At 37.8% G+C, this 144,179-nt stretch overlaps 1 protein-coding gene and 1 long non-coding RNA gene across 3 annotated transcripts; one reads left to right on the plus strand and one right to left on the minus strand.

Annotated features, from left to right (window-relative positions):
* The first annotated feature begins 12,562 nt into the window (after positions 1 to 12,562).
* Positions 12,563 to 107,839, plus strand: SYNPO (synaptopodin). 2 transcript variants are annotated; one of them, XM_053718663.1, is made up of 3 exons: positions 12,563 to 13,295; positions 80,192 to 82,038; positions 106,008 to 107,839. In XM_053718663.1, the coding sequence occupies exons 1-3, from the start codon at positions 12,713 to 12,715 to the stop codon at positions 106,524 to 106,526; spliced, it is 2,949 nt and encodes a 982-aa protein (XP_053574638.1). In that variant the 5' UTR covers positions 12,563 to 12,712; the 3' UTR covers positions 106,527 to 107,839. The 2 variants fall into 2 exon arrangements, with proteins under 2 accessions (XP_053574638.1, XP_053574639.1); XM_053718664.1 differs by lacking the exon at positions 12,563 to 13,295 and adding an exon at positions 59,290 to 59,483.
* Positions 107,840 to 120,236: 12,397 nt separating this feature from the next.
* On the minus strand, positions 120,237 to 121,541 carry LOC128664019 (uncharacterized). The gene is made up of 2 exons (XR_008402914.1): positions 121,366 to 121,541; positions 120,237 to 120,824 (listed from the first exon to the last, which is right to left on the minus strand). It is a non-coding gene; the product is annotated as an uncharacterized LOC128664019 (long non-coding RNA).
* Between the last annotated feature and the right edge of the window lie 22,638 nt (positions 121,542 to 144,179).

A 144,179-nucleotide genomic window follows, 5' to 3' on the forward strand; every position in this document is an offset into this window, starting at 1 on the left:
ACTGATCTATTGTTCATTTGAATATAATTACTCCATCTCTTCACATGAATATCTCCCCAAAAGATATTGTTCTGCATTTTCACATGATAAATAATACATAAAATATGTTTGTATTAGGATAATCATTTAAAATGTTCCAGAGTGGAACACGAGTATAGTTGGAATGTTAGAATTAGCAATGTGAAGTTATTTATAAAGTTTCAAATGTCAATAACAAAATGGACATCAGTGTTTAAAGGGATTTGAAACCAAATTGTTTCTTTTGTGATTTAGAGAGACCATGCAGCTTTAAACAACCTCCATATTTACTTTGATTGTCTAATTTGTTTTGTTCTTTTGGTATCCTTTGTTGAAAAGCATACCTGATAGGCTAAGGAGCTGCTGATTGGTGACTGGACATTTATGCCTCACGTGTAGCCAGATTATGAGTGGCTCACTAACAATTACGCATGAGCATGAGTTGGATGAAGTGCCCATATTACAAGTTGAAAGTAAATGTGATCGCTTGAGTGCAAATTAATTTAAAGTGCGTCTGGATAGTGCGACCTCAGAGCTCCATTAACTGTTACACTTGTGCCACAAAACACATAAAAAATACATTAAATGTACAGTTACGCTAATAATAACAGGCATTGTCTGTAGGCATTGCTGGTTCTTATATAAAAATATTGCACAAAAAAGCTATACTGCAAAGGGCTTTAACATAGAGATACATACATATACATTTAGCCACCAATCAGCAAGCACTACCCAGGTGCTGAACTAAAAATGGGCTGGCTCTTAAGCTTACATTCCTGCTTTTTCAAATAAAGGTAGCTACAGAGCGAAGAAAAATTGCTAATAGGATTAAATTAGAAAGTTGCTTAAAATTGCATGTTCTATCTGAATCACACATATGTGTTTAGTATCCCTTTAATATAATCATGATGGTTATGCAAAACTGGATGGGTAATAAAGGGATTATCTATCTGTTTAAACATTCTGGAGTAGACTGCCCCTTTAAGATATATACACACACACATATACATATAAACTAATTGATTACTGTTTTATATCCTTACATAATTCTATCTGTCACTACTAACCCTGGTTGAAATGAGCTGAAAGAGTTACAATGAAGGCAGAATTTATTTCTCCTGGTAATCTGCCCTTTTTTGATTTATTTAAATCATACTTAAACAGCAGAACAGCAAAATGACTTCACCGCATACTGAACAGGAGCCTCCATGTCTCTCTGCTTGATGAAGGGACCTTTTATTCCGTATAGCCAACCTGATCTGACTGGATGTGTTAATGTAAAGTGAAGCCAGATGGCAAACTCAAAGCTTTTTTTTTGCTGATTCTGCGCTGTTTGTGGTGGTTTGAAACCAATCAAGCATCGGAAAAGCAACCCATTACCAAATATATCTGGGAATTCAGATTTTAAAAGTTTGAATTTCAAAACTGCTTTAAATTGTATCCATTCTGCATAATGTTTGGTGCTGTTTCTAACTCATTATATATTGCAGCAAAGAATTTAGAGAATGCATAGGTTTCCAAGCATGTGAACCTTAAAAAAGGTGCAATAATGTGTTGAAGGTTGATCTGCCAGTCAAAATGTTTAAGATTATATTGTTTATGATTTCTCCTGTTAAGTGTAGTCAGTCCACGGGTCATCCATTACTTATGGGATTATATCTCCTCCCTAACAGGAAGTGCAAGAGGATCACCCAAGCAGAGCTGCTATATAGCTCCTCCCCTCTACGTCATACCCAGTCATTCTCTTGCACCTAACTAATAGATAGGACGTGTGAGAGGACTGTGGTTGTTAAACTTAGTTTTTATTTCTTCAATCAAAAGTTTGTTATTTTAAACAGCACCGGAGTGTGTTGTTTTTTCTCAGGCAGCATTAGAAGAAGAATCTACCTGAGTTTGTGTATGATCTTAGCGGTCGTAACTAAGATCTATTTGCTGTTCTCGGCCATTCTGAGGAGTGAGGTAACTTCAGAACAGGGGACAGCGGGCAGGGTTCACCTGCAAGGAGGTATGTTGCAGTATATTATTTTCTAAGGAATGGAATTGACTGAGAAAATACTGCTAATACCGATGTAATGTAAGTGCAGCCTTAAATGCAGTAGTAGCGACTGGTATCAGGCTGATATGTATGTATGTTTAAACTGAGGTATTTCTAGGGAATGGAACTTCACTAAGAAAATACTGTATACATTTAACTTATATTTGAGCCTCCACTGCAGTGAAAGCGACTAGCAGCAGGCTTATTAATAACATTTCATAATTTTATTTTTAAAACGTTTACTGGCATGTTAATCGTTTTTCTCTGAGGTACTTGGTGATAAAACTTTATGGCCATTATTTTTACCACATGGCTGTCGTTTGTTTATGAATTAAATCAGTTTACTGAGCTTCCCCACTGTTGTATTATGAGTGGGAGGGGCCTATTTTGGCGCTTTATTGCGCAGTAAAAATTCAGTCACAGTCTTCCTATTTCTGCCTCCATGATCCAGGACGTCTCTACAGAGCCCAGGGGTCTCCAAAACTAGTTTTGAGGGAGGTAATCACTCACAGCAGACCTGTGAGACTGTGTTTTGACTGTGATAAAAACGTTTATATTAAATTGTTATCCGTTTTTGGGTACTAAGGGGTTAATCATCCATTTGCTGGTGGGTGCAATCCTTTGCTAACTTAATGTATTTACTGTGAAAATTTGGTTGCTATAACTAATTTGGTTCATTGTTATTTCAACTGTGACAGTTTTTTTGTGCTTCTTAAAGGCACAGTAACGTTTTTTATATTGCTTGTAAATTTATTTGAAAAGTATTTTCCAAGCTTGCTAGTCTCATTGCTAGTTTGTTTAAACATGCCTGACACAGATGAATCTCTTTGTGCAATATGTTTAAAGGCCAATGTGGAGCCCAATAGAAATTTGTGTACTAATTGCATTGATGCTACTTTAAATAAAAGCCAATCTGTACATGTAAAGAAAATTTCACCAGACAACGAGGGGGAAGTTATGCCGACTAACTCTCCTCACGTGTCAGTACCTTCGCCTCCCGCTCAGGAGGTGCGTGATATTGTGGTGCCAAGTACATCAGGGCGGCGCTTACAAATCACTTTGCAAGACATGGCTAATGTTATGACTGAAGTATTATCTAAATTGCCAGAATTTAGGGGTAAACGCGATCACTCTGGGGTGAGAACAGAGTGCGCTGATAATAATAGAGCCATGTCTGATACTGCGTCACAATTTGCAGAACATGAGGACGGAGAGCTTCATTCTGTGGGTGACGGATCTGATCCAAGTAAACTGGACTCAGACATTTCAAATTTTAAATTTAAGCTTGAGAACCTCCGTGTTTTACTAGGGGAGGTATTAGCGGCTCTGAATGATTGTAACACGGTTGCAATTCCAGAGAAAATATGTAGGCTGGATAAATATTTTGCGGTACCGACGTGTACTGACGTTTTTCCTATACCTAAAAGGCTTACAGAAATTGTTAACAAGGAGTAGGATAGACCCGGTGTGCCTTTTTCACCCCCTCCTATATTTAGAAAAATGTTTCCAATAGACGCCACCACACAGGACTTATGGCAGACGGTCCCTAAGGTGGAGGGAGCAGTTTCTACTCTGGCTAAGCGCACCACTATCCCGGTGGAGGATAGCTGTGCTTTTTCAGATCCAATGGATAAAAAGTTAGAGGGTTACCTTAAGAAAATGTTTGTTCAACAAGGTTTTATATTACAACCCCTTGCATGCATTGCGCCTGTCACGGCTGCGGCGGCATTCTGGTTTGAGTCTCTGGAAGAGACCATTAACTCAGCTCCATTGGATGAGATTATAGACAAGCTTAGAGTCCTTAAGCTAGCTAATTCATTTATTTCTGATGCCGTAGTACACTTAACTAAGCTTACGGCTAAGAACTCCGGATTCGCCATTCAAGCGCGCAGAGCGCTGTGGCTTAAATCCTGGTCAGCTGATGTGACTTCTAAATCTAAATTGCTTAACATACCTTTCAAAGGGCAGACATTATTCGGGCCCGGTTTGAAAGAAATTATCGCTGACATTACTGGAGGTAAGGGCCATGCCCTGCCTCAAGACAGAGCCAAACCAAGGGCTAAACAGTCTAATTTTCGTGCCTTTCGTAACTTCAAGGCAGGAGCAGCATCAACTTCCTCCGCTCCAAAACAGGAAGGAACTGTTGCTCGCTACAGACAGGGCTGGAAACCTAACCAGTCCTGGAACAAGGGCAAGCAGGCCAGAAAGCCTGCTGCTGCCCCTAAGACAGCATGAAGTGAGGGCCCCCGATCCAGAAACGGATCTAGTGGGGGGCAGACTTTCTCTCTTCGCCCAGGTTTGGGCAAGAGATGTCCAGGATCCCTGGGCGTTAGAGATCATATCTCAGGGATATCTTCTGGACTTCAAAGCTTCTCCTCCAAAAGGGAGATTTCATCTTTCAAGGTTGTCAGCAAACCAGATAAAGAAAGAGGCGTTTCTACGCTGTGTACAAGACCTTTTAATAATGGGAGTGATCCACCCGGTTCCGCGGTCGGAACACGGACAAGGGTTTTACTCAAAACTGTTTGTGGTTCCCAAAAAAGAGGGAACCTTCAGACCAATCTTGGACTTAAAGATCCTAAACAAATTCCTAAGAGTTCCATCGTTCAAAATGGAAACTATTCGGACAATCTTACCTATGATCCAAAAGGGTCAGTACATGACCACAGTGGATTTAAAGGATGCCTACCTTCACATTCCTATTCACAAGGATCATTATCGGTACCTAAGGTTTGCCTTCCTAAACAGGCATTACCAGTTTGTAGCTCTTCCCTTCGGGTTAGCTACGGCTCCAAGAATCTTTACAAAGGTTCTGGGCTCTCTTCTGGTGGTACTAAGACCGCGAGGAATATCGGTAGCTCCGTACCTAGACGACATTCTGATACAAGCGTCAAGTTTCCAAACTGCCAAGTCTCATACAGAGTTAGTTCTGGCATTTCTAAGGTCGCATGGGTGGAAGGTGAACGTAGAAAAGAGTTCTCTATTGCCACTCACAAGAGTTCCCTTCTTGGGGACTCTTATAGATTCTGTAGAAATGAAAATTTACCTGACAGAAGACAGGTTAACAAAACTTCTAAATGCTTGCCGTGTCCTTCATTCCATTCAACACCCGTCAGTGGCTCAATGCATGGAGGTAATCGGCTTAATGGTAGCGGCAATGGACATAGTACCTTTTGCACGCCTGCATCTCCGACCACTGCAATTGTGCATGCTAAGTCAGTGGAATGGGGATTACTCAGATTTGTCCCCTATGCTGAATCTGGATCAAGAGACCAGAGATTCTCTTCTATGGTGGCTTTCCCTGCACATCTGTCCAGGGGGATGCCCTTCAGCAGGCCATATTGGACGATTGTAACAACAGACGCCAGCCTGCTAGGTTGGGGCGCTGTCTGGAATTCCCTGAAGGCTCAGGGATCATGGACTCAGGAGGAGAGACTCCTTCCAATAAACATTCTGGAATTAAGAGCAGTTTTCAATGCCCTTCTGACTTGGCCTCAGTTAGCAACTCTGAGGTTCATCAGGTTTCAGTCGGACAACATCACGACTGTGGCTTACATCAACCATCAGGGAGGGTCAAGGAGTTCCCTAGCGATGATGGAAGTCTCAAAGATAATTCGCTGGGCAGAGTCTCACTCTTGCCACCTGTCAGCGATCCACATCCCAGGCGTGGAGAACTGGGAGGCGGATTTCCTAAGTCGCCAGACTTTTCATCCGGGGGAGTGGGAACTTCATCCGGAGGTGTTTGCCCAACTGCTTCGGCGTTGGGGCAAACCAGATCTGGATCTCATGGCGTCTCGCCAGAACGCCAAGCTTCCTTGTTACGGATCCAGGTCCTGGGACCCGGGAGCGGTACTGATAGATGCTCTGACAGCACCTTGGGTCTTTCCACCCTTCCCGATGCTTCCTCGATTGATTGCCAGGATCAAACAGGAGAGAGCATCGGTGATTCTAATAGCGCCTGCGTGGCCACGCAGGACCTGGTATGCAGATCTAGTGGACATGTCGTCCTGTCCACCATGGTCTCTGCCTCTGAGACAGGACCTTCTGATTCAGGGTCCTTTCAAACATCCAAATCTAATTTCTCTGAGGCTGACTGCATGGAGATTGAACGCTTGATTCTATCAAAGCGTGGATTCTCGGAGTCAGTGATTGATACCTTAATACAGGCTAGGAAACCTGTTACCAGGAAAATTTACCATAAAATATGGCGTAAATACTTGCATTGGTGCGAATCCAAGAGTTACTCATGGAGTAAGGTTAGGATTCCTAGGATATTGTCTTTTCTAAAAGAAGGTTTAGAAAAGGGTTTATCTGCTAGTTCGTTAAAGGGACAGATCTCAGCTCTGTCTATCCTTTTACACAAACATCTGTCAGAAGTTCCAGACGTTCAGGCTTTTTGTCAGGCTTTGGCCAGGATTAAGCCTGTGTTTAAAACTGTTGCTCCGCCGTGGAGCTTAAACTTAGTTCTTAACGTTTTGCAGGGTGTTCCGTTTGAACCCCTTCATTCCATTGATATCAAGCTGTTATCTTGGAAAGTTCTGTTTTTAATGGCTATTTCCTCGGCTCGAAGAGTCTCTGAGTTATCGGCCTTACATTGTGATTCTCCTTATCTGATTTTTCATTCAGACAAGGTAGTTCTGCGTACTAAACCTGGGTTCTTACCTAAGGTAGTCACTAACAGGAATATCAATCAAGAGATTGTTGTTCCATCATTGTGCCCTAACCCTTCTTCAAAGAGGGAACGACTTCTGCACAATCTGGATGTTGTCCGTGCCCTGAAATTTTATTTGCAGGCAACTAAAGATTTTCGCCAAACTTCTTCCCTGTTTGTCGTTTATTCTGGACAGAGGAGAGGTCAAAAAGCTTTGGCTACCTCTCTCTCTTTCTGGCTTCGTAGCATAATACGTTTAGCCTATGAGACTGCTGGACAGCAGCCTCCTGAAAGAATTACAGCTCATTCTACTAGAGCTGTGGCTTCCACTTGGGCCTTTAAAAATGAGGCCTCTGTTGAACAGATTTGCAAGGCTGCAACTTGGTCTTCACTTCACACCTTTTCGAAATTTTACAAATTTGACACTTTTGCTTCTTCGGAGGCTGTTTTTGGGAGAAAGGTTCTTCAGGCAGTGGTTCCTTCCGTGTAAAGATCCTGCCTGTCCCTCCCGTCATCCGTGTACTTTTAGCTTTGGTATTGGTATCCCATAAGTAATGGATGACCCGTGGACTGACTACACTTAACAGGAGAAAACATAATTTATGCTTACCTGATAAATTCCTTTCTCCTGTAGTGTAGTCAGTCCACGGCCCGCCCTGTTTTTGCGGCAGGTCTAAATTTTAAATTAAACTCCAGTCACCACTGCACCCTATAGTTTCTCCTTTCTCGTTTGGTTTCGGTCGAATGACTGGGTATGACGTAGAGGGGAGGAGCTATATAGCAGCTCTGCTTGGGTGATCCTCTTGCACTTCCTGTTAGGGAGGAGATATAATCCCATAAGTAATGGATGACCCGTGGACTGACTACACTACAGGAGAAAGGAATTTATCAGGTAAGCATAAATTATGTTTTTTACTCTTAATTTTTTGGTATTAAAAAGTTAAAATAAAAGGGATATAGAACTGCAGTACACAGAGTGAAGCCTATATACATATGCCACCCCTCTATGGCTCAGCAGCTGTGATCAGCTCCAGCCAGTAGGCATTGCTGGTCCTTAGCTTTATAATAAAGGGACATATTTTTATCAATTGAATTAGTGCTTGAATATAATAAAAAGTTAGTCAGCTCTGAAACAGCAATGAACTAGTATCCCCCAATTACTGATCAGCAGTGCATTGTGATTCAGGGGTGATTTTAACTTTGTATTTTACCCCAATGCAAGGTTAAACACATAGGCAAAGTGCAATTAAAAATGTTACCGCGGTTGGAGCTTTTTCTTATAACAGTGTTATGCTTTTTTTTTCTTTAAATTAAGCTATTTAAAGGGATAGTCTAGTCAAAATTAAACTTTCATGATTCATATATAGCATGCAATTTCAAGCAACTTTTTAATTTACTCAATTACTATTATAATTTTTTCTTCGTTCTCTTGGAATCTTTATTTGAAAAAGCAAGAATGTAAGCTTAGGAGCTGGCCCATTTTTTCCCCCAGCACCTGAGTAGCGCTTGCTAAATGGTGGCTACATTTAGACAACAATAATCAATCACTACCCAGGTGCTGAACCAAAAATGGGCTGGCTCCTAAGCTTACATTCAAATAAAGATTCCAAGAGATACCAAGAGTACAAGGGAAAAATGATAATAGCAGTAACTTAGAAAGTTGCTTAAATTGCCTGCTTTATCATGAAATTTTAATTTTGACTAGACTATCCCTTTAAATGTTGCATACTGCAGTATTCACATTACTTCAAAGCTGATTTTATGAGAAGGGGAGAGCTTATTCTAAACATGTAAAGGCAAAAGAGGTAGCACTGTCTTTTGCTTTGGGGTATTGGAAAGTAGTCTGACACTGACCTGATAACAATTATGTCTCTCACGGAGAGGCTCAGACGAGATATTCTAAGAAGTCTCATCAGTATGACGAGGTCCTTAAATTTTATCTTGAGAAATGTTTGTTGCTATGTAGTGTTCTTTATGTAAAACAGAGACTCCTACATTAGGTCTGAAAAAATCCCAAAGATTTGTGTAATTTCTCTCCATCCCGAACTGTATATGTGCTTAATAACATTTACTGTATTGCTGTTGATCCTAAATGTTTCTAAAAGGGTGAATGGCTTTACTCAGCTTTTTCATCATTCTTTCATACAGACAAGCAATGTTGTTTAGTTTTTTTAAATTGGTGAAAAAAATCTTCCCCAGTATATTGTACAAAGTCATGGGATTAGCTAACAGAATTACCACTGACATCACAGGCAAAATGAATAAAGAGATAATTCATAATCCTTATGGGAATAAATCCTAATTTATTATGTGTGAACCTATTCATTTCAATATGCTATTAAAATCATGGGTTCACAAATGTGGAGATATTTAGAGTATTTAAAAAACAAACAAAATATGTAATACACCCAGCAGGTAAACATCATTAGCAACACATTAAAAATAAGAAATCTTCACAGTACAATAGCTTTTAAATCTTTTCTTCTTGCAAGGAAATAATCATTTTTAAAATAATTAAGTTGTGCACTTTCAAATTTGTTTCACTTTAAAGTGAAGGTAAAGTTCACTGTATGTCATTATGTATTTTTGATTGTTAACCTAAATGAATGGTACTTTAATTCATCATTTTTTTTTTAATTAAGTATAAACTGAGATTTATATCGTTATACTTACATTTGGGCCATCCATAAAATCAACCCGTTTTTTTTCTTTTTTTTATTCCCATGTCACGTTTTTTTATTATCCAATTGAAATTCTAGCCGTTAGGCGGCCAGAGATCGACGTCATCCGCCTCCTGTATCCTCTGCGCATGCGTTTAGTATCTCTATGGTATACTTGTAGCAAAAGCGCGCGCCCGTTTCGCGCATGCGCATTGCAAAACATTTTCTATTATTGTCGGAGATTGCCGCAAGTGAATTGAAAAAAAAAAAGTGGATTACCGCATGCGCATTGCAATCAGTAGATGACGCTATGCGCATGCGTTGTTCCTTGTCTGCTCGTGAACACGCTTTGGAGATACGTATAGAGCGGGTGGGACCGTTCTATACGTCATTCATTATGAAATAAGGAAATGGCTAATGGGAGGAGTGAGGAACGGCACAGTAGGGTAATTTGAAACATCTTTATCATATAAATATATATTAGTTTTCAGAAAATAAGTTAGCGATGATAATCTTTTCACTGTGACTAAATTGATGGTGTATAGGGATAGTTGAACATTTCCCTTCACTTTAATATCCCTTAAAAGGAACAGTAAACACCTTGTAATTACAAGACATTTCTGTTGTATTGTTATAGAATCAGCCAAGTCTTAAAGGGACAGTAAAGTCAAAATTAAACTTTCATGATTCAGATAGAGCATGCAAATTTAAACAACTTTCCTTATTTTTTATTATCATGTTTGCTCTGTTCTATTTATATCCTTTGTTATAGGTAGGCTGATAGAAGCTCAGGAGAGTGAACATATTTTTAGCATTGTATGGCAGCAGTGTTTGCAACTGTGTATATTTTTGCTATAAACAAAGTTGCAATTGCTGCCAGGTGGCTTAAGACGTGCATGCTCCTGAACTCACATAGAATTACTCTTTAACAAAGGATACCAAGAGAACTAAGCAATATTAATAACAGACATAATTTTGAAAAAAATTCAAAATGCCATGCTCTATCCAATCAATTTAAGTTTGACTTTACTGTCCCTTTAATGTTTTAAAAAACAAATTAACATCCTTTTACTGCAATTATTTTTCAATAGCCAAACTCCACCCACTATTTCCCTTATTTGGAGGAGCCAATCTGGGCTTTAGTCCACAAACTACAATGCTAGCTACTGTCATAAAGTTATATTGTTTTGCAGTTGTTATCTGATAAATCCAATTACGGATAGATATGTAGCAGAGTTAGCTTTGACAAGTCATCAGGTTGCATTTCAAGTTCTGAGAATTAGAAATTGCTCAATTTTCAGAGCACAAATTACATGAAAAGGGGGCAAAATGTATTGCAAAGTTGTTTCATTATTTATTACTAAACATTTAAAAAAAAATCTCACAGTGTACTGTTTATACAAGGCATCTTTGTTTTAGGAATCAGGGAATTATTTTATATAGGGTTGCACGTAAAAGAATATAAAACAAATGGAAAAGGTCTATAAAAGATAAAATAAAGTGTCAATGTATATTGATTGTATTTGTGTTTCCAAAATATTTTACCTCTTACATATTATATAACACAACCTCCAGCCCCCATTCTTTGTAAGCACTTCTGCTTGTCCATAAACCTTGTCTGAGAGTTTCGGGTTTATATATACGTAAGTGCAATGACCTTTCACTTGGTGTGACTATTTGCATACCGTATACTCCAGCTGAATGTATCTATTAAACAAAAAGCCTTAAAAAGGATGCATTTGTAGAAGTTTTTTTTATATTTTATCCATTGAATATACTTTGTCCCTTTGTAAAATTGCATATGTATTGAATGTGTATTGTATTTAAAAAAAATAATTAAGGGAGTGTAAAAAGAAAATGTTCCAATTTCATTAGAGCATTTTTGACTAGGTTACAAGTGTAGTGATATTGATAGTGCAGGGTGAGATATCCATATTATGGCCCTGCAATTAGAATTGTGCACAATCTGGTATTATAAGTGAAAGGTAACTACTTTTTTTTAATGTCCTATACTTTTAATGAATAGTGTGGCCGCGCTAACATCACTCTTATTGCAAGTGGTGAGTTATGAGTTGCACATTAGCTGGAAAAGTCAGTGTACCAGGACCTGAAGTAAACTGTTAGGGCTAAAATAAAAGTATATCAAAACACAAGTAAAACATATTAAATATTAAAGTATTTCACTCATATTGAATATATTAAAAGTAATATATATACTTTATATATATATATATATATATATATATATATATATATAAATAAAAGGTATATGATATATTGATATATGACAAGGTGTTGATTGGAAAGGGCTCAGAGGTATACGATAGATAGATAGCACCTTAGTGTTTTAGTGCACCTTTAGGTTAGCGACCAAGTGAAAGTCAGGGCCTGGGTTTTGTAGCGTACCCCATAGAAGTCTAAAAGGTGAGGAATTTAGCACGGCTCCGCTATCTAACCTCCAGCACTTTCTCTTGAGCACTAACATTTTACTTTTAAGTTGTAATATGGAAGTAAAAATAATAGTGCTATGAATTGCGCTCTAGTTATGTTAGGACACAATTTTTACGCTCCACTTGTAATCTAGGCCATAATTTGTAAATAAATTAATGTTTTAACACCTTTAAATGGGTTAAACACACATTGAAAATTGAACTGCTGTAAACCCCCCATTCTGCTTTAAATAAGAATGGACCTGTTTGGAGCATATGCATGTATGCCTATTTCTGATTAGCTCACAAGCTGCATGGGAGCACACTTTTGATTAGATATATATCCCCTTTGCAAAGGTTACATTCATAATAATTTAAAGGTATTTGTTTAAAAATAAAGTGACCTAGCAAAATAGAGTATTGTATTTTTATACACGAACACCTGCTATTATTCTGATGGTTTTGTATATTCTTCTGTTTTTTAGGAAGTACAACAGGAAGAAATGTGAACATCCAAAAAAAAAAGCTAAAAAGGAAAGATTGGATATTATTGTTGAATGCAAGTGGAACCTCGCATTAATAAGTGAAAAACTAAACTACTGTACTTTAGAAATTAACCTTTTCATAGAAGGTCTTGTCCTCTGGCCAATGTTTCCTTTGGTATGTTGCCTATTCACACAACCTCTTCCTTTACATTATTCACACCCACACTAAATAATTGAGGACACTACTGGATAGAAAAATGCTATAAGAAATGTTATAAACCAACACATTTGTTCCTCTTCAATGGAAAAACTGAAACAATTAAATTGGTTGCTAAGTATAAAGGAATGCAAAAGTCCCTGACTTTAATTGTGATGAATCTTCTGTTTTCAAATAATAGAATATAAAATATAAGCACATTTTATGCAGGTGACTAATGTGTGTGTCCACTTTATCATTAAAAAAAATACATGAAAAACCCAAATTTGGTGTGACTATAGTGAGCTTGAGAGGAGCTACTAAGGAAGAAGGCATGATGCTGAAAGCTAGTCTACCTTCACAAAACACATTCGTTGGACACACGGAAGTCAATGGAAATTCCTGTGGCTACATAGTCTTTGAAGAAAATACAGAGGTTGGAGATGAATCTTGGAGTCCCACAAAGTCATCCGAAATTGAAAATCAAGATACTGTGCTCGTACAAAGAGCTTATGAAGGACTTATACTTGGTCAACCACAGGAGACAGAAAGTAAACACCCCCAAGAGACAGTCCAAAGGAACATAATGGAAGAAACAGCAGAACATAAAGATGAGCTACCTTACATGGTAAAAGATGTGCACATTATTGAAACCTCAAATATAAACAGACCATTAGATGAAGTTACCACTGGGTCACTTAAAGACTCTGTGGATTTGGACCCATGTCCTGACAAAACTGAAACAGTTGATCACAACTTGGAAAGAAAACATGTGACAAATATAAGGTCACCCCCTACTCTTCACCAGACAAGGAAATCATGTAAGTTCTTACTCCTTACACACTAATCTACATGAATTTTCTCTCACCATAACGAGTATAACAAAAGTGCAATATAAGGAGCTGTGGCTTATGAACTTTGGTACATAAATGGTATATGAAGCCAGTAGAAGTGCAGTTGTGGCCAGAAGAGGTAGATCAGGATCTAATTGTATATCTAGAAACACTGACCAGTAGATTTTAGAACTGTACATTGCAGCCAAGTGGATAAGTATGCTAACATGTTTTGGCACAAGGCCGTAATCGTAGCTACGATTAGGGCCTTGTGCCGAAACATGTTAGCATACTTGTACTCCTTGTAAGTGTGCGTTGTTTAACATGGACCTCCAGGTTTCATTTTATACGTTTTGGATTTTGCAATAAAGAAAGAATTTTACTTTACCCTCTGCCTCGGTATACTTCCTTCTTGTTGCATATATATATATATATATATATATATATATATATATATATATATATATATTTATATATATATAAGTGCATTGGAGCCCTTTGCTGTCAAGTAGATGAAAACATGTAAAATCATATTTACGCAATATTCATATTTAATAAAGTGTTATAGTGTGTATTTACTGTAAATATTTCTGCACATAGCAGAATATATTCTTAATATTTATAAATAGATATTCCTATATATATCTGTATATATCTATACTTATATATAATCATCTCTATATATAGGCATAGCTATATATTGCACCAAATTAGCATCATATATGTAGAAATATGTATTTATGAATAAATAGAACATATTCTTGTATGTGAAGAATAATGGAATGTGAAATATTATATGTTTTTATGTCAGGTTAGCACACTTGATAATATGCGTTCGGGTTAGCAAGCGGGGTGTTTTTCCACAGTTTTTTCCTCCATTGACGTCTATGGGGAGTAGGTTATCTGTGATATTCTTAGTTTGGCTTTTTAAGAACGTCTGGTAAGCGCACAAGCAATAACTTTTAGTTTTCAACTTGTAATACAAGCTTAACCCAAAGTGCAAAAAGTTTACTTCTAGCGCAGTTAGTGCGAGAGTGAAAACACTAAATAGCGCTCCACTAATCTGGCCCTGAGTCAGGATATTTGCAGCCTAATCTAAAGTTAGACTTTAAGATGATTAAGGTGCAGACTGTCCCTTTAACTCACCACTTGTAATATGAGTGCTATTATGAGCCCGCTAATAGCACTCCCTGCCTTGTTCGCTAAAAGTGTAGGGCATTAAGATGTTTTGGTTTAAATATTTAACCACCACTTGCAATAACGATTGTGCATTATTCTTGGTGCAAAGGTGATCCTGTGCTATTGATTGCGCTCTACTTGTAATCAAGGCTATAGTTTGTATCATTAGATTTGGTAATGAAAAATGACATGCTTTAACAAATTAGACTGGGTGATTTGTACATTATAATATCATTTTAATGCCTCTTTAATCCAAAAAACTGTGAAAACGAAGGTTCTGCTGGCCCAGAGAAAACAGATAAGGTCGCTTTGAAATGAAGCAATGGTACAAATATTAAATTGTACAAAAAGGGAATGGTTTTAAAGACCTTAATGCCCCTATATCAGTAAGCCTAATCTTAAAAGTAAAAGGCTTTTTTTAATTAAAATTAAAATTGTATGCAATTTACTTTCAGGATTAAGCTTAATAATATGAGGACTTTTATGTTGCATTAAGAGAGCAATTCAGTTAATTGCTTTTATTAAAGTCAATTTAAAACATCTAAATTAGATTCACAAAGAAACAAACAAGGTATTTTAATATTTGTGGTGCAGGCTGTAGACAATATTTCTGACACATTTAAGTAATATGTAATGCATATTAATGAATGGGACTAAACATATATTTGGAAATTTTTTAAACGCTATGGGCATTGCTAGGTTGACAATAGGGATGGGCGAATGTGTTTATATTAAAATTCGAATGTTAGAACGAATGTTATTGTAGAAATTTGATTTACATAATCGAATGTTGATAAGAACAAATATTCTTAAAAATTGTATTATTGAGGGGGCGGAGCCAACCTCCAACATGGAAGGTCGCTAACATATGGAGCTCTGATCGCCAGTAAACTGAAGAGGCCAACTACTACTTAATATTTGGTTCACAACCATTGCAGCAGCTTTCTAATAGTTTCTAGACTGCTCCGATACTATTTTGCATCTCCTTAGAGCTGTTTATCCTGCCCATCACTATAAGATCAGGAGTCATAGGCAAAGAGTTTTGCGGCCCTCTATGAGTCTTGAAAATGGAGGAATCTTACGCCACACTGCAGACCTTGTTTAAATGCTTAGAGGCCAAAATGGATATTTACTTTGAAGATCTTATGGCAGCATGTAGCGGTGAAGATAGGGTCTCCCCAGCCTGGCCTACCGAAGGGATGTTAATTCCCATTAGTGAGGCAGACCGAAATATGGCGCTTCAGAATGGCACTCCTCCGGACTACTCTGAGCCACGGAAGATGTGTCTATCACTCCCGGCGATGAAAGAGCCAAGCGTAAGTCAGCCAGAGGCAGAAGCGGAACATCTCTTTAAACTGGTGAAGCATAATGCGTATGGGACTCTATATAACAGTTACATCCGCTTGGCTCCATATGACACTAACCTGAGCCTGGAGAGGTTCTTGGCTCCTGCGTACTTCAGAGACCGGAGTGCCCGCAACATTTATGGCATCTATGGACATCGTCGCTCTGCAGTCTGTCGCGGCTCTTTTGGGTGCACATGTGGTGTGGCGTTGCTCGTTCTTTTGCCGATTGGGACTCAGCCAGTGTTGTTGCTGCTTCAGAGTCCTTTGAGATGCCCTGTTGTCCCTCGGTATCCCGAGACTGAAGGACTATCACTAGACTTTGTATTGAGTCGGAGTCGCATAGGTGTGGGCTAAAGATCATAACCCGGGTAGCCTCAATTAGGACAGTACATGCCTCGAGGTAGACAGCAGCCCAAACGGATAAATTTAATCTCTCGCCTCAAAATGGATATGGACAAATAAATTATGATACGCTATAACAGCTGAATGCCCCGGCTAGCTTCAGCTGATTCTTGCCACACGTATACTCATCTAAGTTTCTTTGCATGTATTTCTTTAGAGTCTTACTAGATGTGTTGGGTTCTAGCGTTAGTATATGTCTGTCTCCACATGTGATAGCACATAAAGAAAATTGTCAGACAACCTGTTATACAATCATAAGGTTAGATGTAATGCTGATAAGTTATGGTTGTGATAACATGGAGCCTTATTTTACTATGTAATATATGGATATGTCTGTGGCCACAGTGTATAATCCTCCTACCCACTAGTATGAAACTATTTGAATTCACACTCCTGAGTCTTATGTTAGCTTATAGATTAGAGGAGGAAAGTGTATAGTTATTAAATAGTCAGAGGTGAATGTCAGAAACAGTCGATGTGCACCTTTCAAGCCATATGCTGGCTAAATATGTTTCATATATTAGTCGCAATAGCAGAATTGATGCTCTGTATATATATGCATGCCTATATGTTTATACATTGATAAACATTTTCACTTATCTCCTGTATGAGCCTTCTCTCTTAAAGCAGCTCAATGATTACATATTAGACTGGATTATGATGGCGTGTTATGCTTCTGTTTTTTCTGGCTGTGATACTTATGCATATACCTCTAGGTGTCTATTACCTATCTATATTGAAGAAGGCACCAGCTTTTGCGTCAGCGTTCCATATAGAATTATATTGAATATACTTATGTCTGTTAAAGGTTAATTGTGCCTCCTTATCACTTAGATTGATAACTCTAAAGCCTTGGGTGTGTATTATGCACTAATACATTAGGAAACAGGTTAAATAATGGCCACCTAGTACAATCTCTATCTCTGGCCAATCTTACTAACATTTTACTGAGGTAGCAGCAACCTAGGTGCATGTTAGCTTAGAGCTAGAATCTATATGGATTAGAGTATTAACTTAACACACAAGACTAATACCCTTATTGTATTTTAATTTTATACAGTGTAGATGTTGTGGTTCACATTTCATACCTATACTGTAGTTCTCTACTCACTCTGTTGTATTTGGGTGGTTGTGTTTACCCCCATTTGTGTCTTTAAAATTTAAACTTAGGTTTACCTATACCTGTTCTCCCTGTGTCTTATTGGGTCAAATTTAGAAGTATCATAGATGAAAGCTTTGCTCTAGCACTACTAGATACATACCCAGATATGTAATGATTTTGGTCTTTGAATATTACATTTATTAAACACAGTTGTAGACTAGAAAAACTATTTTGAATGTTACATTTGAATACGAATGTCACATTTGAACTCGAATATTACATTTTGAAGTTTAGAGGCCTACTTATCAAGCCGTCAACTTACTTGCATTCGACAGCACCAATACGCCCGCCTGACATCGCCTAACATTGCGGCTGCGGACCTGAATACGCTCTCCATATTTATATAAAAAGCTGTCAAAAAGCCGCACACCAAGTACGGAGCGATGAGCATTGGACTGTTGTTAACTAACAATCATCGATCTCACTGCTATTCGGCTTTTTCACAGCTTTATTTGTATACTGTCACTAAACACCGCCACTATACTAAACTGTTTAACCCCTATCCCACGGCTCCTGGACCCCGCCGCAACTAAATAAAGTTATTAACCCCTAAACCTCCGCTCCCGGAGCCCACCGCAACTCTAATAAAGTTATTAACCCCTATCCCGCCGCTCCCAGAGCCCACCGCAACTAGCTAAAGGTATTAACCCCTAAACCTCTGGCCTCCCACATCACTAACACTTACTAAACCTATTAACCCCTAAACTGCCAGCCCCCCACATCGCCATAAACTAAATTAAACTATTAACCCCTAAACCTAACAACCCGCTAACTTTATATTAAATATTAACTCATCCCTATCTTATAATAAATTTAAACTTACCTTTAGATTTAAATTAAACTATATTAAACTAATAATTAACCTTCCCTAACTATTATACTAAAAATAAATTAAACTATATTAAACTAATAATTAACCTACCCTAACTATTATACTAAAAATAAATTAAACTATATTAAACTAATAATTAACCTACCCTAAATATTATACTAAAAATAAATTAAACTATATTAAACTAATAATTAACCTACCCTAAATATTATACTAAAAATAAATTAAACTATATTAAACTAATAATTAACCTACCCTAAATATTATACTAAAAATAAATTAAACTATATTAAACTAATAATTAACCTACCCTAACTATTATACTAAAAATAAATTAAACTATATTAAACTAATAATTAACCTACCCTAACTATTATACTAAAAATAAATTAAACTATATTAAACTAATAATTAACCTACCCTAAATATTATACTAAAAATAAATTAAACTATATTAAACTAATAATTAACCTACCCTAACTATTATACTAAAAATAAATTAAACTATATTAAACTAATAATTAACCTACCCTAACTATTATACTAAAAATAAATTAAACTATATTAAACTAATAATTAACCTACCCTAACTATTATACTAAAAATAAATTAAACTATATTAAACTAATAATTAATCTACCTTAACTGTTATACTAAAACTACATTAAACTACAAATTAAATTAACTATATTATATATTTAAACACCTAACCCTACTCAAATAATTTAAATCTACAATAAAAAATTACAAAGTTACAAAAAACTAACAACTAAGTTACAAAAAATAACAAACACTAAGTTACAAAAAAAAAAAAAAACCACTAAGTTACACAAAATAAAAAAGAAATTATCAAAGATTTAAACTAATTACACCTAATCTAAGAGCCCTATGAAAATAACCCCCCCAAAAATAAAAAAAAAACCCTAACCTACAATAAACTAAAAGGGCCTTTTGCAGGGCATTGCCCCAAATAAATCAGCTCTTTCACCTGTAAATAAAAAATACAAATACCCCCCAACAGTAAAACACACAACCAACCCCCCCCCCCCCAAATAAAAACCTAACTAAAAAAAACCTAAGCTCCCCATTGCCCTGAAAAGGGCATTTGTATGGGCATTGCCCTTCAAAGGGCATTTTGCTCTATTGCTGCCCAAACCCTAATCTAAAACTAAAACCCACCAATAAACCCTTAAAAAAACACTAACCCCTGAAGATCCACTTACAGTTTTGAAGATCCAACATCCACCATCAAAGAAGCCGGGAGAAGTCTTCATCGAAGCCGGCAGAAGACTTTATCCAAGCCCGTAGAAGTCTTCACCCAGGGGTTTAGGGGTTAATAACTTTATTTAGTTACGGTGGGCTCCGGGATCGGCGGGATAGGGGTTAATACATTTATGTAGGTGGCGGCGGTGGCGGGCGGCAGATTAGGGGTTAATAAGTATAATGTAGTTGGTGGCAGTGAAGGGGCGGCAGATTAGGGATTAATAAGTATAATGTAGGTGGCGGCAATGTAGGGGGCGGCAGATTAGGGGTTAATAAGTATAATGTAGGTGTCGGCGGTGTTGGGGCGACAGATAAGGGGTTTATACATTTATGTAGGTGTCGGCGGTGTCGGGCGGCAGATTAGGGGTTAATAAGTATAATGTAGGTGGCAGAGGTTTAGGGGCAGCAGATTAGGGGTTAATAAGTATAATGTAGGTGGCGGCAGTGTCGGGGGCGGCAAATTACGGGTGTTTAGACTCGGGGGTTATGTTACGGTGTTAGGTGTAAACGTAATAACTTTTATTCTCCCATAGGAATCAATGGGATGTCGGGCAGCAGGGAACATGAGCTTTTGCTGCTTTCAGACTCCCATTGATTCCTATGGCATCCTCCAGGGCGGTGGATTGAAAAGCAGGTACGCTGGGCCGGAATAGTCACGAGCGTACCTGCTAGATATTTGTTAACTAGCAAAAGTAGTCAGATAGTGCCGAATTTGCATTCAAAACATCTGTAGTGATGTAAGCATTGATCTGTGTCGGACTGAGACCGGCGGATCATATGTTACGTCACAGATTTCAACTTTTGCCAGTCTGTAGGCTTTGATAACTAAGGGGAATCAAGCTCTCCACAATTATGCTGCAGAATTTCAGCGTATTTGCGGTTGACGGCTTGATAAGTAGGCCTCTTAATGTGATATAAAATACATAGCTAAACATTTTATTATTCAAATATTTTCGAATTTTATTAAAAAAAAATTGAAAACGAAAATCCGAATATAGAATGTTATATAAACATTTGAAATTCGATTCGAACGAACGAACGAATGTATCAAAATTCGTTTTAAATATCAATTTTTTAGAAACATCTGCCCATCACTATTTGACAATAGAACAATTGCCCAATGGAAAAATACAAGATTCTAAAGTATGACTTTCTAGATTTACACCACAAGTAGAAAGCAAACTTCCCTGTCTTAAACATGTGCATATACAGTATATATCAAATGGCCCTTAAAGGACATGCCACCCACATTTTTTCTTTTATGATTTAGAAAGAGAATGCAATTTTAAACATCTTTCTAATTTACTTATATTATCTAATTTGTTTTATTCTCTTGATATTCTTTGATGAAAAGCATATCTAGATATGCTCACTAGCTGCTGATTGGTTGCTGCACATAGAAGCATCATGCAATTGGCTCACCATGTGCATTGCTTTTTCTTCAAATAAGGATATTTAACAAATGAAGCAAAATAAATTATGGAAGTAAATTGTAATGTTGTTTAAATTTCTATTCTCTATCTGAATAATGAAAGAAAGATTTTGGGTTTAGTGGCCCTTTAATCTGCATAGCAACAGATCCCAAAACAATAATGTTCTTTGGATCTGAAAAGGCTGTTGAAAGATAACCAATAAATAAGCCCAGAACTAGCAGGCATCTCTGCATGCTGTGTTCTTGTCATTTCTTCTGAGAAAACATTTTTGTTTCTTGTCTTTTATGCATAATTAAAGACCTTTTCAGCTTGAATATCCATATTTTCACTTATATCCTTGGGCAGCTGATCTATCCATCAGAAAATTAGCTCATGTGCAGTTATTAGATGCATATTTATATTAAAGGGATAAAAAAGTCAAAATTAAACTTGCATTATTCAGATTTTAAGACACTTTTTTAAATTCACTTCTATTTTCAAATGAGCTTTGTTCTCATATTATCCCTTTTTGAAAAAGAAATGCACATATCCTACACTAGTGGGAGCTAGCTGCTGATTGGTTCCTGCATACATGTGTCTCTTGTGATTGGCTAACTAGAGGTGTTCATCTAGCTGCCAGTAGTGCAAGAGAATGAAGCATTTGTAGTAGAAGTAAATTGAAAAGTTGTTTAAAATTGTATATTCTATCCAATTTGTGAAAGAAAATGTTGGAGTTTTCTGTCCTTTTAAGGGCCTCTGACAATGTACTTGGTAATCTATTTGGTATGCTAGAAGTCCTGCTTCAAAAAGTAATAAATCAGTGGCTCATCGTTAAGTTCAACACATTTCAAAAAGTAGAGGTTCTACTGAGATTTGAATTTAGATCCTAAATTTGAATTCTAGCATGCCAACCTTTACACTATGAAACCATCCAAATTTGTTCACACCAATTTGCTCACATCAATGCTATCCTTTTTGTCAGCCAATTGTTACACCACCAACCCGGCTCCTGCAGCCCTTCTGTGAGTCATATGCCTTCATCAAACCTTAGATCAAACCACTGGCCACTATTCAGGTCTGTGGCAGTTGGTTTTGTGTGCGTGGGGGGTAAGAGAAGGAGACTTGCTGGTTCTGTCTGACAGGCTGAAAAAGAGTGGCTTAACTTGCACAATGGTTAGCCCACAATAGCTGACCTATCAGCTGCTGTACTAAAAGTAGGAGGATGGGGCTTGATTCTACTAACCTACCACTGGGCCTGAGGTCACTTTATATTGTGTAGTGAAACACATCAAATTATGACAAGAAAAAAATATTCGATCAATAAATATGCTGTAAATGGTTAAATACCTCCTGCTTAAGTTTAAAGATATGTTATTAACAATGTTACCTGCTTTTGACGTACTCATCCAGTGACTGATGTGCTGTTTCTTTGATTCATCAGCATTTGAGAGCCCTGTCAGCTATTTAGAAATACAGGTGTTGGCGCACATACAGGCACAGTGAGGGCTAGAGATTATACACAAGAAGTGGGCACCATTGATTATGAGATTGCTCCAAAAGCATCTAAAATATGTAATAATATTATGTTGTTTAGTAGAAACACAAGCTATGTATCTGAAAACTTCAAAATGTAAGCCTAAAAGTTAACTCATGAGCAGATCTACTTATATGATAATCATTATACCTAAAGTGGTGCAAAACATAATCATTATTATTATGAAATAAGTACAATTCACACAATTATGTCAATTTAATCATGTAATAGCATCTTAGCATTATTTCCTTATTTAACACTGCTTAACACTGATAATAGCATCAGTCTGGCTATAACTAAATTAACGTGTGGTTCATTAACATAAACAAACTGAAGGATTTAATAACATTCAGTAAGAAAGCATTTTCATACAAATAGAAATTCTATTAAAGGGTTTCTTCATGCATACCAACCATTTTTTATGGCTTCTGGTCATCAGAAATGAGTAAAACAAGACAGACTTCCCTTTATGCCATAGCATCGCCGCATTACACACCTTCTAAGCTTAGCTAGGGGTAGTACAGTGATTGAGACCAATCCCAGGACAGCTGTTTCGTGGTTATTGCCACTCATCAGCTGGGAGTAGGTTGAATCACTGCTTGATAAAGTTGTTTTCTGGGGGAAATACAACAGCAATTTAAAATATGGGGAGGCAAAAAGTGAGTTTAAAATCCTCCACTAAATCCAAAATGTAGAGAAAATAACTCATTGTGTAAACCATTTACAAATTTTAAATTGCTGGTCTGGGATTGGTCTGAATCACTGTATTACCCCTAGCTAAGCTTAAAAGCTTGTAATGTGGTGATGCTATGGCGTAAAGGGAAGTCTGTCTTAAAAAGCAGGCTTGAAGTAAAAAAGTGAGTCATTGTGAACCTCATTTGCATATTTCACCCAGAATCCTTTGCTGCATTGGAAACAGTGTAATCAGAGAGTTTCTGGGGTAAAAGCAAATCTTCTGACTTGTCTAGATTTGTAAATGGTTTACACAATGAGTTATTTTCTCTACATTTTGGATTTAGTGGAGGATTTTAAACTCACTTTTTTCCTCCCCATATTTTAAATTGCTGTTGTATATATATATATATAAGTGCCAGTTGTTGTTTGATATCTCCAAAAGTCCAGTGTAAAACTAGGTAAAAACGTGTCTATTGATAGACTGGACTACAGCTTCCAGGGTCTGTGGATGCAAAGTCTTAAAGTATTGGTGGAGCTAAAATGGTACATTTCCATTAAAGCATTTAAAAAAGAGGGGATTTGAAGACATTAATGTTTCTTTGTTTGGTTTTATATGTATTTTAGTATGTTTAATTTATATCTATCTATCTATCTATATATATATATATATATATATATATATATATATATATATATATACAGTTGTGCTCATAAGTTTACATACCCTGGCAGAATTTTACGATTTCTTGGCCATTTTTCAGAGAATATGAATGATAACCCAAAAACTTTTATTTCACTCATGGCTAGTGTTTGGCTGAAGCCATTTATTATCAATCAACTGTGTTTAGTCTTTTTAAATCATAATGACAACAGAAACTACCCAAATGACACTGATCAAAAGTTTACATACCCTGGTGATTTTGGCCTGCACTGACATTTCTGGATTCTGAGTCATGGGGAAAGAAAAAGAATTGTCAAAGGATCTGTGGGAAAAAGGTAGTTGAACTGTATAAAACAGGAAAGGGATATAAAAAAGATATCCAAGGAATTGAGAATGCAAATCAGCAGTGTTCAAACTCTAATCAAGAAGTGGAAAATGAGGCGTTCTGTTTGATAACATACTGCATTCATTTTGCAGTCAATTCTGACCAAATTTCCTGTACCTTTGTAGCTCACATATCCCCAAAACATCAGCGATCCACCTCCATGTTTCACAGTAGGAATGGTGTACCTTTCATCAAAGGCCTTGTTGTCTCCTCTCCAAATGTAGCGTTTATGGTTGTGGCCAAAAAGCTCAATTTTGGTCTCATCACTCCAAATGACTTTGTGAAAGAAGGTTTGAGACTTGTCTCTGTGCTGTTTGGCACATTGTAAGTGGGATACTTTGTGGCATTTGCATAGTAATGGCTTTCTTCTGGCAACTCGACCATGCATTCCATCTTTCTTCAAGTGCCTCCTTACTGTGGATCTTGAAACAGCCACACCACATGTCCTGTATTTCACCTGAAGTTATTTGTGGGTTTATCTTTGCATCCCAAGCAATTTTCCTGGCAGTTGTGGCTGAAATTTAGTTGGTCTTTCTGACCGTGGTTTGGTTTCAACAGAACCCCTCATTTTCCACTTCTTTATTAGAGTTAGAGTTTCCCGCAGATCCTTTGACAATTCTTTTGCTTTCCCCATGACTTTTCTGTGTTAAATGTTAAAAAAATAAAGAAAAAAAAATATGTATCAAATTCACCTTCTTAGATTCTTGCACCTGGGCCCTGTGGTTTCTAGTTACACCTCTGTAGATAGATAGATAGATAGATAGATAGATAGATAGATAGATAGATAAAACTACAATATGACAACACTCTCTTGATTTTTAATCAATTATTTATTTAATAATGCAATGTTTTGGGGAACCAAATTCCCTTCCTCAGACAAAAGATTGAAAATCTAGTGAGTGTGGTCATATTGTAGGTTTACATAGTAACACATAGAAAAGCTCAACCAGGAATGAACAAAATCTCAATAGCTTGTTCTTTGGCAAATTGCCACCCGGGAACAGCCTCTTTTTGCCCATTTGTGTTTTCACAGAAGAGAAGAAAATCAGTTTGATCATATTGTAGGTTTATACATTATGAGCCAGATTGCAATTCGCACGCTAACTACATTTTTCACTCACCTGCTAATGGCGCTCAAAGTAAAATTGTTAAGCGGCCGGCTTAGTGCGTGAGTGAAAGTCTGATACACACTAACTTCAGGACTTACAGCAACCTCGTTAACTTCTTCTCCCTATAGACTTCAATAGGGTGCACCGTTTAAAAAGAAAAAGAAAAAACACTTATTACTCATACCCTAACCCAACACCGCATTAGACCAACAGAGCTAAACCTGAAGGGAGCTATAAATATTTTACATTCCAATGTTATTCACATAGAAGAAAATATTCTTTTTATTTTTAAGTATTTAGATATATATATATATATATATATATATATATATATATATATATATATATATTAAATTATATATTTTTTTAATTAAAATAAAGTTTTAATCAATATTATTCAACCCCCATTGCAAATCAAGTTTAAATCAAACAACAGCAATTGAAATAGCTCAACATAATGAATGCTTCAAGTGGTTTCCCCAAATTCAACTGAAAGTGCAACTTTTAATGAATTCTGCGGTCTCAAAATTATTCAACCCCCCTGAATAAAATCCCTCACAACAGCACAATTATGCAAAACAGGTGTTGTCTCAAACACACCTGTGGCAACTAATCAAATTCTTCATTATTTGCACCAGGTATGCTTGAGCTAGAACACATGGATTTGTTGAGAGACATGTTTGACTGCATGTTAGAAATATGGCTAAATGAAAAGAATGATCCAAAAAGTTAAGAGAAGAGATCATCACCCTTCACAAACAAGGAAAAGGATACAAAAAGATAGCAAAGGCACTGAATGTTCCTAAAGACACTGTTGGAAGCATAGTTTGCAAGTTCAAAGTTAAAGGAACAGTGGTTACACTACCTGGACAAGGCAGAATAAGGAAGCTATCAATGGCTGTAACCAGATTTCTGAGAAGGCAGGTTGAGGAAAAACCCTTGAGTGACTGGAAAAGACCTGCAGCAAGACTTAGTGGCAATAGGCACAGTAACGCGCGTACTAAACGCAGAAAGTTTCCATGCCAGAATTCCAAGACGTACACCACTACTGACCCAAAGGTGCAAGTAAAGTCAGCTCCAATATGCTCAAAATCATATTAATAAGCCACAGAAGTTTTGTGATTCCTTTCATTTGGAGCAATGAAACAAAACTGGAACTTTTCAGACCCAATTGATCAGCGGTATGTCTGGAGTAAGAAGAATGAAGCATACGCTGAAAAGAACACTTTGCCTACAGTTAAGCATGGTGGTGGCTAAGTGATGTTCTGGGGCTGCTTTGTATCCTCTAGCACTGGAAACCTGCACCATGTGGAAGGCAAGATGGACTCATTGAAGTATTAGTAAATCCTTTCAGAAAATGACTGCCTTCTGTGGGGAAGCTGAAGCTTGGGTGTCATTGGACCTTCCAGCAGTACAATGATACCTAGCATACCTCAAATTCCACCAAGGCTTGGTTGCAGAAGAAGTCCTGGAAGATTCTACAGTGGCCATCACAGTCACCTGAATTGAACCCCATTAAAAATCTCTGGTGGGATTTAAATAAGGTGGTTGCAGCACGCAACCCCAAGAATATTACTGAACTGGAGGCCATTGCTCATGAGGAATGGGCTCAGATATACCTCAGGAACACTGCCAGAAGATGGTGTCTGGCTATGCATGTTGTTTGCAGTAGGTCATAACAGCAAAAGGATGCTCTACTAAGTATTAAAGATGCTTGCCATGAAGGGCTTCAATAAAGTTGCATTTTCATTTGAATTTGGGGAAACCACTTGAAGCATTTGTTGTGTTGAGCTATTTCAATTGCTTTTGTTTGATTTGTTCATTGCAAACAGCTGAAGACTGTAAATTTTGACAATACACCTGATTTGCAATGGGGTTTTTAATCATTTTAATTACAACTGTATATACTTGATGTATACTTCTTTACACCAAGAGAGTGGAGGGAGTTTTCCTTACAGACAATCTTTGCCCAAACATGTTTCAAAATAAATTATCTCAGTGTTTCTTCTTGAAAATAAATATTTTGAACTCATTAAAGTAAATAGAAATAGATGAGAAGTTAAACCCACACAAAAATCTGAAAACCACATGAAATATCTGATTGATCCCAGAGAGGATGTGCTAGTGTAAGCAATAGAGTTTAACTCCTAGATGCCATCCCAAAAGCAGTGAGTTTTAACGCCATTAGGACAGCATGGAACATTCTAACTTTTGTGGCAACCTGCTTCCTTCTGTGTACAAACAGTGATTGATCCGACTGGGGGACGTGCATAGCAATGCATGATGTTGCCAAACACCAAACTTGTCAAACTATGTCTTCATGGAACTCACGGAGGAGCACATTCATGCTAGAACTGGAAAGGGCCTTCCCCGAATTGTTTCCACAAAGTTGGAAGCACCCAATTGTCTAAAATATATTTGTATCATGTAGCATTAAGATGACCTTTTACTGGAAAAACAGTCCCAGACCATTATCCCCCCCCCCCTCCACCAAACTTTACAGTAGGCATTGTACATTCTGATTGGTAGTGTTCTCCTGGCATCCTCTACACCCAGATTCTTCCATCAGACTGCTAGATAGTGAAGCATGATCCATCATGCCACACAGTACTGGATCAGGGGAAGTTTGGTGCTCTCTAGTGAGTGATGCAACAGATCATAGGCAATTTTATGTGCTATGTGCTTCAACATTCAGCAGTCCTGTAGTAACAAGATAGTAGGTAAAGTAGTACTAATTGTAAGTACCTATAGGTGCCAAATATTTTTGTTATCAACAAGCACCTGCTAGGGGGGCAATATAGCACTAAGGAGATTTATAGATAAATGAGTTACAAAGTCTGTAACAAAAAAGAGTGCTTTACCCCTGCAATTATTTAGGAAAAATTCTCACTGAACAATACTAATATTATTCAGTGAGAATTTTTCCTAAATAATTGCAGGGGTAAAGCACTCTTTTTTGTTACAGACTTTGTAACTCATTTATCTATTCAGCAGTCCTGCTTTGTGAGATTGTGGGGTCTACCACCTCCTGGGTGGGCGGTTTTTGCTCCTGGATGCTTCCACTTCACAATAATACCATCCAGCATAGGGCAGATATAGAAGGGCAGAAATTTCACAAAGTGTCTTGTGGCACAGGCAGGGCTGGATTCACCGATAGGCACAGTAGGCATGTGCCTACAGGCGCATTGCAGCGAGGGGCACCACGGCACTGGCTGTAAAGTCAGTGTATTTAAAAAAAAAATTAACAACTTTTTTTTTTTACTTTTAAACTTTTTTTTACGCCCCCTCTCTTGTCTTGTCCCTACCACCCTGACTCCAGTCACTCACTCTCCAGTCAGTGCCGTGGTTTGCGGATTGCGGGTTTGGAGTGGGTTTGGGGCAGGCGGCGTCACGCTCACATCACGTAATTCCGGCTGCCGCCCTCAGACTTGCAGGAAAGTGAAGTGAGCTGAGTGGTTCATTTCTGCTTTGTCGCCAGAGCCGCCCGCCTGCCCAGTGCATGCCGTGGAGTGTCTTGTGGGAAACTGGCGTTAAGCCTACTAATGTACCCTGGTGCATTCTCCCAAGCCTGTATCCTCCATCATTTGCTTCCTCAGTTCATTCTCTGCTAGGCAAGATGAGGGAGGTGAGCTGCACGGCAGCCGGCTCGGCTAATACCTCCTGCCGCCTTGCTTATTACCTCGTGATCTGCGGGACTGATGCTGAAAGTTATCTGGAACCAGAAGAGCTGTCAGGTAAGTGAGCCCTAGGCTGGTGAGACGGTGTGCGTACAGTGCGGTATACGGTCTAATATAGTGTGAAGGGATGTATATGAGTTTTTAAGGTACCCTGGAGAGCCCGCAGTGTGTTATAGGGGTATATGTATACAATATATAATATAGTGTATTCTAGAGTGCCACAGGGTGACATAGGTTTAACTGAATATGGTTAACTAGAGTGTTTGGCTGTATGTGGGGTGACTATATGTGGTATGTATGAGATATATAGGACACACATGTGATATATATACAATATATAGGGTACAGAAGAGTGCCACAGTTTGACATAGCTTTAACTGGATATGGTAAACTAGAGTGTGAATATATGTGGTATGTATGAGATGTATAGGGTAACCTAAAGTGTGCCTCAGTATGTTATAAGGGTGTCTATATGTGGTATGTATGAGATTTATAGGGTAAGCTGGGCACAGTTAGTGCTTAATGCTCCTCCTCTAAGCCGGCTGCTGTGGGTATTGGGGCGGGATGTCTTTTTCATTTTAAATGTCATTTGTCAGCTGGATTGCCTCCTGAGTTCCCACAATAAATAAAGCCAGGGAGGGACTTAAGAGGTGAAGTGGTAATCTTTTAGGAGGTGGCATGCAGCACTGGAGCCCCTGTTTGAATGATATTCCTGGAATGTATTTTAAAATCAACAGTCCAAGGTTGAATTCTATAAGCAATAAAACTGTCTCTTGTTCCTACCTCTGTCTGTCTGCCTGTCTCTCTCTCCCCTTTGTCTCTCTCTCTCTCTCTCTCTCTCTCTCTCTCAAGTCCTCCTTTCTCTCCCCCCTCCTCTGTGTCTCTCTCTCTCCCCTCTGTCTCCCTCTCCCTCCCCTCTGTCTCTCCCTCCCCTCTGTCTATCTCTCCCCCCTCTGTCTATCTCTCCCCCCTCTGTCTGTCTTTCTCCCTGTCTCTCTCTCTCCCTCTCTCTCTCTCCCCCCATGTCTCTCTCTAACTCTCTCCACCCTGTCTTTCTCTCTCTCTCCCTCTGTCTCTCTACCCTGTCTCTCTCTCTATCCCCCGTCTCTCTCTCTCCTCTCTCCCTCCCTCCCCTTGGTCTATCTCTACCCCCTCTGTCTGTCTTTCCCCTGTCTCTCTCTCCTCTCACTCTCTCCCCCATCTCTCTCTCTCCCCCCCCCCCACTGTCTCTCTCTCCCCCCTCTGTCTCTCTCTCCCCCCTCTTTCTCTCTCTCTCTCTCCCCTGTCTCTCTCTCTCTCCCCCTGTCTCTCTCCCCTCATGTCTCTCTCTCCCCTATCTCTCTCCCCCCCTGTCTCTCTCTCTCTCGTTCTCTCTCCCCTGTCTCTCTCCCCCCTCTGTATCTCTCTCTCCCCCCTGTGTCTCTGACTCTCTCCTCCCCTGTCTCTCTCTCTCCCCTCTCTGTCTCTCCCCATCTTCTCTTCATAATAATGCAGTAGTTTTGTTGGTTGCAAATATAATAGTTAATTAGTGCACATCATTTCATTATACTCTTATGTGTAAGATAAATACTACACTGGTTGGTGAATATAATGAAACACATAGTACTGACATCTGGCAAATGTCAATCAGTAATGGGATTACTAGTAGGTTCAGTACTGGAGAGATATTTTAGATGAGTGTAATACATTAGTAGATGCAGGAATTGGTATAAATCACAGCCAAGCTGCACACCTTTACATGCTCTTTGGGCAAAATTTACTAAGAAGTCTCTCCAGCCTCCTATTTCACTTATTTCTTTGTTATTCTATGAAGCTAATTCGCACAAAAAAGGAAGATATCAGAATGAGCTTTAGTAAATCCACAGCACAAAATAAAACAGACTGGTGATACTTTTTAGTGAATTTAAAATTAAAGGGTTTTGGGGGTTTGGGGTGACTTAACTAATGATCGGGGGAGGTGGGGGGGGAACTATTAGTGCATAGAACAGATTATGCTGCATGTTGTGTGGGTCCCATACAACAACGCAGCATACTCTGTTCTATAATGTACTGTGTTGTATACTATTTGTCTAACATTTGCATATCTAACAAAATACTTATCCATAATCATAAAAAAATCCTCATTTTCTTCACTTTTTTTGTGAGGGGGGGCGCTTCAGGTTTTTGTGCCTACTGGGGAGTATATAGATGAATTCCTAAGACCTTTTTTGCTAACCCTGACATCTTATGTTAAAGACACCTCAGACCTTCTTAGGAAATTGGATGGAGTCATGATAAAGGAAACCACCCTTCTGGCCTCCTTAGATGTGGAGGGGTTATACTCCTCCATTCCTCATGAGGTAGGTCTGCAAGCTATAAGAAAGTTTCTTGAAACAAGGGGCCCTTGTAGTTCGGAACATACAGAGTTTGTTGTTTCTCTCCTTAGATTTGTCCTTGAGAACAATGTATTCATGTTTGATGGACAAATCTTTCGACAGGTAAGAGGTACGGCGATGGGGGCAGTTTGTGCCCCCACGTATGCATGCCTCCATTTAGGGGCATGGGAATCTGATATCTTTGAACTACATAATGAGATATTTAATGAGAAAGTGTTGATGTGGGTCAGATATGTGGATGATGTTCTTGTATTGTGGGACGGGTCTGTGAATGAATTCAATGACTTTGTCCAAATGTTGAACCATAATGACAGGAACATCATCCTCACATCGGAAACTGATATGAAGGAATTAAATTTCCTAGACATAACCATTAAAAAGGAAGGACAAAAAATTGTCACTGAAAATTTCAGGAAAAAGAATGCCACTAATAATATCTTACATGCAGGAAGTGGCCATCCTTCACACCTAATTAAAGGGATTCCATATGGTCAGTTCCTTCGCCTGAGAAGGAATTGCTCCTCACTGTCTAAATTTAATATCCATGCATCACTTATGAAAGAGAAATTTCTTCAAAGGGGGTACTCAAACAAATCCCTAAAAAAAGCAATGTGGAAGGCTAAACATGCCAGTAGGGATGATCTTCTATATGGCACTAGATCAAAATCTGACCAAGGTAATATCAGATTTATTTCAAAATTTAACAACCAATGGCAAAATGTCAGATCAGTTTTGAGAAAAAACTGGCACATTTTGACTCTGGATGACAAAGTCAAAAAGGTGATTGGCGATAAGCCACTTCTGACAGCCCGTAAAGCACAAAGCCTGAGAGATATTTTGGTAAAAAGTCAATTCGTGAGAAGTCCTTCTTCTGCTGATTGGCTGAGAAAGGACAGAGGAATTAAAGGGAGCTACCCATGTGGACACTGTGTATACTGTGTCCACATGGACAGCACCAAGCAATTCTCTGTCCAAGCTGGTAAAAGCTATGATATAAGGTTCTTCTTCAATTGTCAATCTGAAGGGGTGATTTACCTTCTCCGATGCTCATGCCCGGTTTTTTACGTTGGAAAAACAAAGAGATTAGTGAAGGACCGGGTTCAGGAGCATCGTGATGATATCATACATTCTAGGGACACAAATGTAGCAAGACATTTTGGCATTTTCCACAATGGAAATACAGAAACTTTAAAATTTATCATTATTGACAAAGGTATAACGAATGGTAGGGGTGGTAATAATGACAAGACACTCCTTCAAAAAGAAACAAAATGGATCTATAGACTTGGTACTAGATTTCCAACTGGTTTAAATGAGAAACTGGAATATGCCAGTTTCCTGTAAATGGTCAAAATAAAATAATAAAATAAAAATCTCTTAAGTCCCTAAATGTATCTGGCAGAGTATCTGTTGTAATATAGGATGTACAATTTAGTGATACAATTCTGGAATGCTAAGGAATTAAGCAAGTTCAGTATAATATGGTCACTTTATTAATGTAAATAAACACTACACGATAACTTAGGGCAATCTAGGTGTATATAGCTTTAAGAGAGGAATCACCTACAAAAAGAAGGATCACCTGTGATTGGCCAGGTGTACCTTTAAAAGAGGAAGTCCGGTAAGGACACAATATGCCCTGATGAGCCCCTGTGACACACACTTACTGTGGGGGTGAAACGGTCGTTGGCTGTGCTGTGTTTTAATCCCTAGGAGTATACCCTATTTAACTCCTATCTTCTATATGAAAAAATTATGGTAAAGCAAATTCATGTGATTTCTACATCTTGGGACATTTGCATTGTGTTTTGACATTGGAATAAGGATATTTTGGATCATTCATTCATTTATTTCACATGTGAACTGTGTTTGGCTTATAATAAGCACGGTGGTTGCAAAGACACGCTGAGGAAAGGCAAGCAGTCCGCTTTTAGTAAGGAAGCCTGGTTCTTTCATTACTATTTACTTCGGTGACCTATATCTAATATGGATTGTGCTTGTGAAAATTTGTTGAGGTACATCTTGGTATAAAGATTTGTCCGCTTTTAGTAAGAAAGCCTGGCTCTTTCATTACTAGTTAAAACGCCCATCATACCTAGTGGAAGCCTGGTTCTTTCATTGGTGGCGAGCGGATACTCACCGGAGACCTGTGGATACACTCCTACCTATTCTACCAATCAGAGAGACTTGACAATTTCACCGCCCGTCCTCTAGTGACGTCACACGCTGTGATAGCGTTATACGGAGAGTACTTGGGTTCTAGAAGCGCTTAGGAATTACACGCTTAAGATAAGTGCTTATCCGTTTCCAAAACCACTGTTTTTGATCCAGATTACTATCAAATTTGCTTATCCTTGCTCCATATCTATATTTGTGGACTTTATCCATACATCTGTTGTTTGCTTGCTACATGTATTTCGAGGATTCTTGCAACATTTAGCATGTTTGAATGTATTTTGCAACTAGATCGTTATAGATATATTACCACAACACACATATTTTGCTACACACTATTTTAGATCTGGGTAGCATACGTATGCTTTAGTCAATTCAGGTCCCAGTTTTTGTGTTTTACCTACACTTTGTGGTGTTTATTCATTTTGTATATATTGTTCATCTTATGTGGTGTGGCAAAGCTCAAAGTATTTTTCACTGACGTGAATGGGAAATCTAAATAAATGAAAAAATATTTTTTAAAAAGGAGCTGTCTGTGTGCCTATTTTTACCCTTGCTTTTTTCAGAGTATTTATATATGCTCTGAAACTTTAGTCTCTCTATACGAATTTAATGTCCTTAAAATTAAAGGGTTTTGGGGGTTTGGGGTGACTTAACTAATGATCGGGGGAGGTGGGGGGGGGAACTATTAGTGCATAGAACAGATTATGCTGCATGTTGTGTGGGTCCCATACAACAACGCAGCATACTCTGTTCTATAATGTACTGTGTTGTATACTATTTGTCTAACATTTGCATATCTAACAAAATACTTATCCATAATCATAAAAAAATCCTCATTTTCTTCACTTTTTTTGTGAGGGGGGGCGCTTCAGGTTTTTGTGCCTACTGTCACCTGAGATGTAAATCCGGCCCTGGGCACAGGTGGCATCCTATGATAATGCAATGTTTACAGCCTCCGAGCTCTTCACTGTCCCAGTATTTATTTATAGAGGATTCATGGCTATGTGCAGGATTTTATGCCACTTTCAGCAATGGGTGTAGTTGGAACACCCAAAATCAATATTGTTAACTGTAATGTTCCTTTAATTGTTGCAATTAAAGACTACTTTCTAGCAGTACAAAAGAAAAAACAAATAGAATTTGATTGGGTCATTCAAATAAAAGCAATACTGATCATTGCTTTAAAGTTTTGTTTTTTGTTTTTGTTTTTGTTTTGTTCTTTGTTCCTTATTCAAAGCAAATTCTGTTATTCCCTCTACTAGGCATACAGGAGATTTTGTAAGGAATTATGAAGACAATAAATCTTTAGCCATTTTTGGGAAGTTTAGATATGTAATGTTTTGGCATGTCACTGGTACATTTTGACTTTTTTGTGCCAAAGGGTGTGTAGCTTAACTGCATGCTCCTCTGGAGCTGAATAGATAAAATGCCAGATTCAGTAATTATCAAAACTTGTTTATGTACTGAAAAGAGCATCCAGGCTTGAAACAAGTGTGTAACTAAGTATATATAATGTTAAAGCATTTTTATATAAATTTTATAAAAAGTACACAACAACTCTTCTGAATATAAAGATGTCTACTTACAAAGCAGCAATATTGTCCCAACTTAATAATTTAATTTTTGATAGGGTTGCCAGCTGTTCTTTAAAAAATACTGGAAAACCAGTTTATACCAGTACCATACATTTCTCCAAATGATCCTTGAAAAAGCAGAATGTATTCGGTAAAACGTACGTTGGATGTTGCCAGCAGAAATACATCAGATGGAAAGTGGGATTATCAAGAGTGTTTGGATGCTGTCAGTACAAAATTGAAGACTCTTAGCAATGACATAGAAGCCCAATATTAAGAATCTGGTTAGAACACTGACCCTTCCTTTGGTGATTGTTTAAAACATTGTTTGTTTTTATTGTTTTAATAACTTGTTTTAATAAAGTGTTTTTTTTTTACTCACCTAAGGAGTTAAAGAGAGTCTGGTATTCTGGGAGAGAGAACCCCTTTAACCACTGCATAAGTAATATCCATTTCTTTCATGTAATTGGCAAGAGTCCATGAGCTATTGACGTATGGGATATACAATCCTACCAGGAGGGGCAAAGTTTCCCAAACCTCAAAATGCCTACAAATACACCCCCACCAAACCCACAATTCAGTTTTACAAACTTTGCCTCCTATGGAGGTGGTGAAGTAAGTTTTTGCTAGATTTCTACGTCGATATGCACTTCTCAGCATTTTGAAGCCCGGTTCCTCTCAGAGTACAGTGAATGTCAGAGGGATGTGAAGGGAGTATCACCTATTGAATGCAATGGCCTTCCTAACGGGGATCTATTTCATAGGTTCTCTGTTATCGGTCGTAGAGATTCATCTCCTACCTCCCTTTTCAGATCGACGATATACTCTTATATACCATTACCTCTACTGATTTTCGTTTCAGTACTGGTTTGGCTATCTGCTTATGTGGATGGGTATCTTTTGGTAAGTATGTTTAATTTACTTAAGACACTCTCAGCTATAGTTTGGCACTTTTTATTTAAAGTTCTAAATATATATTTGTACTTATATCTCAAAACAGAATGCACCTATCATGGTTGATTAATTACCTGTTCTATGTTAAATTTTGTATATATTGTGTATTAATATTGTTTTTGTATTTTATTGTACCCTATTGTATCAATGCAATGTCTTGTGGACCCAGGACATACTTGAAAACGAGAGAAATCTCAATGTATCCTTCCTGGTAAAATATTTTATAAATAAAATAAATATTTGCCATGATTCAGGTTTATCAGTATATTTCCTTTTTGCAGACTGTCAGTTTCATATCTGGGAACTGCATATAAAAAAAAAAAAAAAAAAAATTCTTACCTGAGGTTTTTCAATTTGATTTTAAATTGCGGGCTGTAATGCCAACTAAGCGCCAAACATTTTTTCATTATTTAAGACCTCATTCCTTTTGCTTCTGGTCTTTTTTTCTATGTCAGAGGCCTATTTTGTTTGCATTTTTTCACATTCCTGAGACTGTCATATTAGGAAATTGATAATTTTGCTTTATATGTTGTTTTTCTCTTACATATTGCAAGATGTCTCAATCTGATCCTGTCTCAGAATCTACTACTGGAATCCTGCTGCCTGATATCGGTTCTACCAAAGCTAAGTGCATTTGTTGTAAACTTGTGGTAACTGTTCCTCCAGCTGTGGTTTGTAATAGTTGTCATGATAAACTATTACATGCAGAGAATGTTTCCATCAGTAGTAGTTCATTACCTGTTGCTGGTCCATCAACATCTAATGCTCAGGATATTCCTGTAAATGTAAGAGAATTTATTTCTGATTCCGTTCAGAAGGCTTTGTCTGCCATTCCGCCTTCTAATAAACGTAAAAGGTCTTTAAAACTTCTCATAGAGTTGAAGAATTTTCAAATGACTGACAACATACTGATTTATCTATCTCTGATGAGGATCTGTCTGATTCAGAGGATCCTGCCTCAGATATTGACACTGACAAATCTTATTTAAAATGGAGTATATTCGTTCTTTATTAAAAGAGGTGTTGCTTGCATTAGATATGGAGGAGACTAGTCATCTTGATACTAAAACTAGTAGATGTTTAAATTCGGTTTATAAACCTCATGTAGTTATTCCTGAGGTTTTTCCAGTTCCTGATGCTATTTCAGATATGATTTCAAAAGAATGGAATAGACTGGGTACTTCTTTTACTCCTTCTTCAAGTTTTAAAAAAGTGTATCCTTTGCCTTCGGATAGATTGGAGTTTTGGGAAAAGATCCCCAAAGTTGATGGGGCCATCTCTACTCTTGCTAAGTGTACTACTATTCCTATGGAAGATAGTACTTCTTTTAAAGATCCTTTAGATAGGAAGCTTGAATCTTATCTAAGGAAAGCTTATTTATGTTCAGGTCATCTTCTTAAGCCTGCTATTTCTTTGGCTGATGTTGCAGCTGCTTCAACTTTTTGGTTGGAAACTTTAGCGCAACAAGTATCAGATCATAATGTGTATAGCATTGTTAGATTAATTCAACATGCTAATAATTTCATTTGTGATGCCATTTTTTATATCATCAGAATTGATGTTAGATATATGTCTTTAGCTATTTTAGCTAGAAGAGCTTTATGGCTTAAATCTTGGAATGCTGATATGTCTTCTAAATCAACATTGCTATCTCTTTCCAAGGTAATAAATTATTTGGTTCTCAGTTGGATTCTATAATTTCAACTGTCACTGGGGGGAAGGGAGCTTTTTTGCATCAGGATAAAAAATCTAAGGGTAAATTTAAAGCTTCTTACCGTTTTCGTTCATTTCGACAAAATAAGGAACAGAAACCTATTCCTTCCCCTAAGGAATCTGTCTCCAATTGGAAGCCTTCCTCAATCTGGAATAAATCCAAGCCATTTAAGAGATCTAAACCAGCTCCCAAGTCCGCATGAAGGTGCGGCCCTCATTCCAGCTCAGCTGGTAGGGGGCAGATTTAAATTTTTCAAGGATGTTAGGATAAATTCAGTTCAAAATCATTGCATTCAGAACATTGTCTCTCAGGGGTACAGAATAGGTTTCAGAGTAAGACCGCCTGTGAGAAAAGTATTTCTCTCACGCATTCCAGTGAACCCAGAGAAAGCACAGGCTTTCCTGAAGTGTGTTTCAGATCTGGAGTTATCTGTGGTAATTGTGCCAGTTCCTTTTCAGGAACAGGGTCTGGGGTTTAATTCAAATCTGTTCATTGTCCTAAAGAAAGAAAATTCATTCAGACCAGTTCTGGATCTAAAAGTCTTGAATAGTTATGTAAGAGTTCCAACATTCAAAATGGTGACTATAAGGACTATTCTGCCTTTTGTTCAGCAAGGGCATTATATGTCCACAATAGACTTGCAGGATGCTTATCTTCATATTCCGATTCATCCAGATCATTATCAGTTCCTGAGATTCTCTTTTCTAGACAAGCATTACCAATTTGTTGCTCTTCTTTTTGGTGTAGCGACAGCTCCAAGGATCTTTTCAAAGGTTCTCGGTGCCCTACTCTCTGTAATCAGAGAGCGGGGTATTGCGGTGTTTCCTTATTTGGACGATATCTTGGTACTAGCTCAGTCTTTACGTTCTGCAGAATCTCACACGAATCAACTAGTGTTGTTTCTTCAAAAACATGGTTGGAGGATCAATTTACCAAAAAGTTATTTGATTCCTCAGACAAGGGTAACCTTTTAGGTTTCCAGATAGATTCAGTATCCATGACTTTGTCTCTAACAGACAAGAGAAGTTTGAAATTGGTTGCTGCCTGTCGGAACCTTCAGTCTCAGTCATTCCCTTCAGTAGCTATGTGCATGGAGGTTTTAGGTCTCATGACTGCAGCATCGGACGCGATCCCCTTTGCTCGTTTTCACATGAGACCACTTCAGCTTTGTATGCTGAACCAATGGTGCAGGGATTATACAAGGATATCACAATTAATATCCTTAAATCCCAATGTTCGACTATCTCTGACTTGGTGGTTAGATCACCATTGTATAGTTTAAGGGGCCTCTTTTGTTCATCCAACCTGGACCGTGATCACAACGGATGCGAGTCTTTCAGGTTTGGGGAGCTGTCTGGGGATCTCTGACAGCACAAGGGGTTTGGAAATCTCAAGAGGTGAGATTACCAATCAAAATTTTGGAACTCCGTGCGATTCTCAGAGCTCTTCAGCTTTGGCCACTATTGAAGAGAGAGACGTTTATTTGTTTTCGGACAGACAATGTCACAACTGTGGCATATGTCAATCATCAAGGTGGGACTCACAGTCCTCAGGCTATGAGAGAAGTATCCTGGATACTTGTTTGGGCAGAATCCAGCTCCTGTCTAATTTCTGCAGTCCATATCCCAGGTATAGACAATTGGGAAGCGGATTACCTCAGTCGTCAAACTTTACATCCGGGAGAGTGGTCTCTTCAACCAGATGTGTTTTTTCAAATTGTTCAGATGTGGGGGCTTTCAGAAATAGATCTGATGGCATCTCATCTAAGCAAGAAACTTCCCAGGTACCTGTCCAGGTCCAGGGATCCTCAGGTGGAAGCAGTGGATGCATTGACACTTCCTTGGAATTATCAATCTGCCTATATTTTTCCGCCTCTAGTTCTTCTTCCAAGAGTGATTTCCAAGATCATCATGGAGCAATGGTTTGTGCTGCTGGTGGCTCCAGCATGGGCTCACAGGTATGCGGATCTTGTTTGGATGTCCAGTTGCCAACTTTGGCCACTTCCATTAAGGTCAGACCTTCTATCTCAAGGTCCGTTTTTCCATCAGGATCTCAAATCATTAAATTTGAAGGTATGGAAATTGAACGCTTAGTGCTTAGTCATAGAGGTTTCTCTGACTCAGTGATAAATACTATGTTGCAGGCTCGTAAGTCTGTTTCTAGAAAGATTTATTATCAAGTTTGGAAGACTTACATTTCATGGTGCTCTTCTCATAAATTCTCTTATGAATTTTACAGTTTCTTCAGGATGGTTTGGATAAGGGTTTGTCTGCAAGTTCCTTGAAAGGACAAATCTCTGCTCTTTCTGTGTTATTTCACAGAAAAATTGCTAAACTCCCTGATATTCATTGTTTTGTACAGGCTTTGGTTCGTGTCAAGCCTGTCATTAAATCAATCTCTCCTTGGAGTCTTAATTTGGTTTTGAAGGCTTTACAGGCTCCTCCGTTTGAGCCTATGCATTCTTTGGACATTAAATTGTTTTCTTGGAAAATGTTGTTTCTTTTGTCCATCTCTTCTGCTAGAAGAGTTTCTGAATTGTCTGCTCTTTCTTGTGAGTCTCCTTTTCTGATTTTTCATCAGGATAAGGCAGTTTTGCAGACTTCATTTAAATTCTTACCTAAAGTTGTGAATTCCAATAACATTAGTAGAGAAATTGTTGTCCCTTCTTTGTGTCCTAATCCTAAGAATTCTTTGGAGAGATCCTTACATTCTTTGGATGTGGTAAGAGCTTTGCAATATTATGTTGAAGCTACTAAAGATTTCAGGAAGACTTCTAGTCTATTTGTTATCGTTTCTGGTTCTAGGAAAGGTCAAAAGGCTTCTGCCATTTCTTTGGCATCTTAGTTAAAGCTTTTGATTCATCACGCTTATTTGGAGTCGGGTAATTCCCCGCCTCAGAGGATTACAGCTCATTCTACTAGGTCAGTCTCCACTTCCTGGGCTTTTAAGAATGAAGCTTCAGTTGATCAGATTTGCAAAGCAGCAACTTGGTCTTCTTTGCATACATTTACTAAATTCTACCATTTTGATGTTTTTTCTTCTTCAGAAGCAGTTTTTGGTAGAAAAGTTCTTCAGGCAGCTGTTTCAGTTTGGTTCTTCTGCTTATAATTTCAGTTTTTTTCTTTTCCACTATAAGATTAAAACTTATGATTTGGGTTGTGGATTAATTTTTTTCAGCGAAATTGGCTGTCTTTATTTTTTATCCCTCCCTCACTAGTGACTCTTGCATGGAGTTCCACATCTTGGATATTGCTATCCCATACGTCACTAGCTCATGGACTCTTGCCAATTACATGAAAGAAAACATAATTTATGTAAGAACTTACCTGATAAATTCATTTCTTTTATATTGGCAAAAGTCCATGAGACCCACCCTTTTTATGGTGGTTATGATTTTTTCCGTATAAAGCACAATTATTCCAATTCCTTTGTTGATGCTTTTTTACTCCTTTCTTTATCACCCCACTTCTTGGCTATTCGTTAAACTGAATTGTGGCTGTTGTGGTGGGGGGTGTATTTGTAGGCATTTTGAGGTTTGGGAAACTTTGCCCCTCCTGGTAAGATTGTATATCCCATACGTCACTAGCTCATGGACTCTTGCCAATATGAAAGAAATGAATTTATCAGGTAAGTTCTTACATAAATTATGTTTTCATTTATTTTTTAAATAAGAGGGCACCCAATGCTAAAATCCCAAACTAACAAGGGAAAGATGTTATAAATAAAATAGAGGAACTGCTGCTGTCTTAACAGAGGTATTGTTCTATAGTATACAATATGGACAGTACAGGATAAACTATGAACAAGAAATTTAAATGCTTATATATAATAAAAATATTTATTTTCCATAACAAATTATATTTGACAGAATGTGAAAATATCACTGACAGTATATAATGTAATTACGATATTAATTTATAAAACACCTTCAATAAAAGCCATATATAGACAAGAAATACTTAAAGGGACATGAAACCCAAACATTTTCTTTCATGATTCAGATAGAGAATACAATTTTAAACAACTTTCAATTTACTTCTATTATTTCATTTGCTTCCTTCTCTTGTTATTATTTGCTGAAAGGTTTATCTAGGCAAGTTCATGAGCAGCAGAGAAACTAGGTTCTAGCTGTTGATTGGTGGCTGCATATATATGTTGAATGTGATTGGCTTACCCATGTGTTCAGTTAGAAACTAGTAGTGCATTGCTGCTCCTTTAACAAATGATACCAAGAGAATGAAACAGATTAGATAATAGAAGTAAATTAGAAAGTTGTTTAAAATTGTATTCTCTATCTAAATCATGACAGAAAATGTTTGGGTTTCATGTACCTTTAAGTGCCGCTTGCATAGCCAGACTGTAATCCACAAGAGGCATGTCAGGGTCCTGTTGCTTCTTCAGGTGTCACACCTGATTTTTTTTTTTTTAACATTTTGTCAAATATATTTGTTCTGGAAAATAAATTATGTTATTACTATGTATAAGCATTTCAATTTATTGTTCATAGTTTAATCTGCACTGTCTATTTTGTATACTATTGTAAGTAATATTCATTCAAATAGCACAGGATTGTCTTAGTATTTAAAGGAACAGGCTAGTCAGAATTAAACTTGATTCATGATTCAGATAGGGTATGTGATTTTAAACAACTTTCCAATTTAATTTTATCATCAAATTTGCTTTGTTCTCTTGGTATTCTTTGTTGGAAGCTAAACTTTGGTAGAGCCATATGCTAATTTCTAAGCCCTTGCAGAAAGCTTCTTATCTTATTGCATTTTGACAGTTAGACAGTGGCAATTGGGGGGCATTTTTTTAATTAAACAGAGGTTTATTTTTATTTTTTAATATCCCTTTTTGTTTATGACTTTGATAATAATAAATGTAAAGCTTAAAAGTAATGCTTTCTGTGTGGCCCCCACAAAGAAAGCAAGATCAGTCAAACATCTGTTGCAGAGAAAAGTGTTGCTGCTTCTGATTGGTGGATCCACCCACATACCTTTGTGGGCGGCACCTGGAACACAAAGAGTGCTCTACGTTTCAGATTTTATTTTACTATTTCCAATGTAATAAACAAACTGGTCACAGAGTCGGGGTACAAAAATAAACTAGTCTAGTGAGACAGAGCAGTTTATGTTTTGACTATTATATACCCTTAAAAAAACACTACAAAAACGTTTTTACATTTCATTGAGATCACTCAATTTTCATGCATACATCACTGAAAAGTCTCAAACTTGTATGTCCATTTAAATGCATTCATGAACTGGATATCAGGGCTGTAAATTACTTGTTCCTTAGTTCCTGCTAATTCAAACCAGATGTTGCAAAAGAAAAATATTTTTATGAAGTGTTGCGTTACGGAAAATGAGAGTTCCATGGTAATAGCTAACGTGAAAGGCTCCTGAATCAATACATCATTATGTTAAAAATAGTTATTAAACTATAGCAGTTCAGGGCTGAATATAATTGTTTCTTAGCCTGGTATTAATTATTGTTATTTTTTATAAAATATTTTGCTTTTGTGTAAAAATTGTGCTTCAACCATCCTTCTTAGAGAGGCTAAAAATCAAGTTTTGTAACCTAGGTTTCCTTAAAATGTTAGAGTTTGCATAAACCAGCTTTATAGTAGACAGTAATTGCTTAGAGTAGTGAATATACTGATTTACAACAAGCCCTAAGTTATCACAATTAAAGGACAAGTAAATATAGTAGATTTGCATAATAAACAAATGCATGATAACAAGGCAATGCAATAGCACAGAGGGGCCAATTTATCAAGTGTCGAGCGGGCATGATCCGATGTAGCAGATCATGTCCGCCCGACATTGGTAAATGCCAACAGCATATGCTGTCGGCATTTAACATTGCACAAGCATTTTTATTGAAATGCTTGTGCAATGCCGCCCCCTGCAGATTCACGGCCAATTGTCCACTAGCAGGGGATGTCAAGCATCCCAATCGTATCTGATCGGGATGATTGCTGTCTGTCGCCTCAGAGGTCACGGATTAGTTAAGGAGCAGCAGTCTTAAGACTGCTGCTTCTTAACTTATTTTTCAGGTGAGCCTAAAGGTCCTTTAGTCTGAGCTTCAAATGAGTAGTGATTTTTTTTCTGACAAATTTCAAAGTTATGTCTATTTCCACCCCCCTGTATCATGTGACAGCCATCCGCCAATCAAAAATGAATATACATATAATCTGTGAATTCTTGCACATGCTCAGTAGGAGCTGGTGACTCAAAACGTGTATATAATAGAGTGTGTACATATCTTAAGGAAATAAATTGAAAAGATATTTAAAATTGTATGCTCTATCTGAATAATGAAAGTTTATTTTGACTTGGGTGTCCCTTTAAGGCACAATATGTTTTCAAGTAATTTTGCAAGTCACAAACAAAATTAGTTGTACATTTTTTTTAATGTATTTTGTGTTTTGACTATTTGCAATTCAGTATTCAATAAGTGATATAGGGCTAGATTACAAGTGTAGCACAAATTTTTTGCACGCCCATGATGGGAGCATGATTAATAACCAGCCATTACAAGTGGCTGGTTAATGCTGCTGCAAGCTCGCGGTAGAAATTAGCACTCAGAAAAATGTCCCCAAATGCCCCAAAATAAAGTGTAAGGTTCCTTGATAAAATAAAAACAAAATGTAGCATCTTTATTTTTTTTTTCAATATAACTGCACAAAGCAGTTTTAAGGGCTTAAAGTTTGTGGATGTGGGTGTTACAAAAAAAAAAAAACGATACTGGAAAGTGCCTTTACATTGCGTTCTATGTGAACTGTGTTATTCCTATAAATGTTTATGTGTATACGTCTATACATATATATGTGTAGATACACATATAAACACATAAATATATATGTATATATTCATATACATATATATTTACACTTTGCTGCCAATGGCTGTGCGACTCACCTCTTTCGTAGCACTGGGTTATCTGCCGTTACTATCTGCATGAGAATGAGGCTCCCAAAGGAAGCACGCTCTTGTGAGCGCAAAGCTTCCTTGCAATTTGAACGTGTGTTTGTGTTCAAATTGCGCCTCACTTATAATACCTGCGCACAATTGCGTGCACTGGTATTAAGGGTGGAGCGATTATATCGTGCTTGCAAAAGCACAATTTTGTGCTCCACTCGTAATCTGGCCCTTAGACTTTGCACATAAATTCAAAATTACACTATGGTCCCTTAAAGTGATGTATTCAGTCACAGACATACCCAACAGAGGGCCCTGGTGCAAAATTATTTTTGTCCCCCCTAAAAATTAAGTAGTAACCATTCGCATAGATTATGAGTTTTGCGCTATAGAGGGTGCCAAACGAATGCAACAAAAAGTTTTGTTATTTCACCTTCCATAGCGCTGCCATTACAAGTTTCTGAAAAGCAACCTTGTGCGTGTGATATGGTGGTGATGAGCTCCATACCGCACAAAATCAAAGGGCTGAGAATACGTGCTTGTGCACGCTTTCCTCATAAACATCAATGGGGAGAGAGTGTTAGAAAAAAACACCTGAAGCACGGAATGAAAAGCTCCGTAACACAACCCCATTGATGTGTATGGGGAAAAAGTTGTGTTTAAACCTAACACCCCTAATCTGCTGCCCCCGACATCGCAGACACCGAAATAAAGTTATTAACCCATAATCTGCCACTCCTGACATCACCGCCACTAATAAAAGTTATTAACCCCTATTTTGCCACTCCCCGACATCCCCCGCTTTAAATAACGTTATTAACCCCTAAACATCTGGCCTCCCACATCACCCCCCACTAAATAAACCTATTAACCCCTAAACCGCTAGCCCCCACATCGCAAAAAAATAAAAATAAAACTATTAACCCCTAAACCTAACAACCTCCTAACTTTAAATTAAAATTACAATATCCCTATCTTAAAATAATTAAAAACTTACCTGTGGAATTAAAAAACCTATGTTTAAACTAACATTTAACCTAACATAACTATTATACTAAAATTAAAATAACTACCAATTAAATAAACTAAATTACACATTAAATAAAAACTAACACTTCTAAAAAAATTAAGTCTGAAATTACAAAAAATACTAAATTACAAAAATAACAACCAAAATTATCCAAAATAAAAACTATTACACCTAATCTAATAGCCCAATAAAAATAAAAAAGCCCCCAAAATAAAAAAAACCTAGCCTACAATATACTACCAATAGCCCTTAAAAGGGCCTTTTGTAAGGCATTGCCCAAAAGAAATCAGCTCTTTTACTTGTAAAAAATACAAAGACCCCTCAACAGTAAAACCCACCACCCAACCAACCCCCCAAAATAAAAAACCTAACTCTAATAAAAACCTAAGCTACCCATTGCCCTGAAAAGGGTATTTGTATGGGCATTGCCCTATAAAGGGCATTCAGCTATTTTACATAAAACTCAAACTCAAATCTAAAAAAAAAAACACCTAAAAAGATTTTAAATAAACCTAACACTAACCCCCTGAAGATCCACTCACAGTTTTTGAAGTCCGGACATCCAGGCGGCAAGAAGTCTTCATCCAGACGGTGAGGTCTTCATCCATCCATGCGGCGTCTTTTATCTTCATCCAGGTGGCATCTTCTATTTTCATCCCGGGGCCGTCTTCTATCTTCATCCCGGCGGTGCGAAGCGGGTACATCCTTGAAGACATCCGGCGAGGAGCGTCCTCTTCATACGATCACCGCCATACGCTGAATGTTCAATGCAAGGGAGCCTTTTCAAAATGGCGTCCCTTGCATTCCTATTGGCTGGTTTGATTTTTGAAATTCAAATCAGCCAATAGAATGAGAGCTACTGAAATCCTATTGGCTGTTCAAATCAGTCAATAGGATGATAGCTACTGAAATTCTATTGCCTGATTTGAAGACGCTGCCTGGATGGATGAAAACCTTGCTACCTGGATGAAGACTTCTCGCCGCCTGAATCTCCAGACTTCAGAAACTGTGAGTGGATCTTCAGGAGTTAGTGTTAGGTTTATTTTAAATCTTTTTGGGTGTTTTTTTTTTAGATTAGGGTTTGGGCTTTATGTAAAAGCAGGGTCAGCTCCAAGGGGGGACATCAGGGGGCAATGCACACCCAAATAAAATGCTGTGCTCCCTCAAAAAATATTGATATGATCATTCGCTTTAAAAATAATAAATAAAATAATTAATTGTTATTTAATGCTGCATGCTGGGGGCGGAGTTAGCTGGCGAACTGTGAGGTTGCATCACGCATCTGCAAGGAGCTCCGTGTCTTAACCTCTTATTTGGAATTGGAAGTTAGAGACCTTTTTGTACTTGTCTTTAACCCTATTATTTTACCTAACTATCGTGAGTTACTCATTTTCTTAAACAATAGACCATGATAAGAATATGATTGTATCATATAAATATAAGTCTATAAATGGCTACCGGCTTCTAACAACGCCTCAAAAGTGCACTGTGATCTTAGGCTTTCATAGTGAGATATTTCTAAGGGACATACAATTATTAAATATTAACACTTTAATGCTGGGCTCAAAATTTTAAGTCCTAAGCTTATAGTCAGGTCATAATGTCACCTGCCGCTTCTGATCCTACCATTCATCTGCTCATACCACAACCACTACCCCTTTATATATGTGTAGCCATTGTGAAACGCCCTATTATGCAACAAGTTTTAATATTTGTTTTATTTGAAACCATAAAAAAATTAGGTCTTTTTAATACAATTATTACAAATATATAAATGTTTTGGTCATTTGCACAGTGTATAGACAGCATGTATCTCTCTACTCACCCCAGATCAATTTCTAGTCGCCCAGGTCAAGTGGAAATTTTGAGCCCTACTCTAAAGGTTACTATACCAAGTAGTATTTCACAACCTTCTAAGATAAAACAGAGTATAAATTCATTTATCAATCATATTTAGTGTAGGGTGTTACACACATCACCACTCAAAGGAGGAGTTATATGTAGCAGGTAGTTATCATTGATATATCAGTCATCTGTGAACTGTGTGTGAATTGAAGCAAAAGCTAACACAGTTTTACAAAAACAATGTCTGACCTTGTTATCAGCCAAATATTTTATACAACTGACACTTAAATCGTTCTCTGAGCAATGGCTTACTTGGGATATCTGTATACAAAGGTAAATTCTGAAAGTGCATAGTCTTGTCAAAACATGATTTGTGTGAACATTAGCAAAAGTCCTGAGATGGATTTATGAATACAAAGAATATAAAAGTCAGAAAAAGACTTTGGCACAGAAATTGTAAAGATGGTAAAGAAATACAATTGATGTAGAACATATTATCAAGGATTATTAGTATTGCTATAGAAGTAGTTTGCTGAAACTAATGAAAGCTACACACGTTATAAAGTAAATGCTATCTCTGTTCCAAGGCAGTTCTTGAAACTTTGTGTAACAGTTCCATCAGATATGAAAGTGTTAAAGTGTTAAATCAAAGTAAATATAAAAAACAGGTTGTATTAAAAACAGCAAAACAACTTAATTTTTTCTTGCAGAATGTGCAATAAAGCCACTGCCTTTAGTGAGATATGGGAGCTACCATTATAGAACTTAAGTTCTACTAGCACATTATTTTCAGCAAAAGTCCTCTAGTGAACATTGGCAAGAAATTGACTGGAGCTAGTGCACGTGTTCCCTAGCAACCACATTGAATGGAAAGCTCCTCTTTTGCCTTTCTCCATAGACCACAGCTCCCTTTGTGGGGCTGCAACAGGAAGTAATTGATCCTGCACAAATTAAGTAAGAAAAAAAAAGAAGAAAGAAATAGAAGGTAAAATAATTTTAAATAAAATGATGAATAATACATATTGCAATAATTTCTATTAAGTATAGTCCACTGCTTAGTGATTTTTTATTACAACAATGAAACAGGCTATTTATCCCTAAATTTATACTTCCTCTACTAGCACCTTCCCTGCTGCCCTTGATCTACTATAGCTTCCTGGTTAGAGATTAGAATACTAAAATGACAATGTTCTGTTAAATTGTTTGCAGAGTATAAAATGTATGAGAAATTGATAATTTAGGTGTATTTTAGTATTTGAAATAGCTTGTGTTGTTCTTGAACATCAAAACTCATGAAAATGGTTTGAGATAGCAGGGAATCAGGGGCCCCATTACATATGTGGCGTCGCCCGCAAAAGCCGGCGTCACCGGTTTTTGCACGGATTTGGTATCCAATATACAACGCTGCTTATAAATGCGGAGCATATATTTCACCCGTCGCCCGCAATTCTTACTCCTATAGGCTAACATGGGACCATGTCGCAAATCGGTATCCAATATTCAGCGCAAGGACTTACGTGGCGAAAATGGAGAAATCTTACTCCATTTTTACCTCGCCACATAAGGCAGCCACAGCAAGCCTTGCGCTGAGTATGCGAGCACCTAACTCCCAAAACTGCCTGCAAAAATAAACTAACACCTAATGCATGCGCAATATCTATCTACCTGTCAACCACAATCCCCCACCGCAATAACTAATAAACACCTAGATTACGAGTTTTGCGTTAGAGGCTATGCGGTGCTAACGAGCAGTTTTCCCTCACCGCTCACTTACATGCAGCACTGGTATTACGAGTTTTCAGAAACCCGTCGTTAAAAGACAAGAAGTGAGCGTTGAGCAAAATGTTGCTCCTTACTGCACTCCAATACCAGCACTGCTTAAGTCAGCGGTGAGCTGGTCGTACGTGCTCGTGCACGATTTCCCCATAGGAATCAACGGGGAGAGCCGGCTGAAAAAAAGTCTAACACCTGCAAAAAAGCAGCGTAAAACTCAGTAACGCAGCCCCATTGATTCCTATGGGGAAACAAATTTTATGTTTACGCCTAACACCCTAACATGAACCCCCGAGTCTAAACACCCCTAATCTTACACTTATTAACCCCTAATCTGCCGCCCCCGACATCGCCGACACCTACATTATATTATTAACCCCTAATCTGCCGCTCCGGACACCGCCGCCACCTACATTATAGTTATGAACCCCTAATCTGCTGCCCCCAACATCGCCGACACCTACATTATATTTATTAACCCCTAATCTGCCACCCCCAATGTCGCCGCAACCTAACTACACTTTTTAACCCCTAATCTGCTGCCCCCAAGGTCGTCACCACTATAATAAACATATTAACCCCTAAACCGCCTCACTCCCGCCTCACAAACATTAGTTAAATATTATTAACTCATAATCTGCCGCCCCCAACGTCGCTGCCACTATATTAAAGTTATTAACCCCTAAACCTAAGTCTAACCCTAAACCTAACACCCACTAACTTAAATATAATTTAAATAAATCTAAATAAAATTACTATCATTAACTACATTATTCCTATTTAAAACTAAATACTTACCTAATACTAATAACTAATAGTTACATTGTAGCTATCTTAGGGTTTATTTTTATTTTACAGACAAGTTTGTATTTATTTGAACTAGGTAGAATAGTTATTAAATAGTTATTAATCTGCCGCCCCCAACGTCGCTGCCACTATATTAAAGTTATTAACCCCTAAACCTAAGTCTAACCCTAAACCTAACACCCACTAACTTAAATATAATTTAAATAAATCTAAATAAAATTACTATCATTAACTACATTATTCCTATTTAAAACTAAATACTTACCTAATACTAATAACTAATAGTTACATTGTAGCTATCTTAGGGTTTATTTTTATTTTACAGACAAGTTTGTATTTATTTGAACTAGGTAGAATAGTTATTAAATAGTTATTAACTATTTAATAACTACCTAGCTAAAATAAAGACAAATTTACCTGTAAAATAAAACCTAACCTAAGTTACACTAACACCTAACACTACAATATAATTAAATAAATTAACTACATTAAATACAATTACCTAAATTAAATTAAATTAGCTATGTACAGAAAAAAAACACTAAATTACTGAAAATAATAAACAAATTACAGATATTTAAACTAATTGCACCTAATCTAATAGCCCTATTAAAATAAAAAAGCCCCCCCAAAATAAAAAAAAACCCTAGCCTAAACTAAACTACCAATAGCCCTTAAAAGGGCCTTTTGCGGGGCATTGCCCCAAAGTAATCAGCTCTTTTACCTGTAAAAAAAAATACAAACAACCCCCACAACAGTAAAACCCACCACCCACACAACCAACCCCCCAAATAAAATACTAGCTAAAAAAAACTAAGCTCCCCATTGCCCTGAAAAGGATATTTGGATGGGCATTGCCCTTAAAAGGGGAGTTAGCTCTATTGCAGCCCAAAGTCCCTAACCTAAAAATAAAACCAACCCAATACACCCTTAAAAAAACCTAACACTAACCCCCTGAAGATCGACTTACCGGGAGATGTCTTCATCCAAGCTAGGCCAAAGTCCTCAATGAAGCCTGGAGAAGTCTTCATCCAAGCCGGGCGAAGTGGTCCTCCAGACAGGCAGAAGTCTTCATCCAGACGGCATCTTCTATCTTCATCCATCCGGCGCGGACGGGTCCATCTTCAAGACATCTGACACGGAGCATCCTCTTCTTCCGACGACTAAAGCTGAATTAAGGTACTTTAAGTGATGTCATACAAGATGGCGTCCCTTAGATTGCGATTGGCTGATCCAGTGTCTGGAGCGGCAGATTAGGGGTTAAAATTTTTATTATAGTGTTTGTGATGCGGGAGGGCCTCGGTTTAGGGGTTAATATGTAGTTTATGGGTGTTAGTGTACTTTTTAGCACTTTAGTTATGAGTTTTATGTTACGGCGTTGTACCATAAAACTCATAACTACTGACTTTTAAATGCGTTAGGACTCTTGACAGGGTAGGATGTACCGCTCACTTTTTGGCCTTCCAGGACAGACTTTTTGCGGTAAGGCCAATGAAGTGTGCAGTGCCCCTAAACCTGCAAGACTCGTAATAGCAGCGGGTGTAAAAAAGCAGCGTTAGGACCTCTTAACGCTGCTTTTTTACCCTAACGCACAACTCGTAATCTAGCCGAAAGTATATTAACCCCTATATCCGTCATCAAACTCACATCGGAACTAATAAAAGTATTAACCCTTAAACCAACAACCCCCCCACAACGCAATATGCCTAATTAAACTATTAACCCCTAATCCGCCATTAACCCACAACGAAAACTACCTATTAAAGTATTAACCCCTAAACTGCCAAAGCCAACAACGCAAACTACCTATTAAAGTATTACCCCTAAACCGCCAAAGCCCACAACGCAAATAAATAAATTACTAAGCCTAACCTAACACAACCTAACAACCCCTAAATGAACCCAAATTACCGAAATTAAAAAATACTAGTTACTATTAAATTTTTTAAAAAAAAAACACTACTTTAAAAACAAAAACAAAACTAAGTATAAATTAAAGGGACAGTCTAGTCAAAATTAAAATTCTGGTGTAGACTGTCCCTTTAAGCTAAAATTACAGAAAATACAAAAATCTAAGATTACAGAAAATAAAAAACAAAATTATCAAATTTTAAAAAATTATACCTAATCAGTATGAAAATAAAAAAGCCCCCCCAAAATAAAAACACCCCCTTATCTAAGAATAAACTACCAGTAGCTCTTAAAAGTGCTTTTTGCAGAGCATTGCCCCAAGATAAACAGCTCTTTTACTGTCAAAATTCACAAAGTCCCCCCTAACAGTAAACCCCCCGACCCACTAAACCCCCTAAAATAAAAGAACCTAACACTAAAAAACCTAAACTACTCATTGCCCTGAAAAGTGCATTTGTTTGGGCATTGCCCTTAATAGGGCATTTAGCTCTTTTACAAAGTGCCCACCCTAATCTAAATTTAAAAAAAAAAAAAAATTAAAATAACCTAAGTCTAACCCCCAGGTTGATACTCACCATTCCTGAAGTCCAGCGAAGAAGGTCCTGTCCCAATGCGGTGAAGTCTTCTTCCAAGCGGCAACCTCTTCTTTCTTCTTCCAGGAACAATCCGGCAAGGAGCGGAGGGCGGAGCTGAAGATCGATGATCGCGGAGCTGAAGACCGGCGACCCTGGTACTAAAGACTGGCGACCCTGGAACTGAAGACCAGCGACTGCGGAGCCATGGAGTGTGGAGGATCCTCTTTGTACGATCGCCGCCGTACACTGGATAGTGAATTCAAGGGACGCGATTAAAAATGGCGTCCCCTGATTTCCTATTGGCTAATTTGTTTCTTCAAATTCAAATCAGCCAATAAGATGAGAGCTACTGAAATTCTATTTCATATACTATTTCAGTAGCTTTCATCTGATTTGAACAGCCAATAGGATTTGAGTAGCTCTCATCATATTGGCTGATTTGAATTTGAAGAATCAAATCAGCCAATAGGAATTCAAGGGACGGCATGAATTCACTATCCAGTGTACGGCGGCTATTGTACAAAGAGGATCCTCCACGCTCCATGGCTCCGTGGTCGCCGGTCTTCAGTTCCAGGGTCGCTGGTCTTCAGCTCCACGGTCATGGGTCTTCAACTCCGCCCTCCACTCTGCCCTGGATTGCTCCTGGGAGAAGAAAGAAAAGGTAGACGCTTGGAAGAAGACTTCACCGCATGGGACAGGACCTTCTCCGCCAGACTTCAGGAATGGTGAGTATCAACCTGGGGGTTAGACTTAGTTTTTTTTTTTTTTAAATGTTTTGGGGGTTTTATTTAGATTTGGTGGGCACTTTGTAAAAGAGCTAAATGCCCTTTTAAGGGCAATGCCCAAACAAATGCTCTTTTCAGGGCAATGGGTAGTTTAGGTTTTTTAGTGTTAGGTTGTTTTATTTTGGGGGGTTTGGTAAGTGGGGGGGGACTTTGTGAATTTTGACTGTAAAAGAGCTGTTTATCTTGGGGCAATGCCCTGCAAAAAGCCCTTTTAAGGGCTACTGGTAGTTTATTTTGGGGGGGCTTTTTTATTTTCATAGGGATTAGGTATAATTATTTAAAATTTGATAATTTTGTTTTTTATTTTCTGTAATTGTATCTTAAAGGGACAGTCTACACCAGAATTTTAATTTTGACTAGACTGTCCCTTTAATTTGGCTTCATTTAGGGGGTGTTAGGTTAGGGGGTGTTAGGTTAGGGGCCTTAGTAATTTAATTATTTATTTGCGTTGTGGGCTTTGGCGGTTTAGGGGCTAATACTTTAATAGGTATTTTGCGTTGTGTGCTTTGGCGGTTTAGGGGTTTATACTTTAATAGGTTTATTGCGTTGTGGGTTAATGGCGGATTTATGGGTTAATACTTTAATAAGTTTATTGTGTTGTGGGTTAATGGGCGATTTAGGGGTTAATACTTTAATAGGTTTATTACGTTGTGGGTTAATGGTGGATTTAGGGGTTAAAACTTTAATAGGTTTATTGCGGTGTGGGTTTGATGGTGAATATAGGGGTTAATAGTTTAATTAGGCATATTGCGTTGTGGGGGGTTGTCGGTTTAGGGGTTAATACTTTTATTTGTTCCGATCTGGGTTTGATGGCGGATATAGGGGTTTTTACGTGTCAGGCTTATTTTTGAGAGGCATGTTAAACTTTTATGGGAGATTTGATATTCTTTTAATTTTTCTTTGTGCCGGCAGTTTCTTAAGTGCCGTAAGTCACTAGCGACTCCAGAAATTTGTATTTACGCTCATTTCTGGACATCGCTAGTTTATCAGACTTACGGCACTTTATGAACTGCCGGCGGGGTTTATTGGATACCCCGATGTGCGTTGTGAAATTACGGGCAGGGCAGGTTGCAGCGCTTGCGCTGAAGACTGCGCCGTATATGTAATATCGCCCCAGATCTCTTTATTTTCTCACTTTCTGTACACACAAACACACACATGCTTTTTATATAAAATTATTACTTATCTCTCCTAACCCCACTAAGAGTGTAATTTTTACTGCTGACTATGTTTACACAGCTGTTCGATAGCCAATAATTAAGAATATAATCTTTCAGGACTATATTTATCAATATGTGGATTAATAATGTTTATATGTTGTGAACCTGTCTGCAGTTCATCGCAAATTGTGGGGAACCTTTATTACCCCTATTTACCATTGCACAAACAAATGCCCTTGCACAACCATTTGCGTGAGTGAGGGCTTTTCAGTCACCCTAGTTAAATTAATTTAGGGTGATATTCATCTGCCAACTCTTACGGCTAGATTACGAGTCTTGCGTTATGAGTAAAAAAACAGCGTTAAGGCTCATAACGCTGCTTTTTTACTACCGCTGCTATTACGAGTCTTGTAGGTATAGCTGTCCTGCACACTTTTTTGGCCTTAGTCTTTTTTCATTGGGACTTCCATTGCGCCGGTATTACAAGCTTTTTTTTTTAGGCCAAAAAAGTGACAGGTACAGCCTATCCCGCAAGATTCGTAACGCATTCTAAAGTCAGTAGTTAAATATTATTAACCCCTAATCTGCCGCCCCTAACATCGCCGCCACCTACCTACAATTATTGACCCCTAATCTTCCGCCCCAACGTCGCCGCCACTATACTAAAGTTATTAACCCCTAAACCTAAGTCTAACCCTAACACCCCCTAACTTAAATATAATTAAAATAAATCTAAATAAAACCTACTATTAATAACTAAATAATTCCTATTTAAAACTAAATACTTACCTGTAAAATAAACCCTAAGCTAGCTACAATATAACTAATAGTAACATTGTAGCCAGCTTAGGGTTTATTTTTATTTTACAGGCAAGTTTGTATTTATTTTAACTAGGTAGAATAGTTACTAAATAGTTATTAACTATTTAATAACTACCTAGCTAAAATAAATACAAATTTACCTGTAAAATAAAACCTAACCTAAGTTACACTAACACCTATCACTACACTACAATTAAATAAATTACCTAAATTAAATACAATTAACTAAATTAAATAAAAATACCTAAATTACAAAAACAAACAAACACTAAATTACACAAAATAAAAAACAAATTACAAGATATTTAAACTAATTACACCTAATCTAATAGCCCTATCAAAATAAAAAAGTCCCCCCCCCAAAATAAAAAAAACCCTAGCCTAAACTAAACTACCAATAGCCCTTAAAAGGGCCTGTGGCTGGGCATTGCCCCAAAGAAATCAGCTCTTTTACCTTTAAAAAAAAATACAAACAACCCCCCCAACAGTAAAACCCACCACACAACCAACCCTCCAAATAAAACCCTAGCTAAAAAAACCTAAGCTCACCATTACCCTGAAAAGGGCATTTGGATGGGCATTGCCCTTTAAAGGGCATTTAGCTCTATTGCAGCCCAAAGCCCTAACCTAAAAATAAAACCCACCCAATAAACCCTTAAAAACCTAACACTAACCCCTGAAGATCCACTTACAATTTTGAAGAGCGGACATCCATCCTCAACAAAGCCGGGAGAAGTCCTCAACGAAGCAGCAAGAAGTCCTCAACAAAGCCGGGAGAATTCTTCATCCAAGCCAGGAGAAGTGGTCCTCCAGACAGGCAGAAGTCTTCATCCAGATGGCATCTTCTATCTTCATCCATCCGGCGCGGAGCGGGTCCATCTTCAAGACATCCGGCGCGGAGCATCCTCTTCGAACGAAGTCTTCTTCCCGAATGAAGGTTCCTTTAAATGATGTCATCCAAGATGGCATTCCTTAGATTCCGATTGGCTGATATAATTCTATAAGCCAATCGGAATTAAGGTTGAAAAAATCCTATTGGCTGATGCAATCAGCCAATAGGATTGAACTTCAATCCTATTGGCTGATCCAATCAACCAATAGGATTGAGCTCGAATTCTATTGGCCGCACCGGATGTCTTGAAGATGGAGCCGCTCCGCGCCGGATGGATGAAGATAGAAGATGCTGTCTGGATGAAGACTTCTGCCCGTCTGGAGGACCACTTCTCCCGGCTTGGATGAAGACTTCTCCCGGCTTCGTTGCGGACTTCTTGCTGCTTCGTTGAGGATCTTCAGGGGTTAGTGTTAGTTTTTTTTTAAGGGTTTATTGGGTGTGTTTTATTTTTAGGTTAGGGCTTCGGACTGCAATAGAGCTAAATGCCCTTTTAAGAGCAATGCCCATCCAAATGCCCTTTTCAGGGCAATGGGGAGCTTAGGTTTTTTTAGTTAGGATTTTATTTGAGGGGTTGGTTGTGTGGGTGGTGGGTTTTACTGTTGGGGGTTTGTTTGTATTTTTTATACAGGTAAAAGAGCTGATTTCATTGGGGCAATGCCTCGCAAAAGGCCCTTTTAAGGGCTATTGGTAGTTTAGTTTAGGCTAGGGTTTTTTTATTTTTGTGGGGCTTTTTTATTTTGATAGGGCTATTAGATTAGGTGTAATTAGTTTAAATATCTTGTAATTTGTTTTTTATTTTGTGTAATTTAGTGTTTTTGTTTTTTTGTAATTTAGGTATTTGTATTTAATTTAGTTAATTGAATTGAATTTAGGTAATTTATTTAATTGTAGTGTAGGTGTTAGTGTAACTTAGGTTAGGTTTTATTTTACAGGTCAATTTGTATTTATTTTAGCTAGGTAGTTATTAAATAGTTAATAACTATTTAGTAACTATTCTACCTAGTTAAAATAAATTCAAACTTGCCTGTAAAATAAAAATAAAACCTAAGATAGATACAATGTAACTATTAGTTATATTGTAGCTAGCTTAGGGTTTATATTATAGGTAAGTATTTAGTTTTAAATAGGTATTATTTAGTTATTATTAGTAGGTTTTCTTTAGATTTTTTTTAATTATATTTAAGTTAGGGTTAGGGTTAGACTTAGGTTTAGGGGGTTAATAAATATAGTATAGTGGCGGCAACGTTGGGAGCGGGAGATTAGGGGTTAATAAATATAATGTAGGTGTCGGCGATGTTGGGGGCAGCAGATTAGGGGTTAATAAGTATAATGTAGGTGCCTGCGATGTCGGGGCAGCAGATTAGGGGTTAATAAATATAATGTAGGTGTTGACGATGTTGGGGGAGGCAGATTAGGGGTTAATAAGTATAAGATTAGGGGTGTTTAGACTCAGGGTTCATGTTAGGGTGTTAGGTGTAAAAATAAAATGTGTTTCCCCATAGAAATCAATGGGGCTGCGTTACAGAGCTTTACGCTGCTTTTTTGCAGGTGTTAGACTTTTTTTCAGCCGGCTCTCCCCATTGATGTCTATGAGGAAATCGTGCACGAGCATGTACAACCAGCTCACCGCTGACTTTAGCAGCGCTGTATTGAAGTGCGGTATGGAGCTCAATTTTGCTCTATGCTCAATCCTTGCCTTTTAACGCCTGGTTTAGGAAAACCTGTAATACCAGCGCTGTAGGTAGTTGAGCGGTGACAATAATGTGCAAGTTAGTACCACACCCCTCATAACGCAAAACTCTTAATCTAGCCGTTAAGTTACTGAAGAGGGTTTATGAAGCAGCAGTTTAAGCTGATGTTTCATAAATATCAGTTGCAGACTCAAATGATCGAGCCTGCAACCGACCAGGACTTTCAGCCAATGATAAATCTAGCATTCACTATAGGTAGGAATACGACAGGCAAAATCAGCTATTTTGAATGTCAAAATAACTGTAAATTAGCTATTTGTATACAATTTAATACACCCCAGCAGGTAAAATGGATCATTTGGAACAAATTAAAAAGGGATTGCACTGTAAACGTTTCTATAATGTTTTCAATAATAAGTTTTACATGCAGGGGTGTATTAAATTGTTTACAAATAACTCATTTACCTTTAATTTGTAATTCAAAATATCTGTTAAAACTTCTATATATGGTGAAATGGTAAATACTGCAGTATTGGCTATAAAAAAAACTAGGACTTTCCCAGAAAACCTTTTCATGTCTACTACCCAGTGTGAGGATGCTGTGTAGGTGTACTGTTTCATTTGAATGCCTTTAGTGTAAGGATAGTTTGCACGCACATGACAGAATACTGTAAATGGATTGCAAGAGTTTTGTGACATTGTGGTATAACTATAATGCTATTGTGTCTGTGAACTACAAGTGCTGTGCAAATAGAATGAAAGTGGACTGTAAATGTTGGGTATAGTCAGTGTCATGTGAAGAAGTGTCAGTGCCCAGTTAGGATGTGGTGTAGGGTGTTGTGTCCTTGTGGTGTGAGCCTGTGAGGCTGTTGTTTTTGTGCCCCCGGCTGCTACACACTCAGTAATGTCATTTAACCATATTACTTAATTTGATATGTCAGACAGCTGATTCTGGCAGCTTATAACAAATACTTTGCCAATTAGATACGTTAGGGAACATTCCCCAGAAACATGAGATGCCTGGGCTTTGTAATATGTTCTATAGAAAGGAAGCAGAGGTAAGCACAGGTGTGTCAATGCCAGACTGAGAGACTGAGCTGCCTACACCACACAGCAGAACAGCACTAAGACCCAGAGGCAGACAGCAGATCCTACACACACAAAAAAACACCCGGCCAGACAGTAAGAGAGGGATAGAGGAAAGTTCTCTATAAAAAAAACAGAGTGAGGGAAGTAACAGAGAATGAGAGAAAATGATAATAATGATAAAAAGAAGTATGCAGCCAATGTGTAAAACGTAGAAAGTGTCAGGGGAGAGTGACCCCAGAGAAACAACAGAGTCAGCAGCCCCTGGTTGTTACTGTGCAGGGAAGAAGAGGTGTTTTGACAGACACAGCCAGTTGCTGTGCTGCTGTGGGACACCCAATCCGTCTGCACTTAGCAAAGGAGGGGAGTGTGGTTAAATGAGCAAACTACAGTGCTGTCAGCACAGACTGGGAGACAGTGCGGATCAACGGGACACTGCAAGAGGTAAGGCAGCACTGTGTGCAGATGCAGCAGGTGGGGATAGGATAGATCTGAAAGGTGAATAGGCCAGGGATGAAGGGTCTTAGTTCATATGTATATTTATAGTTTAACCTTGTGTGTGTGCTTATAACTATCTGTAACATATGGTAAATGCTATTTGTTTTTTATCCTTTGTGGACAACACTTACATCTTGACATAAAGACTTATTTTTGTAATTTACAAATCTTCATTATAATTTGTGGTAAAGACTATACAATCACTTTCATATAAAAGCTGTGCATCCTTTTCATGATCTCTACCCAGTTCTGAATAAATCATGACAGCAGCAGCATCAGTTACTTGCATCTGCATAAGCTGCTTTGTTTTTCAGGCATTGTACGTTGAAGTAGAATGTTTCCAATAAAAATTCTTGAATTAGGTGACAATAAGATGGAACAAATATTCTGTATCACTCAGCCTTTGTCATTTTTCTGTTATGTCTTTGTTGCAGTTTGTGCCCAATATTTTTTTTATCACACCCCTAACACATTCACAGTGTCTTTCACTTTAATCTGTTATTAAATAAAAGCTCTTTATCTCAATCCCATTGGTGAGACACAGCAATATGCAACAGCCAACTAATATAGACATGAAAGGGAAGCACAAACCTCAACTTTTATTTTGAAGCCAGTGTTATTTGAAATACAGTTTATAGTCTCCCTATTGTTCCAAACTAAATTTGGATTGGTTGGTAACTGCAGAAAATCACCTTGTAATTTATGTTTCTCACAGTCAATAGACCAAGGTAGTTATTACTTTATATTAAAGCTGATACCCAAACCAGAGATCCCACAAAAGAGAGGATAAAGGTTCCAGATCCAAGCTATATTGTATACAACATGGAACCTTTACACAATTCCAGAGTGGGTTAATTCAGAAAAAGGTAAATTGGTTTAAAGTTTTAGTCGTCTTTTCCAAGTTGGATCACATCTAACATTAGGCAAAGTAGACAGTTGCCTATAGGGTTGTATAACACAGTTTTCTTGCCTAGGTTTTCAGTTAATGTGGTTTACAGCCCACTACTTATTTTCATATATCATTATCTAGTGTGCTATAAACATGACTGCCTACTAGAGCTAATTAGATGTTTCACTTGGGATTTGTCAGTCTCTATAAGTAAAGACATACTACTGGGCACAAGTTGGGGCAATATTTTTTGTTGGGGGGGTGTCTTCTAGTTATATGTGGCAGATATATAAATCTCCAACAGGAAGAAAGTGATAGAAAACTGGCCCTATAATTAAACTGTTGATTCCCCTTTTCCTTTTTATTTTCTCTATATTTCTTCCTAACCTACAAAGCAGTTTTAGTTGTCAGTTTTGATGCAGAAGCTTTATTTACCTGTGTCTGTGTTTTCATGTGTTTCTGCTTTGGTAAAGTTAGCGCTTAGCTTGTTTATACCATAGTAAAATGATAGCATTCTGTGTATAGCTGTGTGCCTCAGACTATGGAAACTAGGCATGGTTAGAGGAAAAAGCAGCTGGTGTGTTTGGGCTCCAGAGATCACTGGGTCTCAGAGAGGCGTGGGTGAGGGGTAAGCGTGCCAAGCTAAGGACATTCTATGATGCAAGTCAGTGTCCCCATCTTACTTATTAATAGTCTCAGCTGTCTGTGGTAGGTTCAATCACATAATAAATTCGTTAGAGAATTTAGTGTTTAATTACTGCAAGCTTGAGTTGAGCTGACTCTGCATGATCCTGTTTTGTGCAGTTCTGTATTAATGAAGCTTCCATTAAAAATAGGCTGTGTAGGATAAAGCTACAAATGTATATTTTACTGTAAAGTATGTTATTGTAGTAAAGTCTTTCATTTAACTAAAAGCATGAAATTTGACTACTCATCGCCCATTTACATTTATGCAGTAAAAAACAACTATAATATGTTGCTATCACTACAGTTCAGTGGAGTATTTATGTTTTGTGCTGCCCTAGGCACTCAAAATTCTGCTGCCCCCCTTTTTTAAGCTATTAGTCTTTTACATGAATGACAGAATATTATAGAGTAAAGTGTCCCTTTATTTGGAGAGATGAGTAACAGGGGAAAGCATATAGAAATTAAATTACAAAATATTGCAAGCATATTATATATAATGTATGTGTGTACTATAGACTATTCATGTTTGGGTTGTAATAAGTAGTAAAAATAATGCATACAAAGTTATTACATAAGCCAATACATTTGCAAATGTTATATTATAAGTGATGGATGACCCAACAGCTTTGTGCCAGGTGCCTGACTGGTGCCTGCCTGGCACATAGCCTTGCCAGTGGGGCAGAGTAGGGGTGGTGTGGTGTAGGAAGCAGGTACCTTTGCTGTTTGGATAGTCAGCACTGACACACACATACACACACACACATATACATACACACACACACACACACACATATACATACACACACACACATATACATACACACACACACACACACACACATATACATACACACACACACATATACATACACACACACATATACATACACACACACATACATACACACACACAAAGAAAAAAGTGGTTGTAAAGAAGTCCCATTTGTACTAACCAGGTAACACAATAGTTTATACTTGGAGCAACTATAAAGGTGAGGCAGTTACATAATCTAAAGTATTGGAGCTGTTTGTTAAAACATAGAAAAAAAGATGACTTTTACTGAAACATTGTTGTTTTATAAACATACTTGTTTGACTGAGCAATAAAGGGGAGCATCCTATATTCTCATTTCTTTGCTTCCAGTGTTTCTGCATAGGTAGTGGCAGATTGTGTGGGCCATGAAGGGATATGCAGATCTCAGGACCCGGTACCAATAAAGGGCGACTTCCTTGAGTTACTTCAGGGCAGACTAAGGCATCCGGCCCCTGCCCATGTAATGGTGCGATCGCTTCTTGATTCGGGCATTGGAGTGACCCGGCACCAATAAAGGAGCGTGTAAGAACTGCCGCTGCAGGCAGACCCTTGGGAGCGGAGCGGGGCACCGTTAGCAAATATGCAGCTAGCCTACTGGATATGTAGGGCTTAGCGATTTCTTGCTGAGACAGAGTGACTGTTCAGTTGCCTACTGAGGCTGCAAAAAATGTGCCGCCCGAGTCCTCAATCTGCCCCCCAAGGCACGGGCCTTGTTGGCCTAGGCATTAATACGCCCCTGCTACAGTTGGAATGCAATTCTGTGTTTCTACTACCATTTCTAAAGAAAATATTTCACTATTTCAAATTACATGTTCGTCTTCTCTCCCACATCTGAAATCATGATTCCTTTTTTCCTCTTAAAGGGACAGTCAACTCAATTATTTTTATTGTTTAATATTGATAGATAATCCCTTTATTACCCAATCCCCAGTTTTGCACAACCATCATTGTTATATTAATATAATTTTTACCTCTGTGATTACCTTGTATCTAAGCCACTTTTAACAGCCCCCTGATCACATGACTTTTTATTTATTATCTATTAACTTGCATTTTAGCTGTGTTGTGCAGAACCCACGGGAGTGAGCACAATGTTATCTATATGGCTCACATGAACTAACAGTCTCCTGTTGTGAAAAGCAAATTAAAAAGCATGTGATAAGAGGCTGTCTGTCGTGGCTTGGAAACAGGCAGAAATCTATAGGTTTAAATGTTATAATGTTGGTTGGGCAAAGTTGGGGAATGGGTAGTAAAGGCATTATCTATCTTTTTAAACAAAAACAATTTTAGTGTTGACTGCCCCTTTAAAGTTCTATTTAGTAGTGTTATTTGTAAAAAGGACCTTCAATTCATTGTTATTTATGCGTAGTATGTCAGCAAAAAGATCTGCATAGAGTATACACATTTAAAAGGCATTTAAAACTATCCTTTTTACCAGCATGATTTACAAGGTTGAGTATTGTTTATTTGATGTAATTTTAATCTCATTTGTTGTGGGCAATTAGGATCAGTTATAAATGAAACCTAAATTGATCAAACAGTGACTATGTAGCATGTTTCAGGATTAAAGGGACATTAAACCCAAAAAAATTATTTCATGATTCAGACAGAGAATACAATTTTAAACAAAATTCCAATATACTTCTATTATCTAATTTGCTTCATTATTTAAATATCCTTTGTTAAAGAAATAGCAATGCACATGGGTGAGCCAATCACATGAGGTCAATATATGTACAGCCACCAATCAGAAGCTACTGAGCCTATCTAGATATACTTTTCAGGAAGGAATATCAAGAGAATGAAGCAAATTAGATAACAGAAGTAAATCAGAAAGTTGTTTACAATGATATTCTCTATCTGAATCATGAAAGAAAAAATGTGGGTTTAATGTCCCTTTAAGGTCTGCAGGATGCACTGTAGCCTTTCTGTGGCAACTGGAAAAATAAAACCACAAAAGAAAGAATTGATCTATTTGCATTGATTTAATGCTGTAATACAAGGTACTTGACACTCATGTAGCAAATGATTGATGTAATTAGTCTGTTTTAGCTACAGTGACACTGTCTGCTAATTGCAATGTCACCTCAATTTTGCTGTGTTTGGATAGATGAGATAATATTACCGCTAGTCACTGTCACATCATCTCTCGGCTAACAGATGACCTCTGAGAGTTTAATAGGGGGGTTAGCATTCTGCTTATTCAGCAATCTATGATCCCTGACACCATCTGGATCACACAGTATGGCACAGTGCACATTTATACTCGGCTAAATAGTTAAAGGGATATCAGACACCTCTAAATTCCTAGAATGGCCAAAAAGCAAATTCTATAACCTAGGTTTTCTTACAGAATTTGCTATTTGACCTCTCTAGGGAGCATTGGGCGAGCACAATTTTTTTACACAAAACAGGTTTAATGTTCCTTTAAAGGGACAGTCAAGTCCAAAAAAACATTCATGATTTAAATAGGGAATGTAATTTTAAACAACTTTCCAATTTACTTTTATCACCAATTTTGCTTTGTTCTCTTCATATTCTTAGTTGAAAGCTAATTCTAGGAGGTTCATATGCTAATTTCTTAGACATTGAAGACTGCCTCTAATCTGAATGCATTTTGACCACTAGAGGGCATTAGTTCATGTGTTTCTTATAGATAACATTGAGCTCATGCATGTGAAGTTACCCTGGAGCCAGCACTGATTGGCTAAAATGCATGCCTGTCAAAAGAACTGAAATAAGGGGGCAGTCTGCAAAGGCTTAGATACAAGGTAATTACAGAGGTAAAAAGTGTATTTCTATAACAGTGTTGGTTATGCAAACCTGGGGAATGGGTAATAAAGGAATTATCTATCTTTTTAAACAACACAAATTCTGGTGTTGACTGTCCCTTTAAGAGCTTGCTATAAAATATTTTGTTTCCTGGTACCATATCTGTCCTATTCCTGTACTGGTTTTTATGGGAATAGAATATTGTTTCATGCATTTTGTTACATTTTATTGAGAGATTCTATACAATAGCATTTTGTGGAGCCAAATGACCACAAAGCTATAAGGATATAGCGGTATTCCTTGGTCGGCCCCACCTTCTTATAACTATGATTTTTTCCCTTTGTTACCTGTCCTCTTGCTCTGTGTAGAACACTGAGCATGGGACTAGCTTTCAAATTCAAAGCTGACACAAATGGGGTGTGTAACACCCTTCTGCACCCCAATAATAGAGGCACAGCACTTCTGAAACAATAGCTGTGTATATACCATGTTGGCAATAATTGTGCCACTATGTCCTGGCTAGTTTCATATGTGGAGAATTACTAAATTATTAAACAAATGCATTGCTTGTGGATTATGTGAGCTTTCGCCTTTCATTTTTGCTGTTTTTTTGAGTGCCAGAATAAAGAGAAACAGCCTTATTTGGTGCATACTTTATAGAAGCCACAAGCCTTGGGAGGAATTCAGTTTGCAGACTTCTGTTTCTGAGTAATGTTAACTCCTTTTCTGCCATATAGAATTGCCCTGAAAATCCTTTATTTTATTATACTATTTGGGATTCTTGGAAGAACTGGACTTGGCCTATAAATAAATAAACATTAATATGGTTTCCGGGAATCTCAAAAATGTACTGTTGTAATATTTCATAACTAATAATCCAAATATGTTGAAAACAAAAGATTTTTTTTTTTTTTTAGAAATAATGGAATATTCTGATGTTCTGGGCAATTTCAATGCAATGTAGCCCATTGGATGCAAAATCATTCTGAAACTAGCTGCTTTTGCTTTGTTCAGCATTGCAACCCTCTCAAGTAACTAAAGGGTTAAATCCTGATGAGTATTCTCTGCGTATTACAATGTTTAATTGCAAGTATGGAGTTTGTTACTGATATTTGATCCTGGCTTCGTACGTGTGACCCAATGGAAGAAGACATGATCATGTCCAACATAAAATGGCTTTATTATGGGTGATATGTTTTACTATGTCTTTCCTGCAATAGCAAATAAATGCCCGTATAGTGGGGAGAAACAGAGGGTAAAGAATTGAGTGATAGAGTTGTGGATGTGAACAGAGTCAAATTGCTCATTAGGCACTGTAGGTAGCTGCCTGAGGGGAATTTTTTTTTAACATTACCATTCTGTCTTTTCAGCAAACTACTTTGCTGGTCTTTCTTACATTTTGTGTACTGAACATTTGGCATAATAGAAATTGGTAAATTAATATGGAACATTTGCAGGAGATATAGAATATTCTAGGCAATCTGGGTCCTTGGGTGCTGATATTTGTCAAGCCCTGAGGCATAGTACCGCCAATCAGCAATATATATGCAAAAGTATAAGGCATAGACCAGGGGTAATAATAGTGACACTAGTAAGACAAAAGCCAAGTGGTCCCACTAATCATTTGACTAAATGTGCTGGCTATGTAACTCAAGATTGAAGATATCTAAATCATTTCATTGCAGTTTTCCAGTTTTTTAATTAGTGACATATGTCTCATTCAAAGAAGTTTTAAAAAATGTTATAAGGTGATTTCATGCTTTGGATAATGTAAATCATTGCATAAATGATTGTGGTTTTTTTCCTTATCATTTAAATATTTGTTTGCTTAGGAGAGGCATTACGCATGTAGCCACCAGCTGGTGATTAATATGTATTTAACCCTTAAATGACTATTATAGTAAATAAATCACATGCTCTAATCCATCTAAACCAGACATCCTCAAACTTGGCCCTCCAGAGGTTTTGGAACTACATTTCCCATGATGCTCAGCCAGCATATCAGCTGGCTGAGCATCATGGGAAATGTAGTTCCAAAACCTCTGGAGGGCCAAGTTTGAGGATGTCAGGGGTTAAGCACACAGTAGAAATATTGTTTAGGACTATCGCTGCTGATTGGATCAGCAGCGTTTTCCACTCAGGACCAGCAGAGCTCTACTTTCTACTCTGTGTTTAACCCCTTTGCAGGGGTTAAAACACAGTAGCCTAGGGTTGATTAAAATTACATGCGCTAACAGATTAGCGCATGTAATTTTTTAAACTATCATGGTCCTTTAAAGGGATACTGAACCCAAAATTTTTCTTTTGTGCATGCAATTTTAAGCAACTTTCTAATTTACTCCTATTATCAATTTTTCTTTGTTCTCTTGCTATCTTTATTTGAAAAAGAAGGCAGCTAAGCTAAGGAGCCAGCACATTTTTGGTTCAGAACCATGAACAGCACTTGTTTATTGGTGCTGTCCAATCAGCAAGGACAACCCAGGTTGTTCACCAAAAATGGTCCGGCATCTAAACTTACATTCTTGCTTTTCAAATAAACATACCAAGAGAATAAAGAAAATTTGATAATAGGAGTTAATTAGAAAATTGCATGCTCTATCTGAATCCCGAAAGAAAAAAATTGGGTTCAGTGTCCCTTTAAGTACAGTTATATGTTAGTGTTTGTGCAATAATACAATGCACTAATACTTTAGAGTATTTTATTTTTGCAACAGGTTGTAAAACAGATATAAAACAAATAAAACAATTTATATTTCTCTATCATTAATTCTATTTATAATTTTCCCTGATAAATGTAATTATTTGTTAATAGAAATAAATATGAGTTTGCTTCCATGTCTTAAAGGGATACTGAACCCAAATTTTTTATTTCATGATTCGGATAGAGCATGCAATTTTAAGCAACTTTCTAATTTACTTCTGTTATAAATTTTTCTTTGTTCTCTTGATATCTTTATTTGAAAAAGAAGGCATCTAAGCTAAGGAGGCAGCAAATTTGTGGTTCAGAACCATGGACAACATTTGTTTATTGGTGCTGTCCAATCAGCAAGGACAACCCAGGTTGTTCACCAAAAATGGGCCGGCATCTAAACTTAAATTCTTGCTTTTCAAATAAACATACCAAGAGAATGAAGAAAATTTGATAATAGGAGTACATTAGAAAGTTGCTTAAAAGTGCATGCTCTCTCTGAATCACAAAAGAAAAAAATTGGGTACAGTGTCCCTTTAAACATTTTTATCATTTGAATTCTGGGAGCTCAGAACATATAATCTCTAAAAAAAACTTCTCAAATATAAATTATTTCCAGTTTTCCTTAAAAGGGTTAAAACTATAAATTTCACTCATAGATGAATCAATAGAAGAAAAATGAAGTGATTCACGGTACTTTCCGGCAGTACTTACCCAGACAAGTTGTTATTTGAGTAAGAGTTGGAGTCACCAGACTGAATATAAAATAAAGCACCTGCATTTTAGCCATTTCCTATAAGAAGAGTTAATTTAAACAAACAAAAAAACCAATAAAATGTGTGGAATGCAAAACAGGGAGGGATTGTTTCAAACCTGATAGCAAGTCTGGCTTTTGTTAAGATAAACAAATTTGGGATTTCTTTAAAAAACACTATTTTTATTTTATATTAAAGTCACAGCAGGAAGTGAATTTATATTATGCAGTTATGTTAACTGAATTCTCTAGTGATTCATATACATTTGTAAACAATATTATCAATTGACAGTCTCCTTAATCCTTTATTGTAATTTTAAACTAATATGATTTTGGACAAATCCAAACAGCTGTTTTTTTCAACCAGCAAATTGAAAGATTTAGAGTTGGATAGCTGCCATCGTTACAATGGTCAAACATTTCATTTGTAAAGTTCTTGATTTCAAATGTTTGAAAATAGCCAAGGAAAATACATGGGTTTTGCTTGTGATGAAGAAAAGGGAACAAAAAAAGTTAATTTAAAATAAAAATACGTTTTTGGAAACATTGTATTTTACATTCTTTGTGGTACAGTGTAAGCTTTTGTAAGCATATTTGAGGTAAAGTAAAGCTCTTCAGTAAACTGTATATGCTTCTGATATTTTATAGTTTTCTTGGTTTTACTAAATAATAGGTTTGTCAAGTTAAAAAGGAAGCATTGCTTATCCCCATTTTGGCAGAACAGAGGTCTCCTAAACATATAGAGCTTCATTTATCAAGCTACATAAGTAACTTCGGAGCCCCAGAATTTCTTAAGACTGCTGCTACTTAAAGGGACAGTATACTCCATTGTCATATAACTGCATGTAATAGACACTACTATAAAGAATAATATGCACAGACACTGCACTAAAAATCCTGTATAAAACCTTTTAAAAACTTACTTAGAAGCTCCCAGTTTAGCACTGTTGATGAGGTAGTCTGAGACACCCACTGAAAGGTGCTGGATAAACAAAAAGAGCAGACCCCCCCCCCCCTTCCCTGCATATGAAAAGACAGATAACATATACAAGAGGCCAGCAGGAGTCTGTAAACACGAGTATACATCTGATACTGTGGGGCTTGGTTAGGAGCACACTGTTCTTAAAAAATAATTAAAACAATACATTGTTATAAAAACACTACCAGATAGGCTATATTTAAAACCTCTAAGGAATATAATCTGTGCCTAGAACTTGTTTATGAATATAATTTTACTAAGTTTGTTACTCTAAGATGAACCAGTTGTCTAATTCTTTATGTTACCTAATATTTGTGTAAGTCTATGTGGTTTATTGTAGCCATTAGTTGTCCTTTTTCAACTATACACTTGTATAATCATGGTATTTGACCCAAAGGCTATGTAATGAAAAAGGCTAGACACAAATATAAGGTGAACAATTTTCTTGCATTCAGAGAATGCAGTGTACAATGGAAACCACTTCACCTGGAGACTGGATACTAGCAGGCTAAAGTATAATGTTGGAGGCTAAAAAAATACATAGTTCAGTTCATTGAATAGAAAACATGGTAGCAGGAACAAGAGGTACTACTAGGCTGGAGCAGTCTGGTTACACAATGCTCAGTCCAAGAAAATAGCAAACAAGGCAGCTGGAACAAAGAGCAAGGTGAAAATGGAGAATACTCAGGTATTCTAGAAGGAATAGATTAAGCTGAACCAATAAACACAGTCCAGAAGAACAGCAAAATCATATGTAGGAATAATGGGAAAGGTTAAACTGTACCTGTAGTGATAATCAGGTTGGAGCAAGCAGAAACAGGTATTCAAGAGTCATGATCCAAAGGCAGGTCATGAGTCAGCAAGGGATCATATACTATTATTCAGCAAGTAAGGCTAAATCAGTTACCAAATTCAGTCCAGAACAGCAGGATCATACAAGTATTTAGACATAAGGAGATTTGTGTTTCAAAGGCAGGTCAGGATGAAGCAGGAAGTCATACAAAGAAATTACCAAAAATGATCACACCCTGAGGACAGCAAACTGTCTCAACATCTAAAGTACAAAACCACACAGCACATCCTTTACCTCCTCTAAAAATATAAAAATAGCCACTATATTATATCCAGGGTAGAGGCCCAATGATCAAACACTCACCACCATGGAGAGAAATCACACAAAATCTTTGGGATTTTATTAAACCTTATATTATAATATAGGGGTCTCTCCTTCACATAGAGACCCCTGCATAGTGAGATAAACATCTCTCAGGGCAAAAATTGTGTTTCCAATATCTTAGAGAGGGATCTCACCCTACTGACAAGAATTATTAGATCATCTCATCTGAGAGGAGAGCTTTAGATCATCAGAGAGAAGTCATACATAAGCAGCAGTAATGAACAGGAAAATATCAAATGATTCAATATACAGACCCAGAGCAGTGTGAGAAAACTTGCCTGTAAAATAAAAATAAACCCTAAGCTAGATACAATGTAACTATTAGCTATATTTTAGCTAGCTTAGGGTTTATTTTATAGGTATTTAGTTTTAAATAGGAATTATTTACGTAATGATAGTAATTTTTATTTAGATTTATTTTAATTATATTTAAGTTAGGGGGTCTTAGGGTTAGACTTAGGTTTAGGGGTTAATAACTTTAGTATAGTGGCGGCAACGTTGGGGGCGGCAGATTAGGGGTCAATAACTGTAATGTAGGTTGCAGCGATGTTAGGGGCAGCAGATTAGGGGTTAATAATATCTAACTAGTGTTTGCGAGGTGGCAGTGAGGCGGGTTAGGGGTTAATATGTTTATTATAGTGGCGGCGATGTCGGGAGCGGAAGATTAGGGGTTAATAATTTTATTTTAGTGTTTGTGATGCGGGAGGGCCTCCGTTTAGGGGTTAATAGGTAGTTTATGGGTGTTAGTGTACTTTTTAACACTTTAGTTATGCTTTTTATGCTACAGCTTTGTAGCGTAAAACTCATAACTACTGACTTTAGATTGCGTTACGAATCTTGCGGGATAGGCTGTACCGCTCACTTTTTGGCCTCCCAGAAAAAGCTTGTAATATCGGCGCTATGAAAGTTCCATTGAAAAAAGACTTTACGCAAATTGCGTAAGTTAATTTGCATTACGGCCAAAAAAGATTGTGTAGTACAGCTTTTTTCACTCATAACGCAAAACTCGTAATCTAGCTGACAGTTAGCTGGGATTACGGTCTGCCATGGCAGTATATTTGTAGTTCCAGAGATACTTTGGACAGGAGCTAGGGTTCTCCCTTCCATACAGAGCCCCCCCCCCCCCCCCAATGGCTCAAAGATAAAATAAGTGGCTGCAATCCAGGAGTTGCAGGTTCAATCCTGGGCACAGGTGTGACATGTTAATCTTAAGTCAGTCCAAGTGGCTTTTAAGGTGGGGATCAAATGACTTCCGGGAGGTCTTCAGTACAGGTTTAGGGGGTGATTAATTTCCCCTTTATTTGTACTCCATTGTGGATTGAATTGTTCTTTTTTTGGGTTTCAATCTCCTTATGCAGTTCTTTTCTTCTCGAGGATGACTGTATTTTGTATTTTTAGCTTCCCCTTGTCTTTGGGGAAGGCCTCCTGTCATCTGGTTGAGGAGTCCCGGTTCTTAGGGACCATTTTCTGGTAGCATCCTCCTCTTGATCCTATATACTTGGGGATCTGGGGGATTTTTATGCAGTCTCTTTGTTGTCACATAAAAGGAATTTTAGGATGCTCATTCATTTGTCATTTCCTTGAGCTGTGGAGTGTTGATCCAGACTGGATGTTTTGATCTCTTAGGGGTCATACCTTTGTCTTCAGACTTTGTGGGTGTTATCCTAGAAGCCCTTTGAGACTGAGTTGTCAGGCTCTGAGATTCAACTGAGAGATCAGAATTCTAGACCCCATGGAGTGATTGCATCAACTCGTTTGTAATTTCATTTGTGGCAGGGGTAACTCTGGTTGTACCGCAAGGTTTCTTGGTTTTGATCCGGCCCCTGGTTCCGGGTGCCAGTTTTTTAACCTATTCCTTGTCTTTGACTTGGCAGTTTGATTGATCTGTGTTCCAGATTTTCATGGACTTTGGATCTGTCCGGCATCCAGTAGCAGTCTCTGGGGAATTCCCCTTGTTCCTACCGGGGCGGTTCCTTTCTCTCTCCGGAGAGTTGGAGGTAGTTTTTCCTGGGAGTTTCTCTACTGGAATCCTCCTGGGTTCTTGATTTCCTGCTATTTGGGAGGATATGATTTTCTGTGCCTCTCCAGTTGGCTCCTCCTGAGGTAGTTTCCTTATCTGCCTCCAGGAGTTCAATGGGGGGTCCAACCTTTGCTGAGTGTTCCTTCCCTTTGGGGTTCTGAAGGGAAATAAGGATAGGTATCCTGGAACCTGAGCTAGCCTCTATGGGTATTGGTGCCTCTTTCCTACTTCTTTTTCTTATGCAAACACTGGAGATCGTTATATGATCTCTGGGCCTTGTCGATGCAGGGACTTTTAATCTTCCTTGTCCTTTTGGACCTTCCTAGTTGCTTCTGTGGAGGGACAGTTCGATCAGAGTTAGAGTCACGGAATCTGACCGCTGTTTGGGCATCGACCACATCTCATGAATCCTGCATACTCCTTCCTTAGCCTGGGAGGCCATGCCGTTGGTTCGGATGATATGGAACCTTCCCTCAGCATGGCAGTAAATTTGTAGTTCCAGAGGTACTTTGGACAGGAGCTAGGCTTCTCCCTTCCATACAGAGCCCCCCCCCCCCCAATGGCTCAAAGATAAAATAAGTGGCTGCAATCCAGGAGTTGCAGGTTCAATCCTGGGCACAGGTGTGACATGTTCATCTTAAGTCAGTCCAAGTGGCTTTTAAGGTGGGGATCAAATGGCTTCTGGGAGGTCTTCAGTACAGGTTTAGGGGGTGATTAATTTCCCCTTTATTTGTACTCCATTGTGGATTGAATTGTTCTTTTTTGGGTTTCATTCTCCTTATGCAGTGCTTTTCTTCTCGAGGATGACTGTGTTTTGTATTTTTAGCTTCCCCTTGTCTTTGGGGAAGGCCTCCTGTCATCTGGTTGAGGAGTCCCGGTTCTTAGGGACCGTTTTCTGGTAGCATCCTCCTCTTGATCCTATATACTTGGGGATCTGGGGGATTTTTATGCCTCTTTGTTGTCACATAAAAGGATTTTTAGGATGCTCATTCATTTGTCATTTCCTTGAGCTGTGGAGTGTTGATCCAGACTGGATGTTTTGATCTCTTTGGGGTCATACCTTTGTCTTCGGACTTTGTGGGTGTTATCCTAGAAGCCCTTTGAGACTGAGTTGTCAGGCTCTGAGATTCAACTGAGAGATTAGAATTCTAGACCCATGGAGTGATTGCATCAACTTGTTTGTAATTTCATTTGTGGCAGGGGTAACTCTGGTTGTACCGCAAGGTTTCTTGGTTTTGATCTGGCCCCTGGTTCCGGGTGCCAGGTTTTTAACCTACAGGGAGTGCAGAATTATTAGGCAAGTTGTATTTTTGAGGATTAATTTTATTATTGAACAACAACCATGTTCTCAATGAACCCAAAAAACTCATTAATATCAAAGCTGAATAGTTTTGGAAGTAGTTTTTAGTTTGTTTTTAGTTATAGCTATTTTAGGGGGATATCTGTGTGTGCAGGTGACTATTACTGTGCATAATTATTAGGCAACTTAACAAAAAACAAATATATACCCATTTCAATTATTTATTTTTACCAGTGAAACCAATATAACATCTCAACATTCACAAATATACATTTCTGACATTCAAAAACAAAACAAAAACAAATCAGTGACCAATATAGCCACCTTTCTTTGCAAGGACACTCAAAAGCCTGCCATCCATGGATTCTGTCAGTGTTTTGATCTGTTCACCATCAACATTGCGTGCAGCAGCAACCACAGCCTCCCAGACACTGTTCAGAGAGGTGTACTGTTTTCCCTCCTTGTAAATCTCACATTTGATGATGGACCACAGGTTCTCAATGGGGTTCAGATCAGGTGAACAAGGAGGCCATGTCATTAGATTTTCTTCTTTTATACCCTTTCTTGCCAGCCACGCTGTGGAGTACTTGGACGCGTGTGATGGAGCATTGTCCTGCATGAAAATCATGTTTTTCTTGAAGGATGCAGACTTCTTCCTGTACCACTGCTTGAAGAAGTTGTTTTCCAGAAACTGGCAGTAGGACTGGGAGTTGAGCTTGACTCCATCCTCAACCCGAAAAGGCCCCACAAGCTCATCTTTGATGATACCAGCCCAAACCAGTACTCCACCTCCACCTTGCTGGCATCTGAGTCGGACTGGAGCTCTCTGCCCTTTACCAATCCAGCCACGGGCCCATCCATCTGGCCCATTAAGACTCACTCTCATTTCATCAGTCCATAAAACCTTAGAAAAATCAGTCTTGAGATATTTCTTGGCCCAGTCTTGACATTTCAGCTTGTGTGTCTTGTTCAGTGGTGGTCGTCTTTCAGCCTTTCTTACCTTGGCCATGTCTCTGAGTATTGCACACCTTGTGCTTTTGGGCACTCCAGTGATGTTGCAGCTCTGAAATATGGCCAAACTGGTGGCAAGTGGCATCTTGGCAGCTGCACGCTTGACTTTTCTCAGTTCATGGGCAGTTATTTTGCGCCTTGGTTTTTCCACACGCTTCTTGCGGCCCTGTTGACTTTTTTGAATGAAACGCTTGATTGTTCAATGATCACGCTTCAGAAGCTTTGCAATTTTAAGAGTGCTGCATCCCTCTGCAAGATATCTCACTATTTTTGACTTTTCTGAGCCTGTCAAGTCCTTCTTTTGACCCATTTTGCCAAAGGAAAGGAAGTTGCCTAATAATTATGCACACCTGATATAGGGTGTTGATGTCATTAGACCACACCCCTTCTCATTACAGAGATGCACATCACCTAATATGCTTAATTGGTAGTAGGCTTTCGAGCCTATACAGCTTGGAGTAAGACAACATGCATAAAGAGGATGATGTGGTCAAAATACTCATTTGCCTAATAATTCTGCACTCCCTGTATTCCTTGTCTTTGACTTGGCAGTTTGATTGATCTGTGTTCCAGATTTTCATGGACTTTGGATCTGTCCGGCATCCAGTAGCAGTCTCTGGGGAATTCCCCTTGTTCCTACCGGGGCAGTTCCTTTCTCTCTCCGGAGAGTTGGAGGTAGTTTTTCCTGGGAGTTTCTCTACTGGAATCCTCCTGGGTTCTTGATTTCCTGCTATTTGGGAGGATATGATTTTCTGTGCCTCTCCAGTTGGCTCCTCCTGAGGTAGTTTCCTTATCTGCCTCCAGGAGTTCAATGGGGGGTCCAACCTTTGCTGAGTGTTCCTTCCCTTTGGGGTTCTGAAGGGAAATAAGGATAGGTATCCTGGAACCCGAGCTAGCCTCTATGGGTATTGGTGCCTCTTTCCTACTTCTTTTTCTTATGCAAACACTGGAGATCGTTATATGATCTCTGGGCCTTGTCGATGCAGGGACTTTTAATCTTCCTTGTCCTTTTGGACCTTCCTAGTTGCTTCTGTGGAGGAACAGTTCGATCAGAGTTAGAGTCAGGGAATCTGACCGCTGTTTGGGCATCGACCACATCTCATGAATCCTGCATACTCCTTCCTTAGCCTGGGAGGCCATGCTGTTGGTTCGGATGATATGGAACCTTCCCTCAGCGGATAGTTGGTTCTTCTTTATGGTCAGGGTGTCGTCCTCCCTTAACCCGTTTTTTTAGTTGGGGGGGAGTTGGCCCGCCCTGCTTTCTGTGTTTTTTTCTCTTGTTCCTTTCCAGGAAGATACTGGTACAAGTTTACTAGCTTCTCAGCTGACTAGTTACTATGGATGGACTTTTAGCCTGACTGCCTATTGATGGAAGCCTATGGCTTTCGTTTGTGGTGTACTCGGATGTTTCTATTTTTATCATGGTCTGCTCCCGGGGTTTCTGACCTACAGGTGTTCAGTTTATATGTGCTAGACAGCCGTCTGTTGTAAGGTAGTTATGTTCTATCTTTTGTCCTTATAGGACTTTAGTTCTGGTTAAGGCTTATATTGGTTCCTTTGGATCCATGTAGGAGGTGGTCTGGAATTTTTCCTTTTCTTTGCTCTCCTCCGTCGGTAGAGTATTCTTTACGGGGCTTTGTCCTCTTGCAGCCTTTAGTCCACTCTGCTTCAAGTTTTACTAGGGGCTTCTCCCTCTGTTTGTTGTTGAGTTTTCAGGGATTGTTTCTGGAGGTCCTTTCAAACTTTTCTTATCTGTTTCTTCTTTTCTTCTTAGTTAGGGAGAGGCTTTTGTGCTCATTTGAGCCCAGTATTTATGAGTGGTCTCTAACAGGGATCCTTATGGTTATAATTGATGGACAGTTACTCTGTCCTCTTCCCATTTTTGTCCCTTCTGCTTCTGTTGAAGTAGTTTTTTGTCGGGAGTCTGGGTTATAGCAGGCTGTGGTGCCCTCAGAATGGGCCACCTTTTTCTTCCCACCCGTTTGCATTCAGTGTCCTCTATAGCTTGGGAATTGATTTCCCAAAAGTAATAAATGCAGCTGTGGACTCTCCCCGTTTTAAGAAGAAAAACTTAAATTATGCTTACCAGATAATTTTCTTTTCTTCTGTACGGGGAGAGTCCACAGCTCCCCGCCAGTAATTTTTCTATGTGTGGCCTTAAAGTGAAGGTCAATTTTCAAGTGAAAGTGCCTGTTTTTTTTTTTAAAAAAAAACTATTAAAAACAAGGGCACTTTCATTCATGAAAAATGACATTTAAGCAGTTTTTTTAAAATATACTTACCTTTTCTTTTTAAAGCCGCTCCAGTGCTTCACCAGCCCGTCGCAAGCCCGTCGCAATGACAATTCCGGCATCTTCCAATCACGGCTTCCCCCCCGGGGTAATCATTGCCGTAATTGGAGGAAGCCAGTTTCGTCATTGCTGGGTAAGTAAACCAGGAAGAAGCAGGCGGGGCATCGTTTCAGAACGGCTGCCCGGCGTTTCTGAAGACAAAGGTAAGTATTTTTAAAATATGATGCCATGTCAATTTTCATGAATGAAAGTGCCCCTATTTTTAATAGTTTTTTTAAAAACCGGGAACTTTCACATGAAAATTGACCTCCACTTTAAATTTTTGTTTTCATTCATTCTTCTGGCACTTTTTTCACCCTTGTATTTCTCCTACTGTTCCTTGTTCCCTTGGTAGAATTGGGATGAGGGAAGTGGGGGAGGTATTTAAGCCTTTGGCTGGGGTGTCTTTACCTCCTCCTGGTGGCCAGGCTCTGTATTTCACAAAAGTAATGAATGCAGCTGTGGACTCTCCCCGTACAGAAGAAAAGAAAATTATCTGGTGAGCATAATTTAAGTTATTTACATATATATATATATATATATATATATATATATATATACAGTATATATACATATATATATATATATAAAACATATTCTTCTATGTAAAGAACTTTAGAGTGTGAAATATTCATATTTCATGTCGGGTTAGCACACTTGGTTAAACGCGATCAGGTTTGCGTGCAAGTATGGGTGTTAGATTTTTTCATTTTGTGTGCGTCAGGTTAGCGCTCCTGTGCAAACTTTTTACTTTTAATATGAGCACAACTCAACACATGTAAAAAGACTCCGTCTAGCGAAGTTAACATGCAAGCAGAAACGCTAATTTGCACTCCACTCGTAATCTAGCCCTAAAGGTGCTAGTTGGTGAAGCTCCACCTCTTCATACTGAAAGCTGCCATCTTGGAGCGCATGTGACGTATTGTTGCCCACAGTGACACAAGGGGTGTGCATTTACAGATCAGTGATGTTGCTGGCTTTTTGACAACTGTAACCTGCACTTAAGTTTAGCTTGCACAATAGAGAGTGTAAGCTTTACATATGTTATATGGAAAAACATAAAAAAACCCTCAGGATTAACAGATTAATGCAGCTACTGTAAAAAAAAAAAAAAAAAAAAAGGGCTGCTCCTGCTCTGTCTGACAGCGGGAGCGAGCTGCATTGTGTCTAATGGCGCGGTTGGGCCGGGCTGTGACTATACAGCTGGCCCGATGCGCTCAGTAAAAACAACAGACCCGCTCAGCAGAGCCCAGAGAGCGGGTCTGTAAAACGGCGATATTTTTTAAAAATAAAAAGGCAATATTATGATTTAAAACGTTTGGCTAATGTAATGTTATATAATTCTGCACTATGTGCAGAATTATATAACATTTTTTTAAGGTTTACTGACCCTTTAATAGTTTAACTATCCTGCATTCGTAAATAGTTAAAATAAGGGAGCAGCTTTTTAAAGAAAGAGACAGGCAAAAGATATAAACCAATAGCATGGAGAGTAGTAACTTTTGTATGTTTAACCACTGGTTTAATATCCCTTTAAAGGAAATATTAGTGATATCTAGAGTTGCTATTTTTTTTTTTTAAGAAAATAAGAGAGACTAAAGAATCAACACATTTTACATAGGAACGTGACAAATTGTACAGTAGATACTGCGGGGGGGGGGGGGGTTACATTTATTTTACAATTTGATACAGTTTGGTACAGCAAAATTCTTCATACAAATCATGTTCATGCACACAGTCTAGTTAGTTACCTTAGTGACATCTGAAATGCACAGCAGTGTAATTCAGATACTATTAGAAACATTTTTGTAGTCTTGTTTCTAAAGTGTTTCTCTAAAATAATTGCCACAATGATACCTAATACAAGGCCTGTCACTGTAAATATAACATACATCATAACGGCTTTATCACATCTTACTATTAACAATAACATCAGAGATTAAATCAAATACCAAATCAAACTGCACCAGTAAACTAAAAGGTATATCAATCAGTGCATCAAAACTCCTCTAACAGTACAGTACAACACTTTCATTGCATGGTATAGCCTACTTATAACTTGGTCACTGCACAACAATTTTTAATTAATGTAATAATAAGCTATATTGTATAATGTAAATTGACTTTTTAATTGTTGTTTTTTTTTTTCTACTAAATTTAAAGGGACAATAATGCCAAAATGAAATGTTCCTGATTCAGACACGGAAGTGATGTTCATCTCTAGTTAACAGGGCACACCAACAGGCCAGTTTTTCATTATATCTAAACTAGAGCACAGGTGAAATAATCAGGTTAGTAACCATGGTTACTAATTAGCTGATTATTTCAAATGTGCTCTAGTTCAGATGTCATGGAAATATGGCCTGTCGGTGTGGCTTTAGTGCTGCAGTTGAAAAACACTGAGATAGGGTGTGCAATTAAAACAAACTTTTCATTTCATTACTAATTTTGCTTCATTCTCTTGGTACTCTTTGTTGAAGAGTAAACCTAAGGTATGCTGATAGGAGTTCAGGAGCGTTCTATGGCAGGAGTTTTTGTAACTACATTTACCATTGCTATAAACACTGTTTAAAAATATGGATTAGTGAATGTAATTGCACAAAAATAAATCTGTTGACAATATGGGTCAATAGCAATGTATACAAATTAAACATAGAATTATACAACAATTTCTCATTACTCATTACTGACATTCAGTTTCAGTAGTCAATACCTGATTCTTAACCCTTAACATTTCCATATATTTTTAATTAAGCAAAAATAAATAAGACAGAGATGGTGAATTGATATCTGTTTTTTTTATATTCAAATAGTAAAATATGTTTCCCATGGGATTCATTCTACTATTTAAATGTTCATATACAATGAATACATTTGAATATTGAATATAACATTTGATTGATCAAATGAAATTAAAAAGCATTTGAAATTATTTAAACAAAGTCAGATCTGTCTGTTTATCAATCTACACCTGTCTACTTGTGTATTTATTGCCTCAGTTGTATTATATTGTTTTTCTCCTTTAAAGATAACATAAGTGGCCAAATATTTTCTAAATAATGTATCCTTTAAAACTATGAATGCAAGTGACTTTGTAATATGTTATTGATCAAGTAAAGTGTTTGATTCATGTGAAATCATCATTGAGTAGCTTAATTTCTAATTATAGTCATCTCGAATCATAGTAAATTCATGTATTTTATTAAATCATTTTTCTTGTTGTTCTTTGCAGATATCACCAGAAGTGTCAGTCTCACAGAAAAAGAGCTTAAGGATGCACAGTCTATTAGTTATAATAATGATTCCCAGCTGAGTCCTGCTCAAAGTGGCTGCTCAAAGGGTGCTTTGCTATTTCATCGGAGACGCCAGAGGATTAAAGCACTTGAAAAATATATTCCAGTAGGAAATTCTGAGACACAAAAAATCCAGGAGCCTCAAGAAAACAAAGTTCAACATGGTCTAAAGTTCTTGGAGACAGAGGCAACAGAGCCTTGTACTGGCTCTGGATGCTCAACAACAATCAATATGGAAGAAACATCATCAGATATTGTATATAGTGGAGAAATAGAAAACACATGGGGAGATGACTTGCAGGGAGTAGAGTTCCCATCAATAGACAAAAGAGCTCCTTCACCAAGTGCTTCAGAATCAGACAATCAGGAACCTCTAAGTGCATATCTGAAGGAAAACTTGGTGGTAACAAACACTAATGGTTTGCATAACCAGATTAATCACGAGACTGAGCCCATTGTGAAAAAAGAACAGAATGGCATGGAGACGAGGCAATACTGTGAAGTGCACCTCACTCTGTCCAAACCTAAATCTGTGGCTAACAGAACAGCTAAGCCCTTTGGAAACCAATTATCGGCTAAGAAAAATCTATGTTCTTCAGAAAAAAGTGCTGTTATAGACCTCCCTCCACCACCAACTTATGCTGAAACATTATCAAGTCCTCCTCCAGTCACACGCATTCGATCTCCACCAGCCTATTCTGCTTTATATCCAACAGAAGCACAACATATAACCCCTGTGGTACAAGTAGCAAGCCATGGAAAGGATAGGGTGACACCACAGCCAAAATCAGGCATCTTGGAATCAATAGGATCACAACGTGGAACTAAAAAATCCATGTTCACATTTATTGAAAAACCAAAGATGGCACCAAACCCTGATCTGCTGTCCATGGTGCAAACTGCAGATGAAAAGCGGAAGCAGAAAGACCAGGGGGAAGTGCCTACTGAGGAAGAGCCATTTGCACTTGGGGCAGAAGCCTCCAATTTCCAAAACAAGACAACCAAAGCAGGAGACAATGTTAATAAAGATACTGTTCCAGACTGGGCTACTTGTCTGAAGTCCCCAGGTTCCAGAGGGAAGCCACCACCTGCCCCAGTACAAACATTGACTGAAGATAAGGGGAAAGGAGCCGAACTGTTTGCAAGGAGGCAGACCAGGATGGAAAAATTTGTGGTAGAGTCATCACATAATAATTCCATCAGATCTCCTTCTCCCACTATGTCATTACCTCCATCTTGGAAGTTTTCCCCAAATGAACAAGCATCTTCTTTATCATTTGTCCACCAAGTCAAAATTAACCAAAGATCACCTAAACCTCCTGTGGTCACTTCAGTGGCCAATCCTGCATTAGAGAGTGATAAGTCACGAAAAGAGCTGGAGATTTCCAAAAGGCAGCCTTATCAACTTAAGTCTTCCCTGTTCATTCTTTCCCCAAACAAAGACCCAGTGAGTTCTCTACCAAGGGCTGCACCTCCACCCAAACCTATGGTGTTAGAGTCTCAACGCTTTACAAGACAATCATCTTGCCCACCCTCCCCTATAGTACCCTCTCCTGCAACAAACTCTCCAACATACTTTCGTTCAGTGCAATCCCCTTCTACTGCCATGTCCCCAACTGTTAGTGACAGTCCTATTGGTTATGGAAGGAGGACACCAACCAACCATATATCTCCAATGTCTCCAGTACCTTTTTCAAACACTGGAGTGGTATCTCCACGAACCAAAGCTGTGATACAAGCTCCACGTCCATTATTCTCTGCAAGAAATGCCGGTCTGGAGTCACAGGTGTGGAAACCTTCTCGATATTACAAGTAATAATTAGCTGAGAATTCAGTTGTAATAATAGCAACTGAGATTCTCCGCAAATGGTGGTTTTGTTTAGTAGGGACTTTCACTATAATGGAGTCTATATTATGCTTACTTCTCATATCAAAATTATTTTACAATTTAGAATTTATAAGATAATGTTATCTCTGTTTATATTAACCTTTATACTTCCAACCAGTCAACTGAATATCCACAGGCATAGAGTTTCTTGAGTGCAAGTGAATACACAAGTGATCAGAATAGAGTTACCAACATTATTATTGGACAAATATTAAAGGCAAAGACACTCCTTACTCTTCTGCTCTTCATCTGGAACTTTGAAGCTTTCTTGCTGTGTATCTTGACTATCTTACTTCTCAAATATTCTTTTGCACCTTAATAGAACATTTCCACTGACTGTGACTCTTTATTCTTGCTTTGTATCTTTCATATGCTATGCAAAATATCTGTGCTTGATGCAGATTGTACGTTTTAATTTCCTTGCCTATATCATATTTGTTTTGTCTTCGTTTCATTTTCATAAATCTGAAATTCAAAGAAATACAAACATTTTGAAATATATATATATATATTTATCTTTGGCAATGCAGTTTATTCATGTAATGGGATAGCAGCATGAACAAAGGCTATATCAATGCACATCTATCTCAGATTGTTTATATAAATAAATGTATCAGAAACCTTCAAATTTAATGGACCTGTGTTCCTTGAAGATTTGAAGACTACTGAAGCGCTGTGTACTAGTGGTTCATTTGCACTAGGTGATTTAGTGCTTTTGTGCTTTGTCACCATGCCCCATAAACTGAAAAGATGGTTTAGACTGTAAGGTTATCCTAAAGGTAAATTGTACTCATACGTGTTCTATTATCTATTTCAGTGCTTCTTAAACTGTGGGTCGCAACCACATATGGGGTTGCGTAACCCTAATGTGGGGGTCGTGAAAAATTCATAGTTTATCGTGAATATGCGATCACACAAAATGTCCACGATCGTGCATGCGCTATTAAAATGCCTGTGATATTAAGGCAGGTATTAGGGGTGTGCGACCTGTGCCATCGCACAGGGAACACTCCAAGTGCTGGCCTGCTGCCGGCTTCCCCCAGCACTCCCTCTTCCCCCCTCCACAGCAGCCGTGGGAGGAAGTGATCATGTCACTTCCTCCCAGCTCACTGTGCTGCTCAGGAGAGAAGAGGAAGCCCTGCAGAGAAGGTCATTGCCCAGCAGGTATGGGCATACTAGAGGGGGGGGGAGAAGGAGCTGAAAGGATGGGGGTTAGTCTGAGCACTGAAAGATGGATGGGGGGAAGGGTATGAGAATGGAAGGGGGTATGAATATGAAGGGGGAGTATAGAAGGGTCAGTGAACATGGAATGGGGTAGTATGAGCATGGAATGGGAGAATATGAGCATGGAATGGGAGAGTATGAGCATGGAATGGGAGAGTATGAGCATGGAATGGGAGAGTATGAGCATGGAATGGGAGAGTATGAGCATGGAATGTGGTAGTATGAGCATGAAGGGAGTATGGAAGGGGCATTGAGCATGGAAGGGGGGAGTATGAAGAGGAAGTATGAAAATGCAAGGGAGGGTATGAATATTAAGGGGTAGTATGGAAGAGGAGGCAGTATGAGCATGGAAGGGGGGCAGTATGAGCTTGAAGGGGCGAGTATGAGTATGATTTATTATCAGTAAATGTTTGATTTGTATACCTATTTTATATACCTGGGTCACGTAAAAATTTCTTGTGCAAAAAGGGGTCGCGAGTGGAAAGGTTTAAGAAGCCCTGATCTATGTGAAACTACATACAGTAGAATTGTTTATGTACCCCTAACTAATGCGGCTTGACTTAGAAGTACTTCCTACAAATGCTTATTTTACATACCGTCCAAACAGTTAGCATTAATGGGTAAAGTACATAGCAGCCAATGAACATTAGTAGGAAGTACACAGCTGTTGCTGCTGTTAATTTATCTTTAAACTTAAACAGCTTTCACTTTTTTTTTTCCAAGTAAAATTCATCATGTTTTAATCCTATTCTATCATTTGGAAACTAAAATAAATTTGAGTACAATATCCCTTTAATGTAATACATTTCTAAGCACTGTAATTATATTCAAGGGGTTTAAAAGGGAAATGAAACCCAACATTTATCTTTCATTTTTCAAACAATTTTAATCATCTCTCCAATTGGCTTCTATTTTTAAATTGAAGTCATTCTGTTTGTATTCTTTGTTGAAGAAGCAGCAATGCACCACTGGGAGCTAACTAAGCACATTGGGAAAGCAAATAATAAGAGGCATATATGAATCCACCAATCACCAGCCTAACTAGGTATGCTTTTCAACAAAAGATACAGAGAGATGGATGAAAATGAGATAATATTAAATAGGAACATTGTTTAAAATTGCATGCTCTATACAAATAATAAAAGTTACTTTTTTTTTCTTTACTGTATCTTTAAACACACAATTAAAGTGAGCTTTCAGAACAGCAATGCATTACTGGGACCTAGCTGAACACATCTGGTGAACCAATGACAAAAGACATATGTGTGTAGCCACCAACCAGTTGTACTTTGCTGCTCATGAGCCTATCTAAAAAGAATATGAAGTCTCTTAAAATTGAATACTTTGGGGTAGATTTATTAAGCAGTGGATGCTGCAATCTACCCCTGACGTATCCGGCTCGCCAGAAACAGAAGTTAAGAAGCAGCGGTCGTAAGACCACTGCTCCTTATTTTCTCCGCCGATTGGCTGAAAATGTGCAGGGGACGGAATTGCACAAGCATTTCACCAGAAATGCTTGTGCAATGTTAAATTCAGAGAGAGTATGCTGTCAGTATTTAGCGATGTCGGGCGGACATGATTCGCTACAGCGAATCATGTCCGCCTGCCATTTGTTAAGTCGGCCCCTTTGAAATGTAAATGTTGTATTTTGACTTTCACGTCCCTTTAAGTAAAAAACAAATATACATATTCCATAAGTTGATTCCATATGCCGAAACTGCAACATACATAGCACTTGAAATCCCAAGGTCTGAACTATACACTGTGAGGTTACTGAACATTAGAGTCAAGACCTTGGTGTTGTATCAGGATAGAATTTGAGTCACTTTTCTTTGGCTCCTGAATATCACAAAAAAGACACAATAAGATTCTCTACAGACCAAAGCAACCTATTTACTATCAGTATTGATATCATTATTTGAATACTTTGTATTTCAAAAACAAGTTTGGCTACTGTCTAAATATCTTTTACAGTCTGATATTTTTTATAATACATTTATTTTCACAGTGTTGTATGCCAAACAGGACTTGCAAAGGAAATGGATCAACTGTCTAGGTTATGTATTTTCACCCTTGCAGTACTACAACATAAATAGATTTCTAAGCCCTATTCTTTTATGTGTATTCCTTGGCTAATTGCAGCTAAAAGCAACAGACATTATTCTTTTGCAACAAACACATGGCTGACAACATTCATTCTGTTGGTATGTGAGATGCAAACACAGAATGGTTCAGTTCCCACACCCAAACACAGACATATAGAATAAAAGTGACAATATATGTGTCTTATTACTTCTGTAGGTTGTTCACAGCTTAGATGTAAAACTGTATTTTTACTCTGGTCTTTAAAACACTAAGGGCTAGAATACATCTGGCGCACTAACGTTAGCGCACACACAATTATGAAAAATTGCACCCGCGTTAACTTCTGCGCGTATTATAAGCTGAAAGAAAACACGACTGCGCGAGCACAAACTAAATTGGCGCTCATCGGGTTAGCGTGATTAAAGTCCTCACGTTAATGGTTAAGGCTTCCTATAAAGTTGCACCAAACACAGTATAAAACCATTAAAAACAATGCATTTACACTGAGGTATACACTATCTAATAAAATATATACATATCAATATTAATTAAAAAAAGTTAGAAGCGTTCAAAGTTATATGTATATTGAAAGATGTTTTACCACAGATGACTATAATATATATATATATATATATATATATATAATATTAATTAATTATATATATTAATATATATAAATATACATAATTATGTATATATATATATATATATATATATATATATATAAAACAAGGAAGAGTAAAAAAAAAAAATACTTATTCCAAACTAGAACTATAAATGGTATAAAATCTATACCCAAACAAATGTGCAGTATATAATAATCCTAAAAGTGATATTACATTTTTTTCAAAAATCACATACCTGTATGTATAATAAATTCAAATATAGCAATCAGAATATAAGTTCCTGTTCCAATGAATGTTATAAAAGATAATAAAATATCAAAGGTCTGTAAAGTTCAAACAAGTATTTTTTTATTGAGAGATTGCGTGTGTGATTCTTTTAGAATTCCTACTTAAAATAATACCCTCAATCAAATGAGATAAGGGTCTTGCTTTATGTGAGCGCTTCCTCCTAGCACAAAAGATATTCACCGCGATCCGTCTGGTCTTGAATGCCAGTGAGTAGACACAGTAATCCCAGAATTCTAGAAGAATCACACATATATATATTTCTATATATAAAAGCATAGATATATATTTTACAAAAAATACATCAGATATATATAGAAATATATATTTAAAAATAAATTTGTGAAGAACATTAGAGTATAAAATATTCTTTAGTACCTTCAGGTTGGTTTAATGCATGTCTTTGGCATTAGTGTTTGCAACTATAACATTACTATAAACATCTTTGCAATTACTGCTGCCAGGTGGCTTTAGGTCTGACATGGTGGTTGGGTTAGCACATGAAGAATTACTGATTTCAAGGCGTGTTTTTGAATTATTACATATGAAATATTAAAAAATATTAATAAGTATAAAAAGTATTATACATACTATAGAGAATTCTAAATAATTTATAGCATATATATTTATATACAGTATATATACATATATATACACAGTATACATAATAATATTTTTAATAATTATTATTTTTTAATATTTAATAATTAAAAAAACGCACTTTGAGATGAGTAATTCTTCATGTGCGCTAACCTTTGTTCTTCACATCAAATTTTTTTTAATTTATGTTATTATATACATATATATATATATATATATATATATATATATATATATATATATATATATATATATATATATATATGTGATAATGTTATTGTAAAATATATATCTATACCTATATATGTATAGGAATCGGTATAGGTATATACTGATATATATTTATATATGTATATATACAAAACACGGAAGGGAACTGCACTCTCATACTGGACCGGGTACACATCCTATGACCCTGCAACATGCTCAGCCCTGGGTGCCACTGGCACTCACAGGAAGCTGTGCTGCTCACAGAGTCACAGGCAGTTAACCCCAGTCAGGTCTGGGTGCAAGAACCATAGGGAAAATTACAAAACAAATTAATAATTAATTGTGTGTTGTGTATATATATATAATATATAATATATAATATAAAAAAAAGCGCACTCTCACTTTCAATAATAGCTACCAGGGTGCAAGCAATATAACAATAAAATCTAAGTGAAGGCACACACTCTCTGGAAATTTTTAAATGTTCTATTTAATATGCACAAAGCATAGTGATGTGACGTTTCGGGGATCTTACCCCTTTATCACTATGTGTCTGATGAAGAGGTGAGATCATCGAAACTTCACATCACTATGCTTTGTGCATATTAAATAGCACATTTAAAAATTTCCAGAGAGTGTGTGCCTTCACTTGGATTTTATATAAATATATATATATATATGTATTTACAATAAAAATCATAACTCCTGTTGAGTTAGTGCACAAGCGATAGGTGTTGTTTTTTTAGTCCGTGAGAAAAATACGTTAAAGTGGTTGCAAAGTCCTTTTAGCATGCGTCGGGTTTCGCTCGCACACAAACTGGCTGTCCTAGTGATAACATGACCATGGGCCACTTTTGTCGGTATCACTGGACTGCCTCATTCCTAAGACATCCAGTGATTGCCCACTGAGCCAGATACCAGCATTCATTGCTGCATGCTGGTTTCTAGGTTGCATTTAAAGCATACAATCACTGTGACGACAGTGATTGTATACTAAGTAACTGTCATTTTTTATAGTTACTGTACTGTTGCCGGATAGCCTCACAAGCAGCCATTCAGCAATAGCAATGAGAGACATGCTGATCTCACTCTTGTAAGGCACGCAGAAATAGTGCGGTCTCACCACTGACGGAGAGACAGCCACTGTCAGTGCACACCACACCGCATCCATACAGGGTATGGTGTGTGTCCTTAAGCGCTAAAGACAGGTGCCGTACCCTGTAAGGCGCGTGTTGTTAAGGGGTTAAGCAGTATCTTCCAATGAACACTAGAATTGATTAGTATTTATTAAAGGGACAAAAATTGTGCTTGAAATGCACAGCAGTATATTTCAAATTCAGTAGTCAATCACAAGCTGTTACAAAGCATATCTAAAGATTAATTATTCATACATTTCTTAAATGGAATGTGATCAACACTACAGTTAGATGAATTTTACTTAACATATGTTTAAATTTACAACTATTTTGTTTGCAGCAGACTGCAAACAAGATTATAGGCAGTTAGCACAAAAATGTACTTTCCCATCATGCCCTGATGTGTCATGTGATTGTCATCAACATTTAGAGCATGATGTGCTGGAGAGAGTTGCACACGCTTGCAGCTTACTTACTTATTAGCAGATCAAATGCACTAGTATTAATGCTGCTAATATGATTAGAAGAAGAGATCAGGAAAATCTAGGTGTAACATGACTAATACTTTAAAAAAATGAAAACTAAAGAAATAAATTGTAAAGTTTTAATTTTAGCATTATTTGCTCAATTTTTTGCTTAACACTTGTGCATATTACCTGCTGCTGTAGACATCTACATATTATTTTCAGGTTAATATTTGCTTTGAATACAACATTATATCTAGCATACATTTGCAGTTTTAAGGTCTCTTTAGTTGTCTGTTTCAGGCCTTGCTTCTTTTTAATACTAGGAGCTAGCAGGTGATTGGTTGGTGCACATATATGCATCTTGTCTTTGGCTCACCATATGTGTTCCATTAGCTTAGGCTTTCCAGACATCCCGGTTTGACTGAGATTGTCCCTGTTTGGAGGCGCTGTCCCAGTGTCCTACCCGATTGTTCATTCTGTCCCGGCCATAGGGCTGCCACCCAGTCGGTGTCGGAATGAGTTAAATACCGGCAATGCAAAAGCCAATTTTTAAAAAATTCTAACTGTGCACAGTCTGCGCCAGTCCGTGCCCGTGACGTGACTGACATAATTTAATCGGGCTGTGTGTGTCCATGCTGTCTCCTGTCTGCATATGATGCAGCTGTGCTGCAAGACTTGCTGGTAAGGATAACTTGCTGAGGTTACAAATGTTACTAGCAATGTAACTGTGGTGTCTACGCTTGCCCACCCGTCTTGACCATGGAGATGGCAGAGTAGTTTGCTTTTGCCTCGCTTATCTACCCATGTTACCAATGGTACATCAAACTGCCCCCTATTGTGTTGATTGCATAGCTCCTTTAATTGTATCCGTGCATCTGTAAATGCGTTACTACTCTTAGTAAGAGGGGTGGGGGCGGTAATTAAAATGCAGACAATAATTATCACTCTAGCTCAGTAGCTTGTGCAGTGTAGTTCAAAATTTTGAAGTTCTACACTCTAAGGTACCTACTTGTGAAATAAAGATTTACTTTACTCAAAAATTGAAAAATGATATAATGTCTATTATCATTGTGGGTATTTGCGCTGCAGGCAGTTAAGTCACATTATTTTAGTTTGCCTCCCTGTTCTCATTTTCATGACTTGAAGGGATCGGTTTGTTTCACCTGTGTATCTGAAAAGGTTTACCCATTTGCAGATGCATTGTGTTTATTTCTTGGAACATATCAAAGGCACGTTTAACAAGTTGAAATGTATTTATCTCTAACTGGAAAATTAGTTGCGGTCGGCAATCGCCACACCCCCATTGGCCACGCCCCTGACCACGCCCCCACTGGTACTGTGCCCAGGTGGTCCCAGTTTCACCTCTATGGTAAGCCTACATTAGCTCCTAGTAGTACATGATATCTCCTAGATTTATTCTTCAAAGAATATGAAGATAATAAATCAACTTTGACAATAGAAATAAACTGATTAAAGTTGCATGCTGTATCAGAATCATTTAAAGGGACATGAAACCCAATTTTTTTTTTATTCTTACATTATTCAGAGAGAGCATGCAATTTTAAACAACTTTACAATTTACTTCTATTATTTAATTTGCTTCCTTCTCTTGTTATCCTTTGCTGAAAGGTTTCTCTAGGGAAGTGCAGGAGCAGCAAAGAAACTAGGTTCTAGCTGCTGATTCGTGGCTGCATATAGATACCGATTGTCATTGGCTCACCCATGTGTTCAGTTAGAAACCAGTAGTGCATTGCTGCTCCTTAAACAAATGATACCAAGAGAATGAAGCAAATTTGATAATAGAAGTAAATTGGAAAGTTGTTTAAAACAGTATGTTCTACCTAAATCATGAAAGATTTTTTGGAGGTTTCATGTCCCTTTAAGTTTCGTTTTGAAATTAGGTCCCTTAAAATTTAAATTATAATAGTATTTCACTTCCTCCTTTAAAACCTGTTTTTGTTTTTTTTTATAACCGGTTAAAGTCTGTACTGATTTATATGATCTCAAATTAATCTTTTACCTTCATAACAACTCATAAAGGAGTTTGGAATCTTAAAGGACCATTACATACAGTAAGATTAATTAACAAATGCATAATAAAAGACAATGTCACATTCCACACCAAAGAGACATGACATAGGGGGCTGGCAAATTGAAGAACATTTTAAAATGTATCAGAAAAATGTACTGCTCATTTAAAATTCACAGTAAAGACACAGAATTTTAAATGAGCAGTATATTTTTCTGATAAATTTTAAAATGTACTTCAATTAATTTGCCAGCCCCCTATGCCATGTGACACTCTTTGGCGTGGAATGTGACAGTCACCAGCCAATCACAGACTCATATGCATACACACTGTGAACTCTGGCACGTGCTAAGCAGTAGCTGGTTCCTCAGAAAGTGTGCAAATAAAAAGTGCAATTTGAAAATGGAAGTAAATTGGGAAGTCTCTTAAAACTGCATGCTCTATCTAAATCATGAAAACTTAATTTTGACTTTAGTTTCCCTTTAAAGGGACATAGAAGCCATAATTAAATTTTCATTCATTAGACTAAACTTCAATTTAAAAAAGTACCAAAAAAAAAAAGATAAATAAAACTTTACAATTTTAATGGTTGTGAAATGTAAATATTTCTCTTGGTATACTTTGTTGAAACTTTGCTCCTTTTCATGAGAACATATTGAGGTAGACTCAATTGTGTTTTGACCACTCTATGGCAGCAGTATTTGCCACAATGTTCTAACCAATGTTTTTTTTTATATATTTACATTTTTCCACGTTTTACCATTTTTTATCTTCTACTTTTCTAGTAAAAGTTGCTATAAATAATTATTGAAGCTGTAAGATCACAATAAAATGTAACATTTGAAAGACTCCCATCCTAGAATGCTCCACTGGCTTCCTCCAAAGGCTGAAGAGTGTATCCTTCAAAATCAACAGCGGACATTACTGCCCTTTCCATCTTATTAATTCATGACAGAGAGTAGCAGTACTCATACTCAGTAAAACTAATCCATGATCTAGATTTCTGCTTGTGGAAGCTGGGAAAACCGGTTGGGTCATGCTTAGTAACAAGGTAATGATACAAACGGAAGCTTCTCATTGGCTGTACTGTACCCTGCTGGTTTTGAGGAATAAACAGTTTGGCCTTGGGGGTAGCCGCCCAAGTGTTCTAGGGAAGATTCTCAAAGGTTTAATTATGTTTTAATCTTGCAGCTATAATAATTTATGACTAATTATACTATGTAATGCACAAAATATTCATATGTTTATTTTATTCAGTGTTTGCTGTCTCTTTAATTAAGTTAGATGGTGGGGCTTCTAATGTATTGGAATGCCAAAGAAAAGGAAGTTGTGATCCACCTGAATAAACGAAAGCCAAAAGGACATAGGTTTTATGTCACACTTTACTTTGGCCAGTGTACTGTGTTGATTTAGTACCTACAGCTAACACTCTGGCTGATGCTGTGGTCCTCGCTGCCAGCTTTGACAGTGGAGACTGCAGCCAGCAGCAGAAGGCATCTGCCTTTATATGGAAGGGAAGAACTGATTGTTCTTCGATTACCATATGAAGGCAGATCGCGATACAGACAGTGACACTCTGTGTCACTGTCTATATTGGCTTGCAGTGATGCCGTGGGTTGTGTGTGGGGGGGGGGGGGGAAGGGGAGAGGCAGGCAGTCATCGCATCTTGGGAGGGTTGAGGGAAGGGGAGGGTTCCCTATGCTATAGATACAATGTTTGATGAGGGGGATGGATGTGTTCCCTACAGAAACTGGTGAGGAAGAAGGTTCCTATTACCAATCACTTGAGGTGGAAGGGTGAGTGGAGATTGCTACACTACAAAAAATAGGAAAACTACTATAAACTGGGTACTGACATACAGCTGCCAGTACCTAATATGGCTGCTACTAATTAATGGGGGAGGATTAGAAAACTGTTTGGGAAGGATCAGGGAGCTGAGTGTGTTGAGGAAGGTCCTTAAAAAAAAAGCCCTCAAACTGCATACTGGCAGACAGTCTGCCAGTATCAAAGATACTGGTGACCAGTGTGGGAAGGGGGGGAGGAAGAGAGCTGTTTGTGAGGGATCAGGTAGGTATCAATTTGGTGTGAGGTGTCAGGTGGGTGGGTAATACCTACACTACAATAATATTACCCTTCCTAGCTAACTAATTAATCCCTTCAATGCCAGGAATATTAGAAGTGTGGTGTGCAGCTACAATTAGCAGTCTTCTAATTACCAAAAAGCAATGCCAAAGCAATCCATGTCGGCTATTTATAAATAAAGGGGATCCCAGATAAGCTTTTACAACCATTTGTGTTATGACTGCACAAGCAGTATGTAAAAAATGTAAATAAGAAACCGAAAGTTTGTGAAAAAGTTAACCATTTTTTAAATATGATTTGATTTGGCAGCAATACCAAAATGGGTGTGGATCAATACCTTGGGTTGTCTACTAAAAATATATATAGTTTTGGTAAGTAAACATAACAGGGCTCTGTTACTTTTTAAATGGAGTGATAGGAAACATGCTAAAAATTCTCCAGTACTTTGGGCAAGTTTTTCTCTTAAATTTCCCATACTGAAGGGGTTGAATACAAAATCTTTGCACAGCAAAGTCTAATGGATTTAAAAAGTACTTGTTGCATGTCCATCAGCTGCTGTGTGACTCACTGAGCCTCACTGTTTTTCATGTTACCAGACCTTTGAGTAATTATGTAATTACCAGTTTGTATCATTACCCTGTCCTGTCCCTTTCTTTGTGCTCAGACTGCATTCTTTTGGCTGTTTCTTAAAGGGACAGTCAACACCAGAATTTTTGTTGTTTAAAAAGATAGATAATCCCTTTATTACCCATTCCCCAGTTTTGCATAACCAACACTGTTATATTAATACACTTTTTACTGCTGTGACTATCTTGTATCTAAGCATCTTCTGACTGCCCCTAATCACATGACTTTTAGTTATTATCTATTGACTTGCAGTTTAGCCAATTAGTGCAGTGTCTGCCACAACTCACGGGCGTGATCACAATGCTATCTATATGGTTTACCTGAACTACTCTCCCCTTCTGTGAAAAGCAAATACAGAAGCATGTGATTAGAGGCGGCCTTCAAGGGCTTAGAAATTATCATATTAGCCTTTCTAGGTTTGCTCTCAACTAGAATACCAAGAGAACAAAGCAAAATTGTTGATAAAAGTAAATTGGAAAGTTGTTTAAAATTACATGCCCTATTTGAAAAATAAAAGTTTTTTTGGGCCTTGACTGTCCCTTTAATTCTATGATCTATCATAATATAACACTATTACATCATTACATTTCACATGTTTCTTATTGTTTTATCCGTTAATATTATAGCAGAAGGCCTTCTTGTATAAGGACATTGCTTTTACCAAACAAGTAGGTTCACAATGCCATTGAATCTTCTGACATTGACTTTAAAGGGATACAAAAAGTCAAAATTAAAATGTTCTTAATAAAATGCAGGTACAGACGTATTCCCTTGTAAACTGTTCAACCAATTCAGTAACAGATAGACAATACAGCTCCCTTTGGGAGTATACTTACACTCCTTAACCTCAATCCTATGAGGTAAGTGCCGCGTAGTGTAAGGGAAAACTCTTGGGGATACAAATGGATGTCGTCTCTCAGTGTCTTTTGGACCCACTGCTGCTTCCTCATAGGATTGAGGTTAAGGAGTGTAAGTATACTCCCAAAGGGAGCTATATTGTCTATCTGTTACTGAATTGGATGAACAGTTTACAAGGGAATATGTCTGTACCTGCATTTTATTAAGAAGATTTTATAACAAGTGACTTTTATCATATTTTACAGTGATTTCACTGTTTTTATTGGACTTCCATATACGATTAGGGGGTTCTTCTGATTCACTATATACCATTGTTGTGTTTAATTTTATAGTACCTACTTATTTTTATATATATATGATATATTGTTTGGATTTTAGACCTATACATCTATGTATATATAACAGAGAGTTGCCAGAATCTGGGGTTTAAAGGTTACACAGATAGCCATCAGTCTTGTTTAGAATATTGCTCACTATATGAGTTTCAATAGCATTGTATTTACTGTAACATCTTACGGTCCCAATCACGAGCCAATATTCTATTCTGAGTTATTTTGTATATACATCATACTAGCCCATTTGATCGAACTATAGATTGCGCCACTAGAGTCATACCCTATTTGTTTTGTTGTTTATCTTCCCTTTCCCCCCTCATTTCGACACGATACTCATTTCTATCTAGTGATACGTAGTTAGGGGTTCATATCACCTTGATAGTTTCTCTAGGGCTGCATCAGTACATAAACATAGTTCTTTATCTGGGTTATATCCAGCGCCATCCCTATACACATCTTCAATCTCTCTCTCTCTCTCTCTCTCTCTCTCTCTCTCTCTCTCTCTCTCTCTCTCTCTCTCTCTCTCTCTATATATATATATATATATATATATATATATATATATATATATATATATATACGTTGTGCCGTACTTTGGTTATCATACCGCACCACGTATATATAGGTCGTCGCTTCAGGATGCTCCAACAATCTTGGCTGTTAAGTTACAGCTGAGATCTGGAGCTCCTGAAGCTTCAGGCATCTCCTGCATATGGAGCCGGAGCGCTATCTGTGCTCCGCCTCCATATGAGGGCAGATGCCTGATCGTTACAGACGGTGACACCGTCTGTAACGATCTTCTGCTGGAGCCGGCGGGAGGTGTGGGTGGGAGGCGGGAAGCGGTAGGGCGGCCCAGCAGCGGGAGGCAGGAGGGATTGGGAGGAAGTGGGAGGGGCACTACGCTGGAGGAATGTTTTTTTTTTTAAAGGGACAGGGAGGGATTGGGCAGCTACACCATGGAAAAGGGGGTGAGGGGGCCCTAAAATAAAGATCGCAGGTGGGACTCTATGCTACAGAAAAGTAAAATAAAATTAATAATTAATAATAAAAAAAAATGTTTTTCAGGTACTGGCAGATAGCTGCCAGTACCTAAGATAGAGACAATAGTTAGGGCAGGGGAGGTTTTTTAGGGGGGGGGGGGGATCAGGGAGGTTTGAGGGTTAGGGAAATCCTACACTGCAGAGAAAAAAAGAAAGCTTTTTTTCCCATTGGCAGACTCTCTGCCAGTACTTAAGGGGACACTAAACCCAAAATATTTATGTCATGATTCAGACAGAGAATACAATTTTAAACAACATCCCAATTTACTTCTATTATCTAATTTGCTTAATTCTTTAGATATTCTTTGTTTAAGAAATAGCAATACACATGGGTGAGCCAATCACACAAGGCATCTATGTGCAGCCACCAATCAGCAGCTACTGAGCCTATATAGATATGTTTTTAAGCAAAGGATATCAAGTGAATTAAGCAAATGAGGTAATAGAAGTAAATTATAACGTTGTTTAAAATTGCATGCTTTTTCTAAACCATGAAAGAAAAATGTTGGGTTTCATGTCCCTTTAAGAAGGGGGTGACCAGTGGGGGTTGGGTCTTTAAACCGCTGCTCCATAACTTGCGTTTCTGGCGAGTCTTCAGACTCGCCAGAAACACGGACCCTCAAGCTCCGTTCGGAGCTTGATAAATGGGCCCCTTTGTCTGGAAGTCCCGGTAGTGAAAGGGTTAATTCACTAAAAACACAAATAACTATGCAGTGAGAAAAATCTTTTCAACTCTAACATCATCACATGGAGGCCCATTTATCAAGCTCCGTAAGGAGCTTGTGGGCCCGTTTTTCTGGCAAGTCTTCAGACCCGCCAGAAACAGCAGTTATGAAGCAGCGGTCTAAAGATCGCTGCTCCATAACCCCCTCCGCCTGCTCTGATGAGGCGGACAGGAATCGCCACAATTCAACCCGATTGAGTACGATCAGGTTGATTGACACCTCCCTGCTGGTGGCCCTTGTGAGCTGCTGGTGCAATGCTGAATGCAGAGAGCGTATTGCTCTCCGCATTCAGCGAGGTCTTGCAGACCTGATCCGCACTGTCGGATCAGGTCCGCAAGACCTTTGATAAATAGACCTCATTGGGCGATTTGTATCATTGGGACAATATAATATTTTTGAAAACAAATGTTAACATTTGAATATCCAATGTAAATATTGGAATATACCTTTGAATTTGACCTACATAGATTTACATTGAAGTGCACAAGAGAACCAACATTAAAATGTAAATATTCTAATGTTTTATTTGGTATTCAGGATATTATAGTTGATAATTATATTGTTACATTTCATTAACTGAAAATTAAAATGATATTTTAACCCCTTAATGACCGAGGACGTGCAGGGTACGTCCTCAAAAAAAAGGCAGTTAATGCCTGAGAACGTACCCTGCACGTCCTCGGTTTGGAAAGCAGCTGGAAGCGATCCTGCTCGCTTCCAGCTGCTTTCCGGTTATTGCAGTGATGCCTCGATATCGAGGCATCCTGCAATAACCATTTGTAGCCATCCGGTGCAGAGAGAGCCACTCTGTGGCCCTCTCTGCACCGGACATTAACGGCTACGTTCGTTGGTGGGTGGGAGCCGGTATGGGAGGTGGGTGGCGGCCATCGATGGCCTTTGTGATGCGGAGGGGGGCGGGATCGGGGGCGGGGACGACCGGGGGGGACGCGCACGGACGCGCGCGCGTGCACGGGGAGGCCGGGCGGGCGCGTGCACGGGGAGGGAGCGGGTGGGAACCACTACCTACAGAAAATGTTTATGTTAGAAGTGGGGATCAAAGGGGTTAATATGGTTTTTTTGGTGATCGGTTTGGCTGGTGGGGTATTGGACTGTGGGGGGGAAGCTACACTACAGAAACAAAAAGTAAAACATAAAAAATAAAACATTTTTATTTGCAAACTGGGTACTGGCAGACAGCTGCCAGTACCCAAGATGGCCCCAATAAGGCAGAGGGGGAGGGTTAGGGAGCTATTTTGGGGGGATCAGGGAGGTTGGGGGCTAAGGGGGGACCCTACATAGCAGCATATGTAAATATGCTTAAAAAAATTTTTTTTTTTTTTTTATACCTTTTATTTTAGTACTGGCAGACTTTCTGCCAGTACTTAAGATGGCGGGGACAATTGTGGGGTGGGGGAGGGAAGAGTGCTGTTTGGGAGGGATCAGGGGGTGGGATGTGTCAGGTGGGAGTCTGATCTCTACACTAAAGCTAAAATTAACCCTGCAAGCTCCCTACAAACTACCTAATTAACCCCTTCACTGCTGGCCATAATACACATGTGATGCGCAGCAGCATTTAGCGGCCTTATAATTACCAAAAAGCAACGCCAAAGCCATATATGTCTGCTATTTATGAACAAAGGGGATCCCAGAGAAGCATTTAAAACCATTTGTGCCATAATTGCACAAGCTGTTTGTAAATAATTTTAGTGAAAAACCTAAAGTTTGAAAAAGTGAACAATTTTTTTTTATTTGATTGCTTTTGGCGGTGAAATGGTGGCATGAAATATACCAAAATGGGCCTAGATCAATACTTGGGGTTGTCTACTACACTACACTAGAGCTAAAATTAACCCTAGAAGCTCCCTACATGCTCCCTAATTAACCCATTCACTGCTGGGCATAATACACGGTTGGTGCGCAGTGGCATTTAGCAGCCTTCTAATTACCAAAAAGCAAAGCCAAAGCCATATATGTCTGCTATTTATGAACAAAGGGGATCCCAGAGAAGCATTTACAACCATTTATTCCATAATTTCATGAGTTGTTTGTAAATAATTTCAGTGAGAAACCTAAAGTTTGTGAAAAAATTTGTGAAAAAGTAAAATAATTTTTTTATTTGATCGCATTCGGCGGTGAAATGGTGCCATGAAATATACCAAAATGGGCCTAGATCAATACTTTGGGATGTCTTCTAAAAAAAAATATATACATGTCAATGGATATTCAGAGATTCCTGAAAGATATTAGTGTCCCAATGTAACTAGCGCTAATTTTGAAAAAAAGTGGTTTGGAAATGGCAAAGTGCTACTTGTACTTATAGCCCTATAACTTGCAAAAAAAGTAAAGAACATGTAAACATTGGGTATTTCTAAACTCAGGACAAAATTTAGAAACTATTTAGCATGGGTGTTTTTTGGTGGTTGTAGATGTGTAACAGATTTTGGGGGTCAAAGTTAGAAAAAGTGTGTTTTTTTCCATTTTTTCCTCATATTTTATAATATTTTTTATAGTAAATTATAAGATATGATGAAAATAATGGTATATTTTGAAAGTCCATTTAATGGCGAGAAAAACGGTATATAATATGTGTGGGTACAGTAAATGAGTAAGAGGAAAATTACAGCTAAACACAAACACCACAAAAATGTAAAAATAGCCTTGGTCCCAAACGGACAGAAAATGGAAAAGTGCTGTGGTCATTAAGGGGTTAATACAAAATATAAATTCAATTATTGCATTACTGATCCTAGCTAAATATTTGTTTAACCCCAACAAAGGGGTTAAACACATAGGTAAATCTTGCTCCAATCAGCAGTTTCAGGACCCCACCATCTATGTTCAGCTCGAGAGCTGCAGTGCCTGTGTCCCGAGTGGGACTCTACATATGTAAAGGTTTGAGGGTCACTAGTACACACTTACATTATCTAATGTATTACAGCTTGTACTTTTCACACTATAATGCTCCTTTCATAATAAGCAGAATGCTATTAAAAGAAAAATACATATTACTGAGCCCATAATAATTTGTGCACTGAGCTAAGCAATGTAACCAGGAAAAACTTAATTTACCATACTCAAACCTTTTGGAATTAATTACAAAAATAACAGATAAGCTATGAAATATGGGGTGAAATTCAAAATCAAACAAAAGCATATAAGCCCTCTATATTCAAACCACAAACCCTTCCCAGGATCTTTTTATATCCAAATTTATAGTTAGCAAATTACACACACACACACACACACACAAATATACCGGCGCGCACGCACACACACAGACACACAGAAACACACACACACAAAAATGCGCACACACAAACATATATGCACACACAAAAACACACACACAGATGCATGCACACACACAAACATATACGCACACACAGAAACACACACATGCATGCACACAGACAAACAAACATATACAGACACACAGAATCACACACACGCATGCACACACACACACAGAAACACACACGCATGCATGCACACACACAAACATATACACACACACACATAAACACGCACACCCATGCACGCACACACACAAACATATACACAAACACAGACAAACACACACACATTCATGCACACACACAAACATGAGCACACACAGACACACAGAAACACACACACATGCAAGCACACACACAAGCATATACACACACACACATGCCTGCACACACACAAACATTTTACACACACAGAAACACACACACATGTATGCATACTCACACACACACACAGACACACAGAAGCAGAAACACACAAATATGCGCACACACAAACATATATGCACACACACACACACACACATGCATGCACACACACAAACACACACACACATGCATGCACACACACAAACATATACACACACACAGGCAAACACAGAAACACACGCATGCATGCACACACACATACATATACACACACACAGAAACACGCACACCCATGCACGCACACACACAAACATATACTCAAACACAGACAAACACACACACATTCATGCACACACACAAACATGAGCATGCACAGACACATGCATGCACACACACAAACATATACGCACACACAGACATATGCATGCACACACACAAACATTTTAACACACGCAAAAACACACACACATGCATGCACGCACACACACACACAAGTAATCAATAATAGCATTACAGTATAATTCAAGTAATAAATATATGCCAAACATTTGGAACTAATGAAAGGAGAAATATTAATCCAATTAACACTTGAGTTGGTAAATATAGAACAAATTGACAAATGTACAAATATATTAAATTTTGCTTTTCCCAATGGAATAAAATGTCTTGAATTTAACATTCCATTTAAGGGAAAACACATTTCAAAAAGAAAAATAACTCCTAAACTTTGCATGTTTCCATAAAATAAATCTTAAATTCAGAACTATTTTGTATTTTTGATTCAAACATATTTACATTTTAAAAATTAAAACAGATGGAAGTAAGAACGTTCATGTTTCAGGCAGAGCATGTCATTTTAAGAAACTTTTCTTTTTACTTCTATTATTACATTTATTTTATTCTCTTGGTATCCTTTGCTGAAAAACATTCATAAGACTCCTCACCCTTGGTTTTATGTACACATTTGTTTTTATCTGATGGTGGCAAATAACATTTTTGTTTTTACGTTCGTCCATGCCCACTAGTTTGTAATTGTGGATGTCTGAAGGGGTCTCAGATATATACAGTATATATATATATATATTTAAACTATTTTTTATTTTTTTTGCAGTTACTAAACTATTGCCTTGATTACATACCAGTCACAGTTTTTTGACAGAACTACTAAATCCGGCATGCCTGCTGGCATTAATTGTCGCTCACAACATATTAAAGTTCTGCTGCTTAAACAAATACCATCAGACATTGGCAACAGGTCACAATCAAAAGTGGTTGCCAAAACTTTCTATATTAGTGGCAAAAAAAGTGTCAGTATTTGTGTAAAACCTTCTTTCTCCAGGTCCCTTTTATGTGCCATATTGGATAGCATTATTATTCAGCTTATGCTTTTGTTTCTTTACAATGTGAATTTGTGACAAAAACATGGATATTCATTTTATTTTCACAAAAGGAATATCCGAATAAATAACTAGTTTAAAGAATACAAAGAAATACTGATGATATTCGTGAGTATTCATTAGTTTCCTTTAACCCTTTTGCAAGATTTCAATGATGGAATCGGGTCAGGGGGGCGTACCTATGATGCTAGGCACACTCCTCCATGCCGCAATCTCAATCTGTAAGTGCTGTTGGCTTCAGTACAGCCAAATGGATAGGATCATCGGATATTCTTATGCCATCCTAACGGCGCTAAAGCCCAGCGCAGGTGTAAAAAAAAATGGTAAAATTAGCTGTAATGGCTTAAATACTTACCTTTAGCGCGATAGTAGGAGGCTCCTTTAGCGCAGGCTCTGGGATCCGCTACGCTGTCTCTTATTAGCGCGGTCTGGGGCTCTGTGAAGAAGGGTCGGGATTAGTTTGCTATTCAGTGTGCTAGAGGTAAGTGTAAGGCTACAGGTGAACTTTTCCAAGTTTTTAACAAAAATGAATGTAAATGTTCCCCCCAAACATTCAGAATTAATTTTGTTTTAAACTAAACGAATAATGCAACAGATGAATATCTGGAAAACTAATTTTTCCTAATAGTCGTTCAGAAAAATGTGTTCACAGATTAAATTAGAATACACCTCTTGGACAGTAAAAATATGTTCTAGGTTAAAGATTGTATTCCTAGCCCTGTATATTCTCTTTTGAATTTGTCTAGTTAAAGAAGCCTCACTTACTCTCATTAATTGTAATTTTTTTCACTACTTTTACTTTAACTGGAGTGAGATCCATCCACTTTTAAGAAATGTATTTTACGTTCGCCCCAGGGTGATCGACAACCCCTACTCATGCTCCTTTGGGCTAGCACTAGCAGAAGGTGGCATTGCACAAGCAAAATCATTTTGCAATCCCATGCAGACAGGTTCGCGTGAGAAAGCACTAACTGTCCGGCAGATGATAAATGCCGGCCTATGTGTCTATTGTTGTAACAATCACTTCTTTGCAAATTGTAACTCTCTGCCTAAAATACTTTTTATTCAGTGAAACTTGCACCTGTCTGCCCTTACCCTAAATGTTCTATATTAATCAATAAGTGAGCAAAGTCTCTGTGGGACAAGAGCCCTTCACCTCTTATGTGCTAGATAAACCAAATACTTACATATGCTCACCCTCTGTGTCTATGTTCAAATCCTCTTGTATTTCTCATTTCAGACCACCCTACCTGAGTCATATTTATCTACCTAGCTAGTTTTGTGTCACTCTTTATTAATTACTCTGTGAGTAGTTGTAAAAGTTAGCAACCTACAGAGCTTTCAGTGGAACTTCGCCCTTTCTTGAATGTCATAAGACTTTGCAGACTTAACAGAATCTCAGCAATTGTTAAAGGGACAGTTAACACCAAAATTGTTATTGTTTAAAAAGATAGATAACACCTTTACTACCCATTCTCCAGCTTTGCACAACCAACATGTTTATATTTATTTACTTTATAACATTTAAACCTCTACATTTTCTAAGCCACTGCAGACAGCTTCTTATCACATGCTTTTTATTTGCTTTTCACAACAAGACTCTGCTAATCCATGTGTGCCATATAGATAAAATTGTGCTCTCTCCCGTGGAGTTGTGCGTGACACTCCACTAATTGGCTAAAATGCAAGACAATAGGTAATAAAGAAATAGCCATGTGATCAGGGGGCTGTCAAAAGAGGCTTAGATACAAGGTAATCACAGAGTTTAAAATGTAAAGTTATAAACAATACACATTTTGGCAAAGACTGTCCCTTTAATCAAGATTGATTACCTTTTTTCATATTGACTTATTGAGCTAGGCTCTTGCCACAAGCATCTCCTTGACAGCGTGTTTTCATGGCCAGAATTTAACCATAACAATGTTGTCAGCTGAAATGGTTATCCCTAAACCCAACCCAAACCCTAATTCTATATGCTAAACATATCATGAATCATTAGCCCTGACTGCAACCTTGCCTTAGATCAAGATTTTTAGCCATTCATTTCTTGTTCTTGGATGTCATGAGTGGCGAAATTTCAATACCTACTAGATCTAATACAGGTCAAAAAGATCTAAAAAAGGTCATGCCAAGCTACAAGAATATGGATAGCCAAAAACGCAACTTAATATTTTGGTTTGTTTCTTTTTTATTTACATTCACTTGTATTTCTTCTGAATATTTCACATATTTGTTGAGTGTTGAGAATCCATCCTGATATTGAAAAATGGTGTGATTGACTGAAAATATGGGAAATACATATTTGTTCTGATGTAGTAACAATTATATATGAATATGTTAAAACTCTATTGAAATGTCAACTTTATTTTATTAACTTCCAAAAGAGGATGTCAAAGCTAGGTGCTATCATCCTCCTCACTTCATTTAGGCTGATGAAATACAATAGGCTACTTTTAGCTATTTTCATCTTCAGAGTCCTTAAAAAATGTAAATCCTCTACAACTGAATATGGAAAAGAAATGGGAACCTTAAAGAACAGTAGAGTAGAATAATATAATAAACAAATACATAATTAAAAGATAACTCAATAACAATTACTTTGAATTTTAAAATGTACAGCAGATATTTTTTTCTGACAAATTTCGGAGTTTCGTTTTATTTCCCTTTCCTCTACATCATGTGACAGCCATCAGGCAATCATAGACTTATATGAATATACAGGGAGTGCAGAATTATTAGGCAAGTTGTATTTTTGAGGATTAATTTTATTATTGAACAACAACCATGTTCTCAATGAACCCAAAAAACTCATTAATATCAAAGCTGAATAGTTTTGGAAGTAGTTTTTAGTTTGTTTTTAGTTATAGCTATTTTAGGGGGATATCTGTGTGTGCAGGTGACTATTACTGTGCATAATTATTAGGCAACTTAACAAAAAACAAATATATACCCATTTCAATTATTTATTTTTACCAGTGAAACCAATATAACATCTCAACATTCACAAATATACATTTCTGACATTCAAAAACAAAACAAAAACAAATCAGTGACCAATATAGCCACCTTTCTTTGCAAGGACACTCAAAAGCCTGCCATCCATGGATTCTGTCAGTGTTTTGATCTGTTCACCATCAACATTGCGTGCAGCAGCAACCACAGCCTCCCAGACACTGTTCAGAGAGGTGTACTGTTTTCCCTCCTTGTAAATCTCACATTTGATGATGGACCACAGGTTCTCAATGGGGTTCAGATCAGGTGAACAAGGAGGCCATGTCATTAGATTTTCTTCTTTTATACCCTTTCTTGCCAGCCACGCTGTGGAGTACTTGGACGCGTGTGATGGAGCATTGTCCTGCATGAAAATCATGTTTTTCTTGAAGGATGCAGACTTCTTCCTGTACCACTGCTTGAAGAAGGTGTCTTCTAGAAACTGGCAGTAGGACTGGGAGTTGAGCTTGACTCCATCCTCAACCCGAAAAGGCCCCACAAGCTCATCTTTGATGATACCAGCCCAAACCAGTACTCCACCTCCACCTTGCTGGCGTCTGAGTCGGACTGGAGCTCTCTGCCCTTTACCAATCCAGCCACGGGCCCATCCATCTGGCCCATCAAGACACACTCTCATTTCATCAGTCCATAAAACCTTAGAAAAATCAGTCTTGAGATATTTCTTGGCCCAGTCTTGACATTTCAGCTTGTGTGTCTTGTTCAGTGGTGGTCGTCTTTCAGCCTTTCTTACCTTGGCCATGTCTCTGAGTATTGCACACCTTGTGCTTTTGGGCACTCCAGTGATGTTGAAGCTCTGAAATATGGCCAAACTGGTGGCAAGTGGCATCTTGGCAGCTGCACGCTTGACTTTTCTCAGTTCATGGGCAGTTATTTTGCGCCTTGGTTTTTCCACACGCTTCTTGCGACCCTGTTGACTATTTTGAATGAAACGCTTGATTGTTCGATGATCACGCTTCAGAAGCTTTGCAATTTTAAGAGTGCTGCATCCCTCTGCAAGATATCTCACTATTTTTGACTTTTCTGAGCCTGTCAAGTCCTTCTTTTGACCCATTTTGCCAAAGGAAAGGAAGTTGCCTAATAATTATGCACACCTGATATAGGGTGTTGATGTCATTAGACCACACCCCTTTTCATTACAGAGATGCACATCACCTAATATGCTTAATTGGTAGTAGGCTTTCGAGCCTATACAGCTTGGAGTAAGACAACATGCATAAAGAGGATGATGTGGTCAAAATACTCATTTGCCTAATAATTCTGCACTCCCTGTATATTGTGAACTCTTTTGCATGCTTAGTAGTAGCCAGTGCCTCAGAAAGTGTGCACAAAAAGAGGAAAGGAAGTAAATTTCATTTATTTTATTGTATACTGTTTCTGAATCATGAAAGTTTCATTTTGTATTTTATGTACCTATATTGATTATTTTGCAACACAAACACAAACTAATTATTATTATTTTTTGATTCACAGAAAAGTAGGGACTCTACATCACCACATAAACCTTTGCAACACCAAACATCAATAGATGGATGGGAAAGCCCCTCATCATATCTGCCAGGCTATAGAGAAGGAACCGGAATACAGAGTCCTCCACCTCCCAGACCAATGTCCCCTGCATGGAGTGATCGATCCCCCTCTCCTTTCAGAGTGGAGAGTGATCTGAAGGCTGGGAAGCAGATGAAAGCTCTAATAGCTCGCAATATTATTAATGCAGCTAAGCGCAAGAGTAGCTCACCATGGGGCCAGACAAGTCCTCAATCACCTATTTATAATAGTGGAACCTGGAGCCCAAGAATGGGTAATGGAAGCCCTCTTCCAGAAACACCAAGAGGTAGACGCTCTCCAACTGGCTCAGATATTTCATTGGAGTCAGAAGATTCTGGGGCCAAATCTCCAGGTTTCCGGAGCTATCCCCTCTCCCCTAGGGGATGGTATGGTAGCATGAGGCTAAAAAGAGATAGTCTGCCTGCAAATCCATCGTACACCTAAACCTTGTGGAAAAATCTTGTTTACCAGGATCTCTAGAGGATCATTACAATATGTCAGAATGAGTCAACATTGCTTAATCTGCTAATGCCCAAATAACTGATATTTGGGAGGGGGTGGAGGGGGGTTTACGGCGCCAGATCTGAATTCAAAGAGACTCTGCTGAAGTTTGTAACTCAAAAGTTACTGAAGATATCTTTTTATGGCATAATCAGTTATTGAATAGCACACTCCCTTGCAGACCAATAGTGGTATCTTTTCTAAACATACTGCAATCTGCTCACTTTATATTTCTCTAGCAAATGTATGGCATAGATATTTAATCACATTTTTAATACGTTTTGCTTTAAGTGATATGTTTATTATGCTTAATTGAAAGACTAAATCATAAAGGTGATTGTCTCCATAAAAAGATAAACCGATGAAAAATACAACTGCATAAAAAAAGAAAAAAACCTGGATTTGAAAGATAACTTGTTGTCTCAACTAATAATGAACTTTTCTTCAACTTTAAGGTGGTCAGCTTGGTAATCAATAATGATATGCCTCTTTGCCCTGAGTAGCTGGGCAGAAACTCTTGAAAGGACCAGTGATACTGATCAGACATTCTTTTCACCTCATTCCACTGATCTGACCTGTTCTAAACTGATAAGAGTAGTTGGCACCTTCTGTGCTGGAATTCAGAAGGTGATTAGATGCAGATTTGAATTGTAGATCTTTACACCATGTGAGGATATCTGGGACTCATTTACAGATGTGATTGCACTGACAAAAACCTTTCAGTATTCTATGCAAGGCTTTGATGCTGCACATTTATAAATGCACTATCGTACATGCTTCAGATTTCTACTGCAGGGATATGTGTACAGAGCTTTGTCACACAGAAATGCTAAATTGTATATACACACTCGCCATATCAGATAGCATGGGAAGAAGGAAACATTTGGGCTATTATTAAAAGACTTGGAGGCGCGTTATATTGTGGCCTTATAAATAGGGATGGGCAAATGTTTTGTAAAATTTGAAAAATGAAACTAATTTTAAACAGTTTTAACAAATTTTAAATTTCAAATTCGTTTTGCATGTTTGTACAACATTCTAACATTCGTTTAATGTAATAGTATTTTGAATGCTTTCTTTAAATGTAATATTTGATAAAAAAAATTCTAATAATTCAATTCGAATTATGCAATATTCAAATTCGAAAAATTCAAATCTAAATATTTGTAATTGCATTTCCAATGCTCTCTTTAAATGTAATATTCAAATTATGTAATATTCTAATTGAAATATTCTAATTGAAACATTCAAATTGACGTATTTGTTTCTATTGTGTATCAATTTACAGAATTCTGTACCACATTAACTATTTAACTTCTGAATATTATTTGTTAAATCGAATGTTACATTCAAAATTTCGAATGTGGATATTCTATCTAATTATGAACATTCGAAAACGAAAGTAATATTCGAAAACCTAAAATAACATTCAATTACCGAATTTTAAAGGATTTTCTTATAAACATTTTTTTGTCCAAAACGAATGTCCACAGGACTATTGGCTCTACCAAATGAATTACACTTTCAGCACATTAGCCCATCCCTACTAACGAAATGGTAAATGTAAATACTGCATGCTGACAATGAAAGAAATCCTTTTTCAGATATAATACTTTATAAGCACACAGAGTAGATTTATCAAAGTGAATGCTTTTCTGCAAACAGACCTCTTATAATATACATATGGAAAGATATGAATTCCAAAGAATAACATACAAATCATAGCATTTCATAGCATTTCACTAGCTATATGTCATCCTGCAGTACTGAAATATATTCCATAACTTTACACTTAAAAGGATAAACTGCTCCATTTATTCTGATCCATATATTGCAAAACGTGTTAGTGAGCTTTATAAATGAAGCCGTTTTTGCTTTTTAGGTGTCCTGCAAACACGAGCCTGAGATACTTAGATGATTTAAGGTATTTTTTAATTGAGGGATGGAATCAAACACTGTTGATAAGTTTAGTTTGGAAAAAAACCTTTATGAATAGAGGTGTTAATGGGGAGACCTAGGACTCTTAAATGGGAGTCCCCTTAGGGTAAGCCTATGTATCCCTAAAGGGCAGTGCCAAAATACCGAAATATAGTTTGAAAAATTTTTTAGGGAGAGGGACAGAGGTAATATGTGGCACACTTGGGATAAGAGCCTAGAAACACTAATTAATATAAAATGAGCTTGGAGGACTGATTCAACTTAAAATATAACTTTTATTAATTTAACTATAAAATCACAGAAGCATTAGGTCTTTAGATCAGCAACAACTTGCTAATTCCCTTCAACCGCTCCTCTCATCCTTCTCCACCTTTTCCTGCCCTGAACAATCTGCCACTGTAATTCCACCCTTATATCCGTCCTTGACAATCTCGCCCCTCTTACCACTGCTAGGAAATCACACACTCATCCCCAGCCCTGGCATACTCCTCTGACACGGTACCTGCGCAGATGTTCCCGTACTGCTGAATGGCATTGGAGAAAATCACGGAGTTCAGCTGATTTTCTTCATTACAAATTCATCTTGAACTCCTACTACTCTGCTCTTAATCTCCACAAGCCAACACTACTTCTCTACTCTTATCTCTAATCTTTCTTCAAACCCAAAACGTCTGTTCTCCACTTTCAATACTCTCCTCCGCCCTCCCCCACTTCCTAATACAACTTCTCTGTCAGCCCAAGACTTTGCCAGTCACTTCATTAACAAAATTGACTCCATCAGACATGAAATCAGCTCTCAACACAATTCCATTCTCTCCCCCCTCAAATACTCTCACTCAACCACAACCCTCATAACCTGAAACTTAGTTCATTCTCCCCTGTTACTGAGGATGAAGTTTCAGCACTTATACTACGCTCTCACCTCACTACCTGTCCCCTTGACCCCATCCCCTCACAGCTGCTCCCCTCTCTCTCTGCTACCCTTACCCCTATACTAACACACATTTTCAACCTATCCCTCAGCACTGGTACATTTCCCTCATCGATGAAACATGCGCTGGTTACACCTATCCTCAAAAAACCTTCCCTTGATCCTACCTCCCCATCCAACTACCGCCCAATTTCCCTCCTCCCTCTTGCTTCAAAGCTTCTCGAAAAACTAGTATATGCACGCCTATCCCATTTCCTTACGTTAAACTCCCTTCTTGACCCGCTGCAATCTGGATTTCATCCCTATCACTCCACAGAGACAGCTATTGTTAAGGTCACCAACAACCTACTTACAGCTAAATCAAAAGGCCACTTCTCTCTGCTTATCCTCCTTGATCTGTCCGCAGCCTTTGACACTGTCGACCACCCTCTTCTGCTCCAAACCCTCCAATCCTTCAACATCTGTGACAAAGCCCTTTCGTGGCTCTCTTCCTATCTGTCAAACCGTACCTTCAGTGTAGCCTTCTCTGGGGCCTCCTCTGCCCCGTCACCACTTTCTGTCGGAGTACCGCAAGGCTCTGTCCTCTGTACCCTTCTCTTCTCAATCTATACGTCATCACTAGGTTCCCTAATTAAGTCCCACGGTTTCCAATATCATTTGTATGCCAATGACACCCAAATCTACTTCTCTGCACCAGAACTATCTCCTTCCTTGCTAACCCGTGTCACTAACTGTCTTTTTTCCACATCTCTTCCTGGATGTCCTCTCACTACCTCAAGCTAAATCTCTCCAGAACTGAGCTCCTCATTTTCCCCCCTTCTTCCAAAATCTCCACCCCCAATATCTCTATAACTGTCGACAACTCCATCATTACCCCTACTCTGCACGCCCGATGTCTCGGGGTCACATTCGACTCAGATCTTTCCTTCACTCCTCACATTCAGTCATTGGCTAAAGCCTGCCGCTATCACCTTAAAAACATCTCTAAAATTAGACACTTCCTTACACAAGACACAACTAAGATTTTAATCCACTCTCTCATTCTTTCCCGCCTTGATTACTGCAACTCTGTCCTCTCTGGTCTCCCCACCTGCCACCTAGCTCCTTTACAATCCATAATGAATGCCTCTGCCAGACTCATCTTCCTTACACATCGCTCTTCATCTGCTGCGCCTCTCTGCCAATCCCTTCACTGGCTTCCTCTTGCCTCTAGGATCAAACACAAAACTCTCACTCTGACATACAAAGCCCTCAACTGCACTGCTCCCCACTACATCTCAGACCTTGTCTCCAGATACTCTCCCTCCCATCCCCTTCGCTCTGCTCATGACCTCCTACTCTCCTCCTCTCTTGTCACCTCCTCACACTCCCATTTACAGGACTTCTCCAGACTGGCTCCCATCTTGTGGAACTCTCTGCCTCACTCCACAAGACTCTCTTCTAGTTTTAAAAGCTTCAAGTGCTCCCTAAAGACTCTACTGTTTAGGGACGCATACAACCTATGCTAACCTTTCCTAATACTAGTTCCTCTCCTCCACTGCAATCCCCTGAACCCTCTTAGCATGTAAGCCTAATAGTCCAGTTGTTTGTGGATCACCTTCTTAAGAGCTGACTACAACAGTGCAACTCTTGGCAGAGCCCTCTACCCTATAATTGTTTTGTTGTACTCCCCCTTTGTTTATAGCGCTGAGGAATCTGTTGGCGCTCTACAAATAACCGATAATAATAATAATAATCAGTGAGAATACTAATATAAATAAAATAAAATTATATCAGGCAAACACATCAAGAATATCCTAACAGGAATAATACTGATTAGTTCAATATTAGATCTGTGTGTGGTTAGCTTGTTTGCACTGGTTCTATTGATCCAAAACTCAAATATATATCGTTCTATACAGTATTAGAGACATATAGTCTCCTATGCCAACGTTCGAATATATAGGGTCATAGTGAGATTCAATCTAGTGGTAATGCTTAACCTCATATAAAATGAGATACAATAATTAGCCCTTTGGGGGGCACATGATAGTGTAATAGTTATTATATCATACGTGAGTGCCTGAATATAAAGATGGATGGTATAAAACCATCTACTATATAATAGAGGAAAAAATAAAGTATTCAAAAGATACAGTACCATCAAAGCTTATGAAGTATCTGTAGATAGCTATATGCGGTACAGTATAACCTGGGGTAAACTTGATTAAATACAAGAGGGTTTAGAGCGAATTACGGAACCGCTAATAGTTTAAGAATAGATATCATACAGCTACCAAAATTACCCAGCAGCACAAAATAAAGTATATTTATAAGCTAAATGCCAATTAGGGCCAACAATTAAAGACTAGTAGGTAGGTAGAAGAGAAGCAGTGTGAACTCCTGACGCCTGACGCGCATTTTACCAACTGCTTTATCAAAAAGTGTATCATTTTATTTTATTTATATTGGTGTTCTCACTGATTTTATAGTTAAATTAATAAAAGTTATATTTTAAGTTGAATCAGTCCTCCAAGCTCATTTTATATTAATTAGTGTTTCTAGGCTCTTATCCCAAGTGTGCCACATTATACCTCTGTCCCTCTCCCCAAATTTTCTTTTTAAACTGTTGATAAGTTGTCAGATTTTAGAGGTAAAAAAAAAATGGTGTATGAAGAAGTTATCTAGCTTGTGACTAAAGCCATTTATTGGATACAATTAGGCGGCTTACAGTAAAAGTTGAACTTATATATATATGTAAATGAAGAATGACTCAAAAAATGAAGGTATAGGTTGTTATTATGGTACTGACAGTTATGATTTAAAGGGCATGCTTAAAGGGGCATAATGATCAATGGTATGCTGGGAAGGCATAAAACACATTGGCCTAGATTACAAACAATTTTGATAGCTCAGAGTGGGCTATTCATATCATGACCCTGCAATAAGAATAGTGAAGTCTAAAGACTGCTGCTTCTTACATAGTGGAAAGCAAACGCACATGTGCGAACTTGCCCTGCAAGGGCTCCGGAACAGCAGTTTACGCTGCTTAGTACATGGAGCCATAAATCTTTAGATCGCTTGGTTTAGGGAAAATAAGATGCCAGTTAGTATTTGCTAAAATTATTTTGCTTAAAACTTTCTGCTCAAAATCTTTTCTCTCACTTAGGGCTCAATGATCAAAAACTACCAGCATGGAGAGAAATCACTCAAAAACTTTTGGAATTTTTCTAGACTTTAAATTGTACTGTAGAAGCCTCAACTTCACACTCAGAGCCCTGGAATAGAGAAATAAATAACTTTCAAGCAGCACTTATGATACTACTTAGATCATCTCACCTGACTGGAGAGATTTAAATCATTGAGCCCTTAAAACCCAATTTTTTTCTTTCCTGATTCAGATACCACATACAATTCAAAACAATTGCTTTGTTGTCTTGGTATCCTTTGTTGAAAAGAATACCTAGGTAGGCTCAGGAGCTGGGAGTTAGCTGCTGATTGGTGACGGAACATATTTGCCTCTTAGAAGAAAAATTTACAAGGTAGCGCACACATCCAGGAGATTAAAAAGTTCAATTTATTCTATGCATTTTAAAACAGTGGACAGAAGGTGAGTAGATAAAATACGATCTTACGCGTTTCGGCTATCCTAGCCGTAGTCATAGATCCATATTTGCCTCTTGTCATTGGTTTACTTATGTGTTCAGCTAGTTCCAAGTAGTACATTCCTGGACCTTCAATAAAGGATTCCAAGAGAATGAAGCAAAATTGTTAAAAGTAGTAAATTGGAAAGTTGTTTAAAAATACATGCTCTGTCTGAATCAGGAAATATTTTTTGGGGGGGTTCACATCCCTTTAATAATATGTGCAAAAGGGGTCTGAAGATGAATAATAAAACAAGGTTTAACTTTCCTTTTTTATTTAGAGAAGAGAGGGGTTTGATAGTGTATGATTCAATCTGCATCTCTGGAAGTCAAATGGTAAAACAAATATAGTAAATTGTAGCAAGTGCCTCTTCATCTGAGTTTACAATGTTAGTGATGCTAGAACATAAAGCATGGTTTATGAGATAAGATTATTTGGGATAACAGACAAGTTTTATAAATTAATCTGATGATATGAAAGTGAGATGAAATGTAAGGTAGTACTAGTAGCTAATGAGGAATTTATGCCAATAGGGTAAAGAAGGGTATTTGAAAGATGGGTATACAAGGGGTCTGTTTATGATGAATAATAAAGGGAGTAAATAGAGAGATATAGGCGCTGGTAACAGACGCACTGTGGAACAACAAGGAGGGGAAGGAACTGGTTAAAAATTTGAAACTCATTCCCATTAATTTAAATGGAGAGTCTACTCAAGATTTTGTATTGTTTAGAAAGATAAATAATCACTTTATTACCCATTTCCATGTTCTGCATAACCATCAATGTTATATTAATGCACTTTTTACCTTTGTGATTACCTGTAGCTAAGCCTCTGCAGACTGACCCCTTTTTTCAGTTCTTTTGACAGACTTGCATTTTAGCCATTCAGTGCTGACTCATAAATAACTCCATGGGAATGAGCACAATGTTATATATATGGCACGCATTAACTAGTGCTGTCTAGCTGTGAAAAACTGTCCAAATGCACTGAGATAAGAGATGGCCCTCAGGGCTTAGAAATTAGCATATGAGCCTATCTAGGCTTTCAACAAAGAATACCAAAGCAAATTTACAAGCAAATATACAAGTAAATTGAAAAGTTGTTTAAAATTACTTGAAAATTTTGACTAGACTGTCCCTTTAAGCTTAGAGGGGCATGGAGGTCAAAATTAAACTTTCATAAATTTGATAGTGAGTAAAAATTAGTAAAAACATTTTCTTTAAAGCGTAAGCTTAATTAGTTTGTAGCATAGATTTATGCTTATCCCAGTTAAATTCCCTCCCAGTATTTGATTTTAGCACCCCTAAAGGAAGTTTATTCCATGAATTAAAGTGAATTCACCATCACATTAACCATCCTTTCTGTGATTAAGGGCTTTCATAAATTACTCCTGAACCTTCTATCCTTCAACTTGATATCATGACCTCTTTTTCGGGTTTTTCTCTTTTTGTGAAAAATGCTTACAGCCTAAACTTTATCCAGTCCCTTATATATATGGTAACAAATGTAAATACTATATGGCAGCAGTGTTCACAATGATTGTAACAAAGTTATACATATATTGCTCAGATCATGCACACACTCTGCACCTCAGTATACTTTCACGTAGAGGTGCTATGTTTCAACAAAGGATACCAAAAGAATAATGTACATTTGCTAGAAAAGAAGTAAACTGCTTTTTCCCCCTTTAATTGTAGTCTCTATATGAATTTTGGTTCTATGTCCCTTTAATCCTTGCAGAATTTGTTAATTCTCAGAAGTGACTAGCAACTATACTTAAATGCTCCAGGATATGTTGGTGTTTTGCAAATAAATAATAAGGGGATTCCATGGAAACTCTTGCATCACGAGCTGCTGTTATCACAGTCAGTGCTCACGAATATATATGCTTTGGATTACAAGGGCAGGAAGTGTGTACAGAGAAGCAGATGACATAGGAAGGGCTGGACAGGAAAGGGTTTATATATTCATGTCTAACGCAAATTAGTGTGTTTCCCCATGTGCACAGCATTCTAGCTATGCTGTAATTGGATGCCGGTTTGGGACAGTTACAGGTGTTGTTATTTATTCTAGTTGCAATTTCTAGTTTCTATTTTTATCCCACTAACCTTTAAAAACTAAGACAAACACTCCAAGGGTCAAGAGTAATGCACAGTATAAAACTCTTTACAAAGACAGAAAAATACACTAGTTATTTATTTCCTTGAGATTCTTTTGAATATTATTATTTTTTTTGGATGGGGGATTTTATTACATCAGCATCATGAAAGAAATGTGATGAAAGTATTATTTAGGTGTTGGTGGACCAGGAACATATTTAGATTTTATGCTGCCCTGTACCCCAGTCTAATGAACGGACCCGTTACCCAATTTATTTACTAATGCTAACCTTTTTTAAATCTAATATTTTGCTGAGAAAGGCAAGTGCCCCAAAAAATGATAGTCAGGCAGGGTCAGGAGCAGTAACAGATATGGGGGATGGGAGTGCTTTGATTTGTTACTATAGCACCCCAAAATCCCAAGGTTGCCAGATGTTTTAAATTTAGGAAGTTACCTTTTATATACTGTATGTCTAGTTCTCTTGCCAGAAGAAGCAAAGAGGGGAAAAAAGGGAAACTTTAGAAAATTAAAAACAGAAATAGGAGGTAGAACTTAAAGGGACATGAAACCCACATTTTTTCTTTCATGATTTAGAAAGAGAAATCAATTTTAAACATCTTTCTAATTTACTTCTATTATCTCATTTGCTTTATTCTCTTGATATTCTTTTCTGAAAAGCATATCTAGATATGCTCAGTAGCTGCTGATTGGTTGCTGCACATAGAAGCATAGTGTGATTGGCTCACCCATGTGCATTGCTTTTTCTTTAACTAAGGATATCTAAAAAATGAAGCAAAATAAATAATAGAAGTAAATTGTAATGTTGTTTAAATTTCTATTCTCTTTCTGAATCATGAAAGAAAGATTTTGGGTTTAGTGGCCCTTTAAGCCCCACCACCTGCACTATTGATATTTAGATAGGTGGGTATCTGGAAAACTACATGGCAGAAAATAGTGCTGCCATCTAGTGCTCTTGCAAATGGATAATATTCTAACAAACCTGCTGCCATATAGTACTCTAGAAATGGGCTTGCTCCTAAGCATACGCTCCTGCTTTTCAACAAAGGATACTAAAAGAATGAAGAAAAATTATCATATAAATAAATTAGAAAGATGTTTATAAAATTGCATGCTCTATCTGAACCCTGAAATAAAAAAAATGGGGTTTCATATCCCTTTAAGGAACATTTTAGTATAAAAATCATATGTTCTTATTCATTGTATAACCTGACCTGTAAACAACCGGTGTCTAGCTGGGCCTTGCAACGGATGCTGCTGTTTGGCTTATCAGCTCTGTCCTGCTCTGGACCAGCAATTCTCTGTAGCTCCTGAGCTGGACTTCACCTATGTGTTTAACACCTTTGTGTTTGTCATTGTGCAATATTACATGCTCTAACTACAATGTCTCTATAATCACCAGCTCTCTTTATGCTCAAACCTAAATATCCTCTGCATATTCTGTAGGCTAATGTATAGGGTGACTATATTGCCGCTTTAAAAAGGGACACATATGTAAAATACATATGTCAGGGTTCTTATACAAAACATTTATTTTTAACAGCCCTGAAATGTATTTTTCATATGTGTCCCTTTTTAAAGCGGCAATATGGTCACCCTACTAATGTATCTATGTATGTCATGTTCTCATTATCCTTGTTGTTTGTATGCTCAGCCTCAATCTGTCAGCTACCTGTATGCTTCATCCTGCCAGGCCTATGTGTGTATTGCCAGCAATATGTGCATTCCCATCAGTTATCTGGGTGCTATTATGCTCAGAGCCCAATGTATATGTTATCCTAATACACCCTATGAGCTCTGCTCCAGACTGGCAACTCCTCATGCTTGTTAGCCCCAGGCTGCCAGTTTACTGTGAGTGCTGCCCTCAGTCTGACAACTTGATGTGTTTATAGCCTCAAGGCACTTGCCTCATTCTGGTTTATTTGTGCAATGAAATGTGAGTTTCAGTCACTTTAGACTTTGCAATTTGCATTCATACATAGAGATGCATTTAGAAATACAATTTTACACAATCTGCAGTTTTATTTTGTGTTGTCAGCTATGTAAATTAGGTGCCAAAGCATCAGTGTGTGGGCTGGAAAAGGATGTTCATTTGCAGTGATCAAAATTTTCTTAAATTTCTTTGTGTATTCATTAAGCACTTTACATTTGTAGGATTCACAAATTTATCTTATTGCAAAGCTTGTAAAGTCTCAAAATAGGAGACAAACTTTCTGAAATAATAAAAAAGATATAAATCCCTTGCAAGATGCTGTTTCCATTTAGCCCTTTAAATGACATTAAACTCAAAATGTAATTCCAAATAAAGTGTAACTTTTTTGTGTTGTAAAAACCTTTTGTAATATACATTATTTTTTATGTTGCTAGTGTATCTTGTTATTTACATTTTTTTAAACTTCCCCCAGATAAGTTGGCTGCATCCTGCGAGATCCAGAACCCTGACACTGCTACATTCTACACAGTGAATGCTTTATCAGTATATGAGCTCATTTATATCTCTACCTAACTGGACAAAGCAAAGGAGATAAAATACATGGGCGAGATTACATATACGGTGCAGGCTTCAGCGCAAGCGCTGCAACCCGCGCCGCCTGTAATTTTACCTCGCACATCGGGGTATCTAATAAACCCAGCCGGCAGTTCATAAAGTGCCGTAAGTCGGATAAACTAGCGATTTCCAGAAATGAGCGTAAATACAAATTTCTGGAGTCACTAGTGACTTACTTTAGAAACTGCCGGCCTAAGAAAATAAAAAAAACATAAAATCTCCCATAAAAGTCTAACACGCCTCCCAAAAATAAACCTGACACGTAAAACCCCTATATCCGCCATCAAACCTACATTGGAACTAATAAAAGTATTAACCCCTAAATCCGCCAACCCCAACATCGCACACTACCTATTAAAACTATTAACCCCTAATCCGCTATTAACCCACAATGCAAACTACCTATTAAAATATTAACCCCTAAACCGCCAAAGCCCACAACGCAATAAACCTATTAAAGTATTAATCTCTAAACCACCAAAGCCCACAACGCTAATAGGTAATTAAATTACTAAACCCCCATACCTAAAACCCCATAACCTAACACCCCCTAAATGAACCTAAATTACAAAATACTAAAGTTACTAACAGGCGGCTAGATTACGAGTTTTGCGGTATGAGTGAAAAAGCAGCGTTAAGGTTCTTTTTCACTACCGCTGGTATTACGAGTTTTGCAGGTTTAGGTGTACAGCACACTTTTTTGGCTGTAACGCAACGTAACTACCGCAGCTTTCACAAAGTCCTTTTTCAATGGGACTTCCTTTGCGCCAGTATTACGAGTCTGCCTGGGAGGCCAAAAAGTGAGCAGTACAGCCTATAACTACAAGATCCGTACCGTAAACTGAAAGTCAGTAGTTATGGGTTTTACGTTACAAAGCCGTAACATAAAACTCATAACTAAAGTGCTAAAAAATACACTAACACCCATAAACTATCTATTAACCCCTAAACCGAGGCCCTCCTGCATCGCAAACACTAAAATAAAATTATTAACCCCTAATCTGCTGCTCCGGACATCGCCACCACTAGAATAAACATATTAACCCCTAAACCGCTGCACTCCCGCATCGCAAACACTAGTTAAATATTATTAACCCCTAATCTGCTGTCTCTAACATTGCCACAACTTATTTGAGCTTCAATCTTATTGGATGATCCAATCAGCCAGTAGGATTGATCTCGCATTCAATTGGCTGTTCCAATCATGCCACATATGTAATGAGCCCCCATATAGTTAAATTGACCTAAAAGTCCAAATTTAAATGTGTACAAGTGCATTTAAATGTTGACTAGAAGCATTTTTTGCAATATATTTGTATCAGCAAAAATGCCTCTAATAAAACCAATAACTGTTTCAATGACATACACACATATGCTTCCCATGTGCACCAATACTGTGCTTGTTCTGAAAGTCACAAATGGAGTAATTGCTTGCATTATAATAATACACACTACCGTTCTCTCTTTTAGTTTGAATGAGGGGGAATTTACCTCAATGTGGAGAAGGGAACGGCATAAATAATAAAACTACCTGTGAACCTTATAATTAGTCAATTCTAATTGGAGGAACATAGATGTGGTAAGGCAATATAGAAGAATACTTAGACCTACTAAGCTACAAAGACTGCTTCACCCACATTGTAATATACATGTAGGGCCAGATTTATCAAAGGTTCTGGCTGCAGTTTTGCATGAACAAATTGCTTCTTAACCTACTTCGTCACCTGTTTGTAGCGTATCTCAATCCCACCGAACTTTTCCAACTGGGGAGATTGACAGCCCCTGCTCACATACTACTGACTGTGCATGAGGGGGGGACGGAATGGGATACTAGCCGTAGTGTGCAATGATAAATGCGCAAATACGATGCCGGGCGGACAGGGGAAACCCCCATCTGTTGGATTTTAATAAATCTGTCCCATAGAGTATACAGTACAGTATAAATAAGATACTGTGTGTGTTAAATTTACCCTAATATTAAAAACACAATAGTTGACCAATATTCTTTATTACCAATCTATAAAAGGTGGGGGGAGTGAAGAGTTATCCTAAGTATAGCAAGGGTCCATATCTATATCTACTTATTTGTATCTATTCCTCAATTGTTATTACACTGATGGTAAATAAAGTTGTCACCAAAATGAGTTACAAAATGAAACTGATTCTATAAATATTATCAATCTATTAATTCAGCATATATAATAGTATTCCCCAATTCCTTTTCCAACCCTTTTTGCCTTTATTCGATTAAAGGTTCAGAGCATATTAATTTGAGACAGTGCTCTCAAAACACACAGAAAAAAAACCCTAAAATGTACACTCACAGTATCTCTGCACACTCTAAATGCATATTACACATCGAGTGAGGGGGCACTAAGGCTTAGATGGACCATTTAACTTCCCATGACCACCACTTTCACCCAATACCATAATCACCATATCCCTTACCCCTGTTCCCCCTTAATTACCTGAAATAAAGACACAACAACAGGGTTTGCCAATTAAAAAATGGAAAGGTCACTTTATTTAAGCTGATTTTGCATTGTAGCCAAAATCAGATAAGAGAGCCGTCAATCAATCATTGCAATTTCAACACCACCAATCAACATAAATGCAACGCATTTCCACTGAACATGGATCTATGTTTCCGGGGGGGATGACCACAAAACACCCCCCCGTGGCGTGGCACGAGGAACTGCCCGAGAGAACCCGCTGCACAGTCTGCCCAGCAGCTAGACCACCGGATCACGGCGCCAAGCCGAATGTGCAGCGGGATCCTCCCACGTCCTCGATGCCCCGCCCACGTGTGAGACCCGTTTTCATCGCTCACCACCTTATCCGCTCTCCACCTTATCGCTCTTCCGACTCCTAATAGCTGCTGAATCTTAATGCCTCTGGCTAGCATAGACCGATTTGCGTCACCCGCTTAGCCTCAGCTGCAGCTATTTCTTTCCTTAAGAGAACACAGGCGGTCTTATATAGATCCAACCAATTGGTCTGCATCCTGCCCATATCTGTGCCTGCTTGCTCTCCTCTTCCTTTTGTGACCTCTCCATTTATGTTCGCTCTCTCCTAATGAACCTAATGCAGGGTGGGTGGGAGGGAAACAAGAAAAAGGTTAGTGTGGTTTACTTCCTGTTCTATTCCTTATATCACCTCTCTTTCTCAGTCCTTCCCCTTTTCTCTAATCTCCCTTTTCTTTGTCTCTATTCTCACCTCCCCCTGTCTTCCTACCTAACCCACCCCCCTCCCTTCACTCCCTAAGAAAACGCCTATTTAACCCCTTGATGTCAGTTTTCAGGAGCCCCTAGCCTTAGTTGCGCTCCTGTCGCATTTGCTCCCTCCTCTTTGTATAAGCATGTGCAGCATATGTGCATATTCCATTGAAACAGTTACAGATTTTACTAGTATACAAGTATATTTAAAAATGCACTCATACACACTTTTGAGTTTTATGCCCCATTAAGATGTTTTTCCATGGGTATGTCTGCAAACAACACACATTTTGATAACAAAATGATAGTTACAATTGCTTTTAAGACATTTATGTTGTATTTAAATCTTTTGTAAAGCAGTGCTTAATTGCAGATATTTAATATGCTTATGTAAAATAATACCCTACCATTTCTATAGGAGGCAGGGAGGGAACTCACTGTTCATAATTCTTTTTTACTGAGCTGAATGAAGACTGCCTCTGCACGGTCTCTGAGCTGCTATCTGGCAACCCAGCAAGTCTGTATAATGACTAAGCTGCTAGTACCCTGCGTGCTCAGCCCTTCAGCATCCAATGACCTCATCCTGAAAGCTCCCTGTGTAAATGAACTGCTCTCAGATTCTCATTTTACTCTGAGCCTCAACTTGTAACTTTTTGCTCTCAAGTTTCAGAAAAATACTCCACATTTAAAGTAAATGTAGAAACTACATAAATAGAAACTTTATATCTGCTGGGTTCTTGATTCTGTTGCATAAACCCTTAATAAGGTGCATTTTTTTTTAGTTGGTCCAAAGATTTCTCAGCAGAATATAGAGAAACACGAGAGCAAAACTTTTTAGAAAGCTCATTACAGCCCCCTCCTGGTATATGTTCTTAACATTTTATTGTGCATAATATATATACTTCAGAATAAATTGTCCTCTTGGGCCTCACAGATCAAATTGCAAATTATCCAGCAGGGAGAGGATTCTGCTTTCCTAATAGAATAGAAACGTTGAGTACCTGAGCAGGAACTGTATAGAGTAATTGATACTCTCATATTTGAATTTAATGATCATCTTATCAGTGTAAAAGGATTGATAGATCATTTTGTTATTGGGAATGGATAGTTTTTCTGACTCTTGGGATTTGAAAAAAGCCTGCATACAGACCCAAACCCCTGTTGTTTTTGTCTTTTTATTTTCTTGCTAGTTGCGGGTGTCCCTACATGACACTGAGGTGTCCAGTTATTGGCCAGGAAAGAGGGGAACTTGTTTTCTGGCAAATTTGTACAATTTAATTAAAATAGTTGTGTGTTTTTTTTTCTTTGATATTAGGGACCTATTACCAAATTAGCACATATAATTATATAGCATGAACATGGAAGAGAGAGATTTGCCATAGATGGTGCTCGGACAAAATGCCGATGGACAGAATGCCGAAGCACATTTGTCCATCAGACATATGTCCGAGAGACTGTGTTCCGACGTCGGCCGCGGGCAGATACACTCTAGAATGCTCTGATCTAATCAGAGCCTCGGGGGCGGCAACCGCCTCTGGGAACCTAGCCATGTGCAGCGACGTGCTTTTAACTATATGTCTATCTATCTGTTTATTTTTTTATCTTTATCTATCTTTCGATCTGTATTTATCCTTATGTATCTATCCATTTTGTGGCCAGATTGTTAACCGATGGCCATTTGTCTGTCAGAATATTATCTGTCACACAAATGTCAGTCGGACAAATGTCCGTCAGATAACAGTCCGGCTACGGCCATAGACATACCTCCCACACTTTCCTGTATGCTTTCTAGGATGCAAAAGGTTAAAGAGCTTGTGGACATGAATCCCAAAATGTGCCTTTTGTAATACAACATTAAACACCTTTCAAATTTACTTCTATTATAAATTTGCTTATTATTATTATTATTATTATTTTGACATTCTTTGTTGAAGGAGCAACAATGCACTACTGGGAGCTAGATAAACAAATCAGGTGAGCCAATGAGAAGAGGCATATATGTGCAGCCTCCAATCATCAGATAGTTCTCACTAGTTCATCGCTGCTCCTGAGTCTACCTAGGTATGCTTTTCTGATTCACAAAAGAAAAGGTTCGGGTTTCCAGGACATAGAGAGACTGCAGGAGGGAAGTTGACCAGACCTCCTAACTCATTACAATCACATAGGATGTGGGACAGATGGGGGGGTTGAATTTGCAATACTACACTCTAAACCACAACCACAGTCAGCAGTCTCAAGGATTAAAGTTTAGTAGATTAAAATGTCTCATGAGAGCGTGCTGATACTCAGATGATGGGCATCATATGAGCAAATTATCTTAAAACAAACAGTTATATGTAATATTCTCTCTCTATGTGCCACCCCTGTTAAATGATGGATGTGTTACGTAGTTCCACTTTATAGAGCCAGCCCTGACAAAACACATATTATTACTTCTTATAGGAGATAGAACTGTTTAATGCAAACAACCTATAAAGAGTGGTTTATCCATTACCCTTGTACACACAGGGTAAACCTTTTTGACAATGTTTGCCCAAATTGGCGAAAACCATTAAGATGTTTTTTCTCTTTTAATTTAAAAATATTTTTATAGCTAAAGCTTTATTGTTGATATAAAGCCTGGGTTCATAAGATAAACTGATTTATTAACCCTTTCAGTGCTAATTACGGCTCTGAGCCGTCACAGAGTTTCTCACTCTGGTGCTAATGACGGCTCAGAGCCGTAATGAGCACTCTCCCACCTTGAGGGAGATCTGGGGGCTCCTTACTGCTCCTACCCCGGCGATCATGCCTGTAGAGTGACAGGCATCGCCGGGGCTTCACGTGATGCGTGGTGACGTCACCGCGCAACTTTATTTATACTTAACAATGTTAAGTATAGGAGGAGGGGGCATGCTACTTAGAAGCCTGTATATCAGGCATCTAAGCAGCTACAGACCCCCAAGACCCATCTTGGGAGTCTGTAAAAAAAAAAAAAAGTTAAAAAAAAAAAAATTCAAAAAGAAAAAAAAAGAAAAAAAAAGGAAAAGAAAATATTAGCACCCAGGTGGGAAATGGCTTAGCAGCCAAAGGGTTAAGCATCAAAATTGTAGTCAATAAAAAAACCCAGAGGCAGATTTGTTCTTATAAAGTATCATATGCAGGCTCAGCGTCATATAAACCTGTCAATACAAGATAAGGTTTCAAGTTGCTGATGCAGAATTGCACACAGTTATCTAGACACATGGGTATAAAAAAAGAAAGCAGAGCAGTATTTGCCTTCTGAATAAACCTGTTAGTTATTGCATAGGCTGTAGAGAAGGGTGTGATTTTTGCCCTTATTTTGCTGTTTGTTATGTATGATTTGTATGCCGGCATCCTTGTGTGTAACACATATATCCACCTCAAAAATAAACAACAGCATTATTTTGCAATTGTCCTTCTCTGTATGTTTTCTTAAGGCTTGGCTATGAATCTGTTACTTACAGGAAAGTGAAGAGATTGTATTTCAACACATTTTTTACTCTCATAATCAACAAATGTGATACAGTCAAGACACTCACTCTTTATTGCTGAAAGGGTAGTAAATACATGAGCCTAGATTAAAAGTGGAACACAAAAATATTAGTGCTATTGAGCGCTAACACTGCTCAAGTTAAACCAATAGTGCTCCTATTCTGCCACTCATTTAATAAGTTGAAAGCAAAAAGGTATCGCTTGAGCAAAAACCTCAGGCTCGCTAACATTTGGAGGTCAGATACAGGGGGCTATGCTAAATCCCTTTCCCCATAGTCTTCTATGGGGTGTGATTCAAAACCTTGTTCTGGCTTTCGCATGCTCGGTAACCCGAAGACCCGCTAAGTCAATTTTACTAAAGCTGAATGTGCGTTAAGAAATACTGAAATACTTGAAATAGCATTGTTCTTCATTCAGAAGAAAATGTTTATTTTTGAATAAGTATCTATCTATCTCATCTATCTATCTATCTATCTATCTATCTATCATCTATCTATCTATCATCTATCTATCTATCTATACATATATTCACTCACCGGCCACATTATTAGGTACACCTGTTTAATTACTTGGTAACACAAATTGCTAATCAGCATGGCAGAAACTCAATGCATTTAAGCATCTAGATGTGGTGAAGACGACTTGCTGAAGTTCAAACCAAGCATCAGAATGGGCAAGAAAGGGGATTTAAGTGACTTTGAGCGTGGCATGGTTGTTGGTGCCAGACCGGGTGGTCTGAGAATTTCAAAAACTGCTGATCTACTGGGATTTTTAAACACAACCATCTCTAGGGTTTACAGAGAATGGTCCAGAAAAAAAACGTTGCCTGGTCTGATGAGTCTTGATTTCAGATGTGACATTCAGATGGTAGGGTCAGAACTTGGCGTAAACATGAAAACATGGATCCATCCTGCCTTGCATCAATGGTTCAGGCTGGTGGTAGTGGTGTAATGGTGTGGGGGATATTTTTTGGCACAATTTTGGCCCCTTAGTACCAATTGAGCATTGTTTAAACACCACAGCCTACATGAGTTTTATTGCTGACCATGTCCATCCCTTTATGACTACAGTGTACTCATCTTCTGATGGCTACTTCCAGCAGGATTATGCACCATGTCACAAAGCTCAAATCATATCAAACTGGTTTCTTGAACATGACAATGAGTTCACTCTACTCCAAAAGACATCACAGTTACCAGATCTCAATACACTAGAGCACCTTTGGGATGTGGTGGAACAGGAGATTCTCATCATGGATGTTCAGCCGACAAATCTGCAGCAACTGAGTGATGCTTACATGTCAATATGGACCAAAATGTCTGAGGAATGTTTCCAACACCTTGTTGAATATATGCCACAAAGAACTAAGGCAGTTCTGAAGGTAAAAGGGGGTCCAACCCGGTATTAGCAAGGTGTACCTAATAAAGTGACCAGTGAGTGTAAAGTGTGTGTGTATATAACTCATTATGTAGGCCATTAACAAATCTGGGCAAGGCAGAATACTTTTTTTCCCCACAGAAAACCTCTAGATTGCCTCCAGTGCAGCAAACAATTCTGGGTAAGTTATGCAAATGTGGTTCACAATCCCTCCCATTTTTTACTTTAATCTGATTTTAAGCTGATTCCCTTTAGCCATAGCATCACTGTATACATAGCTTTAAAGGGATAGTAAAGTCAAAACTAAACTTTAATGATTCAGATAGGGCATGCAATTTTAAACAACAATTTAATTTTATCATCAAATTTGCTTTGTTCCCTTGGTGGTATTTTTGAAAAGCTAAATCTAGCTAGGCTCAAACTGATTTCTAAACTGTTGAAAACCGCCTCTTAGCTCAGAGCATTTTGAAAGTTTTTCACAGTTAGACAGTACTAGTTCATGTGTGTCATATAGATAACATTGTGCTTACTCCCGTGGAGTTATTTAGGAGTCTTCCCTGATTGACTACACTGTATGTCTGTCAAAAGCACTTAGATAAGGAGGCTGTCTGCAGAGGCTTAGATACAAGGTAATCACAGAGGTAAAAAGTATATTAATATAACTGTGTTGGTTATGCAAAAATGGGGAATGGATAATAAAGGGATTATCTATCTTTTTAAATAAGAAAAATTTTGGTATCGACTGTCCCTTTAAGCTTAGCAAGGGTTAGTACAGCAATTCAGAACCCCTCACAAACAAAAAAGAACTAGAAATTGTCAGGAAAGGAATCCAGACCTAGGGGGCTCCAAAGGAACACTAATGTAGGATATTGTATATACTATGTATAAAAAAAAGGTACAATTAGTAATGGCACAATAACAATTATTCTTAACTCCAATGCATCAATACTTGGTATTGTGTGTCCATCAGAAAATTCCTAAATTGGTAAGGAGCAGCTCTTTTCTTCTATCCCCTTTAACAGAAAAAGCTGGAATAGATATCTAGACAAAATAGGAAAAGGTGCCTCCTTGTGCAAATCAGTATATTCAATAAATAGGAATGGCTACCAACTATGTGCAGGGTACTCACCAAACTAGCATCACTCCGTCATGCTCATAGAAGCGGACTAAGGTAATCCAGTGCCTTAGCTCACTGTCCAAAGGCTACAGGATACTAGATGATTCTCCTCCGTTGGAACTCAAAGTGGTAGCTCTGCTGAAGTCCTACTTGACTCCCAAAAAAGGATGATGGTAAAAATGATTTAATGAAATTTTAAAACATACTGTAAAACTGCACTATGTGCAAGTAATGCAATGTGTTTCTTGGCACTCAGGCCATTTTACCAGGTGTGTCATATTCTCATCCCTAAGAGTATTTAAAACTGTAATTGGTCAATCTAATCCAGGTTACAAATCACATCATCACAACAGACATAATTATTCAGAATCACTTCCTCAACACATTATGGGCAAAAATAATTTTTGGCCTAATGAAAAAAAAGAGCTCTAGTCAGACTGATGGGTAAAGATAATTTAGTCATGCACCAATCTGGAGGAATTTTTTTGCAGAACTATCAGGATTATGTAAAGGAAGCCAATCGTATTCTGTTAAATGCTAATTATTATATACAATTGAGAGAAGATCCCACTGCGGAATTTAGTAAAGAATTACACAAGCTAGTAACATATGGATTGGCTGAAGGGAGTTTGAATAAAAAAGAAAAAGATTACCTTACCTGATATCCCGTTTTATTACGATCTGCCCAAGATCAACAATGATGTCATTAATCCCTGCAGTAGGCCCATTATTGCCGGTATTAATAGTATAATAGATCGACTATTCAAATATGTAGACAGTTTTTTTACAGAAACACGTGGTGAACCTTGAGTCATATATTAAGGATAACACATATATTCTTTATAAACTGTCCTAATTTAAGAGAAAACAAGAGTACTTGGACGTGAGAGGTTTATATTCAAATATAGCTCACCAATAAGGTATAGATGCAGTTAGGCACTATTTGGATGAAGATATATATAAATACCCGACAAACAGAAAGCATGTTTAATACAACTAATAAGATTTATTTTACACTACAATTTCTTCAAGTATTTAGACCAGTATTATTTACAGGTCAAAGGTACCACCATGGCCACCAGGTTTGCCCCCAGCTTTGCAGATCTATTCATGGGCAAATCTGAAGAGTTGTGTATATACAATTCAAAATGGGAGGCAAACCTGGTGTTCTATGGTAGATACATAGATGACATGTTATTTATTCGGCAGGGTGACATGGCATCTGCCATTTCATGTATTGATAGTTTAAACAATAATACTATGGGTATATCTTTTCTCACAATATTCGAAAAAAAGATCACATTTTTGGATATTTACCTAACTTGGGATAAAGATGGCAAATTTGACTCTTCAACATACTTCTTGCTAGTTGACAGCAAAAAAATCTAGGTTACTTCCAGCAATCATTTATTGAGTTGGAATAAAATTTTTCCATATAGCCAGTTCAGAAGGATCCGCAGGAATTGTACTAATTTACAAACTTTTGATGAACAAAGTCTTTTTTTTTGAAGAGCCGCCACTTTGAAACAGAAATTGGCCCTGATCATAGTGGTTATTACTAAAAAAAAGGTGTAATCAGCCATTTCTTCATATGTCACAGGAGAAAAATGTATGATCCCAGAGAGATTAACATGCAATGCTAGTTGTGTGGTATAAGTAATATCCTGTGTTTGTGGAATGCAATATTTTGGGTGCACTACTAGGAAATAAGAAGACGGAGTAAACATCTTCGAAGTATCAAAAAAGGCTTGCTTGAACTGGCTGTATCCATTGAATTTTATTAATGATTCGATTTAGTCCCATATATCAGATTTACTAACCTTCTTTTTTATAGCTTACATCACACAGTAAAAATATACCTGATATTTCTTTTAGGTTTTTTTTTTCTTCTTCAAATTTGGCCAGTACATTTCACCACATGGCAAGAATTATTTTTGCTTGTTTTTTTTTTTTTTCATTTCATTATTATTACATAGTAAACAGTTTTTTTTTCTATCACCCATCAATTGGGTTTTATATAGGATATTAAGGTTTCTATGAAACAAAGGAATGGGGAGTAGCACTGAACAAACAGCAATAGGGTTTTTACTTAGAATATATGATGTAGTACATATAGGCTAATACCATTAGACTGCAAAATTGTGTATAAAGTCTATAATAAACACCCAAAATCAATAGGTATTATGTATAATGACATAAGTGACAGCTTTGTGTATTGAAACAATTAATAGGTTTATTTTAACAGGAATATATTACAATAAAAGCTATTGCATGGATCTGGATCCTAACCAAATAAAAAACTATAATGCTCTCAGGTGGACTAAGTGAAAAAATCAATGAAATTTAAAACCAATCTTAAAAAATCTAAAAACAATGGGGCAAGTAAAATATATTTATTTCAAGCAAAAATGTATATTAATTGATAGTGCCAGAAAAAATGAAGAAAGATGAATAGAATGTCTCCAGGTGCTATATGTCCGTTTTGTTCCAATAATGCAGAGTTAGTTTTGGTAAATAATAATATTCTTCACTGATAGCGAATATAGATAAGTGTCTTTTGATTGGAAAAAAAATATATATATTGTGTCCTTAAAGGGGTGAAGATTATTTCCAGAAGTGCTCTATGGGTGATTTAAAATACCGTATTATCACCTGGGTTGGTGATGTTCTGTGCTTTACTGTCCTATCTGTCAGCCTGTCAGCTTATTTAAGCTGCGTGATCACACAGACCTCTGTAGTTGAATCCGTTGCCGGGTCTTAAAGTGTCTTTGTGCAAGTGATTAATGTAACTCAGTTGCTCCGTTGAGCCTGTTACTGAGTTGCTTTTTCCTTCTTCTGTTCCTCACAGTGAACTCCTTACCGGCATCCGTGCATTCAACTTGAAATGCTTGTAATGCTTGACCGGGAATTTTTAAAAAATTAGCCAATCAGGGTATGCCTACCGGTTTCAGCTTCAAAAAGCCTTTATCAAGACCCTGATTGGCTAATTTTTTAAAATTTCCAAGTCAAGCATTACAAGCATTTCAAGTTGAATGCATGGATGCCGGTAACGAGTTCACTGTAAGGAAGGAAGAAGCAACTCAGTAACAGGCTCAACGGAGCAACATTAGTGACATTAATCACTTGCACAAAGACACTTTAAAGTGCCATAAAACAGGTTGAGATCTGTGCATATCCTAAAAGGGCTAATTAAGTAAAAACAGTTTGCAAAAAAAATTGTTTAAAAATTGTTGGGAAGCATTTTAAAATAATTTGCAAAAATAAGCAAAATACTTAAAATAGCCATGCTGTCTGGACACTGTTTAGACACAGGCATTGTATTTCACCTGAGTTCACAGCTTCTAGGCCTGCTCCAGCAGATAATCCCTATTTATTTGTGCATTTTACCAAAACAACAATGGATATAGCTACAGCCATAAAAGGAATTGTGTGGGGGAAGTTAGAGCTGTACAATTCAGAAACATAAAAGAAAGGGTTAATGGCGAGGCACTGCAGTATAAATTTGCAGGTAAAGTAATTAATGTAAATATTATTATATTTTGTCTCTATCTCAACTAGTTTTATGTCCCTTTAAGACCCAGCAACGGATTCAACTACAGAGGTCTGTGTGATCACGCAGCTTAAATAAGCTGACAGGCTGACACACAGGACAGTGAAACACACAACATCACCAACCCAGGTGATAATAAGGTATTTTAAATCACCCATAGAGCACTTCTGGAAATAATCTTCACCACTGTAGGGACACAATATATATATTTTTTCCAATCAAAAGACACTTATATACTGTATATGCACTATCAGTGAAGAATATTATTTACCACAACTAACTCTGCACTATTGGAACAAAACGGACATACAGCACCTGGAGAAATTCTATTCATCTTTCTTAATTTTTTCTGGCACTATTAATTAATAAACATTTTGGCTTGAAATAAATATTTTTTGCATGCCATATATATATATATATACACAGTATCTCACAAAAGTGAGTACACCCCTCACATTTTTGTAAATATTTTATTATATCTTTTCATGTGACAACACCAAAGAAATGACACTTTGCTACAATGTAAAGTAGTGAGTATCTAGCCTGTATAACAGTGTAAATTTGTTGTCCCCTCAAAATAACTTATCACACAGCCATTAATGTCTAAACCGTTGGCAACAAAAGTTAGTACACCCCTAAGTTGAAATGTCCAAATTGGGCCCAAAGTGTCAATATTTTGTGTGGCCACCATTATTTTCCAGCACTGCCTTAACTCCCTTGGGCATGGAGTTTACCAGAGCTTCACAGGTTGCCAATGGAGTCCTCTTCCACTCCTCCATGACAACATCACAGAGCTGGTGGATGTTAGAGATCTTGCGCTTCCCCACCTTCTGCTTGAGGATGCCCCACAGATGCTCAATAGGGTTTTGGTCTGGAAAGATGCTTGGCCAGTCCATCACCTTTACCCTTAGCTTCTTTAGCAAGGCAGTGATCGTCTTGGAGGTGTGTTTGGGGTCGTTATCATGTTGGAATACTGCCCAGCGGCCTAGTCTCTGAAGGGAGGGGATCATACTTTGCTTCAGTATGTCACAGTACATGTTGGCATTCATGGTTCCCTCAATGTACTGTAGCTCCCCAGTGCCAGCAGCACTCATGCAGGACCAGACCATGACAATCCTACCACCACTGTAGGCAAGACACACTTGTCTTTGTTCTCCTAACCTGGTTGCCACCACACACGCTTGACACCATCTGAACCAAATAAGTTTATCTTGGTCTCATCGGACCACAGCACATGGTTCAAGTAATCCATGTCCTTAGTCTGCTTGTCTTCAGCAAACTGTTTGCAGACTTTCTTGTGCATCATCTTTAGAAGAGGCTTCCTTCTGGGACGACAGCAATGCAGACCAATTTGATGCTGTGTGCGGCATATGGTCTGAGCACTGACAGGCTGACCTCCACCCCTTCAACCTCTGCAGCAATGCTGGCAGCACTCATACGTCTATTTCCCAAAAACAACCTCTGCATATGACGCTTAGCACGTAAACTCAACTTCTTTGGTCGACCATGGCGGGGCCTGTTCTGAGTGGAACCTATCCTGTGAAACCGCTGTATGGACTTGCCCACCGTGCTGCAGCTTAGTTTCAGGGTCTTGGCAATCTTCTTATAGTCTAGGCCATCTTTATGTAGAGCAACAATTCTTTTTTTCAGATCTTCAGAGAGTTCTTTGCCATGAGGTGCCATGTTGTACTTCCAGTGAGCAGTATGAAAGAGGGTGAGAGCGATAACACCAAATTTAACACACCTGCTCCCCATTCACACCTGAGACCTTGTAACACTAACAAGTCACATGACACCGGGGAGGGAAAATGGCTAATTGGGCCCAATTTGGACATTTCCACTTAAGGGTGTACTCACTTTTGTTGCCAACGGTTTAGACATTAATGGCTGTGTGTTAAATTATTTTGAGGGGACAGCAAATTTACACTGTTATACAGGCTGTACACTCACTACTTTACATTGTAGCAAAGTGTAATTTCTTTACTGTTGTCACATGAAAAGATATAATAAAATATTTACAAAAATGTGAGATACTGTATATATATATATATATATATATATATATATATATATATATATATATCCATATATACAGTATATATATATATATATATATATATATATATATATATACACAATATATATATATATATATACACATATACATATATATATTTTGCTTGCCCCATTGTTTTAGAATTTTTAAAGGGTCAGTAAACCTTAAAATTAATGTTATATAATTCTGCACATAGTGCAGAATTATATAACATTATATTAGCCAACCATTATTTAACATAATATTGCCTTTTTATTTTAAGCAAAAAACGCTGTTTTACAGACCCGCTCAGTGGCGTCACTAGGGGGGGGGGCGGGCCGCACACGGGTGACACCCACCAGGGGGTGACACCAAAAAAAAAAAAAACATTTTTTTTATTTTATTTTTTTTTATTTTATTGAAATTCAAAGAAATACAATGTTGAGGTGCATATATTTTTTTTTATTAGAGGGGCTGGCATTTGTGAACATTGGTGGGACTGGGGAAGATGTAGACACACAATTTTTTTGCCCCTTGAGCCAGTGCTGCAATTTCAACAAATAGTTTTCCCGGCTGCTTTTGCTTGTTTGTACTTTGCTTCTCCCCTGCCCAATTTCGCTATGAATGTTGTGGGTATGCCGTGGGGCTTGCAAAGTTGCGCTGCTAGCCTAAACCTGCCTGCCTATCTGTGCTCACTGACATGTGGAGCAGTGGAGTCACTCACTGCTGTGCTGTCTCTCTAAACGGGAACTGGCAAATCATGAGGGGATGCCTGGCACCTGACCGCATGACTGTTTGACACTGTCTTTAAAGTGAAGGAGCCACGTATGATGCCCACCAGACCATTACGGTTACGGTATACTAAGTGCACACTGAACAGGTAGGAGGGCGGGCGGGGGTCTGGGGGTGGGCAGAGTGCAGAGGTGATTGGCCATAAGAAGCGGTAGGCACGCAGCCGGGGCTGTGCACTGACAGACTTGGAACAGAGTCAGAGAGCAGAATTTTCATAGTTTGCACCTAAAACTTTTCTTTAGTGATTTATTTTTAGAGTGCTCTGTTTATCTTTCATTTGATGCTCTGCTGAGCCAGGGAGCAGCTCTAGGCATGAGCTTTATAATTAATGCAGTGCAGTGTACATATTTTGTAAGTGTGTGTCTGAGTTTTTGTGTGTGTGTGTGTGTGTCTCAGTGTTTTTGTGTGTGTGTTTTTGTGTGTGTGTCTGAGTGTGTTTCCGAGTGTTTGTGTGTGCCATCTGAGTATGTTTTAAGTGTGTCTGAGTGTTTGTATGTGTGTTTGCCTGTGTTTTTGTGTGTGTCTGCTTTCTAGGGGGGGGTGACACCATAACTTACCGCACCGGGTGACACCAACCCTAGTGACGCCACTGGACCCGCTCTCTGGTCTCTGCTGAGCGGGTCTGTTTTTTTTCCTCAGCGCATCGGGCCAGCTGTATAGTCACAGCCCGGCCCGACCGCGCCATAAGACTAAGTGCAGCTCGCTCCTGCTGTCAGACAGAGCGGGAGCGAGCTGCACTTAGTCTTATGGCGCGGTCGGGCCGGGCTGTGACTATACAGCTGGCCCGATGCGCTGAGGAAAAAAAACAGACCCGCTCAGCAGAGCCCAGAGAGCGGGTCTGTAAAACAGCATTTTTTGCTAAAAATAAAAAGGCAATATTATGTTAAATAATGGTTGGCTAATATAATGTTATATAATTCTGCACTATGTGCAGAATTATATAACATTAATTTTAAGGTTTACTGTCCCTTTAAGATTGCTTTTAAATTTTATAGATTTTTTCACTTGAACCACCTGAGATCTTTATAGGTTTTTATTTGGTTAAAATCCAAATCCATGCAATAGCTTTTATTGTAATATATTCCTGTTAAAATAAACGTATTAAATGTTTCAATACACATAGTTGTCACTTATGTCATTATACATAATACCTATTGATTTTGGATGTTGATTATAGACTTTTAATACACAATTTTGCAGTCTAATGGTATTAGTCTATACGTACTACATCATATATTCTAAGTAAAAACCCTATTGCTGTTTGTTCAGCGCTACTCCCCATTCCTTTGTTTTATGTTTCTATATCAACCCTTAGGGAGATTTTAAGTTTTTTGGGGGGAGTTTTAGCCATAAGTGATATAGTGTGAGGCAGAAGTTGTTTTTCCTTTTCTATTTAGGTTTCTATTAAAGGGACATACTACTCATATGCTAAATCACTTGAAACTGATGCAGTATAACTGTAAAAAGCTGACAGGAAAATATCACCTGAGCATCTTTATGTTAAACAGGAAGATATTTTACCTCACAATTTCCTCAGCTCAGCAGAGTAAGTTCTGTGTAAAAAGTTATAATTCAGCTGTTGCTCAGCTGCAGGTAAAAAAAATAAAAAATGAAGAAATGAACAGCAGCCAATCAGCACCAGCAGTGCTGAGGTCATGAACTCTTTTACTGTGATCTCATGAGATTTGACTTAACTCTCATGAGATTTCATAGTAAACTTCCTTAAACTGAATAGGGAAATAAGATGAGTATGCACGTAAGCTCACTCCCTTAGCTGTTTTTGAGTCGGCTCTGCTTAAAAGTCCTTTACAATAGGATGTGGCTACTGAGGAATTTTTGAGGTAAAATATCTTTCTTTTTTACATAGAGATGTTCAGGTGATATTCTCTAGTCAGCTTTTTACAGCTATGCTGCATCACTTTCAAGTGTTTCAACATTTGGGTATCATGGCCCTTTAATTACCTAGGAATCTTTTTTCATAGGATCAGAGTCTTTTTGTTCAGTACATAAGTTAAGTCCCACTTAGTACCTAGGTATGCTTATTTATCAGATTTGATCCCGATCACTTAGCACACTCGATTTATAGTTATATCAATATGATATTTTGGAGTTTTGAGCATTGTTAATATAATTATTTGTAAATATATGAGATAGGTTTTACAAAATGTATATAAAATATAACTGATTCACCCCACACAGGACCTTTTACAGATATAGGCCTGACACTTAGACCTTGATGAGGGCATAAATGGAACTTTAGTAAATTAGTCAATATAAGTTTAATTATGTAAATCATCGTTAGTATTTTTTAGTTTATTGACAACCATAGTCCATTGTTTCCACCATTTCTAAATTAGTCAAACATATAGTAGTCATTTCATTTTTTAGCAATAGTTCACTTAGGTATTATACTCCATATTCACTCAACAATCTCTTGATTCTATACGGAAGTAAGTCCAAACACTTTAAAATCGAAATACTTTATTCGGCACATTGCAAGATAGTGGAATCATTTGTATTGCTCAAACAGAGACTGTTGCAGTTTTGTTTGGTGGTATATATTCATTTTATAATAGCACATTATTTATTTTTTTAGTAATTAGTATTAGTATTAGTGTGAGATCAAACCTAATGGATACAGACAATGTATATTTGGAGGAGGGGCCATCTAGCCTTTAAACTCCAGTATATTTATCAATGAAAACACTAATTTAGTCTAAATTAGTTAGATCCTATCTACCATATGATGATACGTAAAATAATTTTTTTCCCCTTCGGACATATGAGTTATCACAGGGATTGGTTGTGATGAAATAGAGATTTCCACAGTCTGTCAGGGACATCTAGGTACAATCATGTTTTTATAATCTTAATGAGGGACACATAGTAGCCTTATTTATCATAATAATGAACAGATGGAAATACAACTGGTAGAGCAATGTTTTATACAATATTAATTATTTTGAAATATGTGTGTATTTTTAATGATATTTGTGTAAATGGATGTAACTAAATATGATGTTACAAGAAACGTATTAGAATATTGTTTTCTGAATAACTATGTCCGTTGTGATGACGTATGACATAATTTGTAACCTGGATTGGATTGGCCAATTACATTTTTAAATACTCTTAGGCATAAGGATATGATTAATCGGCTGGAGGTATGAGAAAAGCATAGCGTTATTTGCACAGTGTGGTTTTACAGTTTGTTTTAAAATGTTATTAAATAATTTTTACCATCACCCTAAGAGTTTGAGTTCCTTTTTTGAGAGTCGTGTAGGACTTCAGCACAGCTACCAGTTTGAGTTCCAGTTGGGGAGGATCTTCTAGTATCCTGTAGGCACTGGATTACCGCAGCCCGCTTCTATAAACACGACAGAGTGCTGCTACTTCTGTGAGTACCCTGCACATAGTGAGTGGCCATTCCTATTTATTAAAGTGAAGGTCGATTTTCATGTGAAAGTGCCCGGCTTTTAAAAATCCATTAAAAACAGGTAGCACTTTCATTCATGAACATTGACATGGCACCGTATTTTAAAAATACTTACCTTACTTGTTCTTCTGAAATGCCAGATCGCCGTTTTGAAACGATGCCCCGTCTGCTTCTTTCTGGTTTACTTACCCAGCAATGACGAAACCGGCTACCTCCAATCATGGTGTTGCCTCAGGCAATGATTACCCCAGTGGAAAGCCATGATTGGAGGATGCTTGAATCGTCATTGCTGATGTATAAAGAGGCTTGCGACGGGCTGGTGAAGCACTGGAGCGACTTCAAGAAGAAAAGGTAAGTATAATTTAAAAACCGGACACTTTTACATGAAAATTGACCTTCACTTTAAATATATACTGATTTGCACAAGGAGGCGCCTTTTCCTTTTTTGTCTAGAATACAGAAGCATCCCAAGACAGCTGTTTTGTGGTATTTTGCCACGCATCTGCTGGGCGTAGGTTCTGAATTGCTGCTAGGTAAAGCTGATTTCCTAGTAAAAACAAAAAACTTTAAAATATGGGGAGGCGAAAAGTGAGATTAAATGGAAATGAAACACAAAATGTTTCTTTCAGGAGCAGCAATGCACTACTGGGAGCTAGCTAAACACATCAGTAAGCCAATGATAAGAGATATATATGTGCAGACACCAATCAGCAGCTAGCTCCTAGCCTAGTCTACCTAGGTTTGTTTTTAACAAAAGATACCAAAAGAATGAAGCAAATTAGATAACAGAAGTAAATTGGAAAGTTTTTTTTTTTTAAATGCATGCTTTGTCTGAATCATGAAAGACAGTTTTTGGGTTTCATGTCCCTTTAAAATCCTCCACTACGCACAAAATCGCAATGTGTGGCAAAACTGGCAAAATATTCCAAGCAGCATCTCCACCTACATTGATGATGTAAAATCAAGGATCCCTTTCAAATATATCACTAAACCTAAGAACCATACCTATTAACTCCTAAACCAACATAACTCCCCACCGCAATAAACCTCCTACACTACTTAACCCCCTAACCACCAATACACCATCAAAAACTATCCCTACACTACTTAACCCCTAACCATCAATACCTCCACCATAAAATACCCCTAAACTAATTAGTCCCCTAACAGCTAACCCCCAAGAACCATAACCTAAGACCTTCTAAGTTACACAAAATAAAAAATCACTACCATTACCATAAATTAAAAAAAATAATAAAACCAACCAGTAAGCCTCTCCAAAGACTAAAGTCCCCTTTTATAAAAAGCCCACCCTAAAAAAACCTAATACTAGCACTTAAACCTTATACTAACACTAAAAGTGCATTTCTCAACAGTGCCATAGTTGAAGTGATTATCCAAAATACCCTATACTAAAAACAAAGTACGCTTCCACCCCCAGAAAGGATTCAGAACTGATAAAGTAGCAAAGGTGTTTATTAGACATTTAGTTTTTACCAGACAATTAGTTTTTACCTTTTGAATTGTATTTTTAGATGGTACTTAGCCATAGAAATATGTGTCTCTCGTAACAATTACCGCATGGATAATTTGAATAATCATGACACAGTATCATGTGGCATCAGCGTAAGCCATATTGATTGGATAATCAGACTATCATTCATAGCGAGTATTATCAGTCAGTCACATCTAACGAATAACGTTGGAGTTTGATCACAGACATGCGCAGATGAATGAAGGACACGCCGACTTCTTGTCTATTTAAGTAAGCTTGTTGTATTAGTTGTATATCACCCGATGAAACAGTTCTAAAACTGAGAAACGCGTTGTGCGATATTGTTTTTAAGTGTTTTTAATAAACACCTTTGCTACTTTATCAGTTTTGAATCCTTTCTGGTGGTGGAAGCTTCTATCAGAAGCATCTTCTTTTCTTCTGATCTTCTGTCCAATGTCAACTTCATGCTGTCTCCGCAGCACAAGTAAGATTAAATGCAAGGTTTTCCATTATTTAGGGGTGCCCTAAACTATACCACCAATTGTCTGTGCTGAAAAAAAAACTAGAGCACCAATTTTACTATGCTCTGTGCACTGTATTTATTAATGAAGTGAGATCTCTGCACAGAGTGGCCTTGACATTAAAGGGACACAAAAGTCAATTTTTTTTTCTTTCATGATTCAGATAGAGCATGCAATTTTAAGCAACTTTCTAATTTACTCCTAATATAATTGTTTCTTCATTCTCTTGGTATACTTTATTGAATGAGCAGCAATGCACTAAAGGTTGCTGACTGAACACATGGGTTAGCCAATGACAATCAGTATATACTGTATGTATATATATATATATATATATATATATATATATATATACCTAGGTTCTTTGCTGCTCCTGAGCTTTCCTAGATGAACTTTTCAGCAAAGGATAACAAGAGAATGAAGAAACAAATAATAGAAGTAAATTGGAAAGTTGTTTAAAATTGTATGCTCTGTCTGAATCATGAAAGAAAATTTTTGGGTTTCATGTCCCTTTAAGGAGCACATACAGGACACTCTATGAGCAAGGTAATGGTGACTATACTGACAACATGGCACCTGAACATCAGTCTGAATAAAGAACAGTGAGTTTATGGGACAAGCTGACAGCACCATGTAAGGAGGGAAGAAAAAAAGCTGGAAATTCCACTTCTCCTTCATACAAAACATACTGGACAGTAGATTGAAACACCGGAACATTTGGATCAATACTGGGCATCTTGGGTTGATGCCCAACCAGTATATTCCGAGCATGTTTAGTATTTTTAAGTTTCAGGTTAATGGAGATCATAAAGAATAAAAACACAAATCTCCATGGTAAAACAACTTCTACTTGTGTTGGAATCTAATGTTAAAGAAACAATCATTTAAAATCAGCCCTTGCCCCTTTAGTTTTTTTTTAAAGAAAGGTGGCAACTGTATTATCAGCCACTTCTCTATGCATTTCCAGAGCTACCAACTATTATTCACTGTCTGCCTGTCTCTTCTGCTGCAAAACTAGGGATCACCTTGGCTCCGCCCACACACCTGCTCCTACAATCAAAGCTCCGAACACAAAACACCACTTGGCCACCTCCCACAAGCCCCCATTATGCCCGTAGCCTCCAGGAAATGTTGTGAGGTATCATAGATAGAGATAGATTTGCCTTTTTATTTTATTTTTAACATCTACCTTTAAAAGGGCACCTTTTTTAAAAAAATGAATCTACTTTCTCATCACTCAGTAATTTATTTATATATTATAAATAAATTCAATTATAATTATTAATCACGTTTGCACTCCTAAAACTTGTTATAACATTTATAACAATGTAAAAACAAAATGCATGTCATTGCCTTGGACTCTCTATATTAATTTGTCTTCCATATCTGCAAATTGTATGTCCATCACTAAGGTACAAATCTAAAATGTATAATTAATTTTTTTGCCGTCTTCTGTTTGGCAATGTGTTTTGTGGACAAAACTTTGATGCCCACTACCATCTAGTGGTAATGTACAGACATTACACTCTTACAACCTCAAAACAACAAGGAAATATACTAGGTATGTGCAGCAGCAAAACATTTTTTGTACAAATCTTTTGGAATGACCCTTCTTCACAGAATCACGGGCTGCGCTAATAGGAGGCTTAGCATGGTGGAACCTTTTCCTTTCACACAGGCTCTGGGATCCGCTGCGCTATACCTCCTATTAGTGCAGCCTGTGGTTCTGTGAAGAAGGGTTGGGATTAGCACAGCTTTCCAGCGTGCTAAAGGTAAGTATTTAACCCTTAAAAACTCACTGAATTCAATACTGATTCATTTTGCCAGTATTAAGTTTTTACTTTAAATTAGTTGGTACATTTATTCGGACATTTTTGAAAATGAAATTAATATCTGTGTTTTTGTTATGAATTTACATTTGTGACTAAATTAATTTACAAGCCTAAAATATACCATCAAATAAGCCTGCTATATGAAAAATAATTAATTAATAATTAATTCTTTTAAAACAAAGCCTTATCTGCATTTGAGGTTCAGCGTAAAATAATTTTACAGACTGCACAGGTGAGAAACATGAATTCCTCAGAGTTGGAAAAAGCTTTTAGCCAATAATTAGAATTAACCCTTACAATTTGTGCATTAACACAAATCCTTATCGACAACTTTCCAACTTTCGAATTTAATTCTGTTATCAAATGTGCTTCATTCTCTTGTTATCCTTTGCTGAAGGAACAGTATTGCACCACTGGCAACTACATGAACTCATCCAGTTGGCCAATCACAAGAGACAAATGTGTGCTGGCACCAATCAGCAGCTAGCTCCCAATTGTGCAGTGGCGTCACTAGGGTTGGTGTCACCCGGTGCGGTAACTTATGGTGTCACCCCCCCCAGAAAGCAGACACACACAAACACAAAAACACAGGCACACACACATACAAACACTCTGATACACTCAGACACACTTTGAAACATACTCAGACACACACAAAAACACTCAGGCACACACACAAACACTTAGACACACACACAAAAACACTCAGGCACACACACAAACACTTAGACACACACACACACAAAAACACTCAGGCACACACACAAACACTTAGACACACACACACACACAAAAACACTCAGGCACACACACAGAAACACTCAGCCACACACACACAAAATCACTCAGACACACACACACACACAAACACTCAGGCACACACACAGAAACACTCAGACACACACACAAAAGCACTTAGACGCACACACACACACACAAAAACAGTTGGTCAGGTGCCAAGCATCCCCCTCATGATTTCCCAGTTCCCGTTTAGAGAGACAGCACAGCAGTGAGTGACTCCACTGCTCCACACGTCACTGTGCAGTGAGCACAGATAGGCAGGCAGGTTTAGGCTAGCAGCGCAACTTTGCAAGCCCCATGGCATGCCCACAACATTCATAGTGAAATTGGGCAGAGGAGGAGCAAAGTACAAACAAGCAAAAGCAGCCGGGAAAACTATTTGTGGAAATTGCAGCGCTGGCTCAAGGGGCAAAAAAAATGAAGTGTCTACAACTTCCCCAGTCCCACTAATGTTCACAAATGCTGGCCCCTCTAATAAAAATATCTATGCATCTCTACATTGTATTTCTTTGAATTTCAATAAAATTTAAAAAAAATATATATATATATATATTTTTTTTTGTTGGTGGTGTCACCCCCTGGAGGGTGTCACCCTGGTGCGGCCTGCACACCCCGCACCCCCTAGTGACGCCACTGCAATTGTGTAGGATATGTGCATATTCTTTTTCAACAAGGATACCAGGAGATGAAGATCATTTGAAAATAGAAGTGAATTTAAAAGTGTCTTAAAATTATATGCTCTATCTTAATCATGCAAGTTTAATTTTGACTTTCCCAGAAGTCAGTAAAGAAGCCAGTGATCAAAGTAAGGATCATAAAACAGGGGAATAACAGGAGTGCAAGGAGAGGCACAACAATGCAGAATCTGAGCCCTGACTGAGCAGACTAGCTATAAGCCCCGCTTCAGGGAGAATTAGCCTAATTGTTCCACCTAAAGCCAATGCCCATCCAATCTAAAAGTATTGTCCTGAACCTTATTATGCAATCTTGCCTGCACCCTAGAAGTTTAACTATATTCTGGTTAATAATCCTCTTATTCCAGGGTTCTGACAATAAACACTCTCAGCACTCGCTTCCATTGAGACGTAAAAAATGGATCTTACGGCTTCATTTTAGTACCAGGTTTCTACTGTAATATTTTGCGCATTGCGGGCAGTCGCTCTTTTTTGTGTAGGTGTAAGTTAACATTGTGTTAACGCTTCTATCTGACATAGGATTTCTTGAAAATCAATTGGTTGCTATGGTAACCCAACCTTACACTATAAAATTTACGTTTAATGGCTGCGCTCCTTACCTGTGATCACTTCTAAAGAGAAACAAAAACAAAGATACACTTATTTATAATATATATGTTTTACTATAAGCAAATACTATTTTTTATTATAATTATATTTTTCACTTTATTAATATATGTAATGTGTATTGCTGCCCTAGGCATAGATCTAGTTTGAATTTTGTAGATATGTGCCTGCATATAGTTTTATATGTAAATATATACTGATATTTCCATAAGAACATATTTTAAAACAATTCTACATTGAAACACTTGCATTATTTGCAAGTTTTAACATTTCAATGGGTACTAGGCCTAAAAAAGCAATTTTTTCCTCTTTTACACCTAGTTGAGCTGGATGTATTTTTATTCACTGTATGGACAGCCTCCGACAGTGTATTAACAGTTTGCAATTTCATTGGAAACCTGGTATAAATTATCGCTTAAAGGCTTTTAATACTTTCTATCGCATAGATTTAGAGTTCTGCGTTAGCCGTCAAAACCAGCGTTAAGTGGTCCTAACGCTGTTTTTTACCGCCTGCTGGTATTTAGAGTCAGTCAGGAAAGGGTCTAACGCTCACTTTCCAACCGCGACTTTTCCATACCGCAGATCCCCTTACGCCAATTGCGTATCCTATCTTTTCAATGGGATCTTCCTAACGCTGGTATTTAGAGTCTTGGCTGAAGTGAGCGTTAGAACTCTAACGACAAAACTCCAGCCGCAGAAAAAAGTCAGGAGTTAAGAGCTTTATGGGCTAACGCCGGTTTATAAAGCTCTTAACTACTGTGCTCTAAAGTACACTAACACTCATAAACTACCTATGTACCCCCACATCGCCGCCACTCTAATACATTTTTTTAACCCCTAATCTGCCGACCGGACACCGCCGCCACCTACATTATCCCTATGAACCCCTAATCTGCTGCCCCTAACACCGCCGACACCTACATAATATTTATTAACCCCTAATCTGCCCCCCCAACGTCGCCACTACCTAATACACTTATTAACCCCTAATCTGCCGACCGGACCTCGCCGCTACTATAATAAATGTATTAACCCCTAAACCGCCTCACTCCTGCCTCGCAAACCCTATAATAAATAGTATCAACCCCTAATCTGCCCTCCCTAACATCGCCGACACCTAACTTCAAGTATTAACCCCTAATCTGCCGAACGGACCTCGCCTCTACTCTAATAAATGTATTAACCCCTAAAGCTAAGTCTAACCCTAACCCTAACACCCCCTTAAATTAAATATAATTTTAATCTAACGAAATAAATTATTTCTTATTAAATAAATGAATCCTATTTAAAGCTAAATACTTACCTGTAAAATAAGCCCTAATATAGCTACAATATAACGAATAATTATATTGTAGCTATTTTAGGATTTATATTTATTTTACAGGCTACTTTGTATTTATTTTAACTAGGTACAATAGCTATTAAATAGTTATTAACTATTTAATAGCTACCTAGTTAAAATAATTACA

Source organism: Bombina bombina, chromosome 6 (genome assembly GCF_027579735.1).
Source record: "Bombina bombina isolate aBomBom1 chromosome 6, aBomBom1.pri, whole genome shotgun sequence".
NCBI lineage: Eukaryota > Metazoa > Chordata > Amphibia > Anura > Bombinatoridae > Bombina > Bombina bombina.

Coding starts and splice junctions, on each gene's coding strand:
- SYNPO (XM_053718663.1), top strand. CDS start 12,713: ATGTGTGTGTCCACTTTATCATTAAAAAAAATACATGAAAAACCCAAA. Junction 13,296..80,191: donor TCACCAGACAAGGAAATCAT/GTAAGTTCTTAC, acceptor TGTTCTTTGCAG/ATATCACCAGAAGTGTCAGT. Junction 82,039..106,007: donor ATGCCGGTCTGGAGTCACAG/GTGTGGAAACCT, acceptor TTTGATTCACAG/AAAAGTAGGGACTCTACATC.